Source organism: Cricetulus griseus, chromosome 3 (genome assembly GCF_003668045.3).
Source record: "Cricetulus griseus strain 17A/GY chromosome 3, alternate assembly CriGri-PICRH-1.0, whole genome shotgun sequence".
In the NCBI taxonomy this organism is placed as follows: domain Eukaryota; kingdom Metazoa; phylum Chordata; class Mammalia; order Rodentia; family Cricetidae; genus Cricetulus; species Cricetulus griseus.
In genome coordinates this window covers 158,945,519-159,089,421 of record NC_048596.1, presented here as the reverse complement: position 1 = coordinate 159,089,421, position 143,903 = coordinate 158,945,519, and the positions used below count along the sequence as shown (strand labels likewise).

General features: G+C 42.5%; 5 protein-coding genes across 7 annotated transcripts in view; 2 read left to right on the top strand and 3 right to left on the bottom strand.

Annotated features, from left to right (window-relative positions):
• Positions 1-19,685, top strand: part of Scoc (short coiled-coil protein) — a 25,469-nt gene extending 5,784 nt beyond the window's left edge. Inside the window, exons 2-5 of the mRNA XM_035441665.1 lie at positions 13,095-13,286; positions 16,049-16,120; positions 16,573-16,656; positions 18,145-19,685. Coding sequence (XP_035297556.1) covers positions 13,095-13,286; positions 16,049-16,120; positions 16,573-16,656; positions 18,145-18,287 — 491 coding nt within the window. The 3' untranslated portion in view covers positions 18,288-19,685. The remainder of the gene's footprint in view (positions 1-13,094; positions 13,287-16,048; positions 16,121-16,572; positions 16,657-18,144) is intronic.
• A 4,849-nt stretch (positions 19,686-24,534) lies between these two features.
• On the bottom strand, positions 24,535-54,449 carry Clgn (calmegin). Its single transcript, XM_027406126.2, has 15 exons — positions 54,343-54,449; positions 49,360-49,512; positions 48,125-48,201; positions 47,532-47,590; positions 44,947-45,088; positions 39,360-39,441; positions 37,880-38,072; positions 36,946-37,135; positions 31,700-31,813; positions 31,434-31,584; positions 29,386-29,601; positions 28,236-28,361; positions 27,772-27,937; positions 26,396-26,499; positions 24,535-25,322 (listed from the first exon to the last, which is right to left on the bottom strand). The coding sequence occupies exons 2-15, from the start codon at positions 49,501-49,503 to the stop codon at positions 25,242-25,244; spliced, it is 1,845 nt and encodes a 614-aa protein (XP_027261927.1). The 5' UTR covers positions 49,504-49,512; positions 54,343-54,449; the 3' UTR covers positions 24,535-25,241.
• An 8,754-nt stretch (positions 54,450-63,203) lies between these two features.
• Positions 63,204-100,965, bottom strand: Mgat4d (MGAT4 family member D). The gene is made up of 12 exons (XM_027406150.2): positions 100,846-100,965; positions 99,849-99,895; positions 99,696-99,808; positions 84,961-85,119; positions 83,806-83,943; positions 81,631-81,764; positions 79,504-79,547; positions 76,113-76,217; positions 73,852-73,927; positions 72,258-72,372; positions 69,601-69,731; positions 63,204-64,932 (listed from the first exon to the last, which is right to left on the bottom strand). The coding sequence occupies exons 1-12, from the start codon at positions 100,963-100,965 to the stop codon at positions 64,813-64,815; spliced, it is 1,302 nt and encodes a 433-aa protein (XP_027261951.2). The 3' UTR covers positions 63,204-64,812.
• A 5,159-nt stretch (positions 100,966-106,124) lies between these two features.
• Positions 106,125-123,624, top strand: Elmod2 (ELMO domain containing 2). Of its 3 annotated transcripts, XM_027406127.2 has the most exons (9): positions 106,125-106,248; positions 107,410-107,557; positions 109,404-109,432; positions 116,035-116,132; positions 117,243-117,372; positions 120,217-120,350; positions 121,637-121,705; positions 122,347-122,480; positions 122,829-122,974. In XM_027406127.2, exons 2-9 carry the CDS (start codon positions 107,416-107,418, stop codon positions 122,972-122,974), a joined length of 882 nt encoding a protein of 293 aa, XP_027261928.1. In that variant the 5' UTR covers positions 106,125-106,248; positions 107,410-107,415. The 3 variants fall into 3 exon arrangements, with proteins under 3 accessions (XP_027261928.1, XP_027261930.1, XP_027261929.1); XM_027406129.2 differs by lacking the exon at positions 121,637-121,705 and having other exon boundaries at positions 122,829-123,581; XM_027406128.2 differs by lacking the exon at positions 106,125-106,248 and having other exon boundaries at positions 107,416-107,557; positions 122,829-123,624.
• An 11,571-nt stretch (positions 123,625-135,195) lies between these two features.
• Ucp1 (uncoupling protein 1) lies at positions 135,196-141,154 on the bottom strand. The gene is made up of 6 exons (XM_027406130.2): positions 141,029-141,154; positions 140,069-140,267; positions 139,337-139,537; positions 139,126-139,227; positions 137,889-138,069; positions 135,196-135,310 (listed from the first exon to the last, which is right to left on the bottom strand). Exons 1-6 carry the CDS (start codon positions 141,152-141,154, stop codon positions 135,196-135,198), a joined length of 924 nt encoding a protein of 307 aa, XP_027261931.1.
• Between the last annotated feature and the right edge of the window lie 2,749 nt (positions 141,155-143,903).

The following is a 143,903-nucleotide window of genomic DNA, read 5'->3' as shown; positions in this document are numbered from 1 at the left end:
ATAAGATTTTACCTGAATCAATGATTAAAGAATAACAGAGACTTGCCAGCAGGCTGCATGGACAGCCATCCCCAAGGTCCTCCATCCATAGTAGCGGGCTGCAGGACACCTGCCTTCTTGCTGATAACTTGTGACCTGTGGATTACAGACTTTGGGAAGACTTGCCTACCGTTGGCCCAAGCAACGCCGGGAAAGTCGATTCTGTTGTCCTCTTGTCCATGGTCTGGAATACTTTGTACCAGTTGAGGTGAAGGGTAGTGTTGCTCAGTGACCAGCGTTGTCACTGACCCGAGATGAAGTTTCTTCAGTGCCCAGTCTTCTCAGAGGAAATGGGGTGGGCCAGCAGCTGGCCTATCTCTTTGTTATAAAAAGCTTTTTAACAAAACATTTTAAATGCCATATTCTCTAGATCTCTGAGCATTTGAGGGCTGTCTGTTTAGTATCTTAGCAGTTAAGTTTGCCTTTAGTTAGAGAAAAAATCCCTTTTTGTAATAAAAGCTGTACCTTTGTAAACGGCTTACAGGATAGACTGAGTGGTATAAATATTTTGTTAATTTGAAATAGAGCTTTATGATTTTAAACTTTTAAATGATCATCATCATTTAAAGATACAAGAGTTAAATTTAAGTTGTATAGACTTAGCTTATATTTTAAGTATAGTTTAATTAGACCTTTATGACTTTAAATGTTTGCCATCATTTAAAGATATATAGCAATTTAGAAATATGAGACTTCGTATAGTTTAATTTAAGTTGTATATAGAGCTAGATAAGTATAAAGTTAAATTACAGGTACAAATATAAGCAGGACTGGATAACAGTAAAGGAGAACCAGAATGTAATCTCTGATCCGTACATTGTAGCAAAGAGACAGGGTAGACTTAAACAGAGGGCCCTGGAAAGGCATAGTATTTAGTAAACAAACCATGAACAACAGAGTCGGTGAAAGAAGAAATCATAGACAAAAAATAAAATAAAAAGCAAAAAGATCTGGCAGAAATCAAAAATCTGGTAGACAGGTAAGCTGTGTGTGCCTACAGGTAGGTCACATGACCAAAACAGCGGCAACCGTAAGCCGCTTGTCTGTTTACCTGCTTGTTGCCTATAACCAGAAAGGTTCCTCTATGCATTTCCCATGGGTGAGGCAGGTGGAGAACCGGCAAAAAGCTCCTCTACGGATGCACGTCTGCCCGTGGGAGTTGCCAGGGGCCTGGCCCCGAAGGGGACACAGCTGTCCCGAAACCGAAAAAGGACCCAGCAGTCCGAACTGAAAAAAGCAAAAAAGCACCGCTCCTGGAGCGGGATCCCATGCCTGACCTTTAGGAAATGCACCCAACAAGTGAAAGAAGAAATAAAAAGCAAGATGTCAGGTGGCAGTGCTTGCCGGTGGAAGTCATTGAACTGAGTGGGTAGGCCTAAGCCAGGTCACCTGGTTATGACCAAGATTGCAGCCCCCAGGTTAGCACACGTGGTCGAGGTGGCGACCCCCGTAAGCACATTCTCAATTGCCAGAAAAGTTTCAAACCTCATTTATGTGGAAAAATGAAAACCAGCAGACAAACAAAACTCTCAGAGCATCTCAAGCAGACATTGCCAACCAAGAAGAAACAGTCAGAGAAAGAACAAACAGAACAATGAGGGACATTCCCAGGTGAAAGAAAGTTCCCACTGGGAGGCAGAACTCCGCTCATTTACCTATTCGCTGCCAGTAACCGAAAGATCCCGTAAAAATGTATTTCCCGTGGGCAAGGCCAAAAAATGCACAGATTGCCCTGTCTGAGAGCACCCGGCCTGAAACCGAAAAATGGACCCAGAGTGAACAGCGCTGGGTCTGCCCCATAGGAACGGTTTGGGTTTCTTACCGGATTGTAGCGAACAGGCAGATCAGTGAGTTGAAGAGATCCTTAGTTGGAAAAGCGGCAAGTTGAGTTCCGGCATCTCAGGCTGTTGCAGGCAGGAGGGAGTGCCAGGAAAAGTGGAGATGGAAGTGGGCTATGAGTTCAGATTTTAGGATCTCCGAGATTTCCCGTGCTCCTGGCAGGAAAAGTTACAAAGAAAGAAAAACTATCCCACCAGCTAGCTTTGGGAGAGGGTCTACGGAGGGAGCCTAAACCAAGTCGGGCGCCAAAATGTTATTGTTTTGTTTAAAAAGAAGAAAAGAGAAATTGCTGAGCCAGACATAAGACTATAAGTTTTCTCGCATCTGAGAGACTCTTCAGTTATTAGTGACCATTGATCTCAAAAAAGAAATTTCCCAGCAGTGTGTCTTTGGAGAACTGCCCAAGGTGAGGATATAGTGGAATCAGCTGCCTCACTTGTCTCACTATGATGGGCTTCTCCTTGAATTGAAAGCTGAAATAAACCCTTGTTCCCATAAGTTGTTTCTTATCAGATATGTGGTCATAGCAGAGGCAAAGTAATGAGTCTAACTCCTGACACCAACCTTCTCTGAGCCTTTGGCCCTTCTACCGAGCACACTGCCTAAGGAAGGCAGTGGTTCTCAACCTTCCCAATGCTGTGATCCTTTAATACAGTTCCTCATGTTGAGTGACCCCAATCATAAAATTACTGTAATAATCACTGAAGTAGCTACTTCATAACTGTAATTTTGCTAGTTATGAATTGTAACGTAAATATTTGGTATGCCAGCTATCTGTCATGACTCACAGCTTGAGAACCACTGTCCTAAGATATTGATGGTATCTGGACTTAGGGATAAAGAAACACTGGACTATCCCAGAGCAGTAATTTTGAGGAAGAGTTGTCACTTTTATTTTTTAAAGTGCTGGCAACTAAGTCCATCAGCTAGCTACATCACTCCAAGATGGGTGTTTCTATCACCCAGCATTTGGTTATGGGCCATGCCTGTCTCCGGGGAGTCATGAGTAATGATAATAACTACAACTGCTAAAGTTGGAGTCCTTGAGAACAAATCCTGCTTCAGTTAGCTGAGACAACTACTGCTGGGAAGTTACTCAACTGCTCCGTATGTTAGTTCCTTTGTCCAGCTGACAACAAAATTGCATGGTGTGGTTTGCCACAGTGTCTTTCAGTCCCTCTTCACCACTAATGGGAAGTAAGCTCTTCAGTGGTATCAGCTGTGTGCAATGATTTCAATCCTTCTGTTGAACCAAGGAGGGCTCTGTTTACTCAGCACCCCCTGGAGATGACAAAGAATCTTTTTCTGTCTTTGTGATTTGTTTGGTGAAAGCTGATTGAAAAAGGATGTGTTGGCTATCACAAAATCCAGTTAGAAACTGCACGAAGTCCTCCCTGTCAGCTTTCTTAAAATGATGAGCCCATCTGAAGAGGGAGGAGGGGCAGCTCACTTATTTCACTTACAGCATCTGTTCATCCAGCCAGATCACTTGGATTTCTTGTATTAATAACTACTATTGCCTATGATTGGATCAATAGATTATGGTAGTATTTGAGAGGCATACATTATTCTACATTTTCATTTGGTATGCTTACAGAATACCAAAGGAAGATTCTTTAATAATTTTTTTATTCTGAATGCTGCTTCTGTGTAGCAACATACTATTACATGCATAATAGTATGGGTTCCTTACTATTATAAAGCAAAATCGTTGCAAGTGGAGTTCAGAGATCCAGGAGCTGTTTAGCTGGGCAATCCTTGTAGGTCTCTTGGGTGGCTGCAGCCCTGGCTATTGTTATCTAAAACTGAATGGGCATCCATGATGGCATATATACAGCCAGCATTGGATGCTGATGTTGCCTGGTTATTGAGCTGGGGCTGTCATTCATAGCCCCTAAACATGGTAATGGTTTGTGGGAAGTCCTATTTCTTCTTTGTTATGAGCAAGTCCACAGGAGGAATAAATCCAAGCCTGTTCAGATTCAAAGGGAGAAGAATAGGGCAACAATGCTTGAGAGGATGCCAAAGAATTTACTGTCCATTTGTTTAGTCAGTTGGCCCTCTCGACATGCTGAAAAGGCTGTTTCCTCCTTCCAAACTCAGAATACACTCAGCCTTTTCAAACAGGCTCCATTTGAAGTCTCAGGTAGTGTGATATCATACACAGGCTCAAGATGTGGGGTTGTGGGCACACAGCCACAGGCATACATGAAATCATGGGCGCACAGCCACAGGCACACATAAAATCATGGGCGCACAGCCACAGGCACACATAAAATCATGGGCGCACAGCCACAGGCATACATGAAATTGTGGTCACACAGCCACAGACATACATGTTCCTTCTGGCTCCGTCCATTAGAGTGTCAGTTTATCTACCAGAGGATTTGTGAGTTAGAGAAACAGATTTGTGCTCCACTCACACATACAATGGTGCTACTAGGGAAGGACAGTGGCAAAGTGCTTGCTTAGAGCAGACCTAGAAATAAGGTCATTTCTCTCCAGAAAGCAGCTTACAGTAGCTGGCAAGTGGGAGCCCCAGTGGAAGAATGGTTAGACCCTGAAGTGCTTCAGTCTCAATCCTGCAGAGAGAGCCAGGAGCTCAACGCCTTCTCTACCCAGGATGGAAAACAGAAACAAACAATATACAAAACAAAACAAAAAACCCAAACCCCACAAATCTTTTTGACAACTCTTCAGCTAAAATGTTCTATGAGAAATGCCAAAATCATGCTTTTTCTGTGGAGAAACTTATTTTGAGTCAATTTCACCACTAGAGGTCACTAGTGCAGCATTTCAAGAAGACAAACAAGGGGCTTTCTCTAAATTCTGCGCAGTGGAGCCCCTACGAGGAGATCATGGAGATCTCTCGTTCATTGAAGTTATCTGTTTATCTATTATTATTATTATTATTATTATTATTATTATTATTACTATTATTATTATTATAAAGAAAATTATTTTACATATCAATCCCAGGTCTCTTTCCCTCCCCTCCTCCCCTGGCCCCGAAACTAACACCCTACCCATCCCATACCCTTTCTGCTCCCCAGGGAGGGTGAGGCCTTCCATAGGGGGTCTTCAAAGTCTTTCATATTCTTTGGGATAGGGCCTAGTCCCACCCCCTTGTGTCTAGGCTCAGGGAGTATCCCTTCATGTGGGATGGGCTCCTAAAGCCAGAGTTTACAGAGCTGCACGGTGCTGGGGCTACATTTATGGACAGAACACAGCTGCTGTCCTCAAGGAACACAAGAAATCAAATGCAGGGTATTTCCACTCAGCTCTAATCGGTGGTCATGTAAGCCAGAACCTTTTCCACCTTTTGTTTATCTCATCTTCCTGCAGACACACAGGGCAAAAACGGAATTCTGTTTCTGTAGTCAAACTCTCACAGTGCAGCAAAGGCTCTTGTAAGCCAGGGTCTCATGATGCAGTCCAGGCTGGTCCTGAACTTGCACCTCCCCTGCCTCTGCCTCCCAGGTTCTGGGATTCCCTCATGTGTCTTCCTGGGGCTGTCATTCTCTATTATGGTACTAAGGGACTTCACAAGCCTTTCACACCAAATCTAACAGAGAACCACAAAGACATTTATATGGAATGTGAAAATGCTGATCTGACAGTGGTCTATGAGGTTTGTGAGGAAATATCTATTAACATTTAATTTTGTCACAAAACTCTCTGGATGGAAAAGACAATGTGCCAAAGAAATGAACACTGGGAACATAAAGACTCAAGGAGATGTCCTGAAGGGACATCTGTGAATGGAAGAGCAGGAGCTCTAGTGTGCCTGGAAACTTGTGTTACATTTCTTCCCAATGAGAGCTACCTGTTTGTAATCTACTTCATGCTGTCACAAGGAAAACCCAGAGTTCATGACTGTGGTCGGAAATGAATCAGAGACATACCTGGTTCTATGTACAACTTCAGCAATTGTATTTTCTCATAGCCTAAGGTCCTTAAAACTCACTTTTAGACCAGCTCCGCCCCCTAGTGGCAAGGCTTTTCAGAACTCTCCAACTTTGCCAGGATAAGCAGAGGGGCCCGTGGCCCTGCTTCCCTGCAACAAATGTAATTATCTTAGAAATTATCAATTTAGCCAATTATTTTAAAACAAATAACATGTAGGTTTTTCTTTGCTTCCCCAACTCTGTGTGTGTGTGTGTGTGTGTGTGTGTGTGTGTGTGTGTGTGTGTGTGTATTGAAGGGACCAGCTCCCCATTTTGGCAGCCATAACAGCCGAACATGTGCTTGTCTGACCTTGCCTTGGTCACTAAGAGGTCAGATGCCTGCCTCATGGCAAGGAACCAATCTGAAGTTAGCTGGTGGTGCTATGCTTTACAGCTCTGGGTGTGCTTTACAGACAAGCACACAGCAATGATGCACAGAGCATAGCAACCACCCTGGGAGGGCCTATGGGCCATAACAACCAGTTGGCCAATCAACACAGGGCAAGCCCTCCAAGCCTGGAGGCACACCAATCCTGAGCCTGTGCGTCCCCCAGACACTCCCCTTATGCTGCCCTACAAAATCTCTCTGCAGCCGGTTCGAGCTGTCTTTGCTAGCCATCTGCCATGGCAGGTGGATGAAAGACCCGAGCTAACATGGGGTTAGCTCATTAAACAACAATAAAGCCTCATGCTGTTTGCATCAAGCTTTTGAATCTGCCTGGTGATTGGGGTGACCGAGGTCCTGGGCTGAGATCCTGGAGGCCTGAGCTTTCCGGGGGTCTTACAGTATGTGTGTATGTGTGTGTGTATGTGTATGTGTCTGTGTGCATGTGTGTGTTGTCGTGACCCGGCATGTCTCAACCTTAACACATTAGGATTGGCCTGAGTGGGGGGGTGTGGACCTGGAAACTCCTAGCAACCCAGCGGAGATGAAGACCAAACACAGGCATCTTGTCATTTTTAGAGAGCTCTCAGTTCCATGTTGTAGAACTAGAGTCATTTCTTTATTTTCCATCTTTACTGCAGTTTCTTAACTATCCTTTCATTACCACGAGGGAACCATTTCTGTCTTTGTTCTCTCCTCTCTGGTCGCACACTCGCTCCTAACCTTCTGTCCTCACATGTTACTCACACTCCTATGGTCCCCCTGCCCAGGTACAGGCCTATTCAGATGCTTAGGTGCATAGAGATGCAAATTAGGAGGCATATTATCCTGAGGCCATGGTAAACAATAGTAGCCTTACTGGCATTAACAATACAATAGTGGGCCTGAGCTTTCTGGTGTTCCTGTTTAGTGAAACCCAAGGCTGGATCTCAAAATATTCCATAGTGGAAATATTTTGGTCCCCCACAGTGTGTGTATGTGAGTGTGTGTATGTGAGTGTGTGTATGTGAGTGTGTGTATGTGAGTGTGTGTATGTGAGTGTGTGTACGTGTGTGTGTGTGTGTGTGTGTGTGTGTGTGTGTGTGTGTGATGCCCATGCACATGAGTGACTGTGCTTGTAGAGGACACAGGTGTACCTTGGGAGTCATTCCTTAGGATGACTACAGCCTGGAAAACTCAGGCCTCCAGGGTCTCAGCCCAGGACCTCGGTCACCCCAATCACCAGGCAGATTCAAAAGCTTGATGCAAACAGCATGAGGCTTTATTGTTGTTTAATGAGCTAACCCCATGTTAGCTCGGGTCTTTCATCCACCTGCCATGGCAGATGGCTAGCAAAGACAGCTCGAACCGGCTGCAGAGAGATTTTGTAGGGCAGCATAAGGGAAGTGTCTAGGGGATGCACAGGCTCAGGATTGGTGTGCGTCCAGGCTTGGAGGGCTTGCCCTGTGTTGATTGGCCAACTGGTTGTTATGGCCCATAGGCCCTCCCAGGGTGGTTGCTATGCTCTGTGCATCATTGCTGTGTGCTTGTCTGTAAAACACACCCAGAGCTGTAAAGCATAGCACCACCAGCTAACTTCTGATTGGTTCCTTGTCATGAGACAGGCACCTAACCTCTAGTGACCAAGGCAAGGTAAGAAAAGCACATGTTATTGTCATGGCTGCCAAAAGGGCCAGGCATCTGACCTTAGTGACTAAGACAAGGTCAGACAAGCATGAGTTCGGATGTTATGGCTGCCGAAATGGGGAGCTGGTCCCTTCACTACCACACCTTGTATTTTGGGGACAGGTCTTTCACTGGCCTGGGACTTACCAGTTCAGTTAGACTGACCAGCAAACCCTGGAGTTTTGGTCCTCTTCATATCCTCCAACAAGGGAATTACAAGCGTTCACCACCAACCACATCTGGATGTTTTCACATGGGTCACAGGAATTGAACTCAAGTCCTCATACTAGCACGGTAAACAATCACCTGAGCTCTCTCCCCAGCTCTTGTTCTTACTGGGAACTATGGAGAAGTTAGGTTAAGTAGTAAAACAGGAGGTCTGAAGTAAGCTGTGAAATGCCCTGTTTGTGCCGCAGACATTCCTCAAGGGTCCCAACTCCTGCCGACGATCTTCTTCTGCAGCTGTGGACTTTCTTCTCTTTTGACCAGAAGAAACCCACCCAGGCTTCCTGAGGCATTCACAGACATTTCCCTGGAGATGTTGTATAATGCAGGGGGTTGGGGGCAGGAATTTGCCACAGAAATGAAGACAACCCAGGTAGGAGGTTCCTGAGAGAGATGTTGCCATGGACCCTGGGGGTACTGTATTTTTTGTGGGCATGCCAAGAGCGTGAATTCCTTTCCTGGATTTGATGGAGTGTGTTTTCAGTGCACCAGTCAGTGCCTGGGAAACACTGGCCCTGGTTCAGGAAAAGCTTGCTTCACTTTCCATAGAGGCAAAAGATTTTCAGTCTCCACATTCTGGCCCTGCATCACAGCATGCTGCATATGTAAGCACTACTGCAGCCTCCCCACACTCTGAGACTCTGGGTGTGGGGGATGGGGGGCAACCCAGAATGAAGTTCATGCAGGGGTGGGGTGTTGAGTGGTGGAGGCTGAGACTCTGACCCGGACATCTCATCATCTGCCAACATCTGTAAAACAAGAGATGCATCAGCTTGTAAGTTTGAAGATCCCAGATCCTGACAGAAAATGGGAAGCCCCCAGACTGGCCCCTTTCTCCTAAAGGGTGACTGGGAGAACAGACAGCTACCAGTTAGGGCAATTTGAAGAAGGCCCTTTAGCCAGGTGGCATTCAGAGCCACTGGGGACCATTCTGTTGTAACTCTGTAACCCTGGCTTCTCTGTGCTCTTCAAAGCATCACTTCCTACTTTCTGTTTTTCCGAGATAAGGTTTCTCTGTGTAACTCTGGCCTTCTTGGAGCTGACTCGGTAGACTAGGTTGGCCTGCTTTTGCCTCTCTAATACTGGGATTAAAGGCATGTGCCACTACCGCCTGGCAACAGCTTATGCTTAGTAAAAACAGAGTTTTTTTCTCTCTCTCTTTTTTCTCCTTTTTTTTCTTTAGAGACACAGTTTTTCTGTATATCTCTGACTATGCTGGAACTCACTATATAAACCAGGCTGTGGCCTCAAACTCAGAGATCTGCATGCCTCTTCGTCCTGAGTGTTAGGATTAAAGGTGTGGGCCACCAACAAAACAAAACAGAAAATCCAGAATTTTCTTAATGCTACTATACTCAAATGATTAATCTTGACTTTAAAGCCAGACAGACTATTTCTATAAAACTCAGTGAAATGTGTTACCTTCCTGAAATTATTTGTGATGTATGTTTGTTTGAGTGCATGTGTGATTGTGAGAGTTACAGGATCATGGAATTGTGAGTGGTGAAAGATCACCTGCTGAGGAAATATGTTTAGGCTTCCAGGCTGGCCTGGAACTTATTATGTAGCCCAGGCTGGCCTCAAACTTGGAGCCAACTTCTTGCCTATGGCTCCGTCTGTGGGATTACAGGCACACACTACCACAGCAACTTGGTTGCACTGCTTATCAAGGTTTTTCCAAATCATCTATTTGCATACAACATTGACATTTTGGCAATAATATATTAGGGATTGAAGTAATTAATGAATTTGGCTTTGTCCTAAGCAGGTACATCTGCAAATGAAGGGCTGATTATGTTATTTTTATATCTTATGTTGTGTTTCTTATACAAAGGTAAATAAAATAAAATCTGGTTAAAAAACATGTGAGGAAAAATCAGCATATTATTTTCTTTTTTTCCCATTAAGGTTCAAAGTTTAATGCTAAGTAGATCTTGAGATCTTTAATTCTTTGGAGAGCTCTCTAAAAAATGCAGTGGTAACCTCTATACTTGCCCTGAAAAATGGATGAAAATGACTGATAAATTAGCCAAACTTGAGAAAAGTACACATAACTAACTTAATTTACCAAATGACAATATGGCTCATGCTAAGTATAGTACTCTATTCCAAAATATGCTCTTAGACCTAGTTTTGAAATCAAATTTCAGTAAGCAGTGTACAGTCTTTAGTCACTGAATTCAAGACAGCGCTTGCTCTCCAGTGAGTTCAATAGCCTTGCAAGGGAAAAAGAATTAGAAAAAAGAAAACGTGAGTTCTTATCAAGAAACGAGATGAAGCAGGGTTTGAGAATTCATGAGTTTAAAGTATCAGGGAACACACCAGGCTCCATTTAAAGTACCAAATGTCTCCCTTTAGCATATTTCACTTTAAAACATCCAGCGTGGTTAGGATCCCTTTAATTACTGAAGGCACGTTTTTGTGTGCATCTCGAGAGTGTATCAGGCTGGCAGGTCAGGGTGACTTAAAAATCAAAAGAGTTAATTATTTTTGTGTATGAGTATTTTGCTTGTAGGTATGTATGGGCATCACCTGCATGAAATGTCCACAGAGGACAGAAGCGAGTGTTGGATCACCTGGAGGTGGAATTCCCAGGTAGTTGTAAACCTTCATATGAGTGCTGGCAACGGAACCAGGGTCCTCTGCAAGAGTGGACAGGCTCCTAACTGTTCAGCCAGCTCTTTAGCCCCTGATGACAATGAGCTTGGACCTTCTCTGCTTGATTCTGAATCATTTCTTCCTCATATAACACCTGACCATGCTAACAGCTTCAACTTGGGCTTCTTCTATTGTGAACTCAAGCTGTATGTTAAATGATATACTGCAAACATTTCAAATCTGTGAGCTTTCGTTTTCATTTTTCCAAAGAGCAAATATTTTAGTTTTTGTCAAGTGAATTTTTTATAGCTTTTTTTATGACTTTAAAAGTATTTGCCAATTCAAAGCTAGTGAAGATTTCTCTGTCTTCTAAAAATAGTCTAACCTTCCATTTTAGACAATGTCCATTTTGTATTAACACTTTGTATGTTGTGAGGTCAGAGTTAAGGCTTATCCCCTATCCATATCTATTGTTCAAACACTGCTATTGAAGACAAAGTTCCCTCAATGGAATTACTTTGGTACTACAGTGAGAAATCAGTTGGCCATATGGGTCAATATGTGGGCTTTTTCCCGATCCTGTCCTGTTTTATTTATCTGTGTGACCTCTTTATACCAGCACTATTATTGATCTCATTGATTCAGCTTAAAAGTGAGTGCTGAAGTGATGTTGGGTATGCATTCTGCTCCTTCACAAGTTTGTACTCTGTAACGTGATAAATAAAGGGCCCAGAGACTGATATTGGGTTCAAGCTTCAAGCTGAAGGTCAGAGAAGCAAAATAGTGGGCCATTAGCTCAGGCTGAAGGGGCTGATTCTGCTGCCTCTCCTCAGCATGGCTGGGGAATCCTGAGACTTCAATGTCTTCTATTCTCAATGTGGCTGGAGAATTATCCTCACTATGTCTGGAGAATGAATGCCTGTTACTGAGACCTTGCTCCTGTCTTATATATCTCTCTAATGCTGGGATTAAAGGTGTGTGATCTCAGGTGCTGAGATCATTTTTGCAGGAGCTGTTTCTCTTTAGGACTGGATCAACCTAGTGTAGATCTGGGTGGCCTTAATCTTAATCTTGAGTCCTAGGATTAAAGGTGTGTACCTCCATCTCCTAGCTTCTGGCTGCCGGGATTAAAGGTGTGTGCCTGGTTTCTATGGCTTGAGGCTGACTTTGCTTTCTGAATCCCCAGGCCAGCTTTAATAAATCATAAATAATGTATCACCACAGTGCTTCATGGACTTTCAGATAGATAAGTTGGAGAACGGTCTCTCTTACTGTGTTTCCTGGAAGAGTTTTACAGAACTGAGTTTTATTAAAATATTTGGAAAATTTTACTACAGATCCTCCTGGATCTTGTATGTCCTTTGTGGGAACAGTTTAAAATAGAGCTGGGCTCTGAATGTCATCTGTTACTGTGAGCTTTTGTGTTGTGTTTTCTCTCAAAGAACTGTCAGTTTCATCCAAGTTCTGCACCCTGATGCTAAGGCTGCCATAGCATCTTTGTAACCTTTAATGTCTACAGTATGGACAGTGAGGCCCTGGCTTTCATTGAATTTAAATTTTACCATTCTTTAAAATAACCACCTTTGCAACTCAGTGGTAGAGGAAATGCTTAGCTTATGTGAGGCGTGTACACACACACACACACACACACACACACACACACACACACACACACACACACACAGAGGCGGGTGGGGTGGGAGGGGACAGGGAGAGAAGAAAGTATATGCAAACTCGTCTCTAAGCTCAGGTTTTGTTAAAGTCAAAGCAAAGACGCTTTGCAGGTTGGGATATACTTGGTGGTCAATCAGTGCTAACTGCAAGATACTTTGTTTCAAAGGTTAGGTTAGAATGAGAAGACCACATGGCAACCCTGTATCGAGTACGTTGTATATTTGTCCCTGAATAAGAAACACGCTTTTAAGTCTCAGGTTTTCTGTGAGATGGAACGAGATCAGGCGATGCTGACCTAAGGCATCATGAGGTGATCAGGCTAACTGTGAGCTTAAAAATCGTCCAGGATTCGGGGATACGAAGAGAAACATCCATTAATGGTATATGCTTTATGCGTTTTCTGATTTTAGAAATTAAAAGAAAGAAAAGTGTGCTTTTAGATCGAGGGACGGCAGACTGCACTGTTGTGCTCACTCTGCTTCGAATGTGAACAAAGTGTGGCTGTATCAATCTCCAGAATATTCTATGACCTGGAACAACTTCCAAAAGCACTTTTCAGGTTCCGGGCGAGACAAAACCTGCTCAGCGAGGTTCGCCTTCTTTGGAGCGGCATCCCTTCTGCGTTGTGATTGGTCGCTGCTTTTCCAAGACACACCCAACAATCTTGATTGGGCGTCAATGCCCTTTTGTTAGGGCAAAGGTGGACCCCGGTGCTCCGCCAGGGGCGGGGTCGGGGCGGCCAGCAGCCAACGCGCAGGCGTGCGATCTCGCGGTGGGATTGGTGGGAGTCCGCCTCCTCGCTCGGCGCACGCTCCGTGGGCGGGGAGGGCGGAGCTGCTGCTGTCAGTTGGTCCGAGAGCTGCGGCCTGAGGCTTCTTACCCATCCCGCCCCCTCCCGGCGCCTCAGACGCAAGGTGAGGCGGCCCGGGGCGGCGTGGGCTGGGGTCGCGGGACCGCACTCGCAGCCTCGTTACCGCCGGGGCCCGGCAGGCGGGGCGGGGCGGGGCGGGGCGGCGGTATGGGCGCTGGATCGCGGGGCCCCGAGGCCCGACGCCCCGCCGAGCCCTACGCAGCCTCCTTCCTGGCCGCACGCAGCGGGATGCGTGGGAAGAGCCTGCCGGTGCCCGACTTGGACGCCTTGGGGCTGCGAGGGGACCCAGGTGGTGGGAGAGGATGCACTGCAGCCGCAGCTACCTTTCAGCTCGCGTCAATCCTCCGCCTCCGCCTCCTGAATCCTGGGATTGGGTTTCAGGCGTGGTGGTCCACGCCTGACTGGGGTGGGACATCTTTGCTTGGGCCTGGGTTTGTTTCTTTGTCAGCTGTTCTCAAGCATTCTGTGGAACAGATATTGGGGAATAAGGTTTGGGAAGGAGAAGATATACGTTCCCGAAAAGCCAAGATTTCTGTTATAAACTACCAGACTCTGACGTTTGTTTTTTTCAAGACAGGGTTTCTCTGTGTAGCTTTGGAGCCTGTCCTGGCACTCGCTCTGGAGACCAGGCTGGCCTCGAACTCACAGAGATCCGCCTGCCTCTGCCTCCCGAGTAACTGCCAGACTCTGACTGTGTAGTAGTTGGAAGGACAGATGTTCCCAAACCGTTATCTGTTTTTGAGGTCCAAACAAACTGTGCATGGGATCCTGGTGGCTGTATGCTTCAGTGATAAACTGGATGCAGCTAGCTCTCTGGAGGCCTAACTTAAATTTGAAATCCTTATTGACCGCGAGCATAGTCCCTCGATTTTCATGGAATTTGAGACCCAAAATATGTCAAAAGCAGAACATGGACAGAGAAACAAATCGAGTGGAGCAGCTTGAAGCAAATGACATTTATTCTTAGTTGCTTAGTTTTTGGAAATGCCAAAGAATTCGAATTTTCCAAAACGTTTGACAAGCTCATATTAGGATATTAGGACCGTAATTATGTCTTGGCTATGAAACAGGAGGCAATGCCCCTGACCTTTAGAAGGCTTAGTATCCACATCTGTGAATTGCAGTTTCCTTCTGTTTTGATGAAACTATATATGTGAAGTGTTTAGTTCATTAATTTAGTGCATTGTACTCTTTACTTTTTAAAAACACTGGCTCACTGGTAAGTAGACAACATATGAAAAACATGAATGCAAAAGCAGAATAGTCCTGTGTTTGGATGGATGTGTTAGGGAAATGTCAAACTTAATCCGAGCTGAGGTGAAATGGGGGGGGGGCACAGGGACAGACTGGGCACGTCTATGGACATGACTATAGCCTTGACTCTGGTGAAGTGGATTAGGCCACTCAGTTCTGGCCCTGTGTCTAATCACTGTGCTAAACATCTTAGAAGGTACAGTGTGAGCGTGTGGCAGTCGTTTAAATTAATCCTGGCCTAGTGCTTGCCATATCCCCTAAGCCTTACTCTCTCTACTCTTTCCACTCCTGGATTTAAAGTATAGAAGGTTACAGACTAATCACTAACAAGCTAGGTGCACAAGGCCTCTGATATTTCCTGTGATTTTCAAAGAAAAGTTTCAAAGAGAAGAGAATCTCAGAGCTAGGGCAGCTGGTAAGTCAGAAACTAACTGTGTAAGGTGTGTGTGTGTGTGTGTGTGTGTGTGTGTGTGTGTGTGTGTGTGTGTGAGCGCGCGCGCGCGCGCGCGCGCGCACATGCTGCATCCAGTGACCCCACAACTCACAGGCGTGGCAATGTGCATGTTACCCCAGTGCTTGGGAGGTGGCGTGGACCTCTGCAGCTTGCTCTAAAACTACTCTGATGGACTTGGTGAGTTCCAGGTTCAACCAGAGGCTTCGTCTTAAAAAAATAAGTGGAGAGGAACTGAGGGAGACACCCAGAATTGACTTGTGGCCTCCACATGTGCACAAAAATACACATGTGAACATGCACACAGACAGACACACAAACAAAACAGCTTTGTCATTTTAAAACTTGAACGTTGTTTACATGGAGAGGAATATGTTTTAAACCATTAGCATGTAGTAGAGTTTCCTTATATACATTCCTGTCATACATCTGTTCGGTTGATGAAAATTTTTATTTGTTTGTTTTTTTCAAGACAGGGTTTCTCTGTGTAGCTTTGGAGGCTGTCCTGGAACCCGCTTTGTAGACCAGGCTGGCCTCAGACTCACCGAGATCCACCTGCCTCTGCCTCCCGAGTGCTGGGATTAAAGGCCTGTGCCACTATTGCATGACAATGAGAAGAATTCTTAAAGTATGATCTTCAAATACTATAATAGCTAGAATAACTTTTAAAAAAGAATTTTGAAAAAAGAATCTAGTAATTCACTTTCTCTGAAGTGCAGATAGTCTCTGTAAACCGTGGTGGAAACCAGGCTCTCCGTGTGGTTCAGGAGCATGCTCAGTTTTCCAGTTCTGGAGTAGTGCTATGTAAGGATGCTTGGTAGCTTTCATACTGAGAGCTGCCAGAGAGTCCACTTTTCCATTTGTACTCTGGACATTCTGTCTCTGAAGGATTTTTTTTATGTGTTTACCTTTCCTCCCTTTTAATTGTCCTTAGTAAAAGGATTTACAGTGTTTCTGAGTCCTCTGCTTATCTCCCCATGCGCACTTCAAAGCAGCAAGGCCTGAGAAGGGTTCCTCTGGGTCACATCCTTTAACTACCTTGTCTTTTGAAAAACAAGCTTATATTTTACTGTTATGTCTGTTTCTTTTTCTTGTTGCAGACCATTCATCAAAGAGTGTGCATCCAAGAGCAGAAAGTCTGTTCCCCAAGATGATGAATGCTGACATGGATGGTAAGGTCTTTAATCTGTTTTCTGTGTGTTTCTGCCTTTCTGTATGCTTTTTCTTTATTAAGCAATGGAAAGAGCAGAGAAACAATCTTTAGAAGGTGTAGGTTAGCCAGGCAGTGGTGGCGCACGCCTTTAGTCCCACACTCAGGAGCCAGAAGCAGATGGATCTCTAAGTTCTAGGCCAGCCTGGTCTACATGGTGAGTTTCAGGACAGCCAGGGCTACACAGAGAAGGTTTAGGTTTGACTACTTTCCCATTTGCAGTAGAATTTATCCAAGGTGACTTCAATTCTGTAACTGTATGGCATGTTCAGCTTAATGCCCCATCTGCCCTCAGGTATAGGTTCTGTATACACAATTATTGAGACAATGGTTATAAAATGTTCTGAAGAATTTTAAGTGCTGCATGTCAAAACTGGCAGTGGTTATTAGTAAATTTAACACTTTTTATTACAGCAGTTGATGCTGAAAATCAGGTGGAACTGGAAGAAAAGACTCGACTTATTAATCAGGTGTTGGAACTTCAACACACACTTGAAGGTTAGAGTAAATTTTGTAGTTTTTGTAAATGACATCCAGTTAACTTCAAAGTCCATGTTAATAGTTGGTGGGTTTTTTGTTTGTTTTTGTTTTGTTTTGTTGTTATTTTGTAAAAAGAAAAAAAAGTTACTGTTATTTGTAAGTGTGGGCTGGTGTGCCTGCTGGGGCACTCTGTGAAGTCAGAGGCTGATGTGTGGGAATGTTCCCTCCTTCTATCACAGGGATCATGGATCTGAATTCAGGTAATCAGGTTTGGCTTGTGGGCATCCTTACCCAGTGAGCCATGTTGCTGGCCCCAGCCGTTTTCTCTTACTTTCTGGCTGGTTGTCTAAAGGACAAATATGCCTCAGATTAGTCACTGCTTTTGAGCGTCCTCTTTAAGGTGTTCACAGGATGCTGGCTTAGCATGAGAGCTCTTTACATCTGGTAGGGTGTTTTGGAGCCTGTTTTGGGAAAGCTCTATTAAAATGAAAAGAAGCATGACCTCCAGAGTTTCCAATTGATCATAGATTTATTTTCATTTTCTGACTTCCTTCCATACAATTACTACTACTGACTTGGCTTCTGATATTCAGTGTCATTAAATATTGTTTTTTGTTGAGGCACAAAATGTACAATAGCTTCTCATTTGACAGGTTATCTGGCTGTCCCCTTTGCTTTAACTCTCCTGCTTTAGATACATGTCTGTGTGGCTCATTTCCTCAGTTCCTTCAGGCCTCTAGTCTAATTACTCTTAGCAAAATAGTTAACTCTAAAAAAGCACTTCTCATCTGCTTTTATGACCATTAGTCATTTTACTTTTTCTCTAGAAGAAGTGTGACATACAGTGTATCAACATGCTTAATGTTTACTCCTGACACTTGGGTGCCTGTGTTACCGAATGCATATGCGCCCACATATAACCTTGTTCACTGTTGCCTCTAGAATGATGCCTGCTCCTGTTGATCATTAGACATTTTTAAATGTGTGAATGGAGATAATTTTTTACTTGTTCATGAGGACCTGCGTCTTTCGAATTTTTAACTGATGTTTAACCACTGCTTGGATCTCATATCCAGCATAGGAGTCCACTTGTGTTAAGCTACAGATCTTAAATATTTCCAGTAAAGACATTGTAGTTTCATATGGTAGGACAGGAACCCTTTATAAACAATGTTTTCTAACTACTGTAAGAGTTAACATAATGCTCTTTGCAGACTGAGCCCCATGGGAAACTCTGTCAACATTCACCATCTTTACTTAAGCCTTTACCCCCAGTAATCTGAACTGAAAAACAGAAAATTTCCAAATTTCGATTTTCCAAATTGTGTATTTATTGGTAGTGCTTGGGGTCAAATCCAGGTTTTCACACTTGTAGACAAGGGCTGTACCACTGGGCCATACCTCCAGCCTGGTCTCCACCTTTTGAATATTTTGAATGAATCTTGCATTTTATAATGTGGAATCATTGCCATGATTTTACTGATAATTGCATTTTTTTAAATATAGATCTTTCTGCAAGAGTAGATGCAGTTAAGGAAGAAAATCTGAAGCTAAAATCGGAAAATCAAGTTCTTGGACAATATATAGAAAACCTCATGTCTGCTTCTAGTGTTTTTCAAACAACTGATACAAAAAGCAAAAGGAAGTAAAGGGTTCATCTCCCTTTCTTCTGTGGAGTTGCTGCTTTTATTTTATTTTATTTTTTCTTAAAGCTTGGATATGATCCAAAAGTTACAGTATCCTTTGCTTCCTTGAGTATTTATAAAGAGAATGTCAGATCTAGGTAATATTAACTGCTTAACAGGAAACATCCCCGAGTTAATGTTATATGTATTACATTAGTTTATGAAAATGTGCAAATGTAGAGACTTTATAATTAGAATGACAGATATTTATGAAACTTGAAGATGAATGTTTTGCCAATTTGCTTATATATCTATAGGTTTAGCACTGTCTTTTATCATACGCCTAACTAGTGAACTATACAAGAGAATAACCATGTTGTGAAAAGTGACCAAAACCATGTACTGAATGCACAGCTTCTGTACCTTGTCCACCATCATGTGCCTCTCCTCCATCTGCCTCTTCCTCCCCATCTCCCTGACAGTAACTTCAGTAGTTGTCACCTACCAGAGTAACCTGAACTGTAATTGTTGACACATAACCAAAATAAGATACTTTCTTAGCCAAGGCTTGCCATTTGTAATATTTAGTAATAAGATAGGATCAGTGGTTTCTCTTTAATCAATTGAAGATAGATTGAAGCTATAAAAAATGAAGGGTTTTCTTTGAAATGTAAATTGTCACATTGAGAAGCTAAAAACTCCCGTTTACACAAAATAGCCCATTTGGTGTTGAAAAGAGTGCTGGTCACATGTATGTGAGAAATAGAAAATCTTGAGGAAAGATAGAAATAGGGAGGAAAACTGGATAACAAGTAACCAACTCCAAATGTTTTCCCTCCAGATGTGTGTTACCTCTGGCCCACAGCTGCACTTTTGGGACAGTATGAAATCAGACTAAGTCTGATGTAAGCAGGTTAATTAAGTCACATGTCAGAGGGACCAGTTAATAGTTTGGTCTCAAGATTTGTACCCAGGAGATAAACTTTTGCAAAATTAATTGAGAGTATATTAGTATAGGAATCATGAATATAAGAGAGTTTTGTATATGTGATACTTGTTAACCTTAGTATTTTATCTCTGTTGTTTTTCCCAGAATTTCTGTAAACACAACTACTTTGTTTGCAGAATTTTAGCCATTTCTTTTAACAATTTTAAAATTGTTTGGTTTGTAGCTTCCATTTGATAAAAGAATTGATACCCAAAATAATATTAAGATGTTACAGCATGAAAGATCCACTAATGCAGCTGATGGCTCTTAGGTTGGGCTGTGTTGACTTGTGGGATCATCTAATGTATTAGTGACATTAGCTACATGGACGCGTAATCCTCACATTGCAGATATTTTGCAAACCCTTTTGTGACTGCGTTACAAATATTAAATTGTGTTCTGCTTTGCTGTTTAATAAAAAGCTGTTTCAGAGATTGTGTGTCTTTTGATACAGTTGCTAAGTAAATGTTCAGTTTGGGTATCCAGTGTTTGCAGTGTCACAGTGTATTGTGTATTTTATTTATGTATCCAAGACTGCTACAGTAGGAACCTTTTATTAACACAGTGTTGCAGGAGCTTACCCATCTGGTTAGAATCCAGGGAAGGGACTGTGTTTGGGTCAGGCTCCTGACCCTCTATTGTTCCCAGACTAGTGGGCTCTAATGCATAGATTGCTTTATCATTTTCAGCTAAGGCTTCTGCATCACCAGTGACACTATTCTGTTTGCAGGAAAGTGACTAGACTAGCACAGAGTCTAGGTGTTATGGCCCAGGCCTCTTTACATCCGAAGCCTAGGATGGCTGATAAATGTGATGTCTTGCCTGGGAGGCCGCATGTGGCTACAGCTTATCCCTGTGGAAGGAGGTGAAGGCCGTGTCACTAATGCCCCAGACACAGCTTGATCTTTTACTAGGAAGTGTCTGGTATGCATTGCAACCCCCACCCCCCATCCAGTTGAACATCAAGCTCAAAATCCAAGTTTCAGGACAGCCAGGGCTACACAGAGAAACCCTGTCTCAAAAACAAAACAAACAAAAAAAGTTATACTAGCAACCTATCTGTTGACTAGAATAGACTATCTGGCCTGAGCGCTGCAGGGATCCAGTCTCTGCCCTCAGTCCCCCACCCGCAAGACTAGGGTTACAGACATGCGTGATCATGCCCAGCTTTTGTGTGGATACTAGGGCTCCACACTCAGCTCTCCAAAATTATTCATGCTTATCCTTTTTGCTGTTTCACTATTCTGGTTTGTTTATTTGCCTATTTTGAAAATGTTTTCTAAAGAGAGAGAAAGAAGGTGTGAAATTGGCTGGGTAGGGAGGTAGAGGGCCTGAGAGGTGGGGGGAGGAAAAACCATGGTCTTGAGGTCATTCAGTTTATCTGTTCTCATTCTTCCCTGGTCTAGAGTATTATGGGACAGGATGGCCAAGGAAAAGTTCTCAATATGGAAAGTAGAGTAGAAATAAATCCTCAGATTTGAGGCAATTGTGGAATGCTACTTGGAGACAAGTCCCTGGCTGTAGACCCTGACTGAGCAAGGTTTTCCTTTTTTTTTTTTTTTTTTTTTCCAACTCCTGTGCTCCCCCCGCTTGGAAGTTATTCCATATCCACCCCACCTCCACCCCTCAGGCTATGAAAACAGTTCACTGGTTGGCAGGAGTTTGGGGCCCATTATTTTAAGTCAAGCTTAAGTTTTGTTTTCTTTTTATTTTGCTAGTATAACTTTTTTTGTTTGTTTTGTTTTTGAGACAGGGTTTCTCTGTGTAGCCCTGGCTGTCCTGAAACTCAGAGATCCACCAGCTTCTGCCTCCCGAGTGCTGGGATTAAAGGTGTGCACCACCACTGCTGGGCAAATAACTTCCTCAAACAAAAAACCTTGACTCGTTTTACTTAGTTCACATTTATTCCATTTGTTTGACTGCACAGAAGTCAGAGGACGCCCTGCAGCAGTCAGTCTTCTCCTTCCTCCTTGTGGGTTCTGAGGACCAGGCTCAGGGGGTCAGGCTGTACCCAAGCTGGAGCCATCTTGAAGCCTTTTGTCTTTGTGTTCTTGGTTTGTGTCAGCGATAGTCAAGCTCTCTTCAGCCTTGACTTCAGCTTTTTCCCTAGGACTGGGCTTCCTAACAGAGGAGACTACCTTGGGACCAACTGAAATGCAAAGAAGATAGTTCTGGGAATACTGTGACCAGAGTGGAGTCACAGGTTGCAGGTCCTGTCCCTTTGGTGCAACAAGTACCCGAGAAATACTTTTTCTTTTTTCTTTCTATTTTTTTTTTTTGTATCTTTTAGATTGAAAACCCATACAATATAGTCTGACCACGGTTTTTCCTCATCACTCCTCTCTCTAAGGAGTGGATGGGGGTGGTGGGGAGATGGTATGGGGAGTGAGAGGACATGAAGGAGAGGGAACTGGGATTGGTATGTAAAATAAGATTGTTTTTAAAATAATAGAAATATAAAACGAAAAACTTGAAAATAACCTTAAGTTTTAACAAAACATATATATAAGAGACTGTGGCGGGCATGCAAAGATGGTTTTCTAGTTGTCTTAGTGCCATCTCCAAGATGGCTCTTGCTGTTCTGTGCACTGGGGTCTTAGAGACAGACTAAATGTTTCCAAAGGGGATGGAGAGAAGGATGAGAGGCTCACGCCATCCTTGCAAAGTTCGAAGCACTTGCATGGGATCTCACAACCTCCTGTAGCCACAGCTCCAGGGAGTTCTCAGGTACACATTACCTCATGCAGACATACACATAATTAAAAAATAAAGTCTTCAAATATGTTTCCAAGTTCATGTTTTCTCCTATCTGCTTCCCTCATCTAACCTGTCAAAAGGAGGTGGTTTCCATGATGGTTTAATGGGAATGGCCCCCGTAAACATTCATATTGGAATACTTGGTCTTCAGATGGTGGAACTGTTTGGGAAGGATTAGGAGGTGTGACCTTGTTAGAGAAGGTTGCATCACTGGGAAATGGGCCTTTAGATTTCAAAAGCTGTGCTTCATTGCTTGGTTTTGTGTGTCAACTTGACACAAGCTAAAGTCATCAGAGGAAGGAGCCTCCATTGAGGAAATGCCTCAGTGAGATCCAGCTGTAAGGCATTTTCTTAATTAGAGACCAATGGGGCGGGGGTCCTCCCATTGGTCTCTATCCCTGGGCTGCTGATCCTGGGCTCCATAGGAAGGTGCGCTGAGCAAGCCCTGGGAAGCAAGCCAGTACGAAGCAGCACCCCTCCATGGCCTCTGCATCAGCTCCTGTTTCCAGGATCCTGCCCTGTTTGAGTTCCTGTCCTGACTTCCTTCCATGATGGACAGCAATGCTGAAGTGTCAGCCTAATAAACCCTTTCCTCCTGAACTTGCTTTTTTATTGGGGTCATGGTGTTTCATCACAGCAATAGAAAACCGTGTATCCTCTGCCTCCTACTTGCAATCAGGATGTAAGTTTGCAGCTGCTGGCATGCCTTTGCTTTGTCATCATGGATTGTGACCCTCTGAAACCCTAAGCCGAAATTAATTTTTTTTTCCAAGACAGGGTTTCTCTGTATTGCTTTGGAGGTTGTCTTGGAACTTGCTCTGTAGACCAGGCTGGCCTCGAACTCACAGAGATCCACCTGCCTCTGCCTCCCGAGTGCTGGGACTAAAGGCGTGCGCCACCAACGCCTGGCTTCCAAATTAAATTTTTTATAAGTTTCATTGGTCAGGTCTTATCACAGCAGTAGAAAAAAATGAAGACAGCTTCATTTCTTAATCTCCTCATACCATAGGAAAGTATGGGACCTATATGCCTATATGTTTTGGGAATAAATGACTGGATTGTTTGAAATATGTTTTATACAAATTATTTACATAACAGATTTAAGAAATTGTCTAAGTCACCTGATACCTCATCTTTTCATCTTGCTAAATGTAAAACAGACAAAATCTAAAAGAGAGCCTCACAGGTGGGTGTCCAGAGTGTGAGCAATATATCGACTGTTGTGAAGTTTCTACTTCATACACAATCTTATTACATGCGTGCACGCATGCACACACAGTCATGAGCATGCATGCTCCTGTCCTCTTCAGAAGACAACTTTGGAACTCGGATCTCTCCTCCTTCTTTCACCTTTAGATCCTTGGATTGGACTTTTACCCACTGAACCATCTCCTTGGCCCAATGAAACAATTTTGAGAATTCTAGATTTTGGGATACTGAATCCATTGCAGTGGTTCATCACACTAGCCCTTCCCTTTCTGTTCCTCCAAATGGAGACTGACACTAATCCTAACCGACACTGATGTCATCCTAGAGAAATGGCCGATGGAAGTGAGACTCACTGAAGAATATTTTCATGGAAAGGAAGCAGAGGCTGGAGAGCTGGCTCAGCCATTAAGAGCATGAGCTGCTCTTGCAGAGGATCCAAGTTCAGTTCCCAGGACCAACATGGATGCTCACCACCTCCTGTAACTCAAGTTCCAGGGCATCCAATGCCCTCTTTGGGTCTCCATGGACACATGTTAAAAATCCACACATGTTAACCTTCACACATGTTAAAAATCCACCAAGAGTTTATGAACGTGAGCATGGCCATGGTTAAAACAATCACTCCACTTTCACAACACTCTGAAAGATGCAAACAATCTCACTGGCTCTGCTCAGTCTCCCTTAGGGAGGTGACGCTAGGGTGTATTTCTAGTGTGAGTTCTGCGCACACCTATGCAAGGGAGCTGGTGAAAGGTGGCATGTGCAAGTCCACAAAACAAACTCCAACTCATAAAAATTTCCACAGGGACTCAGTATTACTCTAGTCTTCATGTAGACAGATGTGAATGGCTTTTCAAAGGGTTGACACATGTCACTTAGGTGTAAAATGTTCTTCAATAAAACATTTTAAGTGGAACAACACTGCTGAAAAGGTAGCTTGTTTAGGCACTCCAGATGTAACTGTGAGGGTGACAACAGACTCAGAATACATGTGACCTCGTTAGCAGAAAATCATGGTGAAAAGACAAGAGTTGAAGAATTGAATTTAACCATTAATATGATGTCTCCCCAGAAATGATCCCTATAGAGGATATAATTTAAATGAGAAAAATAGTGTCGGGCAGTTGTGGCTCATGCCTTTAATCCCAGCACTCAGGAGGCAGAGGCAGGAGGATCTCTGAGTTTGAGACCACCCTGGTCTACAGAGCAAGTTCCAGGACAGCAGGGCTACAGAGAGAAACCCTTTCTTGAAGAACAAACAAAAAAATTAAATGAGAAAAATATTTAAATTTTATTTTCAAGAGCAGTGTGTGCACACAGTTTCATGAATGAGGTAAGCCATTTGGGCATGAAGTGGCTACAAAAGTTTGAAAAAAAATTCTATACATTATTTGGTTTTGACAAGCCTATTATCTTGTGTTCACATGTAGAATATGTGTGAATATTACCCAGTGATTGCATGAGTGACACAGTTGACACGCCTGTCAACACAGCACCTCTTCAAGGAATCTCGAAGTGCAGTGACCCTAATAGTGTAACACAGGCAAGTAAGTGTGGGTCACACACAACACTAAAGTGCTGATGGCATCAAACGATCACACACGAACTTGGTGACCTTCAGTCTGTACAACAGAACAGACTCCAATTTTATTATAAAACTAACCTGTATCCATTTAAGTGGGAAGTCCAAGAGTTGATTTTTCCAATAGCAGGTGTGATGACTACATGTTATTTTGCTCTACAAAACCAAAACTATCTTCCAAATATTAAAACTGTAAGGATATTAATCTCTTGGATCTCATGTAATGTGCCACTTTCTTTTTATTCTAAATTCAAAGACCAGTTAATTTCAAAGTTACTTTCCCCCCCACCTAAAGAAAGAAAGAAAGAAGTATCTGAAAGAGTAACATTGCTAGATATTTAGAAAGACTTTGTGCAGATGGAGTCACTGTCCTTCTGAGCACACTAACTTAGAGTGCCAGGTCTCTTTCTCTCGGGGATTTGCAATAAATACTTGTCACACTTCAGTCCTTCCGTACCCTCCTTTTGCGTAATGACTTCACTGGCGCATCTCCAGACCCTGTGCTTTCATCGGCTTCTTTCATCTGGAAGACAATGGATGGCAGAATGTTCCCTGTCAGGTAAACTTAACTGAGTCAGTGCAGTAGGCTTATTTCTCATTCTTTAAGCTCTGTGCTCTACCTGTCCAATGCTGTGTTACCCGACTCCTGCACCTCTCGAAGTTGCTGAGATGTCTTATTTATTTACAGCTGGTCTGATGACATCTTCAAAATAACCCTACTCATCAAATAAGCATGTGTCAAAGACCACTACTGCCCGCCCTGCAGCATGTTGTTTGTGACTCAAAACACGGCCTCAGTCTCCTAGGAAATAGTTGTGTGATTCCCACTGTGGGAGTGAGCAGTTCATCCCTCTGTTTCTGTGAGTAATGACTCCTGAGCTGGTTTTACAGAGTCTATTTCAGAACTTCTGGAATAAAAGCCTCCAAAGAATTAGAAGAGAGGAAAAACTGAAATGTCTTGACAGTTATCTCTCCTTTCTTTACCTTTCAGAATGTGTTTTCTCCTAAAAGCAATTTTTTTTTTTTTTTTTTTTTTGGTTTTTCGAGACAGGGTTTCTCTGTGTAGCTTTGGAGCCTATCCTGGCACTCGCTCTGGAGACCAGGCTGGCCTCGAACTCACAGAGATCTGCCTGCCTCTGCCTCCCGAGTGCTGGGATTAAAGGCGTGTACCACCAACGCCTGGAAAAGCAAATTTTTAAGAACAAAATGCATGCATGAAGACATTATGCAGCTAAAGTTACTTCACAGCTATGCATGCAACAGACCAAGTCATTTCACCAAATTATGCTACTCAAAAACAATCTGGCCAACTGACTAGAGTGTGGATTGAGACAACAGACTTTTCAGCAGGAGGAGGCCTGCATTTCAAACACTCGTTGACCTCTGTACATTTTCACCACTAGAGTATTTTTGTCAATGCAGTCTACCTTTACGTTGTGTGTGGCTCAGGTGAAGTGCTCCTCTATCAGATGTCAAGGTGACAACGAGTCACAGCAGTCTTCTGCCTTCTCTATCAGTTTGTCTGAAAGTGTCATGGACTGACTCAAGGACACGGAGGGACGCATGGTGGAAGCGTGTCCCTGCATTGAGGCTTACCTCGTCCTCTGATGCAGACTTACTCATCTTGCTCACTTCTTCCTGCCCTTCTATGGTTTCCCCTTCTTCTTCACTCTTCTCTTCCAGATCACCAACTTCCTCCTCTAGAATACAGATTTTATTAAAGGCAGAGACCCTGTAAGTTAAGATTTTGCTACTGAAAAGTATTAAGAACAATTAAGGAGATTAATTTAAACTCCACAATTAATAAAGCAACTTCTAACCTTCAAAACCGAAAAAAAAACCTAGCTCATTGCAAATACTATTTTTACACTTACAAATAAATCAATTTTTTGAAGCAAAGGGCAAGTTCCTAAAAGTATGGTTATATAATATACAAAGTCCAAATAATTCTCAGCTTTTGGGTAGCCACATTTCAGTGACACACCCCCACTTAGGGTAACCTCTTTCTCCAGCCTGTATTGCCATTTGCCTTTTTTATTCTCTGATCCTCCTATAGTTTCTCTTTAGACAGATCTCCAACTTGTCACTGTCATTATGAAAAGGCAGGGAGTAAGTGGGGAGGGAGAGGGAGGAGAAGAGGAAAAGGGATGACAAGGACAAAGAGGAGGAGGATACCACCACACACCAAAAGAGAGAGAGAGAGAGAGAGAGAGAGAGAGAGAGAGAGAGAGAGAGAGAGAGAGAGCATGTCTTGAGAGCTATATAAAAAAACTCACTTTACCAAAAATTAGGTTGGAGGAAACGGCAGCCCTCCTGCCACACATACATACGCACAGTGAGGGACAGTGGGAAATGGAAAACTGCCTTCTAAAATAAGACCCCTTTGATATTTATAAATTAGTTATTTGTGAATATCCTCTAAAGTAGACAGGAACTTCAATATAAAGCACTAGTAAGTCACAAATACTCTGAGAACTTACAACTTAAATAATTTAGACACATGACACACTCACACCACCTCCCCCCCACATACCACATACACACATGTTCTTTTTAAAGAACTTAGTCATGTAAGTTGTCCTCTGACTCCTACATGTGCTCCATTACATACACACGCACACACATGCGCCTGTAAGGAACCCCAGGAATGCACTCATCCACCACCCTAGATTGGGGGAACCCTGTGATGCTGCAGGGGTCACAGTGGAATGAGGGTATGTCTGGCCACACAGCAACTGTGTGTAAACAGCAGGCCATCTCCACTCTCGGCTATGGCCTAGGGACAGCAGTGTAGACAGGCTGGCTGTTCACAGGGCTGTCCCTCTCAGAAAACTGATAATCCACACTGCCAAAGTCCAGTGTTCTTGGCAGTTCACATGTGCACACCAGACACTGAACAAGGCAGGGCTGGCCATTCTCAGTCAGTGCTGGAAGGATGGCAGCACTACCACAAGTCACCAGCACAGCCTCACCCTTTTCAGCGATGACTACATCATCACTGTCACTTGGCTTTTTCTCCTCTTCCAAAACTTCTGGCTTCTCAGGGGCTTTCTCCTCCTCTACCCCTTGTTCCAGAGACGCCTTGGTCTGTGGTTTACTTATGTCAGTTGTCTTAGGACCTAGGTCTTCATATTTTTTCTGTGGAAGTTTAACAAAAGCTGTTTTTAATAAAAAGCAAAGCACTATTTTTATTTTATTTTATTTTTTTTAGTGCACAGACACTAAGTATTGAAATGGACAACACTCGTCCTCTTCATCGTAACATTTATCTGCCATTTTTTTTTTTTTTTTTGCACTGAGAAGGTATATAACAATCTCTCAGAAAATCTTACAGGAAACTGAATTCACTGCATTTACACTGAATTCATTACACAGTTTGAGTCTGGAAAACAAGCAAGTCTGAAAAACAAAGTTGAAAAAAGTGTATTTTCTTTACCTTTACTTTTCTTGGCCAACAAAATGAAGTAAGTAACGCTATGGGCAACCCAGCCATCACAAGGTACATGAGCCAGAGCCATGGTCGCTCCTCTGCCGCTGTCGTTAGCTGTTTGAGTACACCGGGCTGCGAGAGAAATCAGCACAGAACACTTACCAACTCCCACTGGGAAATACAGATTATATACCTTTTATACCATGCACGCGCACACACACACACACACACACACAATACACACTCCACACATACACACACCCAATACATACCACACACACGCACTACACACACTACACACACCACACATACCCACTCCACACTCCATATACACTACACACCCCCTATACACATTATACTCACACATACCCCATACACAATACACACACACACACACACCAAAAATGAAAGAAAAAAAGACTCCTTTGATAATATGTTGATAATATGTTCTGTTATTTAAAGAACTTCCTAATAAAGTCACTCAGGGGCTATTGTTTTTTCCTTTTTCTTTCTATATAAACAACTTCATAAGTGGCCCTTGTGCATGAATTTTATTTTAGTAACATAAAATCTGAGCCACAACATACTTTACGTGTAACAATCAAGTGTGTAAATGGGGTGGGTGAATGGCTTGGCAGGTCCAGTGCTGGCACCCACATAAAGTGCTGGGTGCAGTGGCCTGCATGTGGCCTGCATCTATAATCCCAGAGCCCCATAGTGCAGTGAGAAGTGGGGATAGTTTCTGGAGGCTCACAGGCCAGCTAACCCGGAGTGCACAGCACTGCAGTTGAGACAAACAATAATGTTGAATTTAGAGTTCTTGGTATTTCTCTAAATGAAAATATTTGAAATGCATATGGATTATTGTTAAAACTTAGGCTTGCACTGCCAACATGAAAACACAAAGAAATATTTCTTATTGCTATAAATCACAAGTAGGCTTTGGAACTCATTAAAGCTACCATAATTTAATGAATGAAATGAGATCATAGCATCTTCATGCTGAGTTCACTATATAGTCTTCAGAAAAGCTGAATAGTCTGTCTGTAAAATTCACTCTAGTCCATCTCCCTGGCATTTAGGAATTATTGCATCTATGCACACCCCACAGCCAGGACTGGGGTCCCATGACTCCCACCCATAGTCACTATCATACCTCATTAGCATTTGCCACGATTATCTTCAGTCCCCAGCCATCTGCAGCCCAGCGATCTGCTACCTCCTTTTCTGAACAGATGATAAAATTATCGAAGTAGATGTTGGGAGTCATGGACCAAAGCTCTAAGCCCAGAGCACTGAAAGAAGTCAGAAGGAATGGGTGGTCATCCTCAAAATAATCTGGGTTAGGGATTTTCTGAGGGCTCCAGATTCCCTGCAAGGAACAACAAATGAACAAGATTTTAGGCAAAGTGATGCCATTAAACAATTAAAAAGGAACATAAGAACCGTTTCTAAGGGACAGGGAGTTGGGGAGACGGATCAGTGGGTAAAGTGCTTGCCCCTGTGGGAGGTCTGAGGGCCTGAGTTCAGTCTCCGGCACCACTTAGAAAGCTGGTACTGTAAAACAGACCTCCATACCAGACCCGAGGAGATGGGGACACAGCTACCCTGGGATTTGCTGGCAGCCAGTCTACTTCAATCAGAAAACTTCAGGTTCAATGATAGGCACTGTCCCCAAAACAATAAGATGAAGAAGGACAATCTCTCTCTCTCACATGAGCTCATGCATGTGTGTGTGTGTGTGTGTGTGTGTGTGTGTGTGTGTGTGTGTGTGTGTGTGTGCACACGCGCGCGCGCGCGCGCACACACACACACTTTGTAATAAACGCTTTGAAGAAAGACTACAGTGAAGAATTAGTATAATCACATTTGAATAGTGCAAGAGACATCAAAGGCACACTAGAGGGTTAAAATGACTAATGAAAGCAAAGCCAGATCACCCCCAAATGTCTGACAGCCTAAAAATTCAGAATTTTGACAATGTTAAATAAATAAGGAGTTCATGAAACACAGACACTAATTATTGAAATGGACAATACAAGTTCTCTCCATGAGAACTCATTCATTTACTTTTGAAATAGAACTTTGTTCCAAAGTAATCATCAACTGACTATTGGGAAGAAGAATATCTTAAATGACAACAGGGTTTCTCTACATAGCCTGGCTGTTTGGATGTCCTGAAACTCACTATGTGACAGATAAGGCTGGCGTAGAACTCACAGAGGTCCACCTTTTTCTGCCTCTCAAGTGCTGGGATTAGACGTGTGCCACCACCACCTGCTTGCTACATGTTCTCATTTTCACATTGATACTATTTTTTTTTTTTTTTAAGACCAGTAGTGTTTGGTTTAACTGTAGGTCTCTGGGCTAGCTAGTCTCTGGTTCTTGGTTACCCAAGCAGTATCTGGTAGGAGTTTCTTCTCGTGGAGTGGGCCTTAAGTCAAATCAGACATTGATTGGCTACTACCACAATTCTGTGCCACCATTGCCCTAGCATATTTTGCAGGAAGACAGATTGTAGGTCAAATGTTTTACGGCTGGGTTTGGTATCTTTGTTTCTCTTTCAGTAGCACCCAGAGTATACACCACCCCACTCAGACCAGAGAGACTGGAACACAGCGGGGGAAGCTCCGTGGGGGCACCAGCTTGACTTCTCCATGTTCAGTGAGTTGTGTGGGTGTGGTCTCCAGCAGTGGCCCCCCACCCTCTTCAGGTTTTGGAGAGCAACCCTTTGTCTTAGCAACAGTTGGGGTTGTTTGGGGATTTCCATATTCCCCTTGGCCAACACCTCAATTGAATGCAACTTAGTCCCATCACTGGAAGTCTTGCCTGGCCACAAAAGATGGCCATTTAAGACTCCACGTCCCCATTACTAGGAGTCCTTATTAGGATCACTTTCATACGTTCTAGGAAGTTTCCACTGAACTAGGTTTCCAACCCTCCCCCGAATCTCCCCTGATTCCAGTGGTCTCTCCCTGAACTTTCTCCCTCTACAACACCTCCCCCACAACCTGATCCCCCAACTCCCATCCCCACCCACCCCCAGTCAATCTGTAAAAATCTATTCTACTTTCTCCTCCCAGTGAGATCCATGAACTTCCTCTAGACCCCTCCTTTTTACCTAGCCTAAATTAGTTGACTTTCTTTGACTTCGTAAATTACAAATCAAACTTCTAACTGTGGAACCAGGACAGTGATAATTACCTGGTAGTTAGGATTATTGATCATTGGCGGTTTCCAGACTCCTTTGTATTTTGGGTTATCTATCATGGGAGGTCTCCACTCGCCACATCCAATTTGACAGGCTGGATTAGGCATGCGTGGTGCCTCCCATTCTCCATCCATGTCATCATTCCTGAAGGAATTGGGGCAGAGGTAATATTTTAGCCTCTAGTCTTTGCAGGACAAAATAAAATTCACAAATAGTGAGGATACACTTGGCACCTTTCCTGGAATTGAAGGATGCTTACCAGTCATCAGGTTTCTGAGCATTAGGATTGGGGATAAATTTTGGTTCATCGTCAAGCCAGCCATCAGGTTTAACAGCACTTGAGTCTTCTATTTGGGCAGGTTCATTTTCATCCCTGTAAATGGATTATTACAGTGTATTTACTGTTTTAGGAAGTTCTTAAATACATATGTCAAAATGTCCAGAAGGTTCTGCAGCAGTAAGTCCTATCATTTGGTTTGTGTGCCTACTAAGGGCACCAAATACCCCCAACACACACACACACACACACACACACACACACACATTTACTTGTCATATGTGGTCTTGTGATCCATGCACACATGTGTACACTGTTTTTTTTTTTAACATAAATGATTGCATTGTATACATGGCATGATGAATCTTGCTTTTATCACTCAAACTCAGAGAGCAAAAATGATGTACTGGATGCCTGTTGATTTGGCTTGGATTTTATGTGTTGAAGGCTTGGTCCCCAGTGTAGTCAAATTCAGACTGGATGATGAGGGCTTTGGTTTCATGAATGAATGAATCCATTTTCAGATTCCTAGCCTAATGGATTTCAAGTAGGGGATTCTGTTATAAAGTGATTCTCCTCTTCCCAGGCTGCCACAATATGGGGAGCTTTGCTTCATAACATGCCCCTTCCCAAGGTGTCCTGACGACAGAACCACCAACAACGGAGCCAGGTACCTATGGATGAAATGTCTGAAACTGAGCCCCAGTCTTTCTTCTTATATGTTGACTCCTGGGGGTTTTCTGTCACAGTGAAGGAAATCTAACACAGAAACTGGACCAAGGAATGTGGTCATTCCCATGACCAACCCTGACTATGTGGTTCTGAGGCCTTTGGAACTTTTGCATATGTGGGAGTAGCTTGGGGATGTCTGGAGCCTCGGACTAGAAAGATCAGAGAAGGCTGGAAGCAGAGTTCAGTGGGAAAGCCTGGTGATAGCTCAAGTGAGGTGAGAGCTGCTGAGAGGAACACAGGCAGAAGGGCCTTCCCCCCAATAGCCAGGAGTTAGGTATCTCCATCCAAGCTAGGCACAGACAGCAGCTCAAGTGTATACCCAAACCATTCGTATCTCTTTTGGTAGCTTACTTCTTTTACATTAAGAAATTAGCCCTTTGCTTGCTATATACTATAAAAATATACTCTTTCTACTTTCTACTTTCTCAGGGTTTGAAAGATTCCCATTTATTTATTATTTATTTCCCTGTGTGTGAGCATATGCATATGTATGTGAATGTGCTCTTAGCCACAGCACATGGGAGGTCAGAGGACAACTTGCAGAAGCTGGCTCTTTCTTCCATGTGGGCTCCAGGGATAGAACTCTGGCCATCCATTAGGTCCACTGGCAGGCACCCTAACCCGGTGAGCAATCTCACCAGCCTCATGTGTTTTTAAATACATGACTACTTTTATTTAGCTATCTACCTATTTATTTATTTTCTATGTAGCCAGGGTTATGACACCCTGACACACCTGCTCACATTTTTCCAGTGCTGAGCTACAGGTTCCTAACATGATGCCTGACCTTTAACACATGTCTGCTGTTGTTCCTTTTGCCATATGCAAATCATATGTTTTTCAAGCAGCTGAATTTATTAACATTTTATGATTTTTCTAATTTATGTCTTCCTACTCCATTTAGAAAATATAACTCTCCACACTTAATTCTAGTATTTTAATTTAAGAAGTTACAGGGACTTAGGAAGAAAGCCCTGAGGAGCCTGAGCGTGGTGAGGAGGAGAACGGCTAAGACATCACCTCTGTGGAAAGTGGACGTCTTGACATCCTAACTCATTCATGCCTTCCCACGTGAACCTCAAGTGCAAACCAGACTAAACCTAATTCCTCTAATGCACAGACTTGGGGACCTGACATCAGAACCAGGCTCTGAATACACACAGCCTTTCTTTCAGCATCTCCTAGCACCAATCAACAAATCTCACCAGACATGAAGCTTATCTACAGCATCTGGACTTGGAGGGCAACTTCCTCTTCCTGGGTCTACCAATCTGAAGCAGAGTGGGTTTGCATGGAAGCCAATTGCCGTTTCTGACAGGACAGACACATCACATGATTCCTTTAAAGCAGGCTGCTGCTACTGCCCTCTGTAAAGCAGTTTGCCTGAGAGGAGAGGCATCCCCACCAGTCAGTATCTCTCTAAATCAGCAGGAGTTGATCTGTTGGCTTTTCTTAAGAACAAGACCCCAGTGTTCTGGACAAGTGGCCACACCAATGTTTACAAACAAGGGACTGGAGAAAATGGGAATGACTTTTCACATAAAGACAAAGAAAAAAACAGTGAGACAATAGCAAGCATTGACATAGACACATATGAAGCTGCCAGGTTCTCAATGAAGTAGTGACATAATCTACACACCACACCAACGGCACAGTCTACACACCACACCAACGGCACAGTCTACACACCACACCAACGGCACAGTCTACACACCACACCAACGGCACAGTCTACACACCACACCAACGGCACAGTCTACACACCACACCAACGGCACAGTCTACACACCACACCAACGGCACAGTCTACACACCACACCAACGGCACAGTCTACACACCACACCAACGGCACAGTCTACACACCACACCAACGGCACAGTCTACACACCACACCAACGACACAATCTACACACCATATCAATAGCATATCCACAATCTAAGAAGCACAAAGAACTGTGAGGAATACAATCATGAGGAAAAAGAAATCCATATTAGAATACAGTAAAACCAAATAGTTGAAAACTGGTAACGTGGGAAAATACTTTAAAACTGAAAATAAATGGCACACTAGGCAGGGCTCATTGGCCCACCATTATAAATTGAAAGCCTCAAGGAAAAGGGTGCCTTCTCAGAGAAAGCTGCCCGGCAGTGCTTAGCTGTTAGGGAAAATATCCTTCAAAAACTATGTTGATATAAACACATTTTCAGACATATAACAGCTGGGAGAACTCACTGGAAGCAGAGAAGAAAGAACAAAGTACATATTGCCTGTAAGAAACCCACTTTAAGGTCAGAAAGATGGCTCAGTGGGTAAAGGTGGTTGCTGCCAAACACGATGGCCTGAATTCAAACCCTAAGATCTGCATGATGGAAGGAGAGAAGTGAATACCTCGGGATGTCCTGACTTTCACACAGGCATTGTGGGACTGGTACACACATACACACAAGCACACAAAATAAAGTAATAAGAAATTTCTAAAATATTTGCCAAAGTTAAAATGATATTTCAGCAAGGAAGTGATTCAATGGTAGTAAAAAGACCAGATGCTAAGTGAGAGTAGGGAGATGTGAGTTAAAACAGTAGGATTTCACTGCAAACCTTTTAGAATGGCCAAAAGGAAAAGGGAAACGGAGACAAAATGCTCTAAATGAAAAGCAGCTGAAAACCTTGCATGGAGGTGGGGTGCAGAAGAGTACGGGCCTCAGGAAGGTGGCGCATCAATCCACACACACGTTTCCTGAGCAATCCAGCAAATCCGTTCCTAGGCGTTCACCCTCCGTAGGGGAAATTCATGTCCATCCAAAATCATCTGTAAATGTCTACCACACATTTACTTGTGATTACACTAAACTGGAAAATATGGCAGTTCTCCATTGATTTGTGAATGGGTGAACCAATGACGGCAGTCCCAGCACAGTGCAACTGCTACAGACAAAGGCACCCACACAGGGCGGCTCGGGAGGCAGATGGAGGAGCCACATTCTATGAGTCCATTTTACACAGTGCTTTGCCAAGCTGCAGAAACGGAAACCTCATTGGGTGCAGAACACGAGGTCCTCCTGGGAAGATGGAAATGCTGCTGACATCTGTGTGTCTGTCAGAGCCCACTGAACTATGCACTGCAAATGACCTTAGCAGCACAAAATTTTTACTTTAATGAATCTGAAAAAACATAAGTAGAACCCAACAAAAGACATAAGAAGATAATAACTGTGGAGCAGGTGAGTGAGTTGTAAGTCAACATTAGACAAGCAGTCACTATAATTCACTAAGAAAATGGGGGGAGGACAGGCATTTCAACAAGTGTGTGAAATCATTTTATACTCTCATAGAAATCAAAGAACATTTTTCTTTTTTTTTCTTTTTTTTTTTTTTAACTCGTAGGATTTGTATTCACATCTTGGTTATGTCTCCTTCCAGCTGGGATAGCAGGTGTCAGCATGCTATTTCTAGACCCAGTTATAAAATATCATGGCAATTTCAGGAGTGCTGTCTCCCTTTCTTAGATCACTACTTCTGAGGTGTGATCTAAGATGCTATGAACACACCTAAAGGGAGGCCAGATAGGGAATGGTAGAAACCTCCTGGGGTCAGCCACTTGAGCTGGTTAGGAAGTGGCAGCATTCCCATGAAGTCGGAGTCCCTCCTCCAGGCCACCTCTACACATCCCTGCCTCAACCCACTGAGGTGATGACGTGTCATCTTTGCCTGTAAGTTTGGGGACATTTGTTTTACAGCACAACCTAACAGTGGTTAAATACAAAAAGAAATACAATGTAGCAAATTAAGGGTTATGCAGAAAGCAGGAAAAAAAAAACTATGGCTCGTAGGAATAAAAGTACATGGTCTCTATGTAGAAATCACAGAACATATCTGAAGGACAAAGACTAGCTTGGTAGAAAGAGAGATACACTGGCATCCACACCACCCAACCTCAACCTGTAGGGACTCATCAACTGAATGCATTTCAGTTAAGGAAAACCTTCAGTCCCCCCCAGTGGAAACAACACAAATCCATGGCTAGTAAAGATAACTAATGCTTCAGTATGATGACATCATGAGTCCCACAAAGGCTTTATAAGATGCTGACAGGCAACCTAAAGCCAAGTCATTATTAAACAAATGATCAAACAAACAAAAACAACCAACCAACCAACCAAACAAACAAAAACCCAATCTGCACCTATAAAGAACACCACACACATATGAGGAAGAACAAGTCAGGAATCAGAAGCAAAGACTTGATGTTTCAGTCATGGATCTTCCTGTAGAACTGATACATATAGATGAACACATGATGAAAAAAGGGCAACAAAGCAAACATATTAAAGAAAATTTTAAATTAAAAAGAGAAACGCAGCATCCATTTCTGAAAAAACATTCCATACTAAATCATCAAAGCAAACAGTATGCTGTTAAAAGAGTTTCATTGGCTGTAAATGTCACTGACCCATCTTGGGCCAGTTCAGGCTAGTAGCTCAACTCTTGGCTTACCAGTCCTCTGGCTTGGCTGCGGTGGGGTCAGGGATTTTGGCTCTGTCATCCCATTCATCTGGCTTCTTATCGCTGGGATCATCAATTTCTCTGGGTGGATTGATAGGCGGGACCACATCCTCTAGCAAACTCCCTTGGTTCACAACTTTCTGATCAATGGATATTTCAAATGTATCATCTGGATTCATCACTAAAAAACAATTTTTAATACTTTATAGTCAGTAGTCAGACAGACATTGCAAAGATAATCTTCTAAACACTAAAATGACCTGAACTTTATGTATACAATTTTCTCCTAACTAGGAAAACCAGTGTATTGAATCAAAACTTGCTGAAATCACTAGCTACTATACTTTCTAAAATAAGACAAACTCTGCTTTAAACTCATTTTTAAATAATAAAAATTTTCATTATTTCCACAGATAAATCTACTCAGTAACTAGCTAACCCTGGTGGGGACTCCTGATCACACAGTGTCCCTCTTTACAGTCACAGAATATAACCCAATCTGCCTTATACTAAAACAAAACCCTCAAACTTAAAGGGTTGCAAGTATATTACAAAGAACTCAAGCTGTTTTAGAACCATTTGAGAGTTCCTGACCCAGTATATATTACCCCTAAAAATGTATTTCCTACAAACATACATTTTTCTACATAAACCCTATCAACAAAGTTGGGTTTATGTGACTTCCATTTCTCTTCTGAACTCCCCTCGCCCCCATTGGGTGCTTTATTTTCTCCTTGTGTTATTATTTGGCACAGCCTATCTCCCCAAAGATAAACTTCTTAAAGGCAGAGACATTTGTTCTCTCCTGAAAGCACAAGCCCTCAGCAACTCCATGGTTGACAAGCACTTGGAAGGAAGGAAGGAAGGAAGGAAGGAAGGAAGGAAGGAAGGAAGGAAGGAAGGAAGGAAAGAATGAGTGGTGTACCAAGGGTATAGAGGTGAGTCTTCCTGTCTGTAAAGAACTCTTTCAGATCAACATCTGGAGGTTTGGCATGCTTTTCTTCAAAAACTCCAGTTTTGGGATGTTTATGTCTGAAGATGAAATGAAGTTTATAATCTTCTCCACACTTGTCTGGTCCAAACATGACAGTATAGGATGTTTTATCATAAAAGTTTTCCTTCAAAGAGAGAAGACGGTCTAGTCAGTTCAGAGTAACACCTTGGTCCATGACTCTGCTCTGTCCAGTGGGTGGCGCTCACAAACCACATTAAATGCCAACTTATTGAGGCATTAACAAAATGACAATAAAGGATATGGCAAAGTGAAAACTTTGGCTCTCAAATCATCTGTTGTTACTTTAGAAAAGCACAGGCTACTTTCCTCCTGAAGGTGCAGGAGGAGCATCAGAAAAAGCTTCAGGCTTCATGTAAATGTATATGAACAGTTTATAGGAAATGAAGCACGATGGTGGCCTTAGACTTAAGTGACTACTCATTACCATTGTTGAGAAGGAAACCAGAAAATGACCCTTAGTAAAATGTGCTCAACGAAGAGAGGAACTCCCCATTCCACGCCATGTGGGACCTAGTCCTCCGGCACCTAATTCTGCACTCAGATACTGCAGCTCCAATGCTGCCACTGACAAGGGACCAGGCGTGTTTGGCTGAGTGAGTTTCTGAGCCCTCTGAATCCCTGTGCCATCACATCTCGAGTATGGAGATGGCAGTTCCCACCTTAGAAGGGTTCTCTGAGGGATTCACTGAGTCAACAAAGTACTTAAAGGAATTCAAGGCAATTACGTTTTTGCCACCCTGCCACTGAGACCCACAAGATCTACAAGATCTTCACTAACTACGTCCTACAAATGGCATCTCTTTTGCCTGATCCTAAAGCCAGCCGTGCCGAGGGTAACCTCTGATGCCCACCTCACAGCCTGCCCACAACAAAGCCAGCTCAACAATCCCCAATGTGTCTCTTTACTTCTGTCATAGCCAGACTCCGGACAGAGCTCCCACTGTGACCTTTTCTTTGCAGGGTACTGTAAGAAATGTCCCCAACCTCCTACCAGCACTGTAAAGACACTTGGGGTTGTTGTTGTTTGGCAACACTTGAAACAGCCCTGTTTTTAATGTGGGCTTCAGGTCACTTTTGCTTTGTGCTTCTCGGAACAAACTTGTGAAGAACTTCAATTTGACCCTCATCAGTATCGCTAAGCCCTGTCACTTCTATCCTCATGCGGGCACAGTTATCTGTGCTACTAAAGAGCACAGAATTGCTGTCTTCATCAGGTAATGCAGCCGTGTTATGAACCTTGAAGGCAAACTGTAAAGACCGTGTAGATTCATGTTGGAAAAAGACACAGTTACTTTTTTCAATTGAAAATAAACTTTACAGTTGTTGTCAACCACTCCTTAAAATACTTACTGACTTTAATAAGGTGTTCTTAGATATTAAAATGTCATACCAGAATCAAATCATCAGTGTCTGCTAGCAGTTTAATGTATGCACCTCCACAATCAATACCATCTTGAAAATTTACTTCATATCTAAATGGAGGGAAAAAGAACCACACTGCTGAAAAATAAGTTAGTTGTTACTCTGTATAGTATAACGAATTACTCTCAATTCCTCTAAGCAGAATTACTTTATATTACTACCAAGCTCATCCATATAAAGAATATCCACAACTTATAGGGAGTGAGCAGAAATGCTCACCTAATACTTCAAGTCATGATGATAAAATATGAAAGTATTTAAAATTATTAAATTATAATAATTTTATAAAAATTATTAAAAATAATTTTATAAAAATAATTACAAAAAACTAGAGACAAGCATATTTTCCCAACCAAAGTATTATTGTAAGAATAAAGACATTTTTAACTAAAACTGCAACCCAGGGCCCCACACAAGCTGGGGAAGCACTCTACGAGTGAGCCAATCCCCAGCCTCCATGCTCTGTATGTTCTGAGCTACAATAGGTTTCTCAGAAACAGGTAACATTGGAGATTCAGAACCCAGCACTAATTTGTATTTTAATTCAACTACACCAAACCATGCTCAACAGTTTGAATTTATTGAATTAAATTTCTCCAAAGAAGTTTCAGATTTTTACTCAATAACCTGGGTTAGTTCACACCAAATAGCCGTGAGGAAGGGAAACTTCTACTATCTACTATCTAGTGTGACAGCTAATAACCTAAGTCTCTCACAGATTTACAACATATTGGAAGTCTCAGCCATTTTTTTGTTTTGTTTTAGGTTGTTTTTAAAGAACTAGTATTGCTAAAATAATAAGGGAAAAGCTTAGGTGTTCAATAGATTAATGACTCGTATGTGAAAAAAACCCATAAAGTAGTTGCTAAGTGAAAAACAGTAAAAAAAAAAAAATATGGAAAAAAGGTTTTGTTTTGTGAGGTGAAACAAAAAGATAAAAAATAAACCATATGCAATGCTGATTATTTAATGAGCAGCTATAGTTTTAAATGTCTCCCAGCGACTTCAAGGAGAAGATGAAAGATAAAAAAGCATATACAACCTGGCAGCTTAAACCCAATTGGTATACACATTTGAAAAGAGAGAGGGAAAAAAAAGGAAGGAAGGAAGGAAGGGTGGACGGAAGAAAGACTGTGAGTGATTCTGCATAACTTGCAAGCCTGGGGACGACTCCTGTCTTGGCTCTTTCCCAAGCTGTCCACAGAGGGCTCTGGGCACAGACTCTTAAGTGCAAAAGCCCAAAACTGCTTCTTGACCCTTCCAGCTGTCCCACTGACATCCAGTATGAGCACAAATCTCCACACCTACTAAAAACAAAACCAAAAACCAAAAACCTGTGGAAGCTACCTGTAGCAGTGACAAACATGTTCCATCTGAAAGAGCTGCATTCAAGCTGACAGACTGACCTCACAAAGCACTGCCACCTAAGTCATTGAGACACCTGCAGCCATCGATTTTATAGGCAAAGATGCTACTTGACTACACACTACTATGTCCATGTGGAGCTAGAGCCGGTATGGCCTACCCAACCAGCACCTTGGGATCCATTGCCAGGAGGAAGTAATTTACTATGAAAGCCACTGCATAAAGCAGGTAGAGGTAGCTGATCTGAATTCTAGAATGCTCATATGACTCTGGGAAAATCCAACCAAAGAAAACCATGTCTGAAACATGTGATACTTGAATTCTGAAACATCTGAAGAGGAAGTTCATAAAACCATGAGTGAAAAGCTTGTCCATGCCAGGAAGCAGATATTGTAGGAGAAACCATACAGGTTCAGAAAATAAATGGGATGGGGAACTCACAGAGGTCACAGAAATGAAAACTAGGGAGCTGGAGAGATGGTAAAGAACACTGGTTGCTCTTCCAGAGGTCCCAAGTTCAATTCCCAGCACCCACATGGCAGCTCACACCTGTCTGTAACTCCCATTCCAGGGGATCCAACATCCTCACACAGTCATATATGCAGGCAAAACATCAATGCACAAAAAATAAAAAAACAAACAAACAACAAACCCCAACAATACAAGAAGAGGAACCAACCATTTTCTGCACATAAAGAGATTCACAGAGGTAAGACAGGAAGTGACAGAAAAACATTTGTGGAAGAGTACAACTCTCCTCAAATCAGGTAGAATAGACTTGTCAAAAATGGTGAGGGGACACGAATCACTATAAAGATAAAGTCAGTTAAAGAGGATGAACTCCCTGCTAGTGCAGGTGTGAACCTGAGAAGGGAGCACCCATGTGTGAAAGGCGAACACCATTAGACTTAAAAGGAGATCCAGTGACCGCTGGGAACTGCACCCCCCCCCATTCAACAATGAACAGACCATTTAAGCAGAGAATCACTGGATTTAAACTATTCCAGGTCAACCAGCAGGGCCAGAGCGCCTCCTCTGGCAGATGCAGGTGCACATTCTCCCCAGAAGGACCCAGGAGAGACCCGCATGCCAGCACAAAGGAAGTTGCAAAAATTAGAAACAACTGGTTAATGTTCAGACTATATGAAACACTCCAGCAAAAAGAAAGAAAAATCTCAAAAATACTAATAGAAATATGTGCAGCATTCGGGAGGCAGAGGCAGGTGATCTCTGAGTTCAAGGCCAGTCTGTCTACAGTAGCCAACCAGGGCTACACAGAGAAACCCTGTCTCAAAAAAACAAGAAATACAATAGATTTACACAGACATCCTCAAAGGAAGATACACATGAGCAAAGTATGTTAGAAGACATGTGCTGTCATCAATCAGCACAACCAAGCCTTACCCAAGGTGCAATGGTTTTAATGAAAGAAAAAAACAACAGGGCTGGGCGTTGTGGCGCACGCCTTTAATCCCAGCACCCAGGAGGCAGAGGCAGAGGCAGGTGGATCTCTGTGAGTTCGAGGCCAGCCTGGTCTCCAGAGCGAGTGCCAGGATAGGCTCAAAGCTACACAGAGAAACCCTGTCTCGGGGGAAAAATAAAAAAGAAAAGAAAAAGAAAAAAACAACAAACCAAGCAAAAAACAAACAAAAAAAAACACCCTCAAACAAACAATAACAACAACAAAAAACTGCTTATGATGTCAAAAAAGGTAATTCTTACATATTGATGGTGGACATCTATAAATTAATACATCCACTATGAGGAATGGCAGTAGATTTCTCAAATGAAAACCAGAACTACACTATGAGCCATTTATCAGCTCTCCCAATATTGGGAACATATCCACGGGAAGTATAACCGGTTCATGAGATGCCTGCACTTCCAACACCAACATTTACTCAGCATCATCCTCAATTGCCATGATGAAGAAGTAACTGAGGTGACCACCAAGGTTTCAAAAACAAAGAGGTGGTCCATATGCCCAATGGAATACTGTTCAGCTGCTTAAAAAGATTAAACTTTTATTCACAGCGACATGGCTGGGGCCATAGAGCATCACATTAAGTAAAATAATTACAGCAAAAAACTCAAGACATACACTACATTGTCTCACTTCTTTTGGAAGGTAAAAATATTGATTTTTATAAAAGTGAAAAGGAGTCATTAGGGGTTTGGAATTGAAAGGGAGAGGAAGGAAAAGAGGGAAGATAAAGATCAGGGACCAAAATACACTCAGGAAGGAGGAAGACTTCCTAGCACCTTCTGCAACAGCAGGTGACTACAATAATCTATGTTCTAGAAAGTGCCAAAAGAAAGGCCTCAACACAAAGATGTGATAAGCATTTAAAGAGACAGAAATGTGACTCTCATTACACACTGATGGTAATACATACATTAAAATATCAAACACCACACAGGATACATATGTAGAACAAAAAAAGTAGTACAAAATTGTCATTATATGAATGAGTAGTCACAAAGGTTGGAAAATGTTCCAAATTTCAAAGCATTTCAGATTTCAGATTAGGCATGCTCACCATGTATTAACATGCACTTAACTGGAAAAGGCACCATAAAACCATGTGCCAATTATAGCATTTAACATAAAATATTTTCACTTCAGCCCATTTGACTGTTGTTCAATTCTTGATCCTCTTTATTTTTTCAAAGCAATCATTTCACAGTTGTTTTGGAAAATTTTGGATGTTTTTCGGTTTGCTTCTTATCTGGCAAGACATCATTTTCTTATCAGTGACTCCCAGGGAAACACTACATGAGTTTTGTATTGGTTTCCTGTCCAACCCTTTTCAAACCAAGAGTACATTCATTAAGTGATGCTATATACACCCAACTTTTAAGAAAATAATAGTAAGTCTCAAGGAAGGGCTGGGAGAGGGCTCAGTAGTTAAAGTGCTTGACACCAGAGTTCAGATCTCTAGAACCCATGTAAAATGCTGGGTGAACACAGAGGCCAGCCTGTAATTCCAGTTTCAGAAGGTGGAGGCAGGAGATTCACCAGGCAAGCTGGCTAGGAAGACATGTTATATAGATTGAGAACTGTCTCAGTGAACAAGGTAGAATTGCATCAAGGATGATTTTCCAAGCATCAGCCTTAGGCCTGCACAAGTACACACACACACACACACACACACACACACACACACACACACACACACACACACCATTAACCTTGGGCTTGGCTTCCATATGTACACACACACATACAATTGCACTCAACGCCCCTGACCCCTGCCACCTCCACATATCACAGAGAGGAAAAAGGAAAAAGGAAAGAAGTTATCAGCAAAACAAAAATCAGACCAAATCCTAAAATTAGTAATAATACCCACGTGGATACTGGTCCCACTAAATTTTTGTAATGTTATTTTAATTAGTCCAGGTAACAGGGAATCCCTCCTTGTCTTTACTTGGTATTGAACAGCCACTGAAATGGATTCATCTAGAGTAGGCTAATCCCAGGAAGGAATGCTGTTCACTGGGTTGGCAGAGAACTGAGAGTCTGGGGGCTGGCAGGCACTACTGCTATTTCTGTAGGACACTTTTTAACCTGCGGTAGTTCCAGACACAATGGAACTTACCAGTAACACATGCAAATGCCTTTATTTTACGAACTTCATTTTGGCTTCACAGCCCTACAGATGAGAGAAAGCTGGGGAATTATACTTGACCTCAGGGCAGTACACATGCAAGCCACATGGCTTACATGTCTGTGCAGGAGAAGAGAAGTCTCTGACAGCATGGGGCTCTTAAGAGAGCTCCCAGCTTGAATGACCCTGACCTGCAGACACAGTTCTTGTAGACTCAATCTGCTTCTTTGAGTGGCTAGGCATGAACAGAACTGTAAACTGGCCATATTTGTGGTTCTTTTCTGAATGTCCTGAGGTGACTATCTTATCAGCAAGGAATGAGAAAAACTAAGATAAAAGTAGTGGCTTCACTGTACTTTATGGTGACAGAATTGTGCATATAAGACATGTGACATGGAATTTACCACTGAGCTGGTTGCCCCCAAGGCCCAGGGTGTGGTTATGTATAGGTGTATTTGTCTAAGAACCTGGAAAGGGAAATGTGGGGATTTTTTTGTACACAGCACCAAAACTAACACATATTCATATGCCAAATGATACCAAACTAATTCAAATTAACACTTCAGTCTTAACACTTACTGAACTATCAAAGGTTTATCAGAGAAAATAAAGGGTTTTTCGAGGACGGCAGATATTGCGTGGTGCTTGGCTTTAGACTTCAGAACCAGGCCTCGGTCGCCGGGGACCTGGTCTTCCTTCAGCTCTTCTATTTCCCATCTTCCTAAATGAGAAAGCAAAACAAGTGAGTCAAACAGAAGACCCAGAAAACCACAGCTCAGCAGTTGTTAGCAGTGATCTTTGCCATGAGAACTGAAGAATACATCAGGAAATAGTACCTGCTCTTTGTATTCCCCTTCCTTTCCCCCTCTTTCCACCCACTCCTCATTTCCCCTTCTCATTTTTCCCCCCTCATCTCCCCTCCTGTCTCACCCTTTCCTCCCTGACAACCCCCTTTCCTCTTTCTTGTCATTTTTCAGAAACTGGTTTCATTTCCTTAGGCCAAACTTGGAAGAAGGTACACTTCTACAATAGATGCAATTAGGTTTTCTTGACATATTTTCAGTAAAATAAATGATAAAATATGGTTTATCTCATAAGTACTATCAATGCTGACTCTAAGAAATGAGATATAAAAGCCAGTGTACTTCCTGTGTGTGGGTTTGCTCTTCCAAGTGCACCTTCTTGACCAAGAGCAAAGTTTGCCTTGTCCAGACACTTAAAATGAGAAAAAAAAAATGAAACTAAAATGAGATCGTTAAAAATGTGTATGAGACAATGTGCATCTTTAACACAAAGTGGGCAGTCTGTCCCTGGGCTGAGTTTACTAGGAAATGCATGCACTCTTCAAGGATTCTCATAGCATTCTGTAGGTACTTAAATTGCATTTGAAGACTATCTCATCACACAAACCCTTCCCTATTAAGCCATGTGGCTGGGTGAGCTTTGGGCCAGGAAGCAGTGACACCCCAGAGAAGCACTAAGCCAGCAAGCAGCAAATCAAGCTAGGGCTCTGGGCTGTGTTCCTGCAGTGGGTGAGACCGTGGGTTACACAGGCTGTGAGCCAGGTGGGCAAACTGGAGCCCCAGAGTTCTGTGCTGGGCATCACTCTTTTAAAACAGGGGAAAAAATTAACTTATGTTCATTTCAAAATTATATGTTTGAAAATTATGTTTGTCTGTTCTAACTAAACTCAATCCAGCAAAAGATGGTTATTTTGCTATAATGTTTCAACTCACAATTATTTTACAGGCACATTTAAATCACTAATGCTCTAGACTGCTTTTTTCTTTCTAAAAACAATGAAACTATCACAAGTCTCATGATCAAAGCAGCTTGAGTTTTAGTCTGTCATTTGTAGACACTATTGGGATTGTTGTACATACCTGTAATCACATTGTCACTCAGATAGCTAAGGCAGAAGGATGACATGATTTAGGGAAACCTGGGCTATATAGCAAGACCCATCTTAAAAATAAAATAAATGCTTGCAGGTTTCCTTAAAGCATACCCTAATCTTTTATTTTTCTAAAGTGAATATTTTACTTGGTTTAAAAAAACAAAACAAAACAAAAAACAACTGTGAAGTGCTTAAACACAGTTGCTTAAATCAAACATTCTGGTTTTTTTTTTAGCAATACTAGGCTTATTTAGATCAATTTTAGCATTATATCCCTTGGACTCATTGTTTCTTTGATGGGAAGAATTTTGTAAGTGGCTTTAGATTGGTCCACACATGGTCTCATGTGGAGTATACACACATGGTGGCAGGAGGAATTTGTTTGCTGGGACTGAAAACATGCTGTATAGAGGGAGACAGGTGGGCATGGTCTCCATCTTACACAATTACAGAAGCTGTAAGAAGGACACTGACGACTCAAGTCTAGCACATGCTCCGAAGGGACCACCTGCTGAATCTGAGGTCTAGGCCTTATTTATGCTTAACGGTGTGAGGAACTCCTAGACAGTGGGGTTCCCCTCCTGGTTCCCAACAGCAGAGGTTACATGACGCTTTTAGACCAGAAGGGAGACATTCTTTTGTCATTCTCCAAGGTGGTCGTTCAGCCTCTCTTTCTTCCTTCCTTCCTTTCTTTTTCAAGACAGGGTTTCTCTGTGGTTTTGGAGGCTGTCCGGAACTTGCTCTTATAGACCAGGATGGTCTAGAACTCACAGAGATCTGCCTGCCTCTGCCTCCCAAGTGCTGGGATTAAAGGTGTGCTCCACCACCACCCGGCCCAAGGTGGTCTTTCTAGGGAAGAAAATATGACCTTGAAAGTCACTTCCACAGCCACGCCTGAAGCAGCCCCATCAGGAGTCCTATGGATGATGGTCAAGGCTTGAGGCTGTGGCTGCAGAGGTGGCCACTATCTTATAGTGCTCATTAACAACTCTGCTCTTGATCTATGAGTGCCCAGGCTTGGGGTGAATCACCCAGAACAGCAGTGCAAGCTAACACCCTGGGGTCAAAGTCCAACTACAATTTAAGAATCAGAAAACTGGCTCAACCCAGCAATCCCTGAAACACTGAAGAGGAACAGGGTGTAAAATTGAACATTTCCCTGTGACAGCTGGCTGGTCCTTCTGGCCAACATAATTTAACAAAAATATAATCTCAAAGGCTAGTGAACATGAGTTATTGTTATCTAATATTTAAGTAAGTATTTTACCATCATACATGGAAAGTTCTGAATCCATGTCATCCTTCTTTGCTTTTGACAAGACCCACCTGTAAGTAAAGGCGAAGACAGATACTGCCATTGAAATAAGATTTGCAATTTATAGATAAAATGAATGTAAAAAATACGAAAAGACACCCAACATAATCAGTTTTTATTTAAAATGAATTAGTGCCAAGAAGTTAATTGGTAAATCTAGCCTTTGCACAATCCCAGGAGGCACGGAATCTGCTCTTGAGTATGTGTGTGGGAGTAAACTCCCGTGGGGTGGAGGGAATGGAGTACATATTGAACCACCAGCAGAGGGTCTGGAGCATACTAGTCAACGGGTGTTAACTGCTACAGATAGGCATACCATCACTGTGGCTGAACATAACTCAGTTGTCTTGTGAATCTCCACAATATCTACCCCAGAGAGCAAGGAAATGCCATGTGCTTCCTTTGCATTCTGAATTTGTGTCTGTCTTTGTATAAATTCATAGCTTTAAATTATTCCACAGTCACAGGAGAGCTAATTCTCACAGACTAATAGCTTCAGAAAACCCATCAAATTGAAGAAAATGTGCTCTTGCAGGAGTACTCACCCAGCCAGCCTTCCACTGTCAAATGTTTCTGTAAAATATACTTCTCCTATAGGTTGAGGTGTCTTATATATAATTGTCTAGAAAAGAGATTTTTAAGCCAAAGTTACTCATTTTTGCAAATATCTGAAGTCAGCCTGATTGTTCGGAACCTAGTACACAGTACACATGGGCAGTAGAGATCCCGGCTGGCATGGGCTCTGGTTGCAAAGCTCATGTCTTAGTAATGTCATAATGAAACCTGTTATTTTGTACAATTGATGTCTGGTAATGAAAATTTAAGTGTTTTTTCCAATTTCTTGTCATCTCACCAAATATACTTATGAGTGGTGAGCACATGTCAATTTTTAAGTGTGAACTTTTAAAGACCCCTGTAATAGATGTTTGACCCAGGTGATGGTTTGTCAAGCATTGCTTTGTAAATCACAGAACTAAGTTTCAAAAGAAATATCTTTGCAGAGACTAAAATTTAAAGGGGAAGCAAAATAGTTACTGCAAACCGATAATAACATTTATTTGCATGTTAAAAACCCAATAAGATGAGATGAAGCAAAGGAATCTGTGAGAACTTCCTGTTTGTTACTTGGGCCCTTTAAGCAGAGGCTAGCATAGAAGGATGAATGATTTTTAGTTATCACAGTATTATATGGGAATACATTCAATATGGAGGCTCCAGAGGATGGTTAAAATAGATCAACCAAAATCTCTGTTAAGTTCCCAGGCTCCCGTCAGTCACCACCTCAGGACATACACTTCGACAGTGCTGAGGCATAGCCCTGGCTCAGCCCAACTAAAGTCCACCTCGTTACTCCTTCCCTTTCCAATCCATTGTCCTTGTGTGCATTATCTACCTACAGAGAAATAAACAAAAGCTGCTTCCTTTACTTCTTGAAGAACCACAAGTTATGGCACCTTCCATTTTGTCTGGAAAAGTCTGATATTATCAGAAATAGGACTAATGGTCCTTGTCTTTGTTAAAGAACTTGGTCTTCTTTAACCAGTGAACTCCTGTTTTGGCAACAAAAACTTCCCACATACTCATGGAACACAACTGGAATAGGTCCAAACAAATGTTTGCTGTAGGCGCTCTAAGAACACAACTGAAAAAAAAAAAGCAACATTTCCCTATGCACTGAGAAGACCAACCCTCTTAGAAGAGAAGGAAACCTATCTTGAGGGACCTGTCACTCCTATGACCATGGAAGAATAGCTTATAATTCACTTCTCAACCATCTTACCCCTGAGGAAGGGTCGTCTTCTTTAATAGAACTCTCTTCTGGATTTTCACTGAAGTCTTCCACATCAACACCATCATTCATAAACTCTGCATTAACAGTGATGAACAGAAGACCCAAGCATAGTCCAACACTTTGGAAATGCATATTGACTATCTGTGGAATTAAAGCAGTCATTGAAAAATCAGGCAAGGATGCCATGTGGTAAGAACCATAGGGAGAAATAGTTTCTCCTTTACTCTGGATGTTTCCATCACCAGCAACATTATTTAAATTAAGCCTTGAACAAATAAAACACCAACTTAAAATGTGCAGTTCTAAGACTTCTTCTGAAACCAAAGAGTTAATGGTATAAAAATATAAAGCTGTCAGCAACAATGTCTATAAATGCAAATAATGTTGATTCATTGAAAAGGAAAAAAAAAGCTATCATGATTCCTAAATTTTCACTTATATTGTTTTAAATAAATAATGTAGCTTAAGTATATACAAAATTAGACATTTTATAATTATAAAGCTAGAGTCCACTTACATCTAAACACCCAAAACTAAGGGATTTTTAATCATACATTTAACATTTAATAGTGTTTTGCCAAATCAAATCCCATGCTGTAGAAAGCTGTCTCCTGGGGCTCATGTTCTTTTAAACTCACTGTTCCTATAATTCCATGCTCATTACACAATTATCTGACCACGTGTCTTTTCAAACACTGAATAATTGGTGTTCCTTGTGCTATAAGAAATGCCAAATACAACCAACCTCTCTTCCTCTTATTGATTCATGTAATATCTTCTTGCCTACTTCATTAGCATATATTAATTCAAGATGTCTCCCATGGTGCCAACAGACTTTCAAGTAGTGTTGGGCACTGAAACAGTTCAGTATCATTGATTCAAGAGTGGCCATACAATAACACATCATCATCATGTATGCTACTCTTTCCCCAAAGCTAACATCAACATGGGAACATTTTTTAAAGTAGATTCTTAGAACTGTAAAGCTTCTCAGATAATAGATAGAGCTATGGACACATATGGGCCCACTTAAGAAAGATGGGGCTGATAGAGATGGTACTACAGTCACCAGCATTGCTGTGATCAAAAATGACCATTGAAAACCACAGAGACTGGAGAAACTGGAATCCTCACACATACCAACAGAGGTGGGGAATAATGTGGCAAATTTCAACATGGCCCAGTGATCCCACTTAAAGATAGCCAAAATAAAACCAAAACTTATATCCTCACACATGCTTAGATATAATCCATAGAACCCATTTCTTGTATCAACTCAAATGTAGACTGAATCAAGTGTCCATCAACTCATGAGTGTACAGACAGCTGTCATCTGAAGAGGGGTGTACAGACAGCAGTCATCTGAAGAGGGGTGTACAGACAGATGTCATCTGAAGAGGAGTGTACAGACAGATGTCAGCTGGAGAGGAGTGTACAGACAGATGTCAGCTGGAGAGGAGTGTACAGACAGATGTCAGCTGGAGAGGAGTGTACAGACAGATGTCAACTGAAGTGCTCACACCATGGAAAAGCATCTAGTAACAGAGAGACAGGATCTCATACAAGAATGCATGAACACAAAACCATTGCTCTAGAAAATCTGGAAAAGCCAGTTAGGGAAAATTGTAGATGTACCATTTCATGTAGAGAAACAAGAAAACCTGAGAAAACAAGAACTGGACAATAGCTGAGACACCAACTAGATCAGGATTAGGGGGGCAGCTAGTGGGCATTTAGGGGAATGAAAGTCTAATATTGGAATTTGGTAATGGTTACCCAACCCTATAAATATAATTACACAATTAAGCAGTTCAACTTGATAGTACACAAATTATATCATTAAAATGGTTATAAAACATCACAAAATGCATTGTTATACCTATTTCAATGGACACAACCCCTTTTCAGATCAAAACTTTAGATGAATGTCTGGGCCAGAAAACCTTGATTTCTTCTAAATGTTACTGGCTGCCACTCTAGTGTTTACTTTAAAAATGAACATTTTTAAAACCACTAAACAGAAATTTACCTTAATAGGCGCTTTCTATATTCAAGTACTGCCATCTTTATGGACAGACAGACAGACACACACACACACACACACACACACACACACACACACAAATGTAAAAACTTTTAAAAGAATAGCAATATAATTTTATAACCATGTTTTCTCTTTCAACATGAATTTTCAGTTTAAATTCCTGGATGGTTAATATTGTCAACTTGACATAATCTAGAATCACCCAGAGAAAGCTTCTGGGCAGGCCTGTTCACAGGGGTTTGGGGCTTGTGTTAATCAGGGTATGAAGACAGCTCTACCTTGGGCTGGGGTCCTGGACTGAAGGAAAAGGAGGTAGTGAGCTGAGCAAAAGCATTCTTCTCTCTGCTACCTGACCGCAGACTGCTCTTCCTTCTGCCATGCCTGTGCCTTCCCAGTCACATGGACTGTGTCCCCTCAGAGTGTAAGCCAGAATAAGCCTTCTCTCCTTAAGCTGCTTTTATCCAGCATTATGTCTTGGCAACAAGAGAATTAATAAAGGGGTTATACTCATCACTTGATCGTATAACAATTCTGTTTTTAATTTCTGAAAAGCCTCCACAGTATTTCCCATAATGGCTGTTCCCAGGGATCGAGGGGCTGTCTCTGCCTCCCCAGCACTGGGATTACAAGCACACACTGCCATACTGTGTTATCTTCTATAGCTTATAGAAGCTATAGAAGCTATCTGAGGATTTCCAGAACTTACAGTTCAGAGGTCACTCTTCAGTTTTGAAGAATTATTTACTCTAAAAGATAATCCAACACCTTCCTTAATTTGAATTTGCTCTTTCTTCTGAATTGAAATATGCTTATTGTGCCCATCAAGACAGCCTGAGGACCTAGGTGAATCCCCAGGACCCACATCAGCGAGAACTGAAACCCAAAAGTTGTCCTCTGACCTCCACATGAGTTCCATAGGGTTTGACCACCCCACCCATAAATAAATAGAATTTTTACTTTTGAATTTTGAGACAGGGTTTCTCTATGTAGCCCTGGCTGTCCTGGAACTTACTATGTCAACCAGGCTGGCCTTGAAACCACAGAGATGCACCTGCTTCTGCTTCCCAAGTGCTGGGATTAGAGGTGTAACTACTATGCCAGGTTTATTTCCCTTTCTCTTAACATCACCTCTAAGTCAACTGCAGTGTTCCTAAGTGTATGGACTTGGGCTGGGAACAAGTACAGTGCCTTAGCACTAGCCTGGCATGCCCAAGGCCCTGGACTCACCACCAGCAAACAAAACACAGCTAGACAGAGCTACTGGTCCCCTGGGGTCTCTGGTAACTAAACTCATTAGGAGGGCTTTTGTGGAATGAACACATTTTCATTCCTCAGCCTTCATCAGGGACAAGACCTTCCTGACACATATTACTAGTCACTGTGACATTTCCACTCTGGTTAACCTTCACAACCAACCCCTCCCTTCTTGCAAGCCTGGTGTTTCTAACAACAGCTCTTAACTTGGACCCTACTTAAAACATTTTCAGCAGTTCTTATCATAGACTGCTTCTTCCAAGACTCGCTCTTTCATTCTGAGTATTCACCGTACATATTTTTAAAGGCCACAAAAGGACATCAATGCCCTGGAACTAGAATTACAGGAAGTTGTGAGTATCTGATGTGGGTGCTGGGAACTGAATACAGGACCTCTGCAAAAGCAGCTTGTGTTCTTAGCTGCTGAGCCATCTCCCCAACCCCAGTACTTTCATCTTTAACACACCCATGCTTAGCCCTCTGATAGCTGAGGACTTTTGCCTGTGTTCAGGTCTAAAGCAACTGAGGTATCAGACGTCATGGGAGCACCTCAGGAATCATGGCTGAAAACTGATTCTTTCACGTACCCGCCCCCCCCCCCCCCGCACTAATTTACAGCACCCATCAGTGCCAGTATATCCATCAACATGTGCCACTATTTACACACAATAAACCATCCTGAACAACTAGAAAAACAGGAGAAAAGAAGACTATTTGTTCTAAGAGTTTAGGAGACACGGTCAACGTAACTAGATGACCACACCAACAAAATGTAGACTAGAAAGTCATCAAAATTACAATTACCTAAAAGTGGGCTGCCTAGAGAGATGTAAAAATATCAGGGCAGCAAGTCAGCCAACCAGCAAAAACACGATTTACCATTCCCCGCATCAGAAAATTTCAACATAAATTGATCATGTTTCACAATGCCTTTCCACTGACTGTGTTATTTTGCCTAGTTTGTTTGTTTCTGTTTATACCTTCTGTCTCCAGTTCCCAGCTTCCTAGCTATTTAGTTTTTAGCCCCAACAAACCCCTGCAGAGCCTCTTCCTCCTGGGTGGGGCAGATGCCACTTAAGTTCACTAAAGTATCCGACTGATAGTAAACAGGCTCTAGATAATGAGTCTCCAGTCATTAAGGTTTAGCTGAATTCAACACACTTTGGCTCCCTCCCCAGTGGCGCCCTCTGGGCTCCACCCAAGTGTCTAGGGAGTGGCAGGGACTCTCTGGCTACCTTCACCGAGTGATGGTGGAGGAGGGCGAGAGTCCTTTTGGCTTCGCAGAGACGGATTGCATGGGCTGCTTATGAGGAGCCCAAGTTGGTTTTGTTTGCGTTTTCCAGAAAGGTGAGAAGAACTCCCCTGGGAGTGTGGCCAGGGCTCCGTGGAACGGGGCCACAGTGGCAACCGCAGGAATAACGGACTCCAGGGTCTCCAGGATGAGAAGGGCACCCGGCCTTCCCCAGCGTCAACGCAGCAGGTGGAGGACCCAAGGGACTCCCTCCACCCAGTGCTGATCTCTGTCCCCGAGGCTGGCAAAGCCCACCCAGGAGTCTAGCTCGCTGCACCTCCACCCGTGAACTCAACCTCCACAGCCTCACCTGGCCGCACCCAGCTGAACCTTCTAGTCTCAGGATAGGGTGCGGCCCGGGCCTCCGGACCCGATTCCTTACCTCGGTCTCGCGGTCCACACACCTGTCCTGCGGGCTTGTGTCCGGCAGCAGCAGCTCAGGTGTCCGACTGGCCGCTACTCGGTCCCCAGCGTCTCCCCAGACGGATCCCGCCGGCAGCCGCCCAGCAGCCACTGCTAACTGCGCATGCGCGAGCGGCCGCCGGAGGATGCTGTGGCCGCCCTGGTGCGCGAGCCACCGGCTCAACCGCCGCCCGGGACCCAGCGACCGCGCGGCGACCCTGGGGATGCAGTGCTCCCAACGTCAGTAGCTCTCTGTAGCGCAAGCTGCCGGCTCTGCTGACTGTCCGGTTCTACGTGTCGCGCCTTAATTGGTTCCTGGATGCATGGGGTGGGATGGATGGACGGATCTAAGTTAGTTTAGTTTTCTTTTTCTTTCCTTTTTTCTTTGTGGTTGTTTTGTTCTGTGACAGGGGGGTCTTATCTAGTCCAGTCTGACCTCAAACTAGTTGTGTAGCCAATGATGACCATAAATTTCTAATCCTCTTTCCTTTACTTTCTGACCTATGGACCGCGGCACTGTTGTTAATGCTTGTGTGTGCTAGGCAAACTCTGTATCAGTTGAGCCACATCCCTTGTTCCCCGAATTTTATCTCAATCACTGTTTTAGAAGATTGTCAAGATAGGCGTGCCAAATTTCATATGGTGGATATTTTTTCTATATTTCTATATTTTAAAAGCTGAATGCTCATGATTACCAGTCAGGAAGCTTCCTATTTCAAATGTGACATGTTAAATGTTAATATTATAAATGAAACTATATATTTTTAATTCTGGCAATATTAATAATTTTCCGAAGACACATAATTTATTAATCTTAAACACTCCTTGAAAGTGTTAACTGATTCTTTCCCTTCTGTATGCTTCCAATTCTGTGTGTTGTTTGTATACAGTATTAATTTGTGTGACCAACTTAGAGTCTGTGTAAATGTCCAGTTTCTGTCCGTCTGTGCTCATTCTGCCCCCTTGACTTAGAATGTCTCAATCAGTTTTGCTTGAATTAATTTTGCTGTGGTTTCAATACAGTAATTCTAACCCATTCTTTATTAGGCACAAGCAACATTATATTTAAAAAAAAATTACACGTCTCCACCCATGAATCCATTCTACCTAAGCATAGATTCACAGATGTCTGTCCGTCCGTCTCCCCCCCAACCCAGATTGAGACAGGGTTTCTCTGTGTAACTTTGGAGCCTATAGATTCTGTGTTTTATTCAGTTACTGCAGTACCCAATTGGCCTAGGTTTAACGGAAGGAGGTTTCTCCAAGTCATTCCTGCTTCTCTTTGGACATGATCCTATCATTTTTTAATTGGTTCTTTGGAGTATGTTTTGTGTACAACTTATTGACTTTGGGGATATGCAAACACCCAAGGAACACAACAAATAAAGGAACATGTCACTTCCAAAAGCTTTCATGACATCATCCCTAGCAACCACAGACTTCTTGTGGAATCTGATAGAAATAGAACTTAAACAGCACTCCCCCCCCCCATCTCCTCCCCCGCCAGCCAGCATGACTGAGATTCATCTGGGTGTCTGGATTCAGTGTTTGCACCTCCTTACTGCTGTACTTACTGAAGCACAGCTGTTTACAAATCTACTTTAAATGGATGTTTAGATAGCTTCCAGTTGAGAACTATTGTGAATAAAGACATTGCCGGCATTCCTAGACAAGTCTCCTCTTTAGTAGCTATGAGCAGAATAGGTAAAGATGCTGGGTACCTGTTTAGGAAGGTGCTTAGCTGCTTGTTACAATGTGGCAATTGTTACAATATGCAAGAGTTGTTGTTGTCCCAACACTGTCGACCGTGGTGAGTCTTTATTCTGAGCCTTTTGGGTGGTGGTGAACACTATCTCACTGCTCTTTAAGCACCATGTAGCCGTCTCATAGAGTACTAAATCAGTTCTGTTAGTCGAGTTGTCTTGTATTCTTACAGGCAGTGTAGTGGAGGAAGTATGTGTCAAAGAAGTACCAATGCACCTCTGCACTGAAACATCTCCTTTTTTCCCTCCAGGGTCATGAACTTTCTATGAGGTTCTGCCCCTGAGCTCCATCTCCAGCCTCTTTCACCTTTGTATGGAAGACATGTTGAAGTTTTTCAGATATCTTTCCAGCTTCTATGAAACAATCTTTTATAAAACAAACAATCATCTATAAAACAATGTTTTAGAGCCTGGGCGTTGGTGGCGCACGCCTTTAATCCCAGCACTCGGGAGGCAGAGGCAGGCAGATCTCTGTGAGCTCGAGACCAGCCTGGTCTCCAGAGCGAGTGCCAGGATAGCCTCCAAAGCCACAGAGAAACCCTGTCTCGAAAAACCAAAAAAAAAAAAAAAAGTTTTAAAAACCTGATCATTCAATGCAACAACAAGTTTCCTAACAGGTCCTTGGGGTTCCTACACCCTGGACGTAATAACAGGACACAGTTTGCTGTGGTTTTGGTGTATGTGGATAGCTAATATCGCACTGAGGAACTTTGAACCAGTTAGCATTTGTTGCTATGTAGTGTGTGTGTGTGTGTGTGTGTGTGTGTGTGTGTGTGTGTGTGTGTATGATCATTATCCAGACTAGATATAACATTTACACCATTAAATAATTTAGAAATTTACTATGATCTGAAACAATTTAGAAATAGTGGGCTATAACTATTTGGGTTCTTAAAACTTTGCCTTCCTTGTGGAAGAAATATATATTGGATTTAATTCACTTATGTGATCATGTGGTCACCTGATAGTGGTGCTTTGTGCTTTTTACTTTCCACCAATTTTTCCTGTTTTCCTATAAAGCTGTCTGGCTTAAGCTATATGTCTGGCCTCCATTTTGATGAGCTGTATCTTTTTTTTAAAAAAATTGCACATTTTATCTGTGCTTATAGAGAAAAACCTAAAATCAGCAAAATAAAACAACTCATACAAATGACTTCCTCATTAAATGGCAGAAGTGGCTACTAAAATCAACAAAGCATCTATAAATGGATGCCAATTGTATTTTTAAAATATTTGAAAAACAAAAATCATGTTCTCAGGAAAAACAGCTGTCCAGATTTGAGCATCCATTATTTGTCATACTTCTGTCACAGAGTGGGAGGTCTTTAAGTATACAATTTCATGACAGTTTCTACACCCATATTAATGCAGGGGTCTCTGCTCCTCTACCCAAGAATGAAGAGACATTTATTATCACTGTTCATATGCAAATATTTCTACACTGCTAGACTCTGCTAAAGCTTAAATCTGGAATGTTCCCCTAAAGGTCCATGTGTTGCAGATTTGTGAGGGGGTCCTGGCATGTATCATACAAGAAATCAAACCACACAGAGATGAGAATGAAAACCTGGTGCAGATGATTTCATCAGCCTGGATCAGATTTCAGGGAGTCTAATGCCAGGCAGTTCACTGTAGGCATATTTGAACACAATAGAATTTGGGAAAGGTTCTCCAGACAACAGTAATTGTTGTCTGGAGACAACCCAGGAAAGGGGAAAGCCATCTTCAATTCATCCATCTCTTAATTTCTGCTAATACTTTTGCTCTGAGCAAAATGGATGTAATATGGCCTATTCCACATAAACTTTATAAACAATCCTTAGCATGGCAAAACAATATCATGTATCTCCTGCCACAGGTGTGTCTTTTATCCCCCCTGACAAGAGGCATTTGGGTTCTGCATGGACGAGAATTAACATGCAACACAGTCATTAAACATAAGTATCATTTTGGGGTTAACTGTTGTTACTCTAAAGTCTCAAGTTATCAACTTACATTCCTTCTTGGGTTATCTCCTTTGGATGGTCTTATAATTTTCTTATACTTGCCTATATTAATTAGATAAGCCACAGAGACAATGCATTCTGCCATGGCCTCTATCATGGCTACTAATTTTTCCTTAAAAACTGAGAATTGGAGAGATGTAAGGGCACGAGGGTCTTGTACTCATAGAGAAGCAGTAGGAGGGAAGAGTCTGGAGCAATCAATCTTTCTGGGGAATTAAGTTGAGGTCTATCTCTTCAGAGAGCACAAATGTCACCAGGTCGTTAACAATATCCATTCTCAGCTTTTTGGATGAAATGCAGGTATTTGGTTTTCTCTCCCCTACTGAGGAGACACCTGTGTGATTAACATTCGAGTTCCAGGAAAGGCTTCAAAGTTACACTGAGAAACCCTGTCTCAAAAAACAAAACCAACCAACCAACCAACCAACCAACCAACCAAACAAACAAACAAAAAGATGCCTATAAGAAACTGATGTACGCAAAAATTTGTGAGGACTGAAAAGACTTAAATATTAGAGAACTCTGTATCCAGCAATTCAAAATACTTTAAAAAGGCATTTTTGCTGGGCTGTGGTGGCCTATGCCTTTAACCCCAGCACTCTGGAGGCAGAGGCAGGCAGATCTCTATGAGTTCGAAGCCATTCTAGTCTACATAGTGAGTTCCAGGATAGCCAGGGCTACACAGAGCTGTTCATGAAGTGACCTCATCTGGTTCATTTGGTCTTGAAAAACCAAAAATTTAAAAAAAAAGCATTTTTAATTTACAAAATAAACATCCACAGAAACAAGTGAATGCAATGTTTGAAAGGGCAAGTTCAGGGAGCACACATTCTTATCTGAGTTACAGAACAATGGAATTCACAATAGTCCTCAGATATTACCACATGGATAAGCTCATCCTAATGGCAATACAATTAGAAATCAATAAAGAAAAGATGGAAAGTGAACTTGTTTCCATTCCATGAATTGTAACAGAAATGAATGCTGATCAAAAATATGTCACATACCAAGGTATCTGATGATCAATTCACATGGCACTCCAGTGGATTTATAACTGAAATGTGTTTATTAAAAGGCAGTTATAAGATTTGGTGGTACAAGCAGGCCCAGGCTGGTTCTATGCTTGATCACAGCATACAGGTCAATGAAGGGACCAAATCCCCATTTCGGCAGCCGTGACAGTAACATGTGCTTGCCTGAACTTGCCTTGGTCACTAGGAGGTCAGATGCCTGCCTTGTGGCAAGGAACCAATCAGAAGTTAGCTGGTGGTGCTATGCTTACAGCTCTGGGTGTGCTTTACAGACAAGTGCACAGTAATGATGTGCAGAGCAAAGCAACTGCCCTGGGAGGTCCTATGGGCCATAACAACCAGTTGACCAATCAACACAGGGCAAGTCCTCCAAGCCTGGAGGCACACCAATCCTGAGCCTATGCGTCCCCCTAGACACTCCCCTTATGCTGCCCTATAAGATCTCTATGCAGACGCTTTGCAGCGACTTTCCCAGTCATCCACCATGGTGGGTGGATGAAAGACCTGAGATAACATGGGGTTAGCTCTTTAAACAACTGCAATAAAGCCTCGTGCTGTTTGCATCAAGTTTTCGCCTCCACCTGGTGATTGGGGTCCCCGAGGTCCTGGGCCGAGATTCTGGGGGCCTGTGCCTCCGGGGATCTTTCATCAGTTCCCACAGAGTCTGTTCATGACAGCAAGCAGCTCACTTCTGAGCTGTTAGCTATTTGTGTATGATGGCCTTGCTATCTATACCAATAAAATACAGTTCTTAAATGTTGGTAACGTCTCTAATTGAGACGTTTTAAAATTACTGTTTTAAAATTCAACTCTTTAGGTTAAAAATATCGCTGACAAAAGCTTTGTTTTTGTCTTGACACGAGAAGTCACTTAATGCCTTCAAGTACTATGTTCACTGCTTTTTCCTCTTCTAGATAATTTATTTATCCTACTCTTCTGGCTTCTGAAAGATACCATTAGAAACTAGCATATCAGAGGATCAGGCATGACAAAGTTTATTCGTGTATGTGTATTATCTTCAATATTCCTGAAATGAAAAAGAAACCTGACACAGGGTCTTAGCCCAACCAAGGAAGGTTGAGTTGGGTCTGAGGAAGAGTAAGTGTGCTGCTTGCCAGTTCCCCAGCCTCCCAGAATCCCAGAGACAGAGACAGCAGGGAGTCTAGTCAAGCAGGAACTCATTTATTGTCCCACAGCAAGGGAGGGGGGGAAACGCCAGCCAGCCAATAGTTTTAAAGGTCAGCCTCTCAGGCGCCTAGGCCCCCTATGCTTTACCTAGTGAACATGAGCTGTTCATGCAGTGACCTCATCTGGTTCAATCTAGACAATCTTTTTGTAAACAACTCAGCCCATCTGACTTCCCCTCAGTGCCATCTTTGACTGGCTCATGTGCCCTACAACCTGTAATATGTGTAAAGTGCCATAAAAAAACCCCATTACTTTATATGCTAAAGAAAAAGAAGGTGGTAGGAAAATCGCATTTAAAATGTAAATATATTGTTGTGCCCAGATTTAGGAACCCCAAAAGAACCTGCCAACAAGGAGACGACTCACCGAATGCAAGGACAAAGGTTTCTTTATTGACTCGGGGATATGAGCTGCAGCAAGGACCCTATTCATTCGGGAACAAATGGAGTACCCACTTGCAACTGAGGGGTGTTTTTATAGGGCAAAATTGTAGGGCTGGAAGCCCCAAGATTACAGAACTTCCGTGGTTACACAGGACAGGGCAATGGTTGTATGCTTCAGGAAAGGTACAATTAAGCAGGATGCTGCAGAGGAAATGAGTTTGTTAATTGTCTCCTGAGCTGAGGACTTCTACAATTGATCCTCTTTGAACCAGAGGAATGTGGACACCATTCTAGGTGTGATATCTGGTCTAAGAGCTTGAGTCCTGTGGACCTTTGTTTAACCTTGTCTGCTGAGCCACCTTTTGGGAACTCAGAGTTTTCTTTTTGGGCTTTGGAGTCTGGATTTTAGACTTTTATTAATTTTCCCCTTTCATTATCTGTAGAAGTGTCAAGGTAATCAAGAGTGAAGGTATACACCACAATCTTTTTATAATAATTTATGAGATTCTGAGATTGAATATAAAATTTAATGAGGTGCAGAAATTTAACTACCAGTATAAGATAATGTAGGTATTTCCTTTCACAAAAAAATAATTTTGAGCCTAGTGGTGGTGGCACACACCTTTAATCCCAGCACTCAGGAGGTAGAGACAGGTGGATCTCTGCAAGTTTGAGGCTAGCTTGGTTTATAAAGTGAGTTCCAGGGCAGCTTGGACTGTTTCACAGAGAAATCCTGTCTTGAAAAACCAAAAAAATTTTTTTTTAAAAAAATTTTGTGTAATAGTAGCAAAAGCAGTCCATGGGTCAAAAGACTTGTGACATTTTTTTTTTGGCAGGGGAGATAGTTTTTCCACCCTCACATTCTAAGGGAATATTGTCATACATATCTTCAAATATAAAGAAAAGGAAAAGGAGAGCATGTCAGTTTTGAAGGAAAGACAAAAAAAAAAGTACATGGTTCTTTAATAAAAGTCAAGGCCACAGCCTTAAATAATTATTCAACTAATTCATTTTCATGGAAAATCCCTTTCTTCCCTTACCTGCTGCCTGTAAGACAGCAGCAGCCACAGCAATGCATGAAACAATGCACGAAGTACATCTATTTGAAAGTTATTGCTGGTCTGGAGAGATGGCTCAGCAGTTAAAAGTGAGAACTGCTCTTCCAGGGGACCAGCACTCGTATCAGACAACTCACAGTTCCAACCATCTGTAACACCAGCTCTGGAGGGGCCTCAGGCACCTGTGCTCACACTCACTCATGTCCCCTCTCTTCACAGTGCACATACAGAAACATTAAAAAAAAAACCTGAAAAGTAAAATCACAGTTATCAGCTATCTGCACATGGTGATGCTGGCCAGCAATCCTGGCACTCTGCAAATGGAGACAGAGGGATTGGAGTTTGAGGCCAGCCTGGGCTGCAAAGTGAGACCCTGTCTCAAACAACAATAATGCCATCGCTTAACTGAATGAAGTTCAGTCAATGGAACAGTGTGGCTGTGTGCGGCACACTTCACAAAAATGAGATGGTTTCACACAAACACAACATTAACAAATTATAGAAAAGCCCTCGATTGCCTGACAACCAAAAGGCATACTCCATTTTGAGTATTTTGTAGTAATTTTAAGAAATTGCCATTCCATTCACACAAAAGAAAAGTTTGTTAGAAACATATTACAGAACATTTATTAAATTTGAAGGCCTAGTTAAATTTCAAACATTTTCAGAACTAAGGTTCATCATTAAAAGGATATGATAATGCTTTTTTTTTTGTGCTATAAGTTAGTGCCCATAGATGAGATGATTTCTTAATAAGTCTACAGGGTAGCTCTAGTGTACATTTAAGTTTTATGACATCACACATAATGTGGTTTGGGAACTTACTTCATACAAACATTTTTGAAATACTTAAGTAAGAAACATTAAGGGAACTCTAGTAACAAATTTGAACCCACATAAGGCGCAAGATTTTTCTACGCTGTGAGATGAGCAGCCACCTGGTAACTGTGCAGATAGATCAAATCGATATACTCACTTTATTCCTGAAGAGTTAATTTTAAACACTATGTATGACGTAGCCTCTTATCCAGTATGATCTGAGAAAATCGGATTCTTGCTGTGCCTTTTTCCCAAAAACGAGTCTGATAACTTTTAAAGAAACTGTTTGAGATTTAGGAAAATCCTAGTAATAAATATCCTGTTAGAAATATAAAAGAAAAAATTAATATACTCACATTTGATAGAGGGCTAAATTGTTACTTATGTCTGTCTTATGTGCTGCGAAGGATAAGAACTACAATACCAAGATTATGGTATCTAAATATAAGATATTTTATATTCATTTTAATCCATCATGATTTACCGAGGTTAGATTAAAATCTTTTTTTTTTTTTTTGAGACAGGGTTTCTCCGTGCAGTCGTGGCTCTCCTAGAACTCACTCTGTAGCCCAGGATGGCCATGAACTCGGTGATTTACCTGCCTCTGCTGGGGTTAAAGCCGTGCACCATCACTGTTCGGCTGGATTAAAGTATTTTCCCAGGCAAAATGCACGATGTGAGAGAAGAATCCGGTTATAACTCCGCCCAAACTGAGATGGCAGGGACAGGTTTCCTTCTGTCCCCCCGCGGCTGGGCTTTGTATCTTTGATGGTGTTACAGTTTATATGTGGATTCACAGCCCATCATTTTGCTGTTCCAGGATCTTCTTTGTGTGGTCTGATCTTGGTTTGGATTGTACCTTCCCAGACAGGTGGGACCCAACACTGACCGTGTCCACTCCCTACAGTGAGTGCAGTGCACTTCTTTACCTCAGACATCGAGAGAGAAAAGGGCAGGCCTGAAGGATGGCCGGATAGATAGATGTGTGCACTTCCATTTCAGTTGACAAAGAATCTATGTATTAATTTCCTGCCTTGTGCGAAGACACTAACGGCAGAGATGACGGTGGTGTTTCAGTGGTAAGAAGTCTTCTGGATGATTTAGGGTTCCCCAGGATCACACATCCACTTGAAGTCACCACGACTAAACTCGTGCTATTTGGAACCTGAACTGTTTCTTCTTAGCCATCCAGATGCCACTATGGTTTGGGTAAACACCCCAAAGGCACACTTGTATGCTGAGAATCTCCATCCTGAGCTCCATTCCAAACCCTGGCCAGACGTTCGGCTGGGAACTCAGCCCCACCCCTCCCATTTTAAACCTCACCCTCTCAGAAAGCCACCAAGGACCCGCTCCTCACCTGGAGCTACTCAAGGCCCAGCCTACAGGGTATTTAGGACCCTGCCCCTAGACTCCTGGAGAAATTTCTCTCCTGCTTCCTTTCTCCAGGAGTTGCTTTGCTAAGATTAAATCCTTTGGCTTGATTTGACTTACTGCCTGGATGGAGAAACCCACTACCAGGGATTTCGAAATACTTTTCGGTGTGAAGCTTTGGTCACCAGGCACTGGCAGCTAGAGAGTGGGGAAACCTATAACACATGGAACCCAAGGGGAAGAATTTGGCTTCTGGGGGTGTATACTTCTGACGCAGTCCCTTCTTTCTGTGCTCAGTTTCCCTGCGCTGTACTTTCCTCATGACATGTTTGCACCATGGACCCAAAGCAAGAGGATTGGGCAAGCCTGGACTGACCCTGCTGGAACTGTGAGCCAAGATAAACCTTATCCTGGTGTTAAGTCGGTTGTCTCGGGTATCACGTCGTAGCGACAATAACAGTTTCCAAAACTGATGTGAAATTTAAGAATGCCTAAACACTACACAATGATGATTCCCCCCCCCCCGTCAATAGTTATTTAAATAAACATACTGATTACATTTACAAGGGCTTTCCATTTCGAAAATATCCTTGCTAATAATGTGCTGCTTTTTTTTCCCCCTCCAAAACACTTCTTAAGTCTTATTTGGATTGGACAGCTAAAAAGAATGAATGTACGTAGACCAAATTTTCCTTACCGTGGTAAATGACTTGGGCTCTTAGAAGACAGCTCTATAAACTTCACAGTGACAGGCACACTATCACAGGCATCACCTCCTCTTTTCGAGGGTCTCTAAGGTCACTGAGGCTGTGGCACTCAGGGTCCATTTCAGAGCCTTACCTTGAGGTGCTGTTGTCGTCCAGGAAATGATGACTGAATGCCCACGTGCTGGAACAGAGACGGTCTGTACTGAACCCGAACGTCCTTCTTTCGATACATACACCTCCTCTGGGGAAAGGGCAAGCGGCTATCTTCACACAGACTCCACTACTACTTTCTACCACAGCTACTGCCCATAGGATCCTTTTAGATTAGTTTTGTTCAGAGTTCTCTATATCAGGATTTGAAATTTGGCACAAAATGTTCTGTTCTGGGGTCTTCCTATATAAGAATAACCCAGCAGAAGAGAAGGAAAAGCTTCGAGGAAGTGTGTAGTTTCACAAACTCACACAAAGCCAGGCTACATTTTTTTTATCAGTTTTCATTTTCTCTTTCTCTCTCTTTTTAAAGAAGATTTTTTTGGTTGTAGTTGTTGTTTGTTTTTTGAGACAAGATCTCACTACTGCATAGCCCAAGCTGCCCAAGAACTTACTGTATAGCACACACTAACTCTGAGGTTAAGACAATCTTCCTATCTCAGCCTACTGAGTGCTGGGGTTGCAGGTATGAAGCACACAACTGGTTCTTTCCTCTTTTCATTTCAATAACTTAAGTGACTTGGGGGGAGGGGGTATTTTCCTGTCTACACAATTCTGTCAGAGTACATTACCACACCTTTGTCTTCCTGTATTCATAATTCTGCATCAAACTAGATCCTTCAAAATCTCTTCATAAGTGGAAAAAATAATGTGTGATTACAGTACGAAGTCGATACCATACTTAATGGAAAACTGTTTAATTGAGCTCCATAAAAATATAAAATGGGAGGGCATGTCACCCCTGCTATTCAAAACAAATCAGAACTACACAAAGGATGGCCCAGAGGTGGAGGACTGGGCTGGCATGTGCCGGGTCCTGGGTTCCATCCATCCCCAGCATCCTAAAAGCAAATAGACATTCCAAATGATCATGACTAGAATTTGAGAATCATTTATTTTCATTTAAGTTCAGAAAAGTCAATCTCAAATTTTCACATACAGGTTAAAAAAATCTAGTAACTTTACTTAAGTGTGTTCCTACCCAATACTATTGTATAAGAAAATATTTCATCAAAGGATCTAATAACAATGGAGAAGCAATTTAATGATTGTTAGTTCAGCTTGAAATTCATTATGTGGGGAAAATTGCTCAAACCGTTAAATAAGTTGGCCAATATGAAATATTTGGAATAGTTTTAGAAAAGTTCCAGTCGGAAAGCAATGTGGCTGGCCTGTCCCTCCCCACCTGTCCCAAACGCCCCAGCACAGCCTGCTGCTAAGCAGGGCTGCATCTGTTACACAGGTGGTAAGAGAGAATAATGCCTTGATTAATCGGGCTTGTCCACATTTGCAAAGATTTATTTTATTTTACATGTCTGTTTTAGATGCACGTGAATGCAGTGCCCATGGAGGCCACAAGAGGACACTGGATCCCTGGATTGTTAGTGAAAGGCCTTGTGAGCCACTTGGGTGCTGGGAACCAAACCTGGGTCCTCTTAACCTTGACTCATCCCACCAGCCATCTCTCCAAAGCCCTACATCTCTTTTAAAATTAGACTTTCTATTAGTTCTTAGGAGTTCTTTACATATTGTGATATAAAACCCTAGCTGGGCATTGGTGGCACACACCTTTAATCCTAGCACTCGGGAGGCAGAGGCAGGTGGATCGCTGTGAGTTGGAGGCCAGCCTGGTCTCCAGAGCCAGTGCCAGGATAGGCTCCAAAGCTACACAGAAAAACCCTGTCTCGCAAAACAAAAACAAAACAAAACAAAACAAACAACAACAACAACAACAACAACAACAACAACAAAAAACAAGGCTTTCTGGCTTATAGAAATCCTTCTGCCGCACAGGTGTGTCTCATTTTGCTGAAGCCCAAATTCTGCTCTATTCCCATTTGTCTGAAAGCTAATCTTATCACATGATTTTTGCATCTTGACTCACAATAGCATGTAACTTTGTTCCTTAAGACTGTTTTTTACCAGGTGTTGGTGCATGCCTTTAATTTCAGCACTCAGGAACTGTGAGTTCAAAGCCAACCTGGTCTACAGATTGAGTTCCAGGACAGGCTCCAAAACAATACAGAGGAATCTTGTTTCAAAACAAACAAACAAACAAACAAACAAAAAAACAACCAAAAATGCTTTTTGTTTGGTTGGGAATTTTTGGATTTTGTTGTGCTGTGTGGCAGAGTTGGCAAGGAACCTAGGGTGTAAAACATGCTTGGCAAGCACTTCATCATTGAGTTACTTTGCCAGCCATTCCTTAAAAATTTAGCATAGACTAAATTGCATATAATTTTAATCTAATTTAATTTAAATTAGATTAAATTCAAATTCACCATTTTGTTTTAATTCACTGTTGTTTATTTGGGAAATTTTATAGCTATGTTCATGTGGAATTTACCATTTTTATCTTGGTTCACCTCTGTCACCGTGTGTGTGTGTGTGTGTGTGTGTGTGTGTGTGTGTGTGAGAGAGAGAGAGAGAGAGAGAGAGAGAGAGAGAGAGTGTGTGTGTGAGTGTGTCTGTGTTTGAGAGAGAGAGAAACAGAGAGAGACAGAGAGAGAGATTTTGACTGTGTAGCTCAGGTTGATCTCAACCTCGTTCTGTAGCCCAGGTTTACCTCCAAGTCATGATCCTCTTGCCTTGACCCTCCAAGTGCTGAGTCCTGGGTTTCTTTCTTGTATCCCCTTTGGTTTTTATGTCAAGCTCATGCTGGATGTGCCTCCTCTTATTTAATTTTTTAAAATTCTGGGGCTGATGTGTCTCTGTGTTGAGTGCTTGCTGAGCACAGGTTGGGTCTGGGGACCAGCACTCAGCACACCATTCAAAAAGTCCCAGGCTCTTCAGGATCCACAAACTACTCTGCAGACATGGCCAAGAACCACACCAAGCATAGCCAATCCCCAAAACAGCACAGGAATAGCTTCAAGAAATCCCAATCATGCTGGGCGTTGGTGGCACATACCTTTAATCCCAGCACTCGGGAGGCAGAGGCAGGCAGATCTCTGTGAGTTTGAGGCCAGCCTCGTCTACAGAGTGAGTTTCCAGGACAGGATCCAAAATAATACAGAGAAATACTGTCTGGGAAAACAAATAAAAAACCAACCAACCAAACAAAAAAACAAAAACAAAACAAAACAACAAAAACAAAAAAGAAATCCCAGTCACAAAGATAGGAGTCCCTTAAGGAGGTTGACCCCAAGTTCCAGCAGAGCATGTGCTTTGCCAAGAAGCACAGCAATTAAGGCCTGAAGAAGGTACAGGCAAACTGCTTGAAGGCAATCAGTACCTGTGCACAGCCAGTAAGGTCCTTGTGAAACCCAAGGCAACCAGTTAAGTCTATGATGCTGAAGGCCCCAACACAAACTCAGCCATCTGGCTTTCATCGCTCATCCCACGCTTGGGAAGCAGATTTCCAGTGACATGGCCAAGGGTTTCAGACTCTGCCAACTAAAGCCCAAGACTCAACTAAGTATGAGGCTGAAGCTCTAGCTCAGGTGCCCAGGTTCCTCCAAAGGTCCCATAGAAAAGGCTTCTGTCTGCCAATGTGAAGACAGAGAGACTGGTGTAACACACCTATACACTATTTGCAGATGGTTTGTACTCTATGGTGTTTTTACAAATAAACTTGAGACAAGATCTGTTTTTTAAAAAAGTAGAAAAATGTAAAACTCATAGGATTGTTATTATTTGTTTGTTAGCTAGAACTCATTTACAAAACCACCAGGAATGGAACATTTCTTTTTCAGAGGGCTTTTATTTATTTGCTGGATTTCTGTCTTACATGTAGACTTGCTCAGGTCATCTGTTCTGTTACGGATAAGATTTGACGGTGTGTTAAGCTTGCTAAGCAGCCATTGCCTTTCTAGGTTGAGGCTACATGTATGTAATTGTAGCATTCAGTTTCCTATTAGGGCCTGTGAATTCTGTCACCATATTTTCTCATTCTAAGGCTGGTGCCTTTTGTCTTTTCAATTTATCAGAGTTGTTAGTAACTTATCAAGATCAGCTGTCTTTTCAAACTGAAGTCTGGCAGTTACCAGTGGGATGTCCATGGAACCACCCAGGGCACTTGACTATCTGGAGCAGTGTTCCTGCTCTGAGGTCCACCACAGAACTGACGGCTTTCCTGTATGGCTTACAATATGCGTGGTCTACCTTTTCCCACCTATGACTTTTAATCTGACTGAACACACACAGACACACATACACACACACACACACACACACACACACACACACACTAGCTGTAATTAAAAAAATTCTGATAATCTATATCTATCTTGGTGCTTTTGGACAAACACACTTAACACAAATATTGAGTTGCTTGGATGTATGTATTATTATTTTTCAGTTTGTTTACCTATGTTCTTTTTGTTATTTTAGGGACTTGGTTTTTGTTGTTTTGTTTTGCTTTTTGTTTTTTGTCTGAGTTGTAACTTTTCTCAGCATTATTTTGGATCCTCATTATTTCATTTAATATTATGGAGATGTCAGCAAAATTTAGGATACAGAAGCTTAATGTTCTGTTATACTCATCAGATCATTATTTTTGTTAATAAAAATATTGCCGTGTTAGTGTGACATGATGGTATTTTCCCAATCTGGTGTTTCTGTAGGGACACTCACACGCAGGGTCTCCCTGCTGCCACCCTAACCAGGGACACTCATGCAGGGTCTCCCCTGCTGCCACCCTCACCAGGGACACTTGTGCAGGGTCTCCCCTGCTGCCACCCTCACCAGGGACACTCACAAAATGCTCTCCCAAGTTGCACATCTTCACCAGGAAAATGTCTTCTAAAAGCATATCAATGGGCTTCACTTTGTAGAACATCAAGAAAAAATGTACAAAGTCCAGCAGGTCCTTTGACTGAAAGAGTTTCCCTGTGGAGAAAAAGCAAACTCATGGACATGTGCATGACATGAGCCTTGTGTGTTCCACTCAAAGGAGCAAACAGAACTTCATCACATCACCAAGGTTGCAGACAGCAACACAAAACATCACATTTGCTTCAGACTGTAGAGAGGCCAGTCTGTGAGCCACTTTATACCGGGCTGCTCTCTCAGGAAACCATTTTGAACTCACCCTTTGTCTCAGTCACTCGAAAGGTGACAGAGTGGCAAGCAGGAAAGGCCACTCAGTTCTACACAAAGGACCCTTACCTGATCTCCCAGCCCTGAATGAGTCTACTACATAGGAATCTTTAGTCCTAATTTTTTTACTAAAATACTGACTATTTCAAAATTTGAAAATTGTTTAATCAGGCATTTATAAGATACAATATTATGTTAGGTTTATGGTTCTTAAAGATATACTGTATTTTTAAAAATACGATCAATTAGGCCCAGTTAGTTTTTTCTTTTTCAAACACTGAGTCCTGAATTTTAAAATGAAACTGAATGGAAAAGATGCAGTTGGATGTTTGATTGAAAGTATGCAACATAAAATAACTTGGCCCATTTAGTAAGTTAGATGGACACATACATTTTTCTTTGGATTTTAAGGCTATGTGGGTCATGTAACATGAAATGTACAATTGTAATTTAGCCACTTGCTGATGTTGAGTTGAATGATGAAAACAGTTAATATATGTCCTGCAAAGTTCTATTCAGCATGGTCATATTTCTGGCTGCCAGAGTAACGAAAATTAAGGCCGTGTGAGGTGAAGTTGAAATACGTCTTTAGTGTCACACATATGAGTCTCTCTCTCTCTCCCTCTCCTTCTCCCTCCCCGCCCCCTCTCCTAACTGCTGTTGAGACAGTGAAGCTTCAGAGGTAAAAGCTGTAAGGACTAGAAAAAAGGCTTATTCTATTATGTAAATGTAAGACAGGTGCCATGGAGAGAAAAAGCAGATGCTTTACTTGGATAGGTTTTAGCTTCCAGGTCAATTTTGAACCTGTTAAGACTTTGAAACTACTTAGACAGTGGGTCAATGTTAAAGTGGGAAGCTGGGATTTCTTTTTTAAAGAGTAAAATAAGAGTGAAAGTCCATCAGATTAATTGATGTCAGGCCCCTGGAAATGAGGGGCACAGTAACCCAGCTTGAGACCACAAAGCTCAAAGGAAATAAGGGCAAGGCTGAGAGGAAGGAAGAAAAAGGGAAATCTAAATAATGACTGCAGGAACTGAAATCATACGGCAAGCACTGTCTCAGGGCTTTTTCTGTGGCTGGTACAATTCACACACCATTTCTTTTTGATGTTGTGTATGCATGTGGTGTGCGCTCACGAGCATGCAATACACATGCTTCCGGAGGTCCAGGTCAGTATTTGGGTGTCTTCCTTGATCATTCTCCATCTTACATTTTTCAGAGCATCTCCCACAGAACCTGACACTCACTGATTCTGCCTCTCCAGATTCCCCAAATCTGGTACGGGTGCCTCCACATGCCTGATGTTTGTACAGGTGCTGGGGATCCAAACTGGAGTCCCTGTGCTTACACAGCAGGCTCTTTACCAACTGAGCCATTGCCCGGCCACTAAGTCATTTCTATTAACAGTAGCAACTCTGGCACATTGGAAATTAGACACTCAGGTACCACAGCCTGAATTCCTTTCTCTGCAACTTCACTTCTCTGATAATTAGTTGGGTTTTTTCATTGGTCAGTTTGTTGGTCAGATATAGGGATAAGATTTGGAGGTTAGTGTGTACTGAGCATATACTGCCCAACTAGGGTATAACAAGGGCCCCTCAGCATTCTTCTACATAAAGAAGGGATAGTACATATTTGTCACTGAACATGTGCATACTCATAGCACCCAATTTTATTTTTTTAAAGATTTTTTTATTTATTATGTATACAACATTCTGCTCAGAAAAGGGCACCAGATCTCATTACAGGTGGTTGTGAGCCACCATGTGGTTTCTAGGAATTGAACTCAGGACCTCTGGAAGAGCGGTCGGTGCTCTTAACCTCTGAGCCATCTCTCCAGCCCCTAATTTTATGTTTTTATAATATGCACATATACATTAATTTGCTCATTTATATTGTCTACCTAGAACAAACGATCAAAATATGTTGCCTGTAATTCATGCACCAATTTGGCTTTATCAAGTCATATTATTCATACAGAAATCAGGCCAGACCTTTTCACTTGGTACTATAGCAAACAAACTATTTGATATGTTCTTTAAAAGTTTTAAAACTATTCTGTGCTAACAGACAGACAGACAGAAAAGAAAACCCTTACTCTAAGTAGAGGGTGTTGGCACACACCCATAATCCCAGCACTTGAAGATGAGGCAGAAGGATTAACATTTTGAGGTCTACCCTGATGCAGAGTTCAAGGCCAACTTGAACTACATAAAAAACCCATCTTAGAAAGAAAAGAGAAGAAAGAAGGGAAGAAGGAAGGAAAGAAAAACGAGCTTAATCCAACATGATTGAACACAATAGACTATGGCTTACCTATAAGTCCAAGTACTGAAAATTCAATAAAAAGCCAATTTTTTGAAGTGAGACTATTTACAAAATCTTTCATTTTTGTAAAATACATCTTTCTTGCTATGATATCATCTTCTAGCTAGAGAAAAAGAAGCCAAATACAAAAAACAGCATCAATACCTCTAATTATTCCATTAAATTGACATTATCTCAAAGGCAAAAAAAAAAAATACTTCCAATAGAACAGACTGGAAATGTCTTTGGCTAGATGATAATCTTCAATTCACTAAGGCTATTCTCAGTTAGTCAGATTTATTCTCTGACTATGAGAAAAGACCAAAAGTGTCTCTCTTTTTTTTTCTCCTAAATGCTGACCAGAACATCCCACTTAAGTCCTCCTTGAGATTCCGTTGAATCCATTTTAACTGTCATCAACATTTCAGCTTTAATTAAGGTGATGGCAGTCCATGCTGATTGTTATAACAGGGTTCCATGGGCTGGCTTATCCACAGCAGTAAAGCTGGTTATTTCTAAACTTTCTGGACTCCTGGCAGTCCAGCAGCCAGCCAGGTGCTAGAAGATGAGGAGTCTGCAGAGGCCCAGTCTTCATGGAGGTCTCTGTGTTCTCTGACAGAGAGAAGAGGCCTTCTGTATGAAAACACTAATCCCAATCATCAGGACTCTATCCTCAGGACCAAATCACACCCAAAGGGCCTACCTCCTCATACTACGCATCTGAGAACTAGGACTTCAACACAGTAATTTAGGGTGGAAACACAAACATCAAGAAAGCAGCAGACACAGATTTGTTCTGCGCCTGAGGTAATGCTGCCAGGTTCTATCTGTAGCTACCATGGTCCTTGGTGAGAGGTGGCAGGAAGAAGCGGGCCATTCCCACCCACTCCTGGCTGGTCAGAAGGATCCTTAGAATGAGGCCTCCCTAGAGAAGGGGGTGAGGGTAAGAGCCGTCCTTGATTTATATACAGGATGTGAGGTCCTTAGACTATGGCGCTTCTACGGGGCACAGGGAAGAGACGGAGTTCCTGGGAGTCGCCACTGAGCTAAAGGAGTTGTTTGTCTTTCAGTGTTGGCAGAGATCCTGCTTTCAGCCTTTCTCTAGCCTTCTGTCTGCCCTCTACTGATAATTCTGAAAACTCCACGAGGGCACATTTTTCTTGGTAGTAAGGTGTGTTGCTTATTACAGGAGACATGCCACTGTTATCTGGTGATCTGAAGGGACCAAAAGGATGGACTCTTTCTACAGCTTCACTAAGGCAGTATTTAACAGTGCCACTCACCAAGTGAGAGGCAGTGTTCGGTGGCAGTCTGGGTGTGTCTACATGACAGCTTAGACTCAGACACAGGGCAATTTCTATGTCCTCCCAGGAGCTTTAGATTTTCTTTTCAGTTTGTGCTCTCTAACTTTAATTCTCTCTGATACAGTGAACACAGCAAGGAGATATAATCAATCTTAAGCTTCCTTTGGCCATATTGACTTCATAGCTATTTGCTATTTGTTTGGCTACAGACTAAGAGCAACACAAGGAGAAAGGAAGGAACTAAAGGAAGGATTGAAAAAGTAATACTTGGTTTAAAATTCATGTATACAAGTTTTCACCTGTAAATAATACGTGGCCTTGGGTTGGGCATACAGCATCAAAATACAACAATCCAATACTTGTTTCATTTGCCAACTAAAAAATAAAGAATAAAATCTGTTAATGTTCATTATAGCAGATTCATTTATAAGCCTATTTCAGTAATTAAATAACACTTTTACATTTTCTGATAGACTAGTACAGACAGTAAATACAAGTAAATATGTTTATACTAAAGTTATACTAAAGAGCTTCTCTATTGAGTGGGCAGTACCTACTGCGGCTAGACTAGAACAAGCATAGACTATGTGTTTTGCATTTCAGCTAAATTTTTATTTAAGTAACAAGTTACTATTTACATAGTTTATTGTCCACTTGACAAAAACTGGAGTCAACTGAGGAACTGACTCCATCAAATTGGCCTGTAGGCAACTGTGGGGGTCTTTTCTTGATTAATGATTGCTGCTGGAGAGCCCAGTCCACTGTGGGCAGTGCCACCCCTGAGCAGGTGGTCCTAGGGTGTAGAAGAAGGTAGCTGATCAAGCGTTGGAGATGAAGCCAGTAAGCAGAGTTTCTCCATTGGTTACTGCAACAAGCTCCTGCTTTGAAGTCTTGCCTTGGCATGCCACAGTGATGGGTTGTGATGTGGAACTGAGCAAAATTAGCCCCATTTTCCTCCAAGGTGCTTTTGGCCAGTGTTTTATCACAACAATAAACAGGAAACTAAAGTAGCCTTTCTTGATCACATGAAAGTATTTAGGAATCTTATTGTACTTTATCAGCAAATAGGAGACTAGGCCATGTCCTGGAGATACACAGAACAGGACATGACAGTTCTTGCCCTGGGGTCTCACTATTAAGAAAATACACACAGAAATGGAAAAATTAGAGCAATTAGATTGTGTTGGGTAAAGTCATTACCCTAAGAACACTGTACAACAAGATGGGAAGGGCAGAAAAGTGCAACAGAAAAAGCCAGGGTACTTGTAGCATATAGTTGAAATACAGTGCCCAGGCCTGAAGCATGGAGGGGCTAGCCACCTCAGCTACAGAGCAGGGAGAGCTCGGGGCCAGAGAAGCAGGGTGCTGGAGACCAACCAAGCATGCAGGATGCTTTATGACATATGGGACACATTGGACTTGATCTCATATGAAGAAAAGAGACTTCTGACCATGGAGAGTGAATCTAAGAGAAGGCAGACTGAACCAGCCCTGTGGAGTAGGGGTGGGGAGAACTGTGCATAAGCCTCAAGGGACAGGGCAAAGGAAGAAAGGCTGCAGGACAGCAAAGGTCTGGGGCAACTTCCTGAACACAGAGTAGGACACTAGTGCAAGGATGGACACAAACCTTTACGTAGCTTGAGATTCAAACACACCACATATGATATAATACCATGTAACATAGGCATGTAATAGGTGCTCAGGGAAGGCATTTCCCCTGAGATTTCTGGCAAGACTTTCTCATTTTTTAAAAATAATTTATTTAATTATTTTACATCCTGACTACAGCCTCCCTCCCCCTTCTTATGCTCCCTCTACCCTCCCCATCCACCACTCCATCCACCCCCTTCCATTATTTACTCAGAAAGGAGCAGGCCTCCCATGGGTATCACTAAGTTTTTTTTTTTTTTTTGAGAAATCAACTCAATGCATTCCCCACAATACCATGTTTATTACCAGAAACATGTAATTACTTGTCTGCATACAAAGGTTTCAACTTTCTAATATCCTTTCATAAATAGTCATGTTTTGTTCTTGTAACTTCCAAATGATCTGTTTTTCTCTATTAAACACTGTGTATCTATGCTATTTCGTTGAAAGTATTGGCACAGTTGAGGAAATTAAGGGGAAAGGCCAGTTTACCTGTCTAGCATGACTGGGGCATAGGAGAGCTGGGAGTACCATCCAGGAGTCATGAGCTCCAATCCAGGCCCCCCGCCTCCTTCCCTGTGTTTCTATTAATCGTTATCTGTAAACACAGAGAAGCACCCTCAGCAGTGTGCTGGCAAATGCTGCCAACCAACTCAGCATGGGAAGGGTGGTGGCTCCTCATATGTATCTTCTGCCCATTGGCATGGAATGATGTTATGGCTGATTTCATGCTACCAACTAAATGCCATTGGACTAGGACTTAGAGCTAGGACTCTGACTCACAGACAACCAGTGTGAGTCCGAAGGCACTGGCTTCCCCACGTCACTATTTTGGAGGTATTATCTCTGAGGTCCCTGTTCCAGGACGTCCTCAGGACGCAGGCTCTTTCAGGTCCACTCTTTGACCTACCTGTCTGAGTCCTCTTTTGCTTTCTTGCCAAGCAATATACTTGGATAAAAAAAGGTGGGTATTGAAATGACTTCCAAGGACCCAGATTGCACTTGTCTTTTGAATCTAGAAATAGAAGTAAAGAGAGGCTGAACACCAATATATTTGAATATCTTAACTTACCAAACTAATATAAATACTTAAAAATGCCTTCTTTGTTCGAGTCCACATAACATATTGGCTTGGATTATCTCACAGGTTGGTACCTGATACCAATAACATGGAAGTGCTAGTTCCACGTCAAAATGTTTATAAACCAATGAAGGATATACCAAAAAAAAAAAAAAAGGACTAAAATACACGGACCAGCAAGATAGCTCAGTGGGTAAAGACACTTATCCCACAAGCCCAGTGACCCAAGTTCCATCCCAGGAACTCACATAAAAGTGGAAGAGAGAACCAATTACCACAGAGTCCATTGACCTCCCAAACTGTGGCATGCATGCCCCCATATCATGAACACAGAAAAACAAATAAAACATTTAAAAATTAGAATGCAAATTGTTAAACGTATTTCCCACAGGAGTATATATACTGTGAATTTTCTTTTGACAGTCAGGAGGAGAGAGAATAAGGTACAATAAGAGGCTATAAGAAAACAACTGTGTGGGATCACTTTCCCAATGGGTAAATTTGTTTACTTGGAGCCCCACTCAACAGCAGTGCAGCTTCTGAAGTTAGGCTAAACAGGTAGCCAACTTGGCCTGACTTGCCTCTGCTGCCCGATGGACTGTGTATTGATGTTTTAACAATGACTGTGGCTGGTTCTCCTGCCTCTGCCTCCAAAATCCAACCAGGATTATATAGTGTGCTGCTCCACCCACCTCCTAAAGTAAAACTTAAAAGAATTAACTTTGGTATCTCCTCAGAGAGTGGAAACTACTGTTATAGAAGAAAAGAGTGGGGAAGTTATGTTTGGCTGGGAACAAAAATAAGTAACAGAGTAACTAATTTTAAAATGAAATTATATAACATAAAGCCATACATAGGATTTGAGTACAGTAGAGGCAAATGAAGACCAGCATCCACACTCATGGAAAATCTTGGACTGTGGAAGTTGATGTGAAGTTGACATTGCAGACAACATCACCCCATTTGGTGGTACAATTTCCCTTTACTGGTGGAGAGAGATTTAGTCCTTTGCAGTCCTGGGTGGTGACAGTTTCCTAGGATTTTTTTGAAACATTTCTGGATTGTTAGTTTATATTACATCAAAAGTTCTTGAGGTGACTATTCCAGAATTGACAGTCACTATTATAAACAAATAGTCGTCTCCATAGTGATACGTAAGGGAAAACCTTGAAGTAATATGGTCTTGTATAAAATACAGTTATGTTCAGTCCCAATAGTTTTATTTATATAACATTAGTGCTTTAAAAATTATCACACAGTTCCAAATTTATGATCAATTCAAATCTAACACACTTCCTCATTACTCTGGAAGATCTGAACAAAATGCTTCAGCTAAATGTTATGAAATTAAACACGGACTGAAATTTATACATTTATGCTAACTGACATGAAACAACTGAGAAACAATCACTTAGAAAAATTTTAGGGTTAGAGAGTGAGCCCATGGCTGCCAACAAAACAGTGCTAGTCTCATCACTGCACTTCTGACATCACTTATTCTTTAACATGTTCATAGGTAGTGATGGAGTCAGCTGGGGAGATGGCTCACAGGGCAAAACTGCCTGCTGCACAAGCGTGGCCGTCTGTTTGGCTCCCACAACCAACGAAAAGTCAGGCACGGCTGTGGGGCGTCCCTGTGACCCTGGCACTGGTGGAGGGCAGAGGCAGGAGCATTTCTGGGCTTGCTGGCTGTCAGGCTAGCTCCAGGTACAGCTAAATGCCCTGTGTCAAAAGCAATAAGGCAGAGAGTGCTAAAGTAGGGCACAGAAATCCTCCTTTGGCCTCTGCACTTGAACAGTGTGTGTACACACACACACACACACACACACACACACACACACACATGCACACACATGCACACACACACATACACACACATGCACACACACATACACACACACACACTCACACACATACACACACACATGCACACACACACACACACACACACACACACATACACACACACGTACACACACCACACCCATAAACATATATACTAACTCACACAAAATAAAATAATTAATTTATTGCATCGTCACATTTAAAACTAATTGCTCAAAGTGCCCTGCACTAACATCAACACCTTATCAACACTAGAAACCATCTCACATAATTTCCTCATTTTCAGCTAAAAAAAATACAGCGATTTCTGAAGCCACTGATTTTAGCATATGTTCTGCCGAAGCGAGCACGAAGCCACTGATTTTTACATGTGTATTCTGTGTTTCTGTGTATTCATGTTCCTATGCTTGTGCGTGTTGGTTGGGGCTGATGTTCGTTGTCATCTTTGGTTTCCCTCCACCTTACGTAGAAGCAGGATCTCTCTTAATCTTAGAGAGCTCACCAACTCAGCCAGTCTGGCCAGCCAGCTTGCTCAGGGATTCCATCTTCACCTCCTACGCTGGATTATAGGTGGGTTATTATGCCCACACACCTTTTTTTTTTTAAATGTGGGATCTGAACTCTGGTCCTCAGGCTTGTAAGGCAAGTGCTTTACCAGCCCAGCCATCCCTGCAGGGCCCCCAATGGTGTTACCTGTGAAACTATATAGCAAATCCCAAGTGTTCACAAACATTGGATATTTTTCTTTTTTCTTCTCACTTATGATCTTGACAATCCCGCCCACTTGGTTTTTCCTTATCCACTACTAAGTAGAGTAAACCAAGACAGAATACATCACTGCTGGCTGCACTCCCCTTAGCCAGACCCAGCTCAGTGGCCAGGGTTACCGCCCTGGTCATTAGAAAACTGCAAATTCCTTCCTAAAGGTCTCTCCATGGCTATCATTCTTCCCTTCTTAACCTCAAGGATCTATGCTCCAAATATGAAAGTTCCAACAGTCTTGCACATTGCCCTTTTGATTCTGTGCCTTTCAGGTGGATTCTGTGCCAGGCACGAGCTCTCTACTCCTATGTGCTCCTGGAAGTCCACTTACCCCATAGAACTGGCTCATCCCTTCCTTCCCCCATCTGCAGATGAAGTCAGATAGAGCAAAAAAATATGAATTCCAATAAGAAGCCTGCAAACTCAGGAAGAATTCTGTGCTATACACATATCTGTGCTAATTCTCAGATTAGAAAAAACCACAGGCTCATTTCCCATGGCTTGGATTCACTAAAGAGAATAAATCAATAAATAATAATACTATTGGACAGGAAAGCATATAACACAAAAATAAAAGAGTAGCTGATGTTGAAATTTATTAGAAAGTACTTACTTTGTTTTAACCATGTCAAGAACATAATTTAAATAATCATCAGTCTGAAAAGAAGAAGAAAGATCACTGATATGAAGTATGCCTAACGGTCTTATCAATACAGCACTTGTGCGACATGGGATTTGTGTGTGAAATGTCATTGTGACATAATAATTTCTGCACAGTTATTTTAAAGAACAATTATTTGAATACAGAAACTACTGCACACTTCTCTGTGTGTTAAAGTATGGGACATTACATTAATCACACTAAAATTAGTATAGCCACTCTTACACATCTAAAATGAAGCCCCTTAGAATGAGTGTGTGTCTGACACTCACTCTGAGCCCAGTAGCACTTCAGACACAGACATCTGAAGTACATTAGCTAATGTCAGCCTCAACCCGATTTCACAGATGAAGCAGGAAGCAGAGAAGCTGTTACTGGAAGGTGACCACACAAGTGCAGCCTGGGTACTTGCCTAGCTCACTGTGCCCTCATACTGTCACTGTGTTCAGACACTTGCCTGTCTCCTGAGGACAAGTTCCCAGAATTTGAATTTTAAAATGTGATATGTGCTGGCAGCTCCTTCTCCCCAAAGTCTATGATACTAATACACAATTCTATATCATTTTACTCAAATTTTCAAAATGATAGAGTGATTACCAGTATGGGTTGGGGTAAAAAAGAAACTCATGTAGTCACCGGGTGAACTACACCTGAATCTATTAATTACTGGGCAAGATGTCTTCTTTAAGCTCTCATTCTTTCATTCATACCCTGCCACAGCTCAGGAATTCCTTCCCCCAAAGAAGAGGCAAAAAAAGTGTGCAAGCCAGAGGGGATGGAAGACACCAAGAAAACAAGGCCCTCTAAATCCACATGATCAAAGTTCATATGAACTCACAGAGACTGAAGCGGCATGCAGACGGCCCGCACACATCTGCACCAGGTCCTCTGCATATATATTATGGCTTCCAGTTTAGTGTTTTAATGGGACTCCTGAGTGTGAAAGAGTGGATCTCTGACTCTTGTGCTTTCTGGTGGGCTCTTTTCCTCCTGTTGGTTTGTCTTGCCCAACTTTAAAGTGATAGTTTTGTTTTATCTTATTATATTTTATTTTGTTATATTTTTTAAATAAATGGATGAATGAAAGAAAACCTAGTGACTAGGGTAAAGGTTAACAGTTGAGCTGTCATTTATACCTGCTGTGAAAGGTAAAATCAGTTTTCTCCAATGGAGTGACACTGGAGAAACCACTCTAGGGCAGGACCCATGTTCAGGAGTAATTGACCAAAACATATTGGATTACACACACACACACACACACACACACACACACACACACACACACACACACAGAGAGAGAGAGAGAGAGAGAGAGAGAGAGAGAGAGAGAGAGAGAGTATGTGTACATGATTTTATTTGGTGTTATTTATTTTGGGGTGATGGTATTTTATTTTGTTTTCTTGGGCTTTGGGGGGGTTGTTGCATTGGACTTTTGTTTATTGTTTGAGAAAGAACTTAAAGTAGGGTAGGTATTGGGGAGAGAAGAATTTGATCTAGATGTATTTAAATAAAAAATTTTCTTTAAATAATAAAAGGGAGGCAGGTGATTTAAAAAATAAATAAAATCAAGATAGTGACACACACTTTACAGAGATGTTGTCCAGGTTATAAATAATGCTAGAACAATTCTTTGAAATCCCCCAGGCCTAGGAAGGAACCTTCAATGAACCATATTTACCAGAACTTAATAATGCATATACCAACCCTTTATTGAGCTAGGCAGATTTTATCACTACAGTAACAGTTATAATAATCTATTTGAAATTTACAATTACAATTAAAATTTTGAATTTATAATTGAATAGAATAATGTCTGTATTTTGCCCAATGTAAGCATCCTTTGTTAAATGCAATTCGGTTTTAACAGTCTTAGGGCTCTTACATAAGATACATATTTACATACATAGCTCTTTTCAGTGGTGCCCAATATGTGCTAAATATTTCACCTAGACTCTCAGGAGTATCTGCAGGATGCTTCCTTTAAGTGAAAAAACCAAAATCATGATGGAATAGTGGCTGTTGTTGAGGGGGTTTGGAGGTTACAGAGAGGGATGAGGGAACCTCGTTTCCCATACATACATCAGCTACAGAGACAATCACCACGGAGTCCTTCTCTTCTTCAGGTGTCATCCTGGACAGAATGGATGTCAGCGTCTGCTTCAGGTAGCTGTGTTGCCTTCTGTCAATGGTGGTGATTCCCAGTGCGAAAGAAACTACAAACAGGGGCACAAACATGGAGCAAGCATGCTTTACCATCAGACCATGCCATCCCTGCCAGTGAGCCTGTCTTGCTCATGCCAAAAAGAGTGTTTTGAGCCATACGACCAAAATACTACACAGGGTTACTCTGTGTCCTGGTTTTCATTTTCAGTTATTTGCAGTGGACTGTGAATCAGTGCACTAGACTCCAAAGTGTTCTTATGTTGGAGAATTTGGTTGTAGAGAAAATAAAATGAAACATTTTCCATTCGTTAATACAGCCTTTACCTATCTATCTCAGTATACATCATACCATAATGGCAGGTTCTGCCATCTTCTTCCTGCAGAGGGGCTGGAGTCCCAGGCTGGAAAGACACTCTGAAATATTGTCATTTGTGGAAACCATGAATGAAGTCATTTATGAATGGTTTGATGGAGTAAATATGTATCTCAAATGGCTTTAGGTAACTGTAACAAGTAAAGCTGGAGAATCACAGGCCCCACATGATCTAGATAAGAACTAAGCTTCTATGGGCATCTTGTTCACCCTAGTGTCCGGCTGTATAAATGCCACAGCTGTGGTTTCCCCAGTGTTTATATTTTTTTATATTTAGGTTAGGCTACCTTTAGCCTAATATCTTATAGTTCCTATGTATTTTTTCCTGTTGCCTTTCAACTTCTACTGTAAACTATAGTTTGCACACACCCACATACACAAACACACAAACACACACACTCACACTTAAAATGCTCTGAAGGGGAATCCTGATGGAGTTAGTGATATTTACAATGTGAGCTTAAAACCCCCTTTAGTGTCTCCCAGCCTCTGTTTCGTGGTCTAAGGAAAGGTAGATGGTAATTAGCCTCACTGCACTGGGGACTAAGCAAAGTATGGAAAACACAAGTTTAGCTTGGGAAACACAGTGAGAATTTAGTAGAAGAACAATGTTTGGGAGCACCACTATCTCCACACTCCAGGCATGGGCAATGTCAGGAGCATGTGATGCTCACTTATTTCTGAGGAATAGCTTGTCCAGGGCCTGGCAAACCTCTTCTGTGAAGGGTCAGACAGCACAGACTTTTGGCTGTTGTGGCATGCTGTCTCTGCTGCAGCTACTTAACTCCACCATTGTAGTGCAAAAGCAGACATACATGAATGTGGCTCTGTCCCAGCAAAGCCTTATGTAGCATCTGGCAGCCTGGGAGACTGACCCTGGGTGACCCTGTCCCTGGAACAAATGGCACTTGTGTCAGACATTCTGAGATTTGACCCAGTGTCTCTGCTTCTAGCTGCAGGGCTGTGTTTTGGTTATATATGATGAGCCTGAACTCTTGCTTCAAAGCTGAGCTTAAACGGGTCCTCTTCTACATGGAATAGTGATGCATGGCTGTAACCCCAGTGCTCAGGAGGTAGAAACAAAGGCATTATGAGTTCAAGGTCGGCGCGGGTTACATAGTAAGACCCTATCTAAAAAGAAAAGACTTGAAACCACAAATAAATAAGTAACCATCCTTTCTTCCATCTTTTGCTGATATTGGTCATAAGAAGGTAGGAAGAATAGGATGATCACCACATAACAGCAGGCTTGTCCACACAAGGAAAACCTTTTGCTGGGCATTAGTAGATGCTTCGAGTGTACTGGACATATGTCAATTAATTTTCCAATCATCTGTAATGAAATTGAACTTAAATTCAAGTCACTAAATAGAATTGTTATTTTCTCCATTGGCTAGAAGTCTACATATTAGTATCTTAAAACTTCAAGCCCCAAAACTTGACCATGACATCTAGAGGGATTTCTTGAAGGAAGAGGAAGTTGGGAATCCCTAAGAAGGGGGAGGATGGACAGGGGAAGGTAGTGAGGGGGCAAATATGATCAAACAGAGATGATAAACACATGCATATACACATAATACACACAATGACACGCATATGCACACACATTATCTCACAATGAAGCCCATTAGTTTGTATGCTAACTTTAATTTTAAGATATAAATTCCCCCAAAGATCAAAATACTTGAACTTGGTTTTCTGGTTCTAACTGTTCTTACCGCCTGCTTTCCCTCTGCCAGTGGCTACATCCGGGTAAATTTTCCCCATTGTCCTTAGATATGGAAGGAAGAATTTTAAGTCTTCAAACCCGTTAGGAAGTATTTCCTTCCCACTCAATGTGTTCACTTTCCTCTCAACTGCAAGAGAAAGAGAGGAGGCCCCTGAGTTCACAGCAGTACGTCTTACATTTTTATTTGTGAGGCAGAGGTGTGTGTGTGGGGTGTTGCACACCCTAGCATGCACATGTGTGTGAGGTGCCTGCTGGGGCCTTAAAGTCCCCGAGCCGGAGTCACAGCTCCTCAGGCAGGTTCTGGGAACAGAGCTCTCTCTGGTGCTCTAGGAGGATGAGTGGCACATGAACTGCTGAGCCATCTCTCCAGCCCCATACAACTTTAAAAAAATAAGGGCCAGTGAATTCATCCACAAACTTAGTACTCGAGGAAACACATGCAAATTTTTGCTATCATAATTCTATATGGTATAGTTCAATGGTTATTGATGAGTATCTGTTTTTAAGCCAGTGTTCAATTTCAGCCCAGCACTGTGAGCTACACCAGAAACCAGCAGAACTGCCAGTCCTGGGCTGAGGAGCATGGATAAAAAGGGTTGTGATCCGGGCCCTTGCTACCTTGTTTGATGTCAACTTCATTAAAATTTATAACTTTATAACTTTTTGTAGCCCCTTAACATTCTGTAACTCTGTTCACACCACTCCTAAATAATCCCTTCTACAGTTTTGAAAATGATAAACAAAGTGCTGTTGACATTGATAGCCCCAGTGTAGTAGAGATGGTGAGGGGAGAGGCGATGGCCCTCAGATACAGGGTGATGAAGGAGAAGGGCTGCCTGTTGATTGACCAGACATATGCAAGAGAAGAGGGATGAGGGATGATGCCAGGGTTTCTGGCTGCTTCTACTGAATTGCTCATGGATGGTAGAACTTGGCGAAAATATGGAGACTTGCTGCCATGGTGGAGACGGGAAAAGTGCATCATCCATGCGTCTTGCCTGGGTGTTGCGTATCTCTCAAAAAAACACTGTGTTAGCTGGACTGTTTATTGGGGGGAAGAGACCTAGAATCAGAAGCACCTAAATCTAAACCTCGAAGTTTATGTAAACAGATGACCATTCACAAAAGCAAAAGCAGCACGCACCTAAGTTTCCTGATGTGTTTGCTGTCTGGGTAATTTCATACTTCACTTGATTCAAGACTTGCACTAGATTTTGATGATTATTTTCATGTTTGTTTTTTAAGCGTAGCATATTTTCCTTAAACCCCAAAATATGGTTTCTGCAATTAATTAGTTCATTGCCTGCAAAGGAAACAGAAATATCTAGTTTATGCATGTAGTGGGCAAAATGAAGTCTTCCAATAACAAAGGGTGGTATATAGCACTATACATGGGGTTTGTACATAGATGGCACTCTATATGGGGGCTGTGCACAGCCGTAAGTGAATATATATCATGATACACATATAGCATATATAGATGGCTAAAAGAACAAAATGTTATAAAACAGTCATATGTGAGAAATGATATTATCAATGATTATTTTTCCTTTTTACTTTGTGTTCTATGTTTTCTAAATTTTCCTTATTATGTGTAGGGAGCCGTCCCTGCATTCTCCATTACAAGATGGCGCCTGCATCCGGCAGGCACCGAATGTAAACAAGATTATTGCGCAGGCGCTGGGTAATTTTCCATTCCTTGATCTCTGCCTATTCCGTGGCGTCATATGGCCGGATGAGCTACAGCCAATCATAGGGTGACACGTCCCAGGCGGCGGCTGCCAGCCTTTATTAGGGGACGGGATTCTTGGCTCAGGGTCTCCGCTCTGGGAAGCTTATGCTCTCCTCTCAAGATGCATTAAAGCTTGTCTGCAGAAGGATCCGAGTGTCCCGTGTATGATTTCTTGCTGGCGAGGAATACAGAGCGGGCGCGGGACATATGGTGCCGAAACCCGGGAACATGTGAACATTTCCAGCACCTCGGAGACCCCTCTAACGAGGCGGATTCAGAACTGCAGGGTGGTAAATTCGGAGAGGTATGATTTTTCTGGACTTTGGCTTGGGAATGTTGCTATTGTGGGAGGTTAATATAGAGGCTTCTATGCTTTTACTAGGAGCTATTTTGACTTTTCTCACTGTTGTAGCAATCTTAAAGAAGTCCAGAATTACATATCAGAAACCGAATGTGGTGAGAGATGGGGCGCGCCTAACAATAAAATATAAGAAAAAAGGACCTCCCGGGATGTCTAGTGACAAGGGAGTGAATAATTTGTTAAGAGAAACAGCAATAAAAAAGGAAAAAAGACCTCCCGGGATGTCTAGTGACAAGGGAGTGTGTGTAAGAAGAGAAACTGCAACGAATAAGGAAAAAGGACCTCCCGGGGTGTCTAATGACATGGGAGTGAGTAATTTGTTAGATGATTCTGTAAATAAGTTTAAAGCTTTAAATCTTGATAGCTCTGATGACTCTAAAAGCTCAAGAGATAAAGTTTTAGAGGAAACAGCTCAGCTAGGTGAAAAAGAAACAAAAATGGAGGGAGAGAAAATAGGAGATAACCGGTCACACCCCGGTAAATTTAAGAGAAATAAAGACTTAAAACCTAGCCTCTGCCCTGCAACGAAACTGGAAGCCTTGGAGCTGAACAGCTCAGACTCTGAGATTTTAGACTCTAGCAAGGAAGCAGAGCTAGAGAAAGAAGCAGCACGATACCACCCCGATAGATATCGGCTGCCAAAAATGCCAGCGGGTGTGCTTCCATCAGCACCCCCACTATTTGGTACCGACTCCTTTTTACCATCAGAGGAGCGGAGAAAATTACAGATGGCTTTCCCAGTCTTTGATAGGGGAAAAGGCCGTGCATGTTATTCAACACTGCTTGGAGGCCTGGGATGCCTGGGGAAAGCCTCATATCCTAAAGATGCTCAAGTAATTTATGTATGCTTGTTTTAAAATGTTCTATTTCCTGGTACGGCCATTTTGTAGCTGGTCACATGACTGACGGTAGCCATTTTGCTAAAGTTAAAAAAAGGATACTTAGACCGCCATCTTAACTAAAGGTTACCGCATGGAAATCAGAGGTACCATCTTAGAAACAAGTTTTTCAGTTAAGATTTAAAATGTTAATGCTTCTATATATTACAGAAAGACCTTAAGGGAATTTAAATTTCTTTTTAAAACCAGTTTTCAAATGTTTAATTTTATTAATGTTTTTACTTAAAGAGCTTCAATTTAGAATTATTCTTAAGCAAAGCCTGACAATGTAAAGTTCTTGTTTTTATAAAAGATGCTAATCTATTATGTTGGTAGCACACACCTTTAAGCTCAGGGTGTTGGTGACACACGCCTTTAAGTTTTGGGCGTTGGCGGCATACGCCTTTAATCCCAGCACTCGGGAATAAGAGACAGATGGATCTTTATGAGTTCAAGGCATCACACACTTAAGTCTTATTTAATCAAACAAAAGGAGGGAATGGGAGCATCCTTACCCTCGGTGCCAAGAGTTGCAATATCCATGGCACTCTTTACCCTTAATTTTCTAAATATTGATGCTCAGGGCCATACTGCGGCCAAGTGCCACATCTCAGAACCTGAAAGGCCAAAGGAAATGGTAAAATGGAAAGATGTCTTAACTGGTCTTTGGAGAGGCCCGGATCCTATTCTCATAAGATCCAGGGGAGCGATATGTGTTTTTCCACAGGATGAAGAGAATCCCCTGTGGATCCCGGAAAGACTCACCCGAAGAGCCCCTTTGGACCCTCAAAAGTCGGAACTCCACCCTCTCCCCGGGAGTTGAGAGCCGCTATTATCCAGATTAACTCCTGTCCTTGACGGAGGGACTATCATCATAGATAGCTTCAGCTGTCTCCTATTTTAAGGAAATGGGTGGAGGTGGGATTGTTTGGTGCAGCCGTTTGCTGCGGATTGATGTTGCTTCTCTGGCTGGTCTGTAGGCTCAGGGCTCAAACTAAGAGAGACAAGGTGGTTATCGCCCAAGCGCTTGTAGCTTTGGAACAAGGGGCTTCCACTGATATTTGGATAACTATGCTTAAGCAATAGGCCGCTGGCCAGACAGCTCTTGCACACCCGGAGCCTAGGCTCATTGCACAGGGTAGAGTGCCTGGCTTGAGCAGCCCATGAGGGATGTCGAGCAAGGCATCGCACAGAGAGTTGCCCAATATGCAGGCTTCTCTGGGAGGCATGTTGTCCTGCATAAGGGTTGCCTGCCCTAGTCTCCCTTTCCCAGAAAAACGGCAGAGGACAGGTCGAGAGCGCTTCGGGTCAAGCTAACAGCCTGATGGCGACTCTTGTACACAGTCTTAATATTTGATTGGGAAGGTACAACCTCTGCCTCTATCCCTCAACATATGGGTGACCTATTTGCTTGTAAAAATATAAAGCCTTATCATTAATTAATAAAAAAGGGGGATCTGTAGGGAGCCGTCCCTGCATTCTCCATTACAAGATGGCGCCTGCATCCGGCAGGCACCGAATGTAAACAAGATTATTGCGCAGGCGCTGGGTAATTTTCCATTCCTTGATCTCTGCCTATTCCGTGGCGTCATATGGCCGGATGAGCTACAGCCAATCATAGGGTGACACGTCCCAGGCGGCGGCTGCCAGCCTTTATTAGGGGACGGGATTCTTGGCTCAGGGTCTCCGCTCTGGGAAGCTTATGCTCTCCTCTCAAGATGCATTAAAGCTTGTCTGCAGAAGGATCCGAGTGTCCCGTGTATGATTTCTTGCTGGCGAGGAATACAGAGCGGGCGCGGGACAATTATGTATATATTCAATTTGTAATTACAGAGAAAACTCATTGACCTTCCTGTAAATGGATGCTTAAGAATTTGTCTGTGGAAAAATGAACAGAGAGCTAAGAATGCTGCTGAGTGGGGCTTGCCTAGCATGCCCTGGGTTTGCTTCCCATGGCTTGCTCAGCCTGCTTTCTTATAGAGCCCTGGACCACCAGCCCAGGGATGACTCCATCCACAGTGGGCTGGGCCTTCCCCCATCAATAACTAATTAAGAAAATTCTCTGAAGCCAGATCTTATGCAGGCATTTCCCTAACTGAGGTTCCCTTCTCTCAAATGACTTTAGCTCATGTCAAGTTGATATAAAACTATTCAGTACACTAGAAGTCAATCAGATGTTGTTAGGTGGTCTAGAGTCAGCCCTGGCTCTCTGTGAGGAGATGGAGGTGAACAAAGTGCTGTGGATTCAGAAGATAAGAGAAGGGGAAATACGACAGGAAGTATGGACAGCCCTCTCCGGAAATTTTTCCTTAAGAGAAAGTTTTAGAAACTAGTGTGTATGTGTGTGTGCGTGTGACTTTGTTTTTTGCTTTTCTTTAAGGGGGGGGCGGCACCAGCCTTTGTGTGCTGATGGATCTGACCCAGGAAAGATGAGGCAGTGTCAAAGCCTGTGAAAATAGACAAGAGGCTTAAGACCTCGTATCCAAGTGAAGACGTTGCTCTTGACAGTTGCAACTATTGCAGCAGGACAAAACATAGGTGAGCAGGCACTTAGCCTGGCATATGGACTTTCTGTTAGTGATTGGGCATTTGGAAGCTGCCCCCCAGACAAGGTTTCTCTGTGTAGCAGCTCTGACTGTCCTGGAACTCACTCTAGGCTGACTTCGAACTCACAGAGACCTGCCTGCCTCTGCCTCCCAAGTGCTGAGTTTAGAGGCATGCACCACCACAAAGCTAGAAGCTCTCTTTTTAATGTGTGTATTTCTCAGTGAAATAGCAAGCCTGCTATGGTCTGAGAATGAAGGTCCTGGAGTCTAGAAGAGAATGAAGGAAAAATAATTTTCTAAAAAGATAGAAAGGTGATATGATCTTGAAGAAACAATGGCTGTGCTAGTGAGCTTTTATTATCAACTGGATACACCCTAAAGCTGTCTGAAAAAGAGATGGCCTAGGTCAGATGGACATGTGGGTATGTCTTCAGGAAATTGTTTTGATTACTAATTGATGCAGGAGGAGCCCTGCTCACTGTGGGCAGAATCATTACCTGGCTGGGTAAGAAAGCTAGGTGACCCGGCCAGCAAGCGGCACCCTCCATGATTCCTGCTGAGTCCCTTGATGGAAGCAATTCTGCATGGAATAGGAAGTCAGCTGCCTCCAGCTTCCCACCTGACTTCTTTTGTTTTTTCAATAATATACTATAACCCAAAACTGAAACATGCCTTTCCTCCTGCAAGTTGCTTTTGGCAAGAGCCCTTTAACACAGCAACAGAGAGCAAGCCAGAACAAGGTCAGATTCATGAAGCTGAGGTGTCTTTATAGTGGTTTGTTTTCTTTCTGTCATTTCCAGTCACCAGGTACAGATTCTGGGAAAGGAAGAGATGGATGTCATCAAGGCAGAGATTCTATGTGAACAGGCATGTGCTCTTTCTAGACCTCACACTTAAAGACAGGGACCAAGGCTTTCCCTTCCTCTTCGTATCTGTCCCTCTGTTCTGTCGTCAGCATGGCTGACTCACACTAGGTCAGGCAGGTGAAGACGGTGCCCTGGAGTAAGAGCACATCGATTTGGAAGGAATACAGAGCAGAGCCGCTGGTGAAGTTATCTCATGTAAGACATCATTTTACATCATTCTCAACATTAACACGTCCACATGTGTCCAGGTACATGATAGACCAAGCAGCTTCCAACCATAGCTTGCTTGTTACCATTGATAGATGTTAGTAGGGAGTGATTCACAGCTGAAAAAAATCTTATAGGCACACAGAAGAACAAATATTAATTGTAATTCTATTTTAAAAACCTCATGATGCAGAGGCAGGGGGATCTTTGTGATGTGAGTCCAGCTAGCCTGGTCTACAAAGTGAGTTCTGGGCCAGTCAGGGCTGTGCACTGAGGCCCTGTCTCAAACAACCACCACAGAGTGCTTACTTAATACCTTATATTATATGCGCCAAGACTTTTGCCAACTTCCGTTTCTCATTTTACCACATAAATATCAAGTAAATAATTCAATGGGAGGCTTGTTTTATATCAGAAAATGTGGATTTCTGTGATAAACAATCCCCTCTTTTTTTCCCTTTCTTTCTTCTTAAGGCCAACATGATGACTCAGCAAACAGAGAGTTTTCTAAACGTGAGCTTAAGAACAAGATGTTTGGGGTATGAGTTTATTGAATTGCGGGTCTCTGAAACAGTGACTTCCCTCTCTCACACAGATGCATGAATGAAGCAAATGGATTTACCACATAAGAAGCAATTTTAGTGATTCTTGATATGAATTGTGCTTTAATCAAAAGAAATGAACTGCCCAGTCTTCATTTCATGGATACTGTCTGAGGTGTGCCCTCAGTATACACTGTGTGTGATCAGGGTTCTCTGGGGAACTCTCTGCCAAATGAACATGTGTTGGAGTTGCCACATTGTGGGTGATGCAATCTGCCTGGGAGTCCCCTAAGGACCAATTTGGTACACATGAAAAGAGTGTTCTCTGGAGAGCACTCCTCATAGAAACAGACACACAGAAGTGTTCAATGATATAACTGACAGACGGCCCTGCTTCTTGTGTGACCTCTGTGATGAGTCAAGGTACCCGACTATAGTAAGAAGCTCACAGTGCTAACCCATTCACCCAGGCAGTGAGTAGGGACAATGTGATACAGAATCAATGTGGGAAGTTTGAGTTTAACAGTGATTATAAACATTGGTCTACTGAGCATCATTGTGGAGCTGTGAGAACAAAACCCATTTTATATATAGAAAAGACCAAAGTGACTTTTATTTTTGATGCAGATTCTCTCTACATAGCCATAGCTGTCCTAGAACTCTACAGACCAGGCTGGCCTTGAACCTTTAACCCACAGAGATTTTCCTGCCTCTGTTTTCCCAGTGCTTGGATTAAAGCTGTGCACCACTATGCCTGGCTGGTGACACATATCTATTAAAAATAAGCAAATAAACAAAAATCAAGAGGCTGGCAGGATGGCAGGAAGGACACTTGCCACCGAGCCTGAGTTCAATCCATGGCAGAAGAAGAGAACTGAACCCCAAAAGTTTCCTCTGACTTCCACACCTGCACCATGTCTCCCCAATAAATAGATGAATGGAAAAAATTAATATAAGGCACCAGGGCTGGAACTATAGTTCAGTGATAGATTCCTTACCTAGAAAAAATACTGCCAAAAAATAATTTAAAAAATGTAAAAGGCTACATTTTTGTAGGATATGGTCCTAAGTATCATTGATTCTCGCTTTTCATGACAGAGCTATGAATTGCTCTCAGATTTTTTTTTTATAAAAGGATAAAACTAAGTGTGGGAGCATACAGTGAGCACCCAAGGATGTTGTGGGCTATTTGTACACTGTGTGAAGAGGTAGTACTGTGATTGGTGTAATAAAATGTTGAATGGTCAATAGCTAGGTAGGAGGTATAAGGCGGGACTTCCAAGCAGAGAGAGAACTCTGGGAAGGAAGATGGAGTTGCCAGCCAGATATGGGCAGAAAACAGGAGGTACAAGATGGAAGAGAGGTAACGCTATGAGACAGAATGTAGATTAGTATAAATGAGTTAATTAAGTTATAAGAGCTAGTTGAGACAAGCTTAAGGCCAAGTTTTCATTAATAATAAGTTTCCATGTCATCATTTATGAGCTGGTGGCCCAAAGAAAAATCTGACTACATTATGAGGCAAGAGGAGTGTGAGATTCAGACAAGCCTGGGCTACCTAGCAGACTGTCTCAAAAAAGGGAAAGAAAGCGAGGAATCCACATCTGTATGTTTAAATTTTCTCATAACTGCATTTTAAAAGAGAAAAAGAAATAAGTGAAAGTAATTTTACATTTTAATTAATCCATTAATTATATCTAGATGATATTTCATTTGGAAGATAATCAGTGGGGTATCTTTCTTTTTCAGTGAGGTCTAAGCTCTGTGTGTGTGTGTGTGTGTGTGTGTGTGTGTGTGTGTGTGTGTGAGAGAGAGAGAGAGAGAGAGAGAGAGAGAGAGAGAGAGAGAGAGAGACTCCTTTCCCTCACAGCATCATTATTCAGATGCTGAAGATGAGTTATCAACAGAAACACTTTCACACCCAAACAGGAAATCTAGCCTAGAGATGGTTCACACCACTCAGACAGTAAATGTAAACTGAAACTACTGAAAGCTAAAGGACAAGTGGGGTCTCAGTCTCACAGGTCACATTTCATGGCCATGAGACAGCGGTGTCAGGCAGCGTGAGCCTCAGTCATCAGTTGTGTGCTCATCGGAGTAGATGTCTCTTGGACCTTCCACCCCAGACTCACTGAGTTAGAAAGGGCATTTTAGTAAGACTGCCAGCCGATGGTCACCTTAAGACCTGGGAAGACCTGTCACAGGCCCCTGCCATAATTTTACCTTTATTATCATAGAAGCTTTAGTGCCTTGGGTTGTACTGTTTGCCTCTTGATTGGGCCCTCAACTCCAGTTCATCAGTCTGCCAACAGGTCCTAGAGGGTTACTGAGTAAGTCTAAACTGTCTGCCTTGGTTTACAAGGTCCAACACAATGACCTGACTCCACCTGAAGTCATTCATCCATGGAATGACAAAAGGCATTGGTGGTACCTTGTGCTACTCATGGGACAAAGTACAGCAAAATAATCCCGGATAAGTTTATTTTCTATTCTGTATAATTTGACAATCTTTTTAAAAATTAAATTATTTATTTTACATCCCAACCACAGTTTCCCTCCCTCCTCTCCTCCTGCTCCCTCCCTCCTACCTCCCCTTTATCCCCCTCCACCCACTCATTCTCTGTTTCTCTTCAGAAAGGGGCAGGCCTCCCATGGGTGTCAAGTTACAGTAAGATGAAACACCTCCCCTTGTATTAAAGCTGGGTAATGCAACCCAGTATGAGGAATAGGGTCCCAAAAGTCAGCCAAAGTGTTAGGGACAGACATGCTCCTACTGTTAGGAGACCCACAAGTAGACCAAGCTACACAACTATCACATATATGTAGAGGGTCTATGTTGGTCCCATGCAGGCTCTCTGGTTGTTGGTTCAGATTCTGTGAGCACCTATTAGCCCATGTTAGTTGTTTCTGTGGGTTCCCTTGTGATGTCCTTGACCCCTCTGGCTCCTATAATCACTCTTCCCTCTCTTTAGCAGGATACCCCAAACTCAGCCTAATGTTTGGCTCTGGGTCTCTGTATCTGTTTCCATCAGTCACTGGATGAAGGCTCTTTGATGACAATTGGGGTTGTCACCAATCTGATTACAGGATAGTCTGTTCAGGCTACCTATCCACTACTGCTGGGAGTCTTAGCTGGGATCATCTTTGTAGATTCATGGGAGTTTCCCTTGCATCAGTTTCCCTTACCTGATCCTGAAATGCCTGTCCCCACCTGTCATCTCTTTCCATATTCTCTCCCTTTATCCATCTCCACCCCACCCCCAAACATCCCCTCCTTTCCACTCAGGATATCTCTTCTATTTCTCCTTCCCAGGGAGATCCAAGTTTTCCCGGTTGAGCCCCTTACTTTACAACTAATATTCACTTATGAGTGAGTACATATCATGTTTGTCTGTCTGGGTCTGGGTTACCTCACTCAGGATGATTTTTTTCTAGTTCCACCCATTTGCCTTCAAATTTCCTGATGTCATTGCCTTTGACGGCTGAGTAGTACTCCATTGTGTAAATGTACCACATTTTTTGTATTCATTCTTCAGTCGAGAGGCATCTAGGTTGTTTCCAGTTTCTGGCTATTACAAATAACACTGCTATGAATATAGTTGAGCAAGTGTCATTGTGGTATGATTGAGCATCCTTTGCATATATGCCTAAGAGTGGTTTAGCTGGGTCTGAGGTAGATTGATTCCTGGTTTTCTGAGAAACAGTTATATTAGTGTTCTCTAGAGTCAAAGAGCTATGGAATGAATCTATCTATCTATCTATCTATCTATCTATCTATCTATCTATCTATCTATCTATCCATCCATCCATCCATCCATCCATCCATCTATCCATCTATCTCAGCTCCAGTGCCAGTGAAAGATGTATGTGCTGACAAGGTGAGGGCAAACAGGTGAAAAGAACAAGCCCTTCCTCGCTTGTCCTTATACTGCTCCCAGCAGAAGGCGTGGTCCAGAATAAAGGTGTGTCTTCCAGCCTCAAGGTCTGCATTAAAGGCATATTGTCTTCTTGCCTCAAGATCCAGATCACGTGTACCCTTTGTTTCTGGATTATAGATCATTCCAGATCGTTGACAACCAACAATAGCCATCACAACCGCCATACTGATTTCCACAGCGGGTATACAAGTTGACACCCCCACCAGCAGTGGAGGAGTGTTCCACTTTCTCTACATCCTCTCCATCAGAAGATGCCATTGGTGTTTTTGATCTTGGCCATTCTGACAGGTTAAGATGGAATCTCAGAGTTATTTTGATTTTGATTTTCCTGATGGATAAGGATGCTGAACATTTCTTTAAGTGTTTCTCTGCCATTTGAGATTCTGCTGTTGAGAATTCTGTTTAGGTCTGTACCTTATTTTTTAATTAGATTATTTGGCTTTTTTGATGTCTAGTTTCTTGAGTTCTTTATTTTGGAGACCAGTAGTACTTCTCTGTCAGATGTGGGGTTGATGAAGATATTTTTTCCCATTCTTAGGGCTGCCATTTTGCCCTATTGACAATGTTCTTTGCCTTACAGAAACTTCTCAGTTTCATGAGGTCCCATTTACTAATTGTTGATCTTAGTGCCTGTGCTACTGGTGTTATGTTCAGGAAGTTGTCTCCTGTGACAATCAATGCATTCAAGGCTACTTCCCCCTTTCTCTTCTATCATGTTCAGTGTAACTGGATTTGTGTTGAGGTTTTGATCTACTTGGATTTGAGTTTTGTGCAGGGCTGTAGATGTGGATCTATTTGCATTCTTCTATAAGCTGACATCCAGTTATGCTTAAGCTGGCAATCTTAGTAAACTGATTATATTTGTTAAAATGAAGTCATCCCTAAAGCACCTGAGGATCAGAGAGAGAGGTGATAAACTCTGGGAAGGGGTCTGGGAATCCAGGTAAGAAGGATTTTAGGGCTAAAGAGATATTTAAAAACTTGAAGATGTGCAAAATTTTCTTATATGGCAATAGGCAAGGGAAGACATTTAGACTAAGAAAAATGTTGTCCACGGATGGTGCCAAACAATCTGACGTTTTTAGATGGAAGTAACTTACTGAGGGGATTAAGGGACCAAATGGCTCATTGTTGAAGAATTGACAGCATGTTCTCAACTTGTTCATTCATTTGTAGTCAAATGCTGTTCCAAAAATAGAATAGCTGAGGTTTTAATAGGTGAAACTAAAAAGGGACAGCATGTTTCTGATTGTCCCTTCCACTTTACCTGGCAATGTTAAATTACACTAAAGTCAGATCTCTTAAATTCCCCATGAGTGGCTCTTTATCCAGACAGGATAAAGAGTACATATGAGAGCTCAATGGATAGTAAGAATGAACAGGGCTGGAGAGATGGCTCAGAGGTTAAGAGCACTGGCTGCTTTTCCAAAGGCCCTGAGTTCAATTCCCATGATGGCTCACAACCATCCAAATGAGATCTGGTTCCCTCTTCTGGTCTTCAGGGACACAAGCAGACAGAACACTGTATACATAATTGAATACATAATAAATAAATAAATCTTAAAAGAAAGTGAACACCCACTACCTAAATCATAGGCATGCTGCAAGTGTTCCCAGATCACCTGTCCCTTTTTTCCAACACTGTTAGAAGCTGACTTACTTTAAGATTTAGGTATTATTAAGTAAAAAGATGTGCATTCTTCTACATTTGCTTATTTTGCTTGTTATGCTCCTCAAACATCTTGTGTGTGTGTGTGTGTGTGTGTGCATGTGCGTGTGTGCACATCTGTGTGTGTATGTCTGTGTGTGCGTGTGTGTGTGTATGTCTGTGTGTGTGTGTGTGTGTGTGTGTGTGTGTGTGCGCGCGCGCATGTGCGTGTGTGCACATCTGTGTGTGTGTATGTCTGTGTGTGTGTGTGTGTGTGTGTGTGTGTGTGTGTGTGTGTGTTTGTGTGTGCATGTGCTGCCCATAGATGCACATGTGCATACATGAGCATGGCCCAGCTTGTGTGCAGGTAAAGGACAACTCATGGGAGTAGGCTCTCTCCTTCTACTATACAGTTTCTGGTTGCTGAAATCAGGTCAGCAAAGCCCATTTACCTACTGAGCCAGCCTCCATTTATGCTTTTGAGATTCATCCCCACAAATGGGTCAAACTGTACTTCATAATGTTCACTGCTGTAAACTATTTCACTGATCAGAGTGCATCATAACATACTTTCACATTGTTGAAGACTGCTTATAGGGATCTCATGTATCAAGAACATTTTATTTCGTCTCTAATAAATGTATTCGAGTACTCTTCTGGAATATATTGGATGCTAGCATCTCATTTAAACTACTAAACAACCTGCATATGTATGTGTGACATCTCCCCCCCCTCTCAGTGGGGGAGGGAGAGACACCGAGACATTAGCCCATGAGAATAGAAGTTAACATATACCACTGGTCCTGATGTATGCCAGCTGGCCCTGGAGGAACCAGAGTGGAGCAACTGTGAAGATGAGTGAGGTGTTGGTGCGTCACTGAAGTGCCTGAACAGAGGCTTTCCCAAGGAAAGTTTGTATAAATTCAAAAATTCCAAGTCCTTGCCAAATGACCAGTTTCCTAAGTAAAAACCAAAGAGGCAGGGATGGAAAGATAGCACAGTGTTTAACAGTCTTTGCTGTTCTTCCAGAGACTTGGTTTTGATTTCCAACCCCTACATCAGATGGCTTACAACCACTTAGAATTTCAGCTCCAGGGCATCTGAAACCTTTTTCTGGCCTTCTCAGGAACCCTACACAAGGCATACATGTACTAAGACACATAATTAAATAAGTCTTTAAGAAATCAAAATTCTGTGCAATGGAGGAAGTTCCATGGCTGCTGGAGGGTCCCATGTTCAATAAACATTTATGTTCCATTTTCTTGCTAATACTGATGCAGCTCTATCAGCTCTCCCTGGCCTCGGGTCGGTGGGTGTGTTTTCTCCTATAGTTCTCCCAGCATTTCTGTCTTTTAAGGGTGCTTCTTGTGAATATCATGAAGTTGTCTTATACCCACTCACAAAGCATTTCAACTTCAATTTGGAGCATTCACTATAATTGCTGATCCAGTTTCATGCTATTTTACTATGATTTTAGTGGTTAGGCTACAGACTTCAACATGAACCCTTGAGAAGTCTAGTATGAATTCTTATATTTTCACTATCCTAGTGCTGAAGTTGACTACAACCTTCACCTTTACCAGTGTGGGATGCAATGGCCATTCCACACTGTTGCCCTGCAAGTATTATATCTTCTAAATTCCAGCAGGCATTCCCTGAGTACTTCCCTCTCCCACTTGGACATGGGAGTTCTTCTCCCCAGATGGGCTCCATAGTGGCAATAACGATGTAAAAGTTTGTCGTAATTCCAGGAGTCCAGACGCTGGGATTTAATGTACTCTCCTGTTTGTCTAAGTATGGAGGGGGAACTTCCCCCTCCAAAGAGAGCCCAGGAGAAATACAATATGGTGCTCTAGGGCCAGTCTTTTCTCCCCCAGTTCAGCCTGAGGCACACTTCTCTAAAAATTGCAAACCACTGGGCCAGATGAAGAGGAACAGGAATGGAGACATCTGCAAAGCAGCTTGCCAGGCAGTCACGCTGAGAGGTATAGATCTCCAGGTAGCTGTGGCCCGATACAATATTGCAGCAAGACCCCAAAGCAGCCACAAGTAACCTCACAAAGAGCCAACACTGGATGTTGGCCACAGAAGCATCATCCAGAGAAACCAAACCACCTGAGACCCCCTCCCCCAGTCCTCCCGGTGCTTAGCAAGCAAGGAAGCACCGGAAATGTGCAGGTGGTATTTGCCAAAGGTGGCACAGTGTGCCTCCCCATCAGAGGTCTTCTGCAAGGTGACCTCTTCCTCCAGGCGCCCAGTGATGTCTCTACAAGGACAGCATGACTAGAGCCCGTCCTGTCCCAGCCAACATCTGAGCTTGTGCTGCAGTCCTACACTTTAGCTATAGATGTTGTTGTTTTCCCCATAAGCACTGTGGAAACTCCACAGAAAGGGATGATTTCTGTCGCTACCACTGTCGTTGATCTAGTGCTTACAACAAAACAGCTACCGACACGTTCACTCATTTACCCAATCCTTTTTTTCAAAAAATATTTGGCATGTTTGCTCTGTGCCATACACTTTTTTTCCTGGAAACTAGGTTCACATCAGGGGACAAAACAGACAAGTATCTTCATCTTCACTGGGCTTAAATAGCTTCAAACAAATCAATCAGTACCACGAACTTACAGAAAAACAAAAATACTATCTGCCCATAAAATTATTTATTTACTGCGCCTATGTAACCCTGGCTGGCCTCGAACTCAGAGATCTGCCTGCTTCTGCCTCCCGAGTGATGGAATCAAATGGCAGCTAATTTTTAAAGGGAGAAAGGACTAGGTTCTAGATCTGGCAGTCTTCCTGCAAGTGCTTACAAATTTTCACCGATAATATTTAATCCTATCGGAAAAAGAGGAAAGGTGCTGGCGCTCTTGCGATGTCTGGAATAGATCTGGAAGAAGGAAGAGCAGGAGAGGAGAGGAGCCTCTTTGGAGCGACCCCGCCAGCATAAGTCCAGAGGGCCGGATTCATCAGCACATGTGCCACGGTGGCTCCGAGGTCCCGTTACAGCCCAACCGCCAGGGGACGTGGGATTGTGCGCTCTATGGGGTGGGGGGAGTGGGGGTGGTGGCAAGAGTCCGCCAAGGTGTCCCTCCTTGGGTCTTACAGCCGCGACATCGGGGTGGGGCTCCCGAGTGAGGCAGGATGGTCCCTGGACTTACTTGTTTGGTTCATTTTGGAGATGCAGAAACAGGAAAAGCAAAACAGCAGGACCGCAACGAAGGCGAAGAGCAGGTTCACGTTCTTGGCCTTCAACGTGGCGGCGGCGTCACGGCGGGTGGAGGCGACCGGCATCGCGGCAGGCTGGGGGCAGCACCCAAGGCTGGCGGAGCAAGGCGCCTGCGTCCCTGACCCCGCGCGCCTGCGCCCCAACCCATATGGGCAGTGGATAGGGTCCCCAGCCCTTTCGCCCGGTCAGATCGCGGTCCCTTCTTTAGTGCACTTTAAAACCCTCTGGCAAAGGCTGAGGGGTGGCTAAACATGAGAAATTGTGGGCAAGCCCAGGGCTGCCTGGTCCTGACTAGATACCACCGATTTAGCGGATTTTCTTCTTCTTCTTCTTCTTCTTCTTCTTCTTCTTCTTCTTCTTCTTCTTCTTCTTCTTCTTCTTCTTCTTCTTCTTCTTCTTCTTCTTTTCCTAAGAGTATTCATCAAATTTTGATTCCAAGGTGAGAAACACATGGCACATCGCCAGGTCCCTTCATCTGTATTTCTGATTTGGCCTTTTCCACTCTGAACTCTCTTGGAGACTCGCGGGCAGTGTTTGTGTGATAAGCAATTTCTTTTCTGCAAGCGAACTCCGGTTTCTGGCCCCCTTGAGAGCTTAAAGAGATTTGGATACCCACCTGCTTGAGACTGTCATACTGAATGCTAACGGCAGGGAGTTGTGATTAGCGAGATCCTGAGATGAAGGCAAACACTTCACCTCTCTGCTTTTCAAGCCCCTCTGTTTCCAAGGCGTTTGCTAAGCTCTCTTGGCACCCATAAGGCAAGCAAACCCTGCTAGGTCAGGCACAAACTTGCCAGGCTACGAAGCGATGGAGAACAGCCATACTATAGAGAGCTGAGAAAAGGAAGACATCGCAGAAGGGCATCGCAACAGCTTCGTGTGCTCATTGGAGCATCAACGAATCTGTTTTTGCAGCGTTTCTGCTCGGATGTCTCACCTCAGTGAGACAAGCATCTCCCTCGAGCTCTGCATCTACGGAGCCCCATCAGTTTTATCAAATGGCATTAGACTAATCGGACTCACGGATTTTACACCCCATCATTTATAAAATGTCTATGATCCTTAGAAACTTCTTTCTATACCCGTGTTTCTGTTGTTATCGCCCCGACACCCACGTTGTGGCGGTGACATCCAAACTGGTCCCACCATAGCAACACTCTACCGCCCACACTTCTTCCACAGATGGTTTTTCTGCCCGTCATGCCGGCTTGAGCAGCTTCCCTCTGCCGGGGTGATAAAGCTCAGGCAGGCTCTTCAACTGATAACCAACCAGAAAATGAGAATTGCTGTAAACGCAACACAGAGCAGTATTGCTAGCGTCCAGTTTACCGCAGGTTACCCAGTTTTCTCCGCCAGGAACTTTTTAAGCACAAATATTCCAATGGCTGCCACCAGGTGGCAGTATTATGCTTCAACCGAAATAAAACAAACAAAAACCCCTAAACAAACGAACAAACAAACAAACAAAAAAAACCCCCAAACCCCAAACCAAACGTATTTGAAGGGTCCTGGTTACAGAAAATTCCGAAACTCTTTGACTACGCTGGAACCCCTAGGTACCTATACACCCTTGGATCACAGTTCGTATGTATTTTCATAGATGGTCAAACAGACTCTTGGTGTGTTTTCTTCCTTTCCATTGGCAGAGCCCTTGAAAGGAGTGTGTTTTATTATTGTTTACAGACTATTTCTGGTGGTCCAAAATTACTTTTAGGTTCATGGTATTTAGCCAAAGTTGTCACTACAACTACCAAATCCTTCCAAAGGGCAAATCACCACAATGCCTTCATCAACATGATAAACACACTTGATTTTTATAGTAACCATGTTTAGATACAGACTTTATCGCTGTGATGAAATCGAAAAGACCAGATATCCTTGGGGAAAGGCCACAAACTCACATTTGTGTAGCCAACCTTGCTAACTTTTATCAGGGAGCTAGAGTTAGTCTGATTTATCACTCAAATACAGCCTGTTCAGTTTGCTGGACTGCCTGTTCAGCTTACAACAGTCACTTTCTTAAACCATGATAGTCAAGAGTTATCTGCAAGAGCCACTCTCTTTTTTGGGCTACTTAGGGTCAACAGAAAATACAATCGGAGACTGGGATTTCGATTCCATTGTTTGACAGGAAAGATGAGATTTCCTGTGTTCTCCAGGAATTTGGCGATGCCTGATATTCACTGTAAGGGAGCACTGGAGCACATCTCAGGGTTTTCATTTTGACGGTCTCTTTGAAACTACATGAAGGGCACTTCTCTGTTTCATGAAGGCATTTGACTTTAAGATGTATGACAAGGGCCTGAACCATGCCCATTCTAATTTTTCAACAGGTAAAATCAAAAGCTAGATTTTTTTTTTTTTACTTCTTTCTTTGCATTGTCATAGTGATTTGGTGCTATGCATTGTACCTTTGTCATAGCCTAAACTTCTATCTTTACACCTTAATGTTGCCCTTTTTCTGTCTTGCTGGGATGTGAGCATGTTTTCCACCATTATTATGGCCCATTCAATAACTGCAAACCATTTCCTACCATCCTAGCCACTGGCCATATCCTATGCTCACACAAGTCAAATGATGTCTTGGTTACTTTACAGTACATATTACATTGACAAAAAAACTGGCCACAAAAACGTAAAAGACAAAGGCTTCTTACAGCTTATAGTTCCAAGGGGAGGCAGACCATCTTGGTGGAGAAGGCATGGTGGCAGGAACATGAGGCTGGTTGATTACATTACATGGGCAGTCAGGAAGCAAGACCAAGAAGTTTGGTTGTCCTATAAAACCTCAAGGTCTACCCTGGGACATACTTCTTTCAGCCATGCTCCATACCCACCAAAGGTTACACACCCTTCCCAAGTATCGCCATTGGCTGAGACCAAGTGGACAAAACCACGAGCCTGTGGGGGACATGCCACACTCAAGCCACAACACTCCTCCAAATGCATTCACCTGTAAGACATGTTAGAATCGCTGGGGCTGGAGGCCTGTCTCAGAAGTTAAAAACAATTGCTGCTTTTGCAGAGGACCTGGGTTTGAGTTCCAACACATACATAGTGGCACACAACTGTCTGTAACTCCAATTCCATGGGATCTGATGCCCTCTCTTGGCCTCTATAGACACCAGACACATAAGCAGTGCACAAACAGACAAGCAGGCAGAAGACCAATAGACAAAATAAAGATTGTAAAGAAAATGTAAAAATCCTTACCTGTGCTAAAGAGTAGACCCTCCATGCTCTGAATTCTTCATCTGTGTCTTCCAAAGTGTAGACAGGAAACACTTGGGGAAAATGACACTTGAACAATATAGGCTTTTCTCTTATCTCTGCTAAAATAACACAATATAAGCATTTGCATTCTTCTGGGAACAATGAGATATGTAGAAGTCACTTGTGGTGCAGTACTGTAAGTTAGCAGGTGGCAGATGTCTGTAGATCACACTTTATTATTTTACACCAAAGGCTCGAGTGTCTGTGGACTTTGGCATTAGATGACTCCTAAGGAAGATCCCCATAAAGACTCAGGGATGACATTTTCGCCCTGGGACAAAGTTTTCTGCATCCTGAGTTTGTACACGAAGGGACAGTACTGTTTAATTTGGTTCCTCTGTGAACCAAATGCTTGAGCTGGAACAAGTAGATGATAGTAGCCATGTCCCACTGTTCTCACCATCCAGCAGTCTCTCAAATCAACGGGTGTATGGTTTTTTAATCTTAAGAAATAGATTAAAATTATAATCCAAGGCTGGAAAGGTGACCCAGTGAGTGCTTGCCATGTCAGCATGGCTACCTGAGTTTATACCCCCAGCAACTATGTAAAAATTAAAAATCCTGCTGGATCATCATGCGCCCATAGTCCTAGAGCTTGGGAGGGGAAGATATGAAGATTCCTATAGCATGCTGGCCAGCCAGGCTATCTAAACGGCTGAGTTCTATGTTTGGTTAGAGATCCGGTCTCAAAAATTAAGGTGGAAGAGCAACTGAGGAAGATAGCCTGGTGTCAACATCTGATACACGCGCGTGTACACACACACACACACACACACACACACACACACACACACACACACACAGAGTAACCAGACTTCATCATGATGTAGCTTTTGGCTTTCTTTTAGATATCTGATAAGTTTAAAGGAGAGACCTAGAGAGCAGGTGAAGAAGATCCCATTTTCATCTGGAAGTCATAATCCTGTCTTAGGACTTCAATCTTCTTAGCTGGTCCTACACACACACACACACACACACACACAGAGAGAGAGAGAGAGAGAGAGAGAGAGAGAGAGAGAGAGAGAGAGAGAGAGAGAGAGAGAGAGAGAGAGAGAGAGAAACTGCTGCAAAAAGAAACAAAAACCTGGCCAGAGAAAATCCCTTGGTGAAAGGAAACTGACAGCCAGTGCCTGATCAGGGACACAGTTGGCCTGCAAAGATCCAGGGGCAACCAGAGGCAGACAGAAATTTCTTTAGTCTCCCCAACTCTACACAGAGAGCCTGTGAACTTTTGGTGGGCTCTAGGTTCTTCCCCTATCCTATTCCTTTGACAGTTCTTTCTTGATTGATCCTAATTTTTCACCTTCTGGGCATATACCCATTTTCAAGATTTGACACTCAGGGCCTGGTTGGTAACCTATAAATCTGGATGTTCAGAGGCTGCAGAAACAGAGCCACCTTATGCAGGAGCCTACAGAAGAGAAAGAAAGCTGCCTCCAATACTCCCTGGGGATGGATTCACTGCAGGTTCAGCTCCTAAGGCTTATCTTCTGCCCAGGGAAAGGAGCTCACTTGAGCTGCATCCAAGATGTGACCAGAGCTGCAAGTAGAGGGACTCAGGGCTCCAAGACTACGTGATCTGGCTACAGAAGGGAATTATGCCTGCAGCTGCTTCCAGCCACCCCCACCCACTGCTTCAGAGACCTACTAGCTCCAGACTTCCAGACCTGTGGCTTCAGAGCCTCAAGACTCTGGGCTTTGTCACCCTTTGGGTCCAGTGACCCGCTAGAGCTGTTTGCTTTCAGGAGCTGTACTGAGAGTTCAAAGGTCTTCACTTGAATAGTAGTGAGTTCAAAGGTCTTCACTTGAATAGGAGTAAGATCTTGCATTCAATGTGTTTAAACTAGTTTTTATTTTGTTAAAGCTGTTGATCATAGAGTGACAATAGAGTACCTCCTGCTTGTACTCTTTGCTATCTGCCCACTCCATTTTGGAGGAGGGCTGGACAAGAACTTGATTTGGGACAGGAGGGAGATGGTCTCCACCAAAAATATTTTCACTCCTGTTGGGGCAAAGATGATGGTTTATGTGTCTTTTACGGGTTTATAGTCTACAAGTAGAATTTACTTTTAAAACGATGACTGAGTAGTGGTAAAGTGTGTACTGCTCACGTAATTTCAGTTAACAAGGTGATGAATGGAGCACAGACAAGACATTGGCTTGAATATTTCTGGAAGTAGAAAGCACTGATAGTGTTCGCTTCTGAGCAAGCGAAACGGGGTCGGGAGTCTTGGTTGGGTGGGAGGATTCAATTTATTTATTTATTTATTTATTTATTTATTTATTATTTATTTATTGAGACAGAACCATATGTTGCCAGGCTGGCTTTGATCTCTCAATCTTCCTGACGATATCGCCCTCTGGCTGGTATTACAGGCATGCACTACCATGCCCAGACCTCTAGACTTATCCCTTACTTCATCCAGTAGAGTGGAACTTTGCTGACTCCGCTGTATGTAACTCCTGCCCCTGCCCCCAATCCCTCTTACCTAACCCCTCTAATAGCTTTGTTAAGCAGCTTAGTGTGCAGTTCCTTGTAGAAGACAGCCAGGCACAATATACTAGCTAATCAACCGTACCTTTTGAGGTTTTAAAAAAAGTGCACAAATTATTCCTCAAGTAGAAACAAAATAATTACGAAATGAACGTTTGATGAGTTGATCATTCAATGTTCACTTTTAGAAGAAAAAGTCCAAACTTCGCAACTTCTCGTTGCACACACAGGCCACACAAACTCTTTTGCGTCATCCGTAAAGTCCCTTCGAGCCAAGTTTCCTTTGTGCATCGTAGAGGATATAATCAGTTCACAGGTTAGGAAAAGTAGGTGAAAGCGCTGTTGTCACACCCGCGTGGAAGAGTCTTGGAAAGCACGGAGCAAAGTTTATAGGGCGCGTCCGCTAGGACCACGTTGGCGCTGGGCGTGGCAGCCGGCCCCCGTTGCCAGGGGAACTGTCGGAGTCTGGCGCATAAGCCCGTAGGCCTTCCTTCCGCGCCCGCGATGGGCAGGAGCGCAGACCAATCGGAAGAGGGAGGGGAGGCGGGGCTCTCAGTCCGGAGACTCCCTCCCCCCTCTGGCCTCCGGTCCCGACTTCCGGGTCGCGGTGCTTGAAGGGAGCTTTCTGCGTCAAGCGGCGTCGTTTCCGTTGCTGGTGTTTGCAGCCGGGGGAAACCGAGGCAGCGCCAGCTTCCCCTAGTTCTTCCGCTCCTATGAGGTGGCTGCTGTTTTCATTTTCTCTCACCGCGTGTTGCTGGTGTGCGGCCGCGCCAGCCTCGCGGGGGGTCCTGCGGATAATCCGCAGGGTGCCGGGGCCGTCGGTCGGGGCTTTGTGCAGCTCCGGCGCGCGAGAGGGGCGGGACGGCGCGGGGCCGAGGGGCTCGCGCACGGCTTCCTGGGGCGCTTGGCCGCAGGGACGGCCTGCCGGGGCCGGCCCCTGTGCCGCCTGCATCCCGACGCGCGCGACCGGGATGACTCCCTTTAAAGACCCAGGTCCGGGCGTCTGGCCCCGGCACCCCGCGCCCTGCCCTGCCCTGCCCTGCGGAGACTGCGAGTTTGACAGCTGCCGGGGCCCGGCGCGCAGAGGGTGTGTCGGCCAGTCCCAGGGCTGGAAGGCAGGCGAGGAGCCAGCGTTTTCCTCGCCGTCCCCGGCCGGCCGCCACCCCGCCTCCCCTTCGCTTAGCACCCACCCCAAGAGTTGTCTTCTAAGACCCAGTTGTACCCTACCCAGTGTGTAGGTTTTGCGGGATTTTTTTGTTTTTAATCTTAACTTTTCGGCGTTCCTGCTCTTCACCTGGAAAACTCATGAGTTCGCCAGGACGCCATCTGCTTGGTTTTCAACCCGAACGCTTCAGTTTGTAAGCCACTTGTAGGGTTCTCATTTGTTGGCGGCAGCTGACTGAGACAGCTGGGACACGCTCTGCGCCAGGGCTCAGAAGAGCTAGCTCATTCTCGGGGGAAACCACATGTGTGGTTGACTTGAAATTGTCGCTCGGTTGGTCCTTTTATTGTCGAACTATTCAGTTCCAAGTTTTAAGGGATGAAAAACGGAAGTAGGAATCCAAAATATGAAATATTATTTGTTAAAAATGTAAGGTGGTTATTGTTCTTTTAAGCCATTAAATAATTTGGCCAGTTTTTTTCCTACTTTATAAAATTTTTTTTAAAAAAGCGACCATTTGGCCTAGAGATAAATTGACCTTTTGGTTGGTCAGTATTTAATCTATGCTGTATATTGCTTCCTTGCCTGGCTGATTAAACACTGTCACAAAATAGATTTTATTGTAATTTTTGGGGAGCTGGATCAACTTAATTTGTTTTTCAGTTTTTAAATTACAGTTTGAGGTCATTAAGCTTGTGTTCTTACATCCTTCTCCAGGAGAACATGTTTATTTCTTTGTGGGAGTTCTTCTATGGGCACTTTTTTCGATTTTGGATGAAATGGGTCTTACGACAGATGACTGGAAAGTGTGAATTGCAGCGAATTTTTGACACCTATGGAGGTGCTCAGAGGACGTACAGGATAGGTAATGCTATTCAAAACCGAAAAATTCAACGTTAATAAAAAAGTAATTGAATACTTTCTGTCTACCCAGTGATAATGTGTTCTGATTAAGTCATTGCAACTGAGTTCTTTAGCTTTGTGGTCTTTGAGTCCTTTGCACTGTGCTATTGACTATTGCACATTGAATAATGTATATAAAAAACACTTATATCTGTACATACCTACCCAATGAATGAATCTTTTGGGTTTCTTAAAAAGGTATCAGTCTGGCGTTGGTGGTGCCCCCCTTTAATCCCAACTCTTGGGAGGCAGAGGCAGGTGGATCTCTGTGAGTTCAAGGCCAGCCTGGCCTATAGAGCAATTTCCAGCCACAGCCATACAGAGAAACCCTGTCTTGAAAACAAAAATCAAACAAAAGTATCAGTTATTCTTCAGATTATATGTGCAATTGTTTACTAGAAAATTCTTCTTTCTTCAGTTTGAAACTTTTACACAACTATATGACGAAAAGATTAGAAGAGTCAATATCTTACTACTTTGTGGCCCATTTGCCAGTTTTCTCACTTTTTACTCTTATTTATGAATGGGTAGACTGCTTATTGTCCTAGGGAAGATTATTAGAACCTACCTGGGCCAGCCCCATAGTGGTAGCCACATGGTTGCTGAACACTTGAAGCATGCGTGGTGTTAAAGAATTGTGCCGTACCCATGGAGTCTCTGTATGAAAAAAGTGTAAAGATGTCATAATTGTATTTATAACACATTGAAGTGATAATATTTTAGATCTGCTAAGTTATAGTAATACAAATTGTATGTATTTCTTTTTAATTTAATAGAGCTGTGGAAATTTTTATGGTATTCATGGGGCTTAGTGTGACTTGCATTATATTTCTGCCAAATGATAGTTTTTCAATGTTTAATTGAAAATACTGCTCTGACTGGAAAATCAGATAGTTGAGAACTTTGGTTTGAAATCACTTTAGGTGTAGTAAGAAAGACCTAGGCAGAGCCACCGCTCATGATGTTGTGTTAAGTGGAAAATTGAGAATTAACTGGTTCTTATTTTGTATTGATCAAGAATATCTCAAATGAGGAATCAATACCATTAGGGCCAAGGAGTGAGGCATGGGCAGTGGGCCCTGTGCCCAGGTGGCATTGGAAGAATGGCAGAAGCATTTCCTGGCCACTGGCTGATTGAAGCTTAGTGTATATTCTTTGATTTTCCCTCTTGTCTTTTCAGATGATCCAAGTGCCCCTTGACACAGGTCTATTCAGGCTGTACTCCTTGGCACTTAACAGTACGTGGGAAGAATATATTCAAGGGTTTATTTTGAGGCAAAAAGCATTTTTCTTAAAATCCTCAAAAGGAGAGCATTGTCAGTATACCAGAAACCTTTTTTTAACAGAGCAACAACACAAATGATCTTGTCATTCTTGGAACGAAAGCCAGGAATGCAGAGGCTGTTTACTCTTTGCTTGGGAGAGGACAGACAGTCTAGGATCGGCTCCTTTGTTCTATGTTGTTCAGTTGCCGGCCATTCACCAAGGCTGATGAGAAAGAGAGAGGAGTGGAGAACAGTCTTCAGATGAATTTCTGAGATCAGAGATATTGGCAGACACCCTTACTCTGGTGGTCTGAATAGAAACAGAACATTCTGGGGAAATTGACACCAGCTTGGTACTTTGTTTGTGGGGAGATCATTCCAGCTTCTTCTTTGACTTTGAGATGATTGCTTTGTTGTCCATGTGGAATTGTATCTTAAACTGCAAGAGTGGCTTATTGCTTTTATATTTTTACTATTTGATTTTGGTCTAATTCAGAAAATACATTCAAGTGGTAACTTTTTCTTTTTTTTTTTTAATTTCAGAAAATTCATTGGCATATTCCAAGAGTAAGGTAAGGGCACATTAACAAATGGTAACTTTTTCTTTTTTTTAGGTAAGGGCACATTAAAATGCTAATTCTAAAAAACTTAGCTTAAACATGTTTTTTCTTTAAAAAGAACACTTTGATTTCAGGATTATATTTGTTATCTTAGCTATAAGAAACTGTGAGTTAAATTTTCTCATTTTAGAAGTAGTAATTCTGTCTTCAAAATACTTCTCTCTGGGTTCTGATGGACAGAAAAGTGTTTCAGCACTGTATCTTATCCCATGGCTTTGCCTGTTCATTTTGCAGTAGCAATTTATACCTTTTAGAGATCAGTATCTTAGGAAAAGCCCTCCCTGTGACAGTGCTCTCAGGGTAGGTTGTGTGAGGGAAGAGCAAAGCAATTTTGAGTGGAGAAAACATTGCATGTTCACCTTTGGATCTAAAGTGAGTCCCAGTGTATGCCATGTAGCTGTCAGCTTTTGCTGTGTAAGAAACAAACCCAAAGCTGCAGGAGCATAAAGCAGGGTTACTGTATGCTCATGCGCATGTGGGTCAGCTGCAAAGGCCCTTTACCAAGTTGGTGTCACGTTCTCATATGTCCACATGTCTTACTGTAGGCTCTAGGTGTGGGATTCTGTAGGCACAGAGAGAATGGTCTCATAGTAACTCAGTGTCGGCCCAGCAGATTGTGTCATCTCCATTTGCATCCACAGGTTTAATGAGTGGCCAAGTGCAAAGCAAAGAGTCCTCAAAAGCAATCAGCACACCCTCAAGTTAAGGCAGGCAAGTGGTTGCATGGACTTGTAGTTGATGGAAAGTCAACTATAAGATGGACCAATATGGCCATCTACCACATGTTAGCCACAGCTTTTGATGCTGTGTTAATTGGAAAACCAAGAACTAACAGCTAGATTTAACTATTAGGTCACAGTGTTTTCTGTATAAGAATTACTGTAGTGGCAGACACACTTTCAAGTCACGTTGATCATTATTAGAAACTGTGTTAATAGGTGACAAAAGGGATAGAAAATACTTAGAAATGATTGTTCACAATACAATTAAATATTATTTCATGACATTTTTAGTTCCGTTATCTATGTGTACATCTGTGTTACAGATAGCCATATATATGTTTACACTTGGCCATAATGAAAACTCTGAAACATAATAAACACATGGACGTGACTCTGTCTGCCATTGTTGATAAGAGTTGCTGACTCACGCTGGAAACAGAGAGTGTTGGATTCTGCAAGCTGATATGTTTCTTTCTGGAGAGTTACTGCTAAAGTGGTGCTTGCTAGTTTAGGTACAATCTCACTTGTGAGTTAACTGTAAGAACAACTCACATCCACATAGATGAACAAACACCTGGGAGGGGATAGTTGCCTTTTGTTCAGAATCCTAAAGCGATTTTTTTCCCCATGAGAATGTGGCATGTGAGAGCTTGAAAGTTTCTGCTCTAGTTCTTGTTTAATTTACATACACCATACACACACTTGCACGCACACACACATGTACACACCTACGTGGGCTCATTGTATTTCAAAACTGTTACAACAGGTTCAAACACAGCATCCCCAGCCCTCTGGAAGCTTGTTGGAATGTAGGCACTGGGCCTCACTCCAGAAACCCTGATTCTGTTTCTGATGTGTTGCTTCCCCAGTGATACTATGTGCTGCAGGTCAGGGCCCTTCTTGGAGGGACAGCCCTGCTTCCTGACTGCTCCCATTCTGTAAGGAGCTGTGTATTCCACATGGACCAATGGGTGCAAAGCAAGTTGTGTTTCTTTGTGAATTAATTCTGGGAGTATTTGAGAATGACAGGTACTTTCTTGTGGCCCAGAAACCACACTGTAGAAGTGTAACAGTTCCTCATACCACACCCTGTGGCCCCAGCTCTTGAGTATGTCCTCTCTAATGCTTTGACACCTGCTTTCAACACTGTCAGCACTATCCCCTGGAGCGCCACCCGCCCCTGCATTGTTCACTGTTGCATCTAGCATGGCTCTTGTCCTGTCCCATGTCATCACCACTGTGCTGCTGCTCCACACCAAAGCACCACCATCTGGCAGGTGTGCCATGAGAGCCAGAGTATTCATTCTCCCATTAAAAGCTTAAGTCATATCATCTCCAGTTTTGTTCAGTTTTGACCTTGTGAACACTGTCACCACTCTGCTTGGAATTGTAACCTTTAACCTCCCTGTCCTTTTGCCTTCCTTATTGTGCAGTATTTTACTTTTTTATTTCTCCATTTTCTCCTGTCCCCAAATGAAGCATAGTGTTTGTCATTTACATCTGTATCCCTAGAGCTTGCACCAGCTCCTAGCAGGTAACAGTACTCCGAGTATAAACAAAATGGAAATGAATGGTTTGGAAGTGCAGGCTCTCCTTTCTCCACATGGGGCATGTAGTATTTGTTCCCTTTGCTAGTACTAGTGGCGAAGGTACAGAATCTGAACTCAGCACCCAGTCATCAGAGCCACTGGGATGAGAGTCAGCTGCAGTGGCGTCTTACAGTCTCTGATGTCATTAATGAGATTTTATGTGTGTAAAATTAAGATAAATGGAAGTAGGATAGGAGATAAGATGTCGGGGAAATCTTAACAAAGATTTGATGACTACATTTCAGCATCTTCCAGGGTCGTCAGTGATCGATAAAGAAGTAAAATAGGAGAGAAGAGTGGCACAGAGAAGGAAGGGGCAGACGTGGCCCAGAGCAGGGCTTCTCATCTTCCTGATGCTTCGACCCTTTCATACAGTTCCTCATGCTGTGGGGACCCCAGCCATAAAACTATTTCATAGCTACTTCATAACTGTCCTTTTGCTACTGTTATGAATTATAATGTAAATCAGATATGTAGGAGACTCTATAGGAGACTATTAAATAAACAGAAAATATGCTAATTTTTACTTTATTTACTAATTAAAAAAATCTCACTTGAGATGAAAATGTTAAAGTTGTATTATGATCTTACCATTAAAAAAGCAAAATACTGCTGGGCGGTAGTAGTGCACACTTTTAATCCTTGCACTCCAGAGGCAGAGGCAGGCGGATCTCTGTGAGTACCAGGCCAGCCTGGTCTACAGAGCGAGTGCCAGGACAGCTAGAGCTACACAGAGAAACCCTGTCTCAAAAACAAAAAACAAAAAAACAAAAACAAAACAAAAGTAAAGTAAAATCGTTATGTTTTGTAGCACACTATAAAGAGAAAAGCTAACAGTCCTAACAAAGACTCAGTTAAATCATAGATGCTTTGTTGCCTTGAAGCCTGAAATAAAAAGCAAGTTAAAAATGGAGACAGACGTGTCAGCTTGCACATGCCGTTTGTGCATGCTTTGCACGTTATATTTACTCCAAGAGGAAAATCTAACTCTGACCTTGTATTTCCATTGACTGCCTCTGCATTTTATTACATGAGACACAATCAGGACAAAGATTCTGATTTTATTGCTTCCCACTTGTTTGACTTTGTGGAATTTGCTTGTTCCTTGTCAGTACCATATGATGGTTTTAGGACTAGAGACCTTAATACGAAGGCAGCGTAAGAGGCTACATGTTGATAATATTTGTGATGATGTAATTAAGCCAGTGGACACTACAAGGATTTGAGAGAATTAAAGTACCCAAGAAACCCTCTTACATATTTAAATACTTTGCATTTTCAATGCTTGCTTTGAATAACAGCAATTTTAATCTATTAAGGCTTGGCCCCAACAGTGATCTCAAAGTATGGTTGTGTTGGGTTGTAAATTGCTTGACAGTTGAAACTTCTTTGATGGTTAAAAATTAAGTCTCACTCAGTTATAGACTAGGGATGGCTTATAAATTATACCCAATGGCTGCTAAAATATGAAAATTTCATCTGGACTATAAGCTATCCCATGGGTCAAACAATTTGGTAGGAGACAGAGAAAGAAATTGAACTGAAATCACAACACAATCAACATTTGCTTAGCTTACCAAAGCAAATTTTAGAGACCTAAACCAGTTATCAATATTTGTGTCTTCAGAAACCTGAGAAGAATAAGTCCAGAGTAAGTTGTGATTTATAAAATAAGGCAGAAAATGAATGAAATAGAGAAGCAGACAAAAGTAGATACTATCAACAAACTCAGAACCCAGTTCTTTAAAAAGATTCCTGTCAGTAACCTCTGATCAAGTATGAGAGAAAGCCAAGATTCCCAGTGTGAAGAAAGGGAGGAAAGTGGTCACCATAGCCTAGATTCTGAAATTCTGTGAGAGACTTCCTGCTGGTAAATCCTGTAGCTTAGATGCAGTGGAAAAGTTCATTGAAAGCACAGTCTGTCACCTAATATGAAAATAAACCAAAAAGTCTAGGTGGCCATATATTCAAAAAAAGAAATGAAATCTTCAATTTAAAATGTTTTCAAAACTCTCCAGCATTGGTCTCATTAATTCTCTCTTAGAAGATGTTTGAGCCTTTGTATCTTGTTTTATGAGTGTTTGCCTGCATGCATGCATGTGCACCATGTATATCCATGAGGCCCACAGTGGTCAGAAGAGAGCATCAGATCCCCTGGAACTGGAGTTACAGATGGTTGTGAGCCTTGATGTGGGTGTTGGGAACCAAGCCCAGGCAGGTCCTCTGCAAGAGCAGCTAGTGCACTTAACCATTGAGCCTGCTCTCCAACCTGACCTAACTGATTTTTACATGTTAACAGTGCCACTGTTAACAGAGAGTCCTAGAATACAGAGGTGAAAGAAACTTTTTTTTTTATTATATTTTTTATTTTGAAGAACAGACTAAAACCAAATAAAGATATATAAATAAGAAGTACAACTCAGTGCTCTTTATAAATGTGATAGAAGAATCCTTACAAAACACTGGCAAATTAATACTACTAACAGATAAAAAGGATACTATATTATGATCGAAGCTTAAAATAAGTGTTATGATAAAGTGTGGGGGATTCCATGGCGGGTGAGGGTTACTGAGGCTGGGGACAAATATACCAGGTAGACAGAGCTTAGTGAGAAATTTTATTAGAAAGGGAAGTGGGGGGAGGAAAGAGAAAAGAGATAAAGAGACACAGAGACAGAGAGAGGACAGAAGAAGAGGGATCCAGGAAAAGTCCTGTCTGCCCCAGGGGAACAGCAGGAAAGAGAGAGGGAAAAAGAGCATAAGTGGGCGGGGGGGGGGTGTCTTTCTTTTGAAGGGGTCCTTTGCACCTGCTTGCAGACTAGTACTCATGGAACCCTAGGCTGACCAGGGTACTGCCTGAGTGCATTCTGCCAGTGACAAGGCAGGCCAGCATAATGCCTGAATCCTTAGAGTGAGTATAATTTATTAATAGAGTCAGAAAAATATGATCATTTTGATAGATACAGAAAATCTGCTCATTATTAAAAACTCTCCCAACTACAAGAGCAAAAGCTCCCTTAATCCACTATAGGCCAGCAGACCATCTGCAGCTGGCACAACAGAAAAACTTTCAATAATGAATGTTTGCCACGTTTCGTTTGAAGCATGACAGATATGTTTCGCTTCTCTGCTGCTATTCAGTATCATTGTACTAGAAATCCTGGGAACCACAGTCAGCAAGAAAAAGTCCCAAGACATAGTTGGCCAGAAATAACTATAACAGAGATGTCGTCTGAGAATGTCAACAGTCCCAGAGTCCTCAGAGGCCGATGCTATGTATTGATAAGCAAACTGAACAATCTGGTATCAGGTAGCTCTCTGCTGTCTGTGCTAACAATGAACTTTTAAGATCATGAAAGGGCAGTGCCACCTACCACAGAAGCCTGAAGTGTAAAACACCAGGGGGTTTAATGAAAGCCTGTCTTCAGCTCTGAAACTTGTGGAGATATTGTTGAGAAAAAAATGAAGCCTGGTAATCATCAATTAAAAGACTCATTATTATTAAAATGTTAATTTTAATCAGAATGTTGCTGAGTATGTTTTGAAGACACTGACAGGCTCATCTGCAGACTTACGCAGAAATAGAGGGAGAGGCTGGTATAGCTCAGATAGTCCTCCAAGAGAGCCTAATTAAAGGACATACTCAACAGGGTTTCCTAGACAAATAGAGGAAGTTATCAGATGGACCAGAAGCAGACCACATAGAGTGGTCACCTTTTTAATGTGTTGACACAGTGCATTGTGGGAAGAGAAGCTTCCAGAAGGGGCACTGGAGAACTGGGTGTGGGAAGGAGGGCAGGGTGGGGATGGGGAGACAGCTCTTAGAGACTGTTGCCGCTCCTCTTTTTAAAGTTAATTGTAAATTTCATTTACTTCTTACATTCCAATCCCAGTTCCCCCTCTCTCCTCTCCTCTCCTTCCTCACTTCCCTTCCATCTTTTTTGAAAGTTTCATAACTATGCAGTGACCATATTTTTCTGCACTGTCTCTCTACCTCTTGGGCATGCTGGGCTTCCCAAGCAGCCACATCCCACTTTCATGACTTCTTTATTTTTCACCCACTGTGTGGTTAGGAGGCTTTTAGACAACCACAAATATATACATGATTCCAGCTCTCGGGGAGATCTGAAGAAAATGTGGTTTCTTTTTGCATTTTAATATCTTCTTGGTAAAGTTGATTAAATGTCTCAACTTCTATGTCATCTCTGGGAGACTTCTCATTCAGCTGCATCTCAATAACTAGGTCCTCCAGAATGCAACACAAGTTTCCGAGAGTGAACTGGACAGATGTGTAGCGGACATAATGAAGGCAAAGAACATCTGTCCTGAGAAGGACACCAGGTGCGCTGCTCCCTCTGCAACTGCGTCATGCTCTGCAGCCTGCTGTGCAGAGCCCTGCTCAGGTGGATTGTAGTGGGGGAGGCTTGTGGGTGATGTGGCCCCTCCTCTCACCCTGTGAGCACTGAGGTCCCGAATGCTGGTAACCGCACAGAAGGACTGAACCTGGTCCTCCCACTCATCCCCATTATTCTGTTAGTCTCTTGAGGTTAAATAACTTTGGTCACTGTCCTTCCTGCCCTTCAAATTTTGGTTTTTGTGTCCGCTTCAAGCCAGGTCCTCCTCAAGCCCTCCAGTGTGTGACATTGGTTCTGCTGAGCCCTCACACTGCTCTCTATCCTTTGTGAGCAGGCTGCACTGTGGCCTTCTATGGACAATGTAGTCCTGTTCTACAAGAGTCACCAAGTAGCCAGCTAGATAGGTGATAGGCACACGGAAGGGCAATGGTACATCAAAGGACTAGATGCCTTCTCTGTAGTAATAAGTGACATCAGTAGATACATATATAAGGGAGGTGATGGCAGCTTTGGGAATATGACAGTAGTTGGGAAATGAGCCCTTGTGGTAAGAGGCGTCAAAGCCATAAGCCACGCAGGGAATTGGTGCTTTATGGATTGGTCTGGGGCATTACAGGACAGCATGAGGCTTGAGGGTCTTCTGAATGTTGATGGATTGAAACTTGATGTATTCTGTCTTGGGAGCTAAAGGTAAGTGTGCTGTTACTAGAGTAGAGTCACTGTAAAAATCATGTTGCTCTAGGGAAAGTAAGCTACTGCATTTGGGGAAACATAACTTGTGATGGATTGTTTTGTACACATTTCAGGAGTCACACTGCTGTGTGGCAGTAAAGATTAGCGGGTGTGTGGACTGCTCAGAGAAAATGTGTGAGTGAGTAATGGAGCCAGTTACACGTAACATGCTTTTGAGGCCCCATTTTACCACAGTCCGTGCGATGCTCTGTGGGGCACAGCCCCGGGTGATGCTCTGCATGGCCTTTGGTGCATCTTGTGTTAGTTAAAATCCAGGAAACACCCTTTGGATGGATGTATGAAGCACAGGTTTTGCTTTATTGTGATGAGAGGTCTGATATAAACTGATATTTTATCCTTTCAGTTTTCAGATCTGTATGAGGACGTGCTTACTGCAGATAACTGGCTATAAGCAGCTCTACCACGATGTAGAAAATGTGAGGAAAAAACCCTATGACTCTGGCAATGTGCAGCACGAGAAACTGCTTCTCAAGGTAAGAGCTGGTTCAGGATTCAGGGAGTCAGCTTCAGCTGTGAGAGCTGTGTGGATTCTGGAGGTTCATGTGGTCCACCCATTTGCCTGCCTCCTGGAGAATGTGTTAGATTTCATTGGCAGGGAAAGATTGTTGGTCAAGAACTCTTACTTGATAAGCATCTTTTAGAATCTACTCAAGTAATAATGCTTCTGAGATAAGTTATCCATTCATAAAAGGGGGTCTCTTCTACTTCAAGGCAGGGGTGCCTGAGCCCCAGAGCCTCTGTTTATCTAATTTCCTGTGGAGGCTGAGCTTTCTCTCAGCAGCACAGAAGCTGTGAAAGTAGATATCCATTTTGCACAGCATTGTGGGACTTCTAGGACCAGGACAGCATCAGTCACTAAATACTGCCCTAGTAGACTCGAGTTGTAAGAAGGGAGAAAGCTTCCTGTCACCTGCTTCTGGTGTGTAAGTGTGTGAGGTGGTGGCACTGCCCTGTAAAGGCTGACGCCTAGAGAAAATGCTGTCGACCATTCAGTCTGACCCTTCTTCATGTGAGGAAGAGGATTCCAAGGTCCCCAGGATGGGCTGATCTTCTTCTGGTGCTAAAGCTCTTGATCCTGGAGCTGCTTCCTGCCTATCTTCTGCTCCAGTCCACACTGCACTCAGGAGGGCTACAGGGGTGGTTTTCAAAAGTCTGTCCGTCCTTCCTTCCTTCCTCTCTTTTATATTTCTGTTCTTTCCTTCCCTTTTTCTTTCTCTCTCCCTCTGCCTTTTCTTCCTTATCCTCTCCACTTACCCCCCTCCCTATTTTCATTAACGTAGAGATTGTCTGACATTTCATGTGGTGTGCTTAGTTTTGATTGGCTCTCCCTACTTGCCCTCCTCTCTGTTCCCTATCCTGTTTAAAACCTTCCTTCCCAGTCTCCCCTTCCACTTCATCGCCCATGCATTAATTCCATTGGCTTATATTGCACTTGGAGTTAGGACTTGACAGAACCAAAGCCCTATGGAAAGGAACATTGGGGACATCTAAGTGAGATCAGCTGCCTAAACACAGCAAAAGTAGGGCTGGAGAGGGGGCTCAGCCCTGATGAGTTCTTACTGCCATTGCAGAGGACCTGGGTTTAGTTCCCAGCGCCCACATGGTGGATCACAACTATCCTTAATTCCAGTTCCAGGGGATCTGACACCCTCTTCTGGCCTTAGAAAGCATGAGGCACACACATGGTGCATATAAACACATCCATAAACATAAAAGGAAAATAAATTTAAACAAACAGCAGAACCTTTTTCAGAAAAAATGTAAATTAACACTTTACCTAATTGTAAAATTAAAACAAAACTTGATTTTGAGGTTAATAAAGAGTTATTGTGTGGGTTGAGCTTATATTTGAAGTGATTAAAAGCATGCTAAATGACTGCTTGTCATCTTCATTCCCCTTAATTTCAGGCACCGTCTGTGTAACCCTGCCTTCCTGCAGGGTTAGACGCATGTCCTAGTGCCCTAGTCCAGGCAGCTTTCCCCTTGCCTGTTCATTATGCACTTCAGCTCTGGAGGTAGAGTGACTGACTTTAGCTCAGCAGTCCTGCTGGGAAGAGAACTGCAGAATTGAAGTAGTTTCAGTAGAATCCAAAGAAGTGTTCACCAGCTTTTGTCAGTGTCTACATTTGGGATACAGACTTCCACCTTAACCATATGAAATCAGCATCTCCAGGCTGCAGCCCATAGTGGTACTTATGGTTACTAAATTTGAGCATTAAAAGCTGAATATGATGACATGTACCTATAATTACAGAATTTTGGAGAGTGAGGCAGGAAGATGGAGATTCAAGATCATCCTAGGCTATATAATAAGATGCCATCTCCATAAACAAACAAATAAGTAAAAATTGAGCAGTTAGTAGTTTTACATTGCAGCCCACACATCAAAAGCCTCATTGCTATGGTCACACACGTTGTCGATGTCAACAAGTTGTATGGGTTGCTAGTAAGAGAGTGGGAGAGTTAAAGTCCAGCCTATAATTGGAGTTAGCTTCAGGGCCAGAATTCTAGAAGTCTTGGGTGTTTATTAGGTGACAGGATACTTTCCATCACTCAACAGTGTCTCACATGGCAATGAAATGGAGGGGCGGGGCGGGTATAAACATTACTGTTTTGCAAAGCTTTTCAGTTTTTAATCAATGTCTACAAGTCTGTTTTGTCTGATAACTTACTTTGGCTCTTGAAATGGACTAAATTTTCTTAGTTATTTTTCATTGACTGGTTTGTTCATATCTAACAAAGGGAAAGATTGTTAGTCAAAACTCTTGGTAACAACTTAGTATTAAAGATTATATTTATTTAAAAACCAAATCATCTTTTTCTTTTAAAAATTAAATTTTATGAAATAGTCTCACTCACATACACATATCTCTTGAGTTTTATTAATATTATTTTTTCATGGTTCCCTCCCTCAGATCTATTTTATCTTCTTTGATTAAAGACTAATCACCAAATGTTACAGCAGAACCTATTCAAACCAAATTATGGGTCCATTTATACAAGACTGCTCTTCTTAAGCAATTTAATTCTAGCATATATATTATATATTAGTAAATGCAGATTTCTGTGTTTTTCTTTCTTTAAAAAAGATTTCTTTGGCTTTTTGCTTTAAAAAAAAAAGGATTCTTTACAATAGTCTTTCTGGTTGGAATAGATACTCCATGTTTTAAATACAGTCCTTGTAGGTCTTAGAATTTGTCTAAAAGTTGTTGAACTGAAAGTATTCAATTAAGAGTTCCATAAGCTAAGAAAAGGAAAATGTCCCAATAAACTCAGAACATCACTATTATTTGTAACACAAAAGCATGTTTGTGCAGCTTTGGAATCTTCTGATGCCTACGAAAAAGTTGAAGGCCCGGATCTCCAAGCAATGGGCAGACATTGGTTTCCAAGGTGATGATCCCAAAACAGACTTCAGAGGCATGGGCATACTCGGACTAATCAATCTTGTGTAAGTGAAATAAGTTTCTTTTTCTTGGCTGAGTGAAATTCCATGTTATTTCCAGTCTCTCTTAATTCTCATGAGAGTTGACATGTTGTTTCATATTGACTGTAAGTTTTTGTTAACTGTAGGGCACATGTTTGTTAGGGTGCTGGCAACAATTAGAAGACATAGTGTGTGTGCACGTGTGCACATGCATGCTTCCATCTGTGCTCACATCTGTGATTACTCCCCAGGGTTCATAGTGCGTGCCTCCGCCCTTCTCTTTCCAGCCTCACTTCTGACACCTGCTTAAGAATTAGGAGCACTGTGTTGTTTCTGCCCTCTTCTTCCCACTGTGTGGCTCTGATTCCTTTACAGAAAACAGAAGCAGGTTAGGTGACATGCTCTTTACTACCTCTGGATGTTGACCTGAGCCCCCTCTTATGGCTATGACAACTTGCCTTTTCCTTAGTACTTAGGCCATGTGCATGAAGTCCCAAAATATGCACTGTAAGTCACAACTGATAGCCAGCACTATTCTAGTAAGTAAACTGGACACATGGGTCACGACCCCTGTGTGTGTGGGACACATATCGGATATTTACAGTACGATATACGTTTTTTTTTAAATTGTAAAAGCATGTATATTTTGGTAATGTCTAAAATCTTAAAAGTTCTATATAATTCTGCTTCCTAAGGGTCTTTAAGGAATGTGAGCAACTTCCCCTCCTCTGTCAGAAGAGGGACTTTCGTAGTTTAACTGTCTGACTCTAGACTGTGTTGTGGGGTCTGGATAGGCCTGTAAATGAAGCACAGTTGTCTCCGCTGGAGTTAAGGCATCAGCTGATGTGAAGACGGATGGCCAGGACTCACATACATCTGTAATGTCTGCTCATCAGCAGTGGGTTAGAAACACTCACTCCTGCTGTGGCAGAGAGAAGACAGTGAAGGGTGGCCCCTCAGGGGCCCTCTGAGTGCTGTACAGGATGAGAGTTAGCAGGTTTCAAAACAAGGACTCAGGATTTTTCTTCCTTTGTAAGTAAATAGGAAATCTTGGTGTAGGTGAGCTCTCTGTTAAAGTAGTCTTGTGAAGTGCCAGTCTGCCTGTGTTCCTTATTGAGAGGCCTGATGCCTTAGGGTTAAAGTTGGACCCAGAAAGCTTTGTGAGTCACCGAGGTGGCTCTGGAGGGAGATGGAGTGGCTGTGGGATTGAGGGCTGTTGCTTTGACAGTGGCAGTTGCTTACACTGAACTTTTAATATGCTACTTGGGAGTGGAACATTTTTATTTCATCATTTTCCTTGACTTGTTTAGGTATTTCAGTGAGAATTACACCAGTGAAGCTCATCAGATTCTTTCCCGTTCAAATCACCCCAAATTAGGGTAAGCTGGGAAAACAGTAAAAAGCTAGACTCTTGCAATGAAAATGAGTATGTAAATCTGAAGGTATTTCAAAATGCATCTTAAAATGATGTTATTTTAATGAGTGATAACAGTAGAAATGATATTACAAACTATTTTCAAGAAAAGTCAACATAAATGTTCTATGTATTCCCATAATTTTATCATATGATATAGCTTATAAAACAAATACAGGGGCTCATAATTTTTTCAAAAACTATTTCAAAGTAGGAGTAGAAACTAAATGAATAGGAAAATCAGAGTTAGCTTTGAAAATGGTAAATGAAATACAAATTGAGGCCTTGTTATTAGCTATCTATTGCTTTATGCATAATAATTAGAATAATAAAGCTTGGTAAATGTAGGTTTCCCTCTCTTTATTGTTTTTAGATGTCATATAGTCCGAACTTTTATTTTTACTACTTAGCTTCTATCCAGTAAATTAACAGTCTTCAAAAAAAAGACACCTTGGATCTTTCTGACTATAGAGAGATTATCAAAAAGCGTGTCCTGTGTTTAGGGGAGCAGCAAAACAGTTTGATTAAATTAGTAAGTTATTTATGCACTTGCATAAGCTTGGGAGCTGTCTGCTAGCTGTATAACTGGTGATGTTTCTGGCGTAGGTATTCTTATGCAATAGTTGGAATCAATCTTACAGAGATGGCTTATAGCTTACTGAAGAGCGAAGCCCTGAAGCTTCACCTCTACAACTTTGTTCCTGGGATACCAACAATGGAACACTTTCACCAGTTTTATTGTGAGTATTAGAAGGAGTCACACCAGACCTGACCAAGAGTATCATAACTCTCAACAAAGCAGAGTGTACAGTTTTTAACGGAAATCCTGGGAAGTACAGAATCTGTGCTTATCCTTTTACTGTTTAAAGTCCTTGAAATCCAGGAACACAATGGGAGATGGACCTCCTAAAGCACTTTGTACTTCATTTTCTATATTTGAACTCAGGATGCCAGGCTTGCAAGCCAAACAGCCCTACCCACTGAGCCATCTCCCTGGCCCAAGGTGGATGTATACTTTCTGAAGATGAGATGGTCTAAATAGGATTTTATTGCCGTGGACAATGTGTTTGTGTTGTTTTTAATTGCAGGTTACCTGGTCTATGAATTTGACAAGTTTTGGCTTGAAGAAGAACCAGAAAGCATCATGTACTTCAACTTGTATAGAGAGAAGTTTCATGAGAAGATTAAAGGGCTCTTACTGGACTACAATGCTGTGCTCACTTTGAAAACATAAAACATTAGAGCATCTTCTCTTTCTACCACGTTTTGCACACACAACAGAATTTGTATGTTATAGAAATTATCTGATCGACTACAATATATAATTTCCTACAAATACTTCAGAACTCTATTTAAGAAAGCTAGTGGACAATCAGTGTATGTTTACAGTTGTTTGTACACTGTTCTCCACAAGTTCCACACCCTTCCAAAGAGCCCTTCAGCAGTCACGTGAACTCCAGTTTGGAACTTGGGACTTAGCCTGTTAGTTTAAAAGTATGAATCAGGTATATTTATATTTAGCCAGTTGATTAAAATGTGCACGAATCTCATTTTTATGTGTTGTAGCTCTCAAGCTGGTGTCATTTTCAAAATTTCAAAATTCTCCAAGATTATTGTTCAGTCTGGAAATGGCTTTTGAATGTGCTTTGTCTCTTTTTATTTCTAGGCAGATGGGCACCAGGTGAGTGCTAAGGCTTTCTCTCTGTCTCTGGCACTTGTCAGGGTGTCCTTACCATAAAGCAGGGGCAGTGTGGCTCTATCAGAGAGGGTGAAGAATCATGGCTTCCTTTATGATATCTCTGATGACTGAACATAACAGAAAATGAAAGAATGGCAATGTGTATGACTGATTTTTATTTATAAATACACTTTGAAGGTCTTGTTTCAGGGTTTCTAGGCTTTCACTCTCGGTCAGTATTTGCTTTTATCAGTTATGTAAAGAACCTTCCTTGGAGCTCCCCTGGGAGGCCCCCTGCCTCTGTGTTAGAAAGGTGATGCATCCACTAAGAAAATCCTAGCTTGAGAAACATGGTTTCTTTTAAGATAAAACTGTCTTTGAAACTTATATGGGAAGAAAACTTAGAGTTTCCTTGAAATCTCTGTTCTCCAACATTGGCGTGTTTGGCCTGCTGTTCACTTTTGCTTGTCTCTGATTTAGCTCTGATGTTTCTGGGTAATGATGTAGGGACCTGCCTAACAGGCTGTTGGGTGCTATAGCCTGGACCATGACTGTGCATTTGTGTAGCTTTATTCCCCCAAATCTCAGGAGGGCAGCAAATACTGTCAAGGATTATATGTGATGAGATTCTGATGGGATGGTTTTCTCTTGGCATGTTTTAGAGATTTGTTCTCAGAGTGAAATTAAAAGAGTCTAAAGATAGGAAAGATGATTGGGTTGTGAAGCGCTTGTAAGTCCTATGGAAACCAGTTCACAGTATCGTAAGTTAATCTAAAACACAGTGATATTTTGCACACCTTTTAATATCAGATATTTAAATATCAGATATTTATGTGATAGAGGAAGATTTGGTACTTTCCAACAATTTGTTGGTGTCTTTTGACAAGCCTCTGTCTTCACGCTGGCTAACGAGAATGGTACAGATGTCCCATAGGAAAGCCACAGCTGCAGTGGTACATAGCATGTGCATCACTGGCATGGGTTAGAATCGTTTCTTCTTAAGGAAGAGGAAACTTTTTTAAAAGTAGGTTTGTTCTATAATACTAGAAAGGAATTGTCTTTTCAGTATTACAGGAACTTAACAATTAGTTTCTTATAGGGGACTTTCTCAACCCTGGAAATATATTCATTGCACTTTTGAGACACCTTTTGTCATCCAGATTGTATGATTATTGTATAGCAAAACCATAACAAGGGGCACATGCCCACCACTCTTGTTCATCGTATTGTAGTGTTAACTTTTCCATGGGAAGCAGCTGTGTAAGTCTTTAACTTTTGCATTAGAAATACTTACCACTGTATTTTAATTTTTCAACAGCTTTGATCTTGAGCTGATTTAGCTCTTTATCAGCTTATTAATAAAAAGAGTATTTGAAGTGTGAAAGAGGAAATCTTTAAGTAGTTAAGCATTTCCCAGTAGAAAACCTCTAGTGATGTTAAGAACATTTTGTCACAGCCTTTAAATTCTCCTTTGTATGTTACAAGTATTGTTTTTTTATTAAATTATCATTAACCATTTCAGATAATTTTATAGATCTATAAGCCAATGACAGCTTCATAGTTCCAGAATTTGACCGTCACTAGTTGCACATTAGACTGCATTATGAAACAACCCTCTGGCTGATGGGCTAGGAGGCATATGCAGAAAAGGAACTGCACAGTCTGTATCCTTTACTTTCAAAGATGCCAGAATTTCATGTAGTTTTAAAATCCACCTGTAGATGTACACCTGTGTCTAGAACTAGAAAAATGTCAATGTAGCAATCAATAGTCATGACATTGAAGTAGCAGGGAAATTATGTTAGTTTTAGTATGAATGAATCAATGTGGAGATGAATTTTTGTATGTACGAGGTTAAAGAGATTTTACCAGTGACAAGAGTAGCAAAAAATATAACTACAACATTTCCAGTTCAAATGCTTTGAAAGACAATCTTTTTAAAGATGGGAGACAGTGGGGCAATCACTGAACCTAGGCCAGCCTCTTTGTAAATAAATGTAACATTGCAACTGGGTATAAAAATGAATTTCAACAATGCAACTGACTATAAAAATGAATTCCCACGATACAACTAGATATAAAAATGAATTTCAACAGTACAACTAGATATAAAAAGGAATTTCAACAGTACAACTAGGTATAAAAAGGAATTTCAACAGTACAACTAGATATAAAAAGGAATTTCAGTTGGCACCATTTATAGTTCAACATCAGAATCTTAAAAATCCCTATCCTGTTTTGTATTTATTTTTTTTTCTTTCTTTCTGTTTTAGGAACTACTTGGATTTGTATGTATTTCTCTATGAAAATGTATGCACTCATTTTTATTCCTTCAGTGTTGATCATCATTTATATTGTTCTGTTCATTAGGAATATTCAGTGAAAGAGATTTTGATTAAAAGTTTGGCTCAAAGGAAAAAAATATGACTTGGGTGTGAACAGCACCTGCTCATTTCTGCTGCAGAAAGGGTATTGTGGCATCCAAGAGGGAGGTTTTCCTGGGAGTGTGATAATGTTGATTCTTGTGATCATGACTGAGGACCAGCAGCTGAGCCCTCAGGAGAGATGGTCTGTTCTAATCCATGAGAATCTCTTGGCTGGGGAGGCTTTGTGTCGCGGTCATCTTTAGGAGTCTCTCCACACAAGCAGTGTTTCGATGAAGATGAGTGAACTGGTTAGTACTCTGAGAAATATCATGTCTTGTGTTTTTGTTTTTTTTCACCTCCAGTTTTTTTGTTTTGTTTTGTTTTGTTTTTTGTTTTTCGAGATGAGGGTTTCTCTGTGTAGTTTTGGAGCCTATCCTGGCACTCGTTCTGTAGACCAGGCTGGCCTCGAACTCACAGAGATCTGCCTGCCTCTGCCTCTTGAGTGCTGGGATTAAAGGCGTGCGCCACCAACGCCTGGCTCCACCTCCAGTTTTTGTTGAGGAAAAAAGTTTTAAATGTAGCATAGGTTGGACTCAACAACCACATTAACTTTGATAGGGTGGTTCTATGTTTTTGTTAAATTACTTACAAATATGTAAGCAGTCTTGCTCCCTAGAGGGAAAGTACTGGTTGGTAACTTAAATTTTTGTCTATCTTGCATCAAACCTTTGAGTTTCAAGTAAAAGCAATAGTGTGAGATGTGCTGTCCTTTTGTTTGTGATGTTAAGTGAGAAAATAAAAACACGGCAGAAACTGTTGCAAGCCTTCCTGTGGATGCTTGGGCTGTCACTTTGTCCCCGCTCCTATGTGCGTCATTTGTGTTCATGAAACAATGCTTCCATATTTAAATTACAGGTAACTTGTAACTCATAGATTTGTGACTTTTAACTCACTTTGTAATTACATAAGATGCTACTGGGTGAGAGTAAGTGGTTATAAGACTAAAAATATGCTTTATTTTATAAGAAACCACCATTTCACCCAAACTCACCCCATCCCATCCAGTTTTCACCAAGGGTAGAAGTGACTCATTTTTTAAAGGGTGTTTCTTGGTTCTGATTATAGATTAAGACTTGATTTTTATAATTGCTTGGATTCCAGTATGTAGTTTTGTAGAGCAATCTGGATGAAGCTGTGGCAGCACTCATTGAAGTTACTCTGCCTGTAAATGCTTCTAGAAAAATAGAAAGGATGAAAATTGAAGACAGTGCATCCACCTCAAGGGTTTTCATAGACAAGAAAAAAATAGGTGAAAGTAGAGAAAAAACTTAAAAATAAGAATGTAAACAGTAGATTATAGGCATATTATAGAATTTGATGTCAGTAGCTAGGGCTGGTTCAAGTCTTTCCAAGTTCTTGGCATCTTACTCAATATTCTCAGTTATCTCTCTCTTTCCCTGAAGCTGTAAAGAAGCTCAGGGCTTCTTTTTATAGGATCTAAAAATGAAAGGCCAGGTTGCTAAGGTGTAATTCGTGTGCTTCTCTCTTGATAGACAGGCTTAGGTTACAGAAGCCTTTGCTCACTGTGCATACTCCTCCCTTAATGCATCTAATGTTTTTAAAGTATTTTTTAAGTTTTTTTTTTTTACATTCCAGTCCCAATCCCCCCTCCCACCTCTCCTCCTGCTTTTCCCACTTCTCCCTCCTTCCCCCCACCCCAACTCCTCAGAGAGGGTAAGGCCTCTCCTAGGAAGTCTACTAAGTCTGTCCCATCATCTTGTTGAGGCAGGACCAACTCACCTCTCCACCCCACACACCCCTGTATCTAGGCTGAGCAAGGTATCTCTCCATATAGAATGGACTCCACTAAGTCAGTTTGTGCATTAGAGTTAGAACTTGAACCCACTGACAGTGGCCTCATATATTGTCCCAGATGCACCATTGTCACCTATATTAAGAGAGTCTAGTTCAGTCTTATGCAGGTTACTCGTTTGTCAAACTGGAGTCAGTGATCTCTCACTAGCTCAGGTCAGCTGATTCTGTGGTTTCCCCATCATGGTCTTGACTCCTTTGTTCATGTTATTGCTCCTCCCTCACTTCAATTGTACTTTAGGAGTTTGGCCCATTGGTTAGTTGTGGATTTCTGCATCTGTTTCTGGAAGAGGGTTCTAGTTTCTCTGGGGTTGTGGATTGACAGAGGGCTATCTCCAAAATATGTAAAGAACTCAAGAAACTAGACATCAAACTATCAAGTAATCCAATTAAAATGGGGTACATATCTAAACAGAATTTTCAACAGAGCAATCTTAAATGGTGTAAACACACTTAAGGAAATGCTCAATATCCTTAGTCATTAGGGAAATTTGAATCAAAATCACTCTGAGATTCCATCTTACACCAATCAGAATGGCTAAGATCAAAAATACTGATGACACCTTATGCTGGAGATGATGTGGAGAAGGGAACACTCCTCCACTGCTGGTGGGAGTGCAAACTTGTACAGCTGCTGTGTATATTTACACAATGGAGTACTACTTGGCGGTAAGAAACAATGACATCCTAAATTTGCAGGCAAATGGACAGAACTAGAAAAAACCATCCTGAGTGAGGTAACCCAGACCCAGGAAGGCAAATGAAATATGGGACATTACTACAGATCCTACAAACAGTAAAATGAAAATATATGGAGAATAATTTTTGTCAAAATTTGAAACTTAGATGAAATACAAAAATTTCTTTAAAACTGTAACTTATAAAACTACAAAAAGGAAAATGATAGTCCCAGAACCATTAAGCATAGCTATCAACAAAATAATTAAACTTTCTATTGTAAACTCTGCCTGATTGGTGAATTACGTAATACTTTAAAAATAATATTAACTTGTGCCCAAAATTTGTACCCCAAACTCACCAAGAGACCTGATCAGATGCAAAAGCAATGAGTCTTTAATTTTACAATTTACTCAGTTCCTCCATCCATCAGACACAGTGGGTGAAGCAGGAGGAACCTTGAGCAGCAGTGGGGCAGGGAATATTTTGGGGTAGAGCAAGGGGAGTGTCTGGAGGGGGTCCACTAGTTGCATAGCAACAGTCTCAGGATTGGTACACCTGGCTGGAGGTGACCTGTCCTGTGTTGATTGGTCAACTGCAGCTGCAGAAAAGTTGCTATGCCTAGAGGTCCTCTTGGGGTTGCCAAGCTCTGCATTCCATTGTTATCACAAAGCCCATCCAGAACCTGCCAGCTAACTTTGATTGGTTCCTTACCACATGGAAGGTATCTGGCTTCCTAGTGAATAGAACGTTGGGAGCTCAGCACTTGTTGCTGAGTCAGAGGCTCACATCTTGCTGGATCTTTTCTGCTGCCTGTTATAGCTGTCAAAGCAGGGGGCTGGGTGAGGGTCTATTCCCTTCAAACTAAACAAAAAACTGCTACAAATGTAGAGTCTGCAATTCATGAAGCTTCTCTAATGTTGATACCCAAAGAACAGCACAAAAGAATAAATTATATGAAAATGTCATGTTAGATGAAATAATCCTAAATTAAATGCTAGCAAACAATCTTAAAATATACTAGATATTTCAATTAATGACATTTTAATATTTGACAATGGCCCAGTTCAGTTTATGCCTAGGATAAAACCAGTATAGTTTGCCTATTAATATTTGTAAGAGTTGTGTGATGGTGTTGGGTACTGTAAAGCACCTGACAGAAGTCCAGCAACCTTTTGTGTTAAAAACAACAACAAAAACCATCTAGGAGGCTGGAGAGATGGCCTAGCAGTTAAGGGCAATAACTGTTCTTTCACAGGGTGCAAGTTTGATTCCTAGCACCTACATGGTGGCTCACAACCATCCCAGTTCCAAGGAACTCAGCACCCCTCTGTGACAATGTACACACACAGTGCACAGACATACATATGGAAAAATACTCATACACATAAAATAAATACCTTTAAAAAATGTAAGGGCCAGTGAGGTGGATCAGAGGTTAAAGGCTACTACCACTAAGCTTGATGATGGTCCTCAGGTGCACATGGTGGGGCAGACCTGACAAGTTGTCCCTGACCTCCACACGCTGCTATGGTGTTAGCATACCCACGTGCGCACACAGCACAAAATGTAATGAAGTTTTAAAATCATTAAGCCAATATATTCATAGTGATTATCTTCATTTTATAAAACAAGTATGATAAGCTATAAAACAGGGACCAAGTTAAAAGAATTGCCTCTATCACAATATGTGTAGGTCAGCTGATGTCACAATAGTGTTGTCTATTGATCAGCTGTAAAACGAAACCACTTGATGGCACACATCTAAAGCATTCACTCATGCCAGTGGGCTAGCTAATCAGCTATGTTGGCTTTAGGATTCTTCTTGTGTTAAGTCAGTGCCATCAGTTTTTGAACAGTTTCGGTTCCAAATCTGGAACTAACCTGAGCACATCTTAAAGTGATTTCAGGAACACAAACAAGTCCAGTTGCCCATATTCCAGCCTCTCACAGTGTGTGCCACTGGGCACAGCAAATCACATGGCCACGCCTCGAGTGGATGCAGTAAGGAAATGTACTTTTAGTCAATGGGTGACCCATGGAAATTTGGTGTATGCCATTAGAGATAGTGCCTAAGAACAGATGATAGAAAGTAACAAGTTACTGTTCATAAGTCATAAAACTGTCAAGTAATTTTTTAAAAGATTTATTTTATGTATATGAGTGCTCTATCTGCATGTATGCCTTTAGGCCAAAAGAGAGCATCAGATCCCGCTATAGATGATGTGAGCCACCATGTGGTTGCTGGGAATTGAACTCAGGGCCTCTGGAAGAACAGCCAGTGCTCTTAACCGCTGAACCATCTTTCCAGCCCCAAAGGAAAAAAAGTTAAAGAATTACTATATAAACTGTAAAGAGTTGGCAAAGTTGCTTAGTAAAATCAGTATGAAAACCAGGTGTAGTGGCTCACCTGTGTACTCCAGGGGGTTGGAAGGCTAAGGCAGTAGGGCCTCTGAGAGTTTGAGGCCTGCTGGAGCTATAGAGTAATGATCTGCCTCAAAAAGCAAGCAAGCAAGCAAGCAAGCAAGCAAGCAAACAACAAACAAACAAACAAACAGAACATCCCAGAACAGCAGCAAGGAAGCTATCAAAGTTAGAAAGGAAGCCAACAGCACAAGCCAGTACACTTAGAGGACAGTGCAACATATATCTCAAAGAAGATACAAGAAAAATTGGAATATTCTCACCATAAAGAATAAATATTTAAGAAGGTATAGGTGTTTGTACACACTTGTTCTGGTGTGAACACTGCACAGTGAAATGTGTATTAAAAATTACATGGAACCCCATATGCCTATATAATTTATGTGCCAATTTTAAAAAGTTCATCAGTGTATCTAACATAGTCAAATCTGTTAGGAAATATACCAAGCTAGAACAAGAACAAAATAAAATGCAGAAATGACTCAAATAGAGTCAAGATTTCAAAAATCACATCTTAATATGCTATCCAAAAGCATCTAGACAAGCTTCAAAAATGTCCAGTGGCATCTAAAAATACCCAGACTGTGCTGGCTAGCTTAGGTCAACTGGGCACAAGGAGGTGATCTGGGCAGAAGGAATCATAGTTGAGAAAACCCTGCCATAGTATTGGCCTGTAGAGAAGCCTATAGGTCATTTTCTTGGTTGATGGTTGCTGTGGGAGGGCCCAGCTCACTGTGGATGATGTCACCCCTGGGCAGCTGGTTCTGGGGGGCATATAAGAAAACAAAATGAGAAAGTCAGGGTGATCATGTCAGTAAACATGGTTCCTCGGTGCCCTCTCTTCCACCTCCAGCCTCCAGGTTCCGGCCTTGACTTTCCTCAGTGATGTTCTATTACCAGTAAGTGTAAGATGAAATAAACCTCTTCTCCTCATTTCTTTTGTACATGGTGTTTTATTACAGCAATAGGAATCCTAAGACAAGCACCTAAGAATAAATACACCAAATTCAGTATTATACCCTGAAGAGACCATGCTATGCTACATTAAAAACAAAACTAGAGATACATACCATATTCATGGATTGGAAAATATTTTCTCTTCATTTTGATCTTATAGATTGAATGTAAACTATAAATTAAAGCATTTTTTCTCTTTCATGGTCTGTATTCAGAGGGACATCTTTGCTTCAAACTGCTGTAGTCTTTTTATAACAGCTCTACAGAGCATTTCACCCTCCCGGTAGACTGTTGGAACGCTCAAGGTCAGGCCAGCTATGCAGACATGTTTCCATCTTTGCTCATGTCACTTGTATTTAACTATTGACAGAGAACGTTGTAGAAGGGCACATCTCAATGACTGCATTTGAGATTTCTGATCTTTAGAAAAGTCACATAATAAAATTTGTGTTTGAAGCTGCTTAATTTGTGATGATCTGTCATGGCAGAAATAGGCAATGAGTAGATATGTCATAAGAATCCATATAACCTGAAAGGAAGGCTCAGATGCCCATCAAATGGAGGAAATCAGGTCTGATAATTTCTACAATATGATGCTGGGTACTTCTGATGGCCTATGAACTGCAGTTATGAGAGACTGCACAAATAGCCCCAAATCTGCCATATCTGCCAAAAGATGCTACACACACAGCAATTTACATAAAGCCTTCCAAATAAGACAGCTGAAGGGCAAATGCCTACATAGTGACTCTACATTTTAAGAAAGGCTCATTAGCCTCACAGGTAAAGTCATGTGATGGAGGTGACTCTGGGTGCTTGAGAAGTTTTGTCTCTTGAGCCTCACTGTGGCTGTTTGCTCACTCTGTGATAGCTGATAAAGTCATTCGTTTGTTTTGTGTGCTTTTTATGTATACATGTTATATTCCCCTAATAAAAAATCCCTACTAAAATTCGAGGAGATAAGCAGAAGAATTGCAGATCTTACCTTGTTACATAATGAAGGCTCAGATGGCAGCCATTGCCATTGTGTGAAAAAGAAGAGTCACTGGTTGGGACCCTCCACCCTCCTGAAGGGGCTCTTCCCAGGTGAGACTACTAACCAGGAAACTCAGTGAGCTGTGATGCTACTGGCACCCATTTAATCTGAATGTGAGGGTTTAATTCCCTTCATTTATTACTACCATGAGGGAAGCAGGATGCAGGCAAAGAAACTTTGTTTGTGCTTTCTTCCTTAATCTTGAAACATGATACTCTAAGGTTTTGGATTCCTTTGGAAGCCAACCTAAGCAAAGGCTTTGTATCCCATGGAAGGTGATCCCAGACAACACTGGCCAGGCCCTGGAGACTGAGAGGAAACTGATCAGTGCACAAAGAGTCTTCGTTTCTAACAGGATGCCACTGTATGCAGCTTGAGTTTGGTCTCTCAGTGGCATTTTCCCCAAGGATTCACAGAAAAGAGAAATTAATGTACCATCTCAGTCCTCACTGCTCAAAGCTGTGCACATGAGTGTCCTTTACCCAGCTCTCAGGTGCCAGGCACAGGGAGGCAACTGACTCCAGGAGAGAAGACCCTCAGAAAGGGAGGTGCTCCCAGGACCATAGGAAGTCAGGCACAGCACACCAAAATAGTCCAAGCTGCTGGACAGTACAACTCCCACCACAAAAGTTCTCCTGCAGGTGACCGACTTTGGGGTATGGCTAGTCCTCTAGTTTTGTGTGCAGCCATCCATGGCATGCACTGTTGAAATGGTGGAACATGAAAGGCATGGGGCATGCAGACATGCCCCTTTATTTGCATACGTATGCTGCGATTGGTGCAAACATCCCTTCTCTGGCTATTGGATCAGGCTGCTTGGGTTCACTGGGGAAGTCAGCTGTGAAGTGGCACTGTCCCCTCCATCTCTCCCCATCCCTGGCAGTGCAACACTAAGCTCAGTCAAAGGTTTCTCTCAAGTGGTCATTTCTTCCTCCAGCTCAGTAGCTGGCAGACCAAATTAAGGGCCAGGAGTCTCAAACAGCCTGCCCAATAGCTGTGACACCGACCAATGTTAATTTAGGCATAGAAATCTCATCTGCCTAGAGAGCTCTGGTGTCTAGGTGCACCTAAAAGCTACAGCATCCGTTTCCAGCCCAGGGCTGCAGCACCCTGACGTTCTGGGCCTGTAGAAGAATGGAAACATGAGGCAGCATCCTGTATATAATCCTACCCACACAAAGACCACCACTGCTGCTTCCACCTCTGCTGCCAGCTGTTGACATCCACTGATGGACATGGAAGGCACCCAAGACCAGCATTTGAAGAACCTCTCCCGGTTACCTATGATTGGAGCAAAAGAACCCCATCACAACACAAAACAGAGTGGCCCAAGAGCGAACCTGCCAAAGTAAATTCAGCCTGAAACCAACTAAAGCAGGAGCAGGGTACCTGACTGCTGACAGCTTCCTTGTCCTTACTTTTTACTTAGATCTAGTGTCCTCTTTCTGCTCTTCTGCTTAGTTACAGATGCTAGAAAACATGGACTCCAGACGTCTGCAGGAACCAAGCTACTGTGTGCTTTCGATTCCAAAGAACTCCCCTTGTTATGGGGACAGTTCTGTTTTCTAACTGAGCACAAACTCTTAAATCCAGCTACAGACTCTAAAAGACAAATTTTGTATGGAATTAGCAATACTTTATTGATTATATTAGTTGTGAACTCTGGTTAATAAATAAAATGAAACAGCAATATTTTCTTTGATAACTTCATTTTTTTAAGTTATAAAGTTTTCCTTTCCACCATTCTGAGCTGTAATTAAAATTAATTCTACCAAGTAATACAATCCCACCCCCAAAAGGCCAGTTACACACGGTACCTTATGTGGCAATATTCTGCCAGCATGTATATGGATGCCATGCTTTTCTTTCCTTGTCTCAAAAAGAGGGTGGGGTGGATGGCCAGGCTGACGTTTGACAGGGCAGGTGGAGAGCTAGTGTTAAAGGAATGAGGAGTCCAAGGAGACAAAATGCCCTGGAGTCCGACACTGGTGACACTACACATTGTACATATGCTTAATGCTACAGAGTTAGACGCCGAAAATGCTGAAATGTCAAATTTTATGTTACTTTTATCTTTTCACAAAAAAAACATGCATCTGGGAGTGAGGAGAACCTGGAAGAGTAAAACCCTCACCGGGGAAGCACATGCATGAAACCCAGCACTGGGGAGACAGGAGCAGGGGTACTAGTCTGGTTGCTAGAAGTCTGAAGCTAGCCTGGGCTACTCAGGCCACCCTGGGCTGTACAGCAAGACTGTGAGAATAAAAATCATATGTATGTGCTAGTTTTCCCTTTAAAAAAATTAGAAGCAGTTTCACAATTCTCTGTGGAAAATGATCTTTTAAGGTAAATAAGTGACTAGAGCTGGTTGGTTTGGTTGGCTTTATTCATGGTCTCCAAGCATAGGGACACACTGCTGTACTCCGTCATTTTCTCCAAGCTGCTTATGTGGTGCAGTCCACTGTCTGCCTCGACTTCATCAGTTCTTTCTTCAGCTGTTCAAAGCACACAAACATGATGACATTCCACGATGCCAGTCGCAGGAAAGAAGGCACAAACCTGGGGAGATACAGGGCAGAGTCTGAGAGCTGTTCAAAAGTCAGTCAAAACGTCTTGGTGCCATGAGCAGCTCATGTGGCCCAGAAGACACACACAGGAATAAGATAAAAGTACTTGATGCTCATCTTTCCTCTACCGACAACCAGGTTGCCTCTAGGCATCTTCTATGTCTATGGCTTTCACAGCAAGCTGACACTCAGACCAGCCCTACCTGTCTCCCCTCCCACAGAGCTGGAGCAAATTTCCTGAGAGGGCAGTGTCCAGCAACACCTCCCTTTGGGGGAAAGGAAATTTCTGTGTCACTTTACTTCCTAAACAGGAAGCCGGAAACTATTAGGAGAAGAAGCAGAGGAAAGCAATGAAATGCTCAGCCAGCATGTGGACGGCATCAGGGGGCGGGGGAACCCCCAGCACTTAAGAGACTCTCAAAGCCTGAATGTGACTTGGTCAGTCCCAGGTTTGGGGAGTTCCACTAAACTACACAGAATGGCTTTTATATCAGTGGATTATTCCAGAAGACAAATGTGTTGCCATTTAAGTCTGCTATGAACAGATAGATATTTAAAAACAATTTTGTGTGACAGTATTTTGCCTACATGTGTGTCTGTGTACCATGTGCATGTCTGATGCTCAGTGAGGCCAGAAGGGCATCGGATCCTCTGGAACTGGAGTTGTAGATGGTTGTAAGTCACCATATGAGTGTTGGGAATAAAACCCAGGTCTTCTGGAAGAACAGCTTGTGGTCTTAATCACTAAGTTATCTCTCTGGCCTTGAAAAGACTTTTTTTTTTTAAATTCATTATTTTTTTTTTTAAAGAAGCCTTTCCATCAAAAAGTACCTCCAAGTGAGCATTGTTTTTATTTGTTTTGTTTTAGTTTTGAGAGTGGGTCTTGCTGTACAGCCCAGGGTGGCCTGAGTAGCCCAGGCTAGCTTCAGACTTCTAGCAACCAGTACCCCTGCTCCTGTCTCCCCAGTGCTGGGTTTCATGCATGTGCCAATGCACTCAGCTTCCCCGGTGAGGGTTTTACTCTTCCAGGTTCTCCTCACTCCCAGATGCATGTTTTTTTTTTTTGTGAAAAGATAAAAGTAACATAAAATTTGACATTTCAGCATTTTCGGCGTCTAACTCTGTAGCATTAAGCATATGTACAATGTGTAGTGTCACCAGTGTCGGACTCCAGGGCATTTTGTCTCCTTGGACTCCTCATTCCTTTAACACTAGCTCTCCACCTGCCCTGTCAAACGTCAGCCTGGCCATCCACCCCACCCTCTTTTTGAGACAAGGTCTCTCCCTGAGACATGGGGATCAATTATTAGGCCAGCCTGGCTGCCAGCGGTCACCAGGGAACCTCTTGATTCTGCTTGCCTAGCACTGGGATGCAAGCCTGTGCCACCGAGTTCAGCTTTTTACACAGGTTCTAGAACTGAACTCAAGTCCTCATGTGCATGTGGCCAGTGTGCCACAGAGTGACCCATCTCCTTAGTCTTTGTTTTAATTTTAGAGACAGGGTCTTTTTATGTGATCTTGGCCAGCCTGAAACTCACTCTGTACTCCAGGCTGGTCTTGAACTGATTGCAGACCTTACGACTTAGCCTCTTATGTTCTGGGATTACAAACACGTGTCAACATACCCAGCTTAGCTTGTCCAATTTAGCACCATTTGTCAAGACCATCCCATATTAAAAAAATATTTTAACTTTTGAAAAACAACATTCAAAAAATAAATTTTTAAAACATTAAATTATTAAGTGATTAAGAACTTATAAGATATATTCATTTTAAGTTAATTGTATCTTATTTTGTTTTTGGTTTGGTTTTTTGAGACAGGGTTTCTCTGTGTAGCTTTGGAGCTGTCTTGGAACTCACTCTGTAGACCAGGCTGGCCTTGAACTCACAGAGATCCACCTGCCTCTGCCTCCTGAGTGCTGGGATTAAAGGAGTGTGCCGCCACTGCCTGGTTTAAGTTAATTTTATAATATATGTTATTTATATTAATGTATTGTAAGAACAGATAGATTTGGATTTTATATAATATGCATGATACATTAATATTTTATTTTATAAATCTTGGGGTATGACTTTGCAATTTAAAAGGTTACAAAATATTACTATTTTATGTTATTGTAATACTTGTTGAATATATTTAAACACTATGTTATACTGTATTTTATTAGGGAAGTGGTTTCCAATATAATATAATATCATTTTGTGGGAAAATGTGATCTATGCATGTCTCAATAGTACTTTTGACATGACTGTAATCATTATCCAGGCAGCATTTTCTGTGGTTTTGATTTAAAATAAATTTTAAAAATTAAGCTGTGGCATAGCTCAGTGTGCAAGGCCCTGGGTTTGATCCCCTCCAAGCACTACAGAATGTAATTAACTAACTTTTATTTTGTGGCATGATGGGATTGGTGGATTGAAGACATTCATGAAAAGGCAAAGATACAGTTTGAGGCCATTGCATGGACCAGGCCTGGTAGGCGAAATGCCAATTGTTTTGCCGAGACAGTGTCCCCATGCCCACAGGCACCTTCAACACAACTTTAAAGACAGAGAAGGTCATATCTTACCCTTTGAAAAAAGCTGTTGGTCCTTCCTTGGTGAACATGGTCATTGCGCAGCTGGGGACACTTGGGTACTGTCCTGGTAGAGAGTTGATGAATCTTGTTTTTACCACATCTGCCGGAGAGGCCAGGAATGTGGTGCAAAACCCAGCGACAAGAGCTGACAGTAAATGGCATGGCACATCATCTGAAAGGGTCAGTAAAATACATCACCATCAAACTTCCTTCACAGGTAACGACAGCCTGTAGCTGTCGTTACCTGTGAAGCGCTTCTAAGCCCATCAGTAACAGGAAGTTAATAGGATACATTATAAATGATTGGCATATAAAAAGCAAGCATATGCTTGTGCTAGGAAAACGTGGCCGATGGTAAGTGGCAGAATGACTGCAGATCCATCTGCAGGTGTGTTAATTTAGGGCAGCACTGTTTACTTTGTGCCTTGGACCTGGAGTTGTGCCTGGTACATAAGCATCCAATACTGTTCCATTGAACACAAGTCACCAAAGGAGACTGTCAGTGCTCATAGAAACAGTTTGGATATGCTTTAGATGAAATCAGTGATTAAATCTGCAGGTAAACCACTCCTGACTGCCTACCACTTCTGCCGTCCAGGGAGAAGAATCCCACTACAAGCTTGCTTCTTAGTATTAGCAGAGAATATCGCCACGGCATCTCTTTGCACTTTTACTGTTTCCAACACAGCTTTTAAACTTTAGGTCTTTTTTGCTTCCTAAAAGATTCCATTTGCCAGGTGTAATGGGACACACTTTTAACCCAGCACCCAGCACTTGAAAGGCAGAGGTAGGAGGAATTCAAATTCATTACAGCCTGGTCTGCATGCTGTGTTTCAGGCCAGCTAGAGTTACATTGTGAGTCTCTCCCTCTCTTTTCTTGTCCTGTGAGTCTCTCTCTCTCTCTCTCTCTCTCTCTCTCTCTCTCTCTCTCTCTCTCTCTGTCTCTTCTTTCTGTCTCTGTCTCTTAGTCTCTTCTCTTCTCTTCCTCTCTCCATGTCTCTCTCTCCATGTCTCTCTCCATGTCTCTCTCTCCATGTCTCTCTCTCCATGTCTCTCTCTCTCTCTCTCTCTTACACACACACACACACACACACACACACACACACACACACACTCTTAACTCTCAAAAGAGAAGCCTGCTGGAATTAAGGAATTCAATACACTGTGGCTTTAGGACCTTCAGCTGAGATTGGAAGGTGCAGACATGTTTGTTGTATCTGGGAAGTACCTGCCAGTATTTGGTTGTTCACAAGGGCCCCCTTCATGAGGTCATATGTTACCAACTCTGTACAGTTGATGATGACATTCCTCAACAGATTAGGGGTCGTCCCTGGAGAAAAGCAAGACAACATTTAATAAAGTTTATGATAAGGTGCTCATTGGGTAGATGTGCTTTAATTATTATGAATTAAATGGTTAGTTAGTAAATGGTTAGTTACCTTTCCAGAGTGTTGACAAGCTTTCTGTTGTGGCTATAATTCTGTAAGCATTGTAGGTCCCAGTGTAGCGGGGTTTGATCCCATGTAGGTGGCTCTGTGCTTGGAGTCTGACTTTCACGACCTCGGTAGGTTGCCCGATGAATACTGCCACACCTCCAGTCATTAAACCAGCTGAGATCCTATTTCCCAAAGTGGGAGGTGCTATCCAAGAAGAATAAAAGATTGTTTAAGAAAAGAAAATCAAGAACCCCCCACTAGTCATCCACTTATCTTTTAAATTTTGTGGCCAGTCTTTGTGTGTGTGTGTGTGTGTGTGTGTGTGTGTGTGTGTGTGTGTGTGTGTTTGTGTGTGTGTGTGTTTGTATGTGTGTACTGAGCATTGTTTTATAGCCTACCTACATTTTCTAGATGAAGAGACAAAAAGCGCCCCTCACTGGCCAGTTGAGTTTTACAAGGGTAAGCCTGCATGTGAAGAACTAATTTGCATATCCCCTTTTCTTTCTAGGGAAAAAGAGTGCAAATATTTACTTTTTTTTCCCCTGCCAATTTGTTATGGATGCCACCACACTTTGTGTTACTTTGGGTAAGTTGGGGCTGCTGGGATGGAACCAGAGCCTAGCCCATGTTAGGCACATACACTGTCACTCATTTTTCAGTTTTTGAATAGAGTGTGGTCTGGGGCATAGCCCTCACCCCCACCCCCACCCTAGGAGGAAAGTAAGCACTCCTTACTTTCTTTCCCTGAAGAGAAGTACTCTTGGACAGTATCATAGAGGCCAATCCTGAGTGATGCGAAGCTGATTTGTCTCTGGATGCCAGCAGGCAGACCACTGTACAGTTTCGGCAACCCTTCTGTTTTTGCCAGGGTGGTGATAGTCCCCAGGACACCTTTGTACCTAATGGTACTGGAGGTCTGACCTTCACCTTGGATCTGGAAATCAGAAAGTTGAAGGTCAGAGGAATGTCCATTAAGGAAGGTGTCATACTTGGTGAGGACTGAAGACTGGCACATGAACACTATGGAGATGTCCTTGGCAAGGCTTGCTGGTTTGACTCTTTTTAAAATTGCCTTACTTAGCAACCTCTCCTGCAAACAACTCCATGTTTGTACCTCCCTCCCTCCCTCCCTCCCTCCCTTCCTCCCCCTTCCTCCCTTCCTCATCTATCTATCTATCTATCTATCTATCTATCTATCTATCTATCATCTATCTACCTGTGTATCTAGTCTATCATCTGTCTATCTATTTACCATCTATCATCTATCTGTCTATCTATCATCTGTCTGTCTGTTTATCATCTATCTTGGGGGTGGAACTGGCTACAGTGCAGTCTCAGAACATCTGAACAAGGTACTCCAGGAACTTGTCACAACCCAAAGCACAGAATGGGACAGTACCTCAAAGAATCAAAGAAAGGCAAAGCACCAAGCTTGTAAACTCTGAGGGGTATACACTAAGGACCTTACCTGCTCCGGACACCATAGCCATAAGAAGGGTTTGGCAGAAGTCACTGTCAACCTGCAGCTCTTCAGCAAACCCGGGAAAGGGGTCCCATTTCCTTTCCTACAGCACCCAGTCCCAAGACAGAGCCAAACTGACAAAGAGTGGTTTCTTAAACCACAGCACCTATCACAGGGATGCCCACAGCAGTCCCTCTGCCTGGAGAACCCTCGACAACTTTACTGGATTCTACCTGAAGCCGGACTTTGGCTGTGTCCAGCGGGAAGGTGATGATATCTGCCAGGCAGGCCGCCACGCCAGCTGAGAAGATCTTGACCCCCATGGTGGGGTGCACTTCGGAAGTTGTGGGGCTCACCATCTTGGTTAGGAGGGCCGAGAGGTGCAAGTGCAAGACCAGAAGGACTCAGCACTGCTGCCTGGTGTGGGCACCAGACCCGCGACTTTTGACGTCTGGGACAGCCACCCGGGCTTGAGTTGTGATTCTGCAGAGCTGGCACTGCTGCGGGTCTTACAGGTGAGCTGGGTCCCTTCCCCTCGCTTGGGCCAGGAGGACCCGTTAAGTTGAAGTTGCCCGGCACCTCTGAGTCTCAGCCTGGGGGCGGTGATCTATATAGCCCGATCGCTGGAGGAGGGGCTAGGGGCAAGTGGCTGAGCCGGGCCAGGTCTCCCAAGATCGGCTAGTAAGGCGCGCTAGGGGCGTGCCCTGGGGTGCAGAAGCCTCCAAGTCGCGCGTCATTCCCGAAGCTCTGGCCAGTACTGCTAGTTTGGCACCAGTTCCCAGTGATACCCGGAGGACACACCGAGGATCCTCAAGCTGCTTCCCGCATGCCTTGTACCTCGGTTACTCTTCAGCGGGGCAGGCAGCATCCATCCGGGTGGAAGGCAGGGGTGGCTCTAGTGTACAAGTGTGATCTGATTCACATCCTCCCCCTGCTGCAAAGTCCTGCAGCGAACTTTCCCACAAAAGCCCAAGGTGTAGGACGCACATCCCAGTCTGGGCTCCCCTTTCTTCTCCTTCAGTTCTGAATGCTCCCTTCTCCACATTCCCTTCCAAATGCCAACTTCAGACTGGTGTGCATGTGCCTGTGGGTGTGTGTGCGCGCGCTCGTGTGTGTGTGTCCGTGCAAACCCTAGTAACATTCTAAAAGTTTACAAGAAAGTGTTTTGTGTGATCACTTTCAGCAGGCAGATGTCAAATGAGCTCACAAGCATGCTAGCAAGCCTATTGCCGAACTCTGCGGTCTGGGAAACGACAGCCCTTGATCCTATGGTTAGTTCTTATTGGGAGTACTGGAAGGGACATAGGTAGCTAGCCTGGCTGCAGATGCAACTCTGCCATCTGACCAGCTTCGTGATCCTGAGAAAGTCCTCTAGCTTTGGTTTGTGACTGTGTCAAGCCTATTCCCAGATTTGAGATCCTGCTACCTCTAGTAGCAGTTCTGACATTGGAATGTGGGCTTGCGGAGCAGAAGGGAGCTTTTCTTGCTGTTGTCTTTGGGCAAAGATTTATTTTGAGCATTTACTTATAAAATACTGTGTTTAAAAAACTGTGAGAAAGAGAGCAGGCTGGGCTCACACACAGAGACACCAAAAGGCCACTTGTGTTATCTGCATTCTCCCATAGCACCCAGGTTCTGTTACTCAACATGGTCCCCAGGAGAGTGAATAGACTCAGACACATCTCCAGGAGTGGGACATGTGAGACAGAGTTCCCCAGACACCACACTTAAAGGAAAAAGTGTGTGTGAACTAAGGAGCTTCCACAATGATAGACTTCTGGGGCTTGACCCAGGAAAGCAGTGATGAGCAGCAGAGGCAAGTCAGTGTTGTGTGAAGACAAAAAATTGGGGGAAGCAGAATGCCTTTTGTTGCCCTGGTGACTGGGAAATCGAATGATGGGGAAAAAGGAGAGGCAGGGGCAAGACGTTGAGAAGATGTGTGGATAAAAATACATAACGAACCGTGGACTCTGAGAATCTGTAGGTTTGTGTTGTGCAAATGGTAAAATGCTCAGATGAATGGCACATCTAATCAGATAATACAGCTTATGGAAGGCTTACTACGGAGTCAAACAACATTTGAAGATGACGCTACACTAAAGTAGATAGCAGCTGTCTTGGCCATGTTGCCACCTGATTGTCACAAAGCAGTTGGCAGGTTTCTTTTTAACCTTCATAAGATGATAATTTTCCATCTTAGAATTATTTGGAGAAAATGGTGTCACTGTTTTCATAAAGAGCTCCCATAAGAAACTTCATGCTACTCGCAGAGATTCAAAGCTGAGAGGCACTTGGAGGTCGTCAGTGAGGAGGTGAAGGAACGGGGAGCTCTTCACGTGGGAATGAGTACCGTGGGGTTGAGAAGGGTGACAAGGAACAAACTGTAAGGAAACCCAGAGTTATGGTCTAAGGAGAAAGGCACTTGGAGCCCTGGGTCTTCATATAAAAAAATCAAATGTCCCTGTGGATGAGACACTCTGCTGTCCCTCACCAGGACCCCAAGCACTCAAGTGCAATCACCTCGGACCTTCAGATATTCAGTTCAATACACCAAGTCATCTCTGTTGGCGTGAGTAGAAAGAATAACTACCCAACTTGTCCTGGATTACTGACCTCAACATGTGGCATGTGGCCGGGTACGAAGCCACACACCTGCAATCCTGGTCCTTTGGGAGCAGGGGCAGGAGGATGCTGAGTTCAAACACAGCTTGGGCTACACAGAGAAACCCTGTCTCAGACAAAACAAAACAACACAAAAATGAAATGTTACAAAGTGATTGTCAAGGTAGCACTGGATAGAGCACCAGCTCCCTTTGTCACCCTCCTCCTCCTCAAACCTTCACGAGGGGCACTGGATGCAGCGGGTATATGTTGAGTTTTTGCACTGGGCTATAAAAGCAGCTCACAAAACTTTGTAAGAAGCAGGATGCAGTAAGTGCTGATTTGTTTCCAGACTGCCCGTATTTGCATGTGTTAAAGGTGGAACTGATGAACTAGAGGGTGGAGCAGAAGAACATGGCGAGAGGAAGAAGAGGCACAGTTTTGTTAGAAGTATGAAAAGCCCAGAAGAGTTCAGGACAAGCAGGCAGTGAGGACCAGAGAAGCAGT

Excerpts from the sequence above, each read along its gene's own strand:
- Elmod2 (XM_027406128.2), top strand. The coding sequence starts at position 107,416 with ATGTTTATTTCTTTGTGGGAGTTCTTCTATGGGCACTTTTTTCGATTT. Across the intron at positions 117,373-120,216 it reads ACGAGAAACTGCTTCTCAAG|CTTTGGAATCTTCTGATGCC; the intron begins GTAAGAGCTGGT and ends ATGTTTGTGCAG. Across the intron at positions 122,481-122,828 it reads ACACTTTCACCAGTTTTATT|GTTACCTGGTCTATGAATTT; the intron begins GTGAGTATTAGA and ends TTTTAATTGCAG.
- Ucp1 (XM_027406130.2), bottom strand. The coding sequence starts at position 141,154 with ATGGTGAGCCCCACAACTTCCGAAGTGCACCCCACCATGGGGGTCAAG. Across the intron at positions 140,268-141,028 it reads CAGCCAAAGTCCGGCTTCAG|ATCCAAGGTGAAGGTCAGAC; the intron begins GTAGAATCCAGT and ends TCTGATTTCCAG. Across the intron at positions 138,070-139,125 it reads GAACAACCAAATACTGGCAG|ATGATGTGCCATGCCATTTA; the intron begins GTACTTCCCAGA and ends TGACCCTTTCAG.
- Mgat4d (XM_027406150.2), bottom strand. The coding sequence starts at position 100,965 with ATGACGGGCAGAAAAACCATCTGTGGAAGAAGTGTGGGCGGTAGAGTG. Across the intron at positions 99,896-100,845 it reads CGATAACAACAGAAACACGG|GCGCGCGGGGTCAGGGACGC; the intron begins GTATAGAAAGAA and ends GTTGGGGCGCAG. Across the intron at positions 99,809-99,848 it reads TTGCTCCGCCAGCCTTGGGT|CCGTGACGCCGCCGCCACGT; the intron begins GCTGCCCCCAGC and ends CGCCTCCACCCG.
- Clgn (XM_027406126.2), bottom strand. The coding sequence starts at position 49,503 with ATGCATTTCCAAAGTGTTGGACTATGCTTGGGTCTTCTGTTCATCACT. Across the intron at positions 27,938-28,235 it reads GTTGGCCAAGAAAAGTAAAG|AAAAAATATGAAGACCTAGG; the intron begins GTAAAGAAAATA and ends AAACTTCCACAG. Across the intron at positions 25,323-26,395 it reads AGTCTGCATCAGAGGACGAG|ATGAAAGAAGCCGATGAAAG; the intron begins GTAAGCCTCAAT and ends ATTGTCTTCCAG.